Below are 107,485 nucleotides of genomic sequence, written 5' to 3' on the forward strand. Positions count from 1 at the left end.
ATATGATTCCCTCCGGAGATATTTCGACTCTTTCCATCTATAAGAACATATCAGGCTATCTATCAATCGATTTGAAAATAATATGTTCATTTCTGCCATAATAATATGCAGGCGAAGCGAACAAATTTTATTTTGGAAAAGCCAAATAGAAAGATTCGATTCTAACTTCGTAGAGTTGGTGCTGTTGTTGACTGTGCGTAGGGTCGTCACCCACTCCGGGCGCTTAGGGACTTTTGTATTTGGAACAGATGACAATATTTTGTAGATGCCTCCAATCAAGCTTTTGTTGCGACATGCTATGTTTTCTCCCCTATTGCTAGTAGGTTGCTGGGTCGCACACTAAGCACACATGTTTTGGCTTAATTTAATGGCTACTTGTAAACCTTTAACATAGTTCAATTGATTAAAATAAATATTTCAGAGATCGTGAACTTCAATTCTAACCCTACCTATTGTACTAAAAAAAATAAATGGCTACTTAAAAGTTAAATCTTTCCCACATGTTTTTTCCCCCTTATCATCTAATTTATTCCCTGGAATACGAAGTTAGATCATCTTGTGACAACAAAGTACAATAAATTCTAATGTGATCTCTACTCCTACTAGATTGGATATATATTACCCTTTATTCCATACACTATGAAGAAACGAAAACAAATTTAGCCCAAAAACCCTTGAGTCTCACAAAAGGGAAGCACAAACCACAAAACCCATTTGTGAAGCAATTCTCTAGTCTCTTTTTTGCAGTTACTGAAGGCACAATAAATCCATATATTCGCATTGAAGGCAGCCCTTTATTCCCCTCCCACCCTTTTTATACCCCAATTCTTCCATCTCCTCTCATTCTCAACTCATTACCAAAATTAATTGGCCTTCCCATTTCAGCTTATTTTACAGTCCAAATGGCCCACTCCTCCGCCAACGACGGCGAGAAGCACAGGGAATTCGACCGTGACGTTAGAGAAATGGTCTCCTCCCTCACGACTCGCCTAGGTTTGATTCGGAAAGGAGGTAAAAATGCAGCATCGTTGATACTTCGATTTTGCTGATTGTGGCTACTGGCCCCAGGTTGAGTTTAATTTGATTGATAGCAGATCTTGAAGGGACATGTTAAGGATCACACATTGAAAACATATGACTGATATGACCTCTGTTTAGATACTATATTAAATCAATATTACGCTTTTGGGTTATGGTAAATTTAATTTTTTATAGATACCATAAAGTGATACGAATTGAATCTCATAAGTTAAGTAGTATTCACAAATCATGACTATGTGTTTATAAAAATTTGAGGAGTAATAAATAATCTATTTGGATGGCTCTTATTAATTGCTTCAATTATTTTGACGCTCGGTAGCATCAGGAGGCGGTTCAGGCCACCACCATGAAGTGGTGGATGATCAAGGCTCAAGCGTCATCACACTGGCCGGAACCAACACCGGCGCCACCATGCGCGCGGAGTTGAACGGCAAGACGACCAAGCTGGAGGGGGCGGCGGGGGACGAGAACGAGGCCCTCACCTCCTACATCAACAGCAACTTTCAGGCCATAAACAACTCCATCATGTTCGGCGGCAGCTACTCCGGCAACGACCCGGGGGTTCACATGGACATCTCTGATCTCCATGAAGAAGGCCATAAGGGCGACAAAGGTGGGGCTAAGGCCAAGAAGGTGGCCAAGGAGAATGCTGATCAGCCCGGCGGCTCCTGGTTTTCAAAGGAATAATTTTTTGGCGTTGCATGCCAAGTCTTTTATCCAGTTGAATATCATATTATATACATATATATATATTTACTAAAGAAGAGATTTCCATTGTGAGTTTTTCAATTCTCAAAGCTTAATAAAACGGAGTTGAATTCCTTCTCTCATGTTTATATTCTATACAAAAGTTGAAAAAGTTTGAAGGTAGAAAAAATCTATGGTATATAAATAAAAAATAATACTTGATGGTTAAATTTATAAGTAAGAGAGATAAATGTATAAAAAATATATTTTTCTATTTCTTAAAATATTAAAAAACTGTCCAATTTTTATGGGTGGTGAACAAAAAATAGACATTTTTGGCAAGCATAACTATTGTTTACATAAACAAGACTACATCTCAATTTGCATAAGAACTTCTAAGATAGTTAAGTCACGCGAGGCTCAATAGTCTTTTGTTTAGGATACGACCATCAAACAATATCATTGACTATTTAGTTATTTAGTTTGGAATGTATGTCATACCATTATTGAAATATACATTATTGGCAGAAGATTGTGTGTGTATATTGTGTAAGGCTCTAATACAGATGAAAGGGACTTTGAATTTGAATTCTTACTGACAAGGGACTTTGAACAAGATGCACCCCATCACTCCAAATTATGCTTCCAAAAGAAAATCCATAGTCCATCTCAAGAAGGCTCCAAATGGTAACCTTGAACGACAACTTCCTGACCGTAGCGTTGAAGGCCAAAACAGGAGGCTCCACTTCTACCCTCGTTCCAATTGGAGGGTCGATCACAACTCTATAAACGGATGTCAAGTTTCCAACATTAGTGACAGTTCTTGTAACAGTGTTCCAGTTACTTAGCGCTGGAACTGTAATGGAGGGTAAGTTTAAATCCAATATAGAAATTTGGTCTTGTGTTGGGCACTCTGTTTTGTCCTGTGTTAGAACAGAGATGGCTGAGTTGTTGTAACCCATTGAGCAGAAGTAGGAGATGTAATCGGCTGTGGCCATATCGTATATCAGTCCTGGGTTTGCAGCTGCGTTTGGGTTTACTATTCCTCCTCCGTAGTCGAACGGATCCCCACGCTTCCAAGGAGATCCCTCGGTGAGAATCGGGACGCCAGACGAAGAGTGGGTGTTCCATGCTGCAGTGAGTGAGTGACATGTTTAAGTGATCAAGTGATATCACTGAATCAAAACAAAGAAGGCAAACACTTAACAGCAGCAGGGTTATAGCCTTATAGGATACCAGTTGTGACGATGGCTGATTTAATGGCAGCAGGGGACCAAGTGGGATGAAGTGATTTGAGAAGAGCCACAATGGCTGAGACATGAGGCGTTGCTATGGAAGTTCCAGTTTGTATGGTGAAACCTCTATCATTTGTTGGGTCGAGTGGAGAAGTGGCTGCTAATATTGCCACTCCAGGTGCGGCTACATCCGGCTGTTCAATAAACCACAGTCAGTTAATAATCATTGGGTTAATAGAGCCAAAACAGGAGAAAGAAAACAGCCAGGCCAAGAGAGTCGAAGTCGCAGTGCCTAGGCACTACATCAAGATGCCTAGGCGCCATCCTCAGCGTCATGGTGCAATGAACCCAAGAGAAGAGATGCAGCAAGCGAGCTACCGAGAAGGCAGCAGCTAGGCGATGTCCTGCAGTGCCACGACACTACTGACTCTGTTTCTGCCTAGAATTTCGTTTTTCGAGTCCTTTTTCGTTTAGGCTTTATATTAGGTGTAGAAGTCCCTATAACTAGGTGTTTTGAGCATTGTATTCGTTGGTATAGAATTTACTTGAGTGGTCATGAACAGTGTTTGAAAAAGAGTTTTAGTGGGTTTAGCGAGGATGTCTTCAATTGTGTAATTTTAGATAGTCATTATTATGATACTAACAATTTACGGTAGATCTATTGTATTTATTTTCCATTAAAAAAATAATAATAATCCTAGAATCATCCCACTGTTGAGAGTAAGTTACCTTGAGAATGGCTGGTGCAACAGAGTTGGGACCTCTGGATGAGAAATATGCAATGTGTGCGGAAATGGGGTTGCCCGTGATGGTTCTCGAACGGCCCAATCTCACCAAAGGAGAACTACACGGTTCAAAAAACTCTCATTGCCAGGTACAAGATAAGATAGCAAGGCAAATTTGCGTTCTGGCTCTTACCTGGTGGCTCGGATGTAATAGAAAATCTTGGACCCAATCTCCAAATCGACTAGAAAACAGGGGAAATCGTCGGCACATGCGAACCAGATATCATCAGGATGCCTCGCCACGATCAGCCCCACGCCGTTTCCTGCTTTCACTGCCTCCGCCGCTCTCGATATCGCTATTGGATTCATCGCCACCGCTCTGCTGAAGCAGAGCACCACTTTTCCAGCCATCCATTTGCTGCCATTCACTAATGGCACCAATTCGCAGAGGCTGCAACGTTGGGTCATTCACAAATTCAGTCATTTTTCTATACTTATGAAAATGAAGTCATTAATTTAACTAACCCTGCAACTTCTTGCCGCAACCCCGATCCTGGGTATACCAAGCCACTGTATCCAATCTCCTCCCCGGAGAACAGAGTCTGCCCCTGCAACAAGTAAGGCCATATTAATCCTGAATTCACTTCATAAATTTGATCAAACTTATAAATTCATCAAAATTTTCAACCTACGAGAAAAGTGTTGTTATTTCCCAGAACAATGGTTGCCAGAAAAGTTCTGTCCATGGAGCTGGCTGCAACATTCAAGATCCATGGCGAAGTGTTCAGCACCGTCTCCGAAGATGGCCCGTCATTTCCGGCGGAACAGACCACCGGAATGTTCCTCGATATGGCATGAAAGGACCCAATTGCGACCACGTTCTCTTCATCCACTTCCGGAAACAGAGGAACGCTTTTCCCCAGCGACAGAGACAGAACGTCCACTCTGTCCTGAACGGCGTCGTCCAGCGCCTTCAGGACGTCCGCCGCCGCGCACTGGCCGCCGCCGCTGGGCAGACTCCAACAGGCTTTGTACATGGCCAACCGCGCCCGCGGTGCGCCGCCCCTCAGAGTCCCGCCGGCCAGGCCTCTGTAGCTAACGTTGCTCACGAAAGAGCCGGCGGCGGTGCTCGCCGTCTGAGTTCCGTGTCCGTTTGAATCTCTTGGGGAAATAAATTCTGTGGCTGAGGATCTGTTGAATTCGCCGAATTCTGCTTTGAACCCATCCACGTACCAACGGGCTCCTATGATTTTTCTATTGCAGTTTCTTGAGGCATTGAATTTCTCTCCAGATTTACAGGTGCCTCTCCACCGCCGTGGCACCGGCCCCAATCCGTCGTCATTGAAAGCCTCCGATTCCGGCCAAATCCCTGAAAAGTTAACCCGATTACAGACCTCTGTTATTTTTTCTCCTTTGTTAAATTACTATTCAACTCAAAAGCAGCTTAAATTGACCTGAATCGATGATTCCGATGATTATGCCATCACCCAAATTACTGCTGTGCAGAAGATTCGGGGAATATGGAGAAGGGGAAACTCCGAGGAAATCCCAACTTCTGGTAGTATGGAGATCATAGAGAACATTTGGAAGAACTCGAAGCACCCCAGGAATCTCTACAGTTCAGTGATTAAGAGCAGCATTCCAACTTTTCATCAACAAAAACCAAAACCCACATAAAAAAAAAAAATCAGTGAGAAACAAATTTATAGTACATATACCAGCGAGCTGATGAGCCTGAGACTTGGTGAGCTTGGCCGCGAACCCAGAAAACGCATGTTTATAACTGTACACTGTCGCTTTCGAGGCCTTTTTCTTGCTTCAGTCAATAAGATAAATAGTTTATTTGAATCAGATTTTGAGCCTTATGGATTAGAATATTTAGAAAATTAGGAATTTGCAATTACCTTCCCAATATAGTAGCGAGAAGATCATGATGTTGCTTCTTCTCTCCGAGGTACACGATGTGAAGAAGCTGATCAAATTCAGAAATATAATTGTAAGCTGCTTCTAAAAAAGGGAACTTTAACTATTTCGATGTTGGGTTTCTTTCTGAATCTCTAATACGAACCTCGCCACTTGCCTCTGGTTTTGCAGTCGGTTTCTGGAAGACGAAGACTGATGCGTATAAAATCAGTACAAGGAACCATCCCCTGTTTCTCATCTTGTCTTGTCAGTGTCACTATAAAGTTAAGAGATCACAGTAATGGGTTTGGACTGAAGTTCTTCATCAGATTATTCCAACACAAAACTAATAGAAACCAAGAAAAGCTTTTGTTTTTTTACCTGTTATGGCGATGAACTAGATTGAAATATGTGCAAATCTAAGAAAGTTTCGGTGCGGTGCTTTGGTAGGAAACTTCAGGTCTGCGGAAATTGTGGCTCCAGAAAAGTCTTGTTTGAATGAAAATTAATTTAGGATAAAGAACCATCTTGTTTATTTGTGAAATCAAAAGCCCCCTCGAATTGGAATCAAAATTTCCCTTCCATTGATGATATTTACCCAATGAAACCAATGATTTGAGTGAAATGAACGGCAGGATTTACATCAAACTTTCTATTCACTTAAAAAAGGAAATAATTATTTTTGACCTGGAATGCCCTATTTTGATCTCTTCCTCTCCCATCGAGGCTTGCAACATGTGGGGAGGGGTTCGAACTCATCACTGACCTTAAAAAAAATAATTTAATTTCTCTACAACCCATCAATTTCATTCTCATTTTGTGTGTCTTATAATTTTTACATTTTCTCTCGTCTAAAACCCATTACTTAGTTGAGTAAACAATATCAAAAGATTTTTTATTCTAATTCTAAAAATTTTGGTAAACAACATTAAAATAATAACATTTCGATTGATTTTTATGTCATTTTTTTTTCATTTTGATTGCAGATAAATAAATGAGACATAAATTATAGGTAAATTTAGTAAAGAAAAATCAAATAAATACCAAAAAAAAAATATATGGAAGCCCTCTCTTGGATGTCATGCTGGATCAAAGGAATTTCAGACCTCGGCTCACGAGCGAGGGAGACCCAGCCCATTTTGCACTAGAAAAAATGAAGCCCATATATGGTACCCACGAATTCATATTGAAAATGAAGCCCAGCCCATGTTGGAATATTTGGCCGCCACCTTCTAAGCAATTTTTTTTTTTTTTTTAGTACCACTTTCTAAGCAAATAAAGAAAGAATTGATCATAAAACAAATCAAAGCATACAGTGGATCAGGTGTGAAGATTCAGCCAAAAATATCTTGGGAATCGACAATAGCTAAGTGTCGTGGATATCACTGTTCAAACTATGCATAGTTGGCATTCTACCAAGCTCATTACTAGTTAGATTTGTCAACATTTCTATATTTCAATCCAACAAAACAAATTTTTATTTTGTAACAAATAATTTTATTTGTTGTGGTTGTCCCCATCTTAACCTGCGATGTGTGTGGTGGAACTATAATTTAATTTTCTTTTGCTCCCGTATCCAGTTGCATGTACTAGCTTCCATGAATACTTTCTCAAATTTATGGGGCATCTGCAAATGTATTTAAAAGGTGAATTTAGAAACAAATAAATCTAAATCAAAAGTAAAGATTAAAAAAATACAACCACACATTTATTTAGATCACGCATGGTAACTTCTAACTATCCTTACAAATCAACATAAGTATTTTCAACATGTTTATCTTCTCTCGCATGTTTTCTAAGAAAATTTTCTTAAGACAGTAACCTAACATAAGATTGGTCCCCATAAAATTCATAAATCTACGGCATTCAAGGCCACTAAAAAGACAAGATAATACAAGCATATATTCCTTAACCACCTCTTTAATTTTTCCTTCAACGAAATCCAACCGCAATACACTTTAGTGAGTACGCTTTTATGGCACATTTGGTGGGAGCACAACAACTAGATCAGTTCATCTATTTATGCTTCTTTAGAAGCGTATCCAACGTCACTATAGAAATTATTGGGTATAAGGCAAAATGGAATTATGAGGAAACCATCATAAACTCAGGGGGAAAAAAAGAAGAAAAATAAAAATAGAGATGAGAGATTAGAAGATTAAAGGGTGGCTGGTGCAATATCATATGATATATATATAAATATGTGTGTATGTGCATCTGCCCCCATAAACAAACATAAAAGAATTATATGAAGTATATGATGAGATGAATAGAGGGGTTGAACATGGGACTGTGTGAATGGATCAGTGAATAGAATAGAATAGAATAGGGGGGAAGAGACAAAAGAGCCGCCAACTGGAAGTAGTAGAGTGCGCGCGCGGCGTGGTCCAAACGCCAATGCCAATGCCATGTGCATCTGCGTGGGCGCGCGAGAGGGCGGGGCGGGGCGTGGCGTGGCGGGGGAGTGGCGGGGCGGGGCGGGGCTCTGGCCTTTGCCTTACCTTCGTGGTCCTCACCCTACGCCTCCCACGTACCTCCTATATGCTACCATCCAACCAAACACATGCATTCAAATTTCTCTCTTCCAAATTAAAAAAGGCAGCCAAGAGTGGGAAAACTCGAAACAATTTATATGGGAATGGGAGGTCTTGTGTCTCCACTCTCACCATTGCCATTAATAACCCCACAGTGATGTGTCATACTCCATCTCCCCCTGGCCCCCCTCTCACTTTCCTCTACCCTCCTCGTCCTAGACGGATTACTAATGCTTTAACTGTATTATTTATTGGACCTGGACCATTTCGCTGCCCTTTTATCTTTTGCCTTCCACGTGCGCCCTCTTCGATCTCTTCTTCACAATCCTTTCTCCAACGCGCGCTTGCTTTCGCTTATCAATCACAATACCATATCATCTTGATATGATCTTGAACAAATTTTCCTTGTTAAGAACAATGCTTTTCATTCCCTCTAATGGACACTCATATGCAACTTTTAAATTGATGCTATTTTTCCAAGATATCTATTCTAGTCACTAGTTTTAGAAAAAGAATCGTTTTTTACTACTTGGCGTTAATTTATCGTCGATTATTCAATAAATAAATAACTTGGGTTTTTCTAGTTATGTATTAACATGTTGACGTCAGCCTGTAAAACAATTGAAATAAACAAAACCCTAAATCAGTTTTTTTTATTTTTTTATTGTGAGATTATGTGAAACCTAATTAAAAAAATTTATACAAGCAAGCTTAGGGTTATGGTATGGTATCCCCTGTTCTGTAGCTGGCTGGCAACATGGCTGGTTCCTCATTTTAATATTCGGAATATGCATAAATTTTAAGTGTCTTTGGAGGACTCATGGGCTGGTTTTATAGCCTTGATGTTAGTAGAGTATATATTATTCATAATTAATCTCTTTTTTTACTTGAAATTACAGTGAGATTGGATGTTTAATTTGTGTTCTACAAACCATAGACATGGGAATCACCTCTCTGTCTCAATTAGAATATATTTATTAAATTAATATTTGTTATGATATGGTCTGGTGACACATTAATTAGTGCAATTTTGACCAACCTAGCTAAACAGGTAGAGGCCAAATTCTTGCCTTGTTGTGACCACCACAAATCTCTCTAACACCCATTTGCATATATTAATTAAAACATTTTAATTAATTACCCATGGTTGTGAATTTGGACCATATACGATTTTAAAATTTTTATTATGGTTCTTATAGTTTGTGTTTAGAATCATATTCAGTGATTCTATTATTTTAAAATTTTATTCAAATATTAAAATTTGGTTAGACCTAACAAAACGTTTGTGTTGTTATATAGTAATGGTCACTGCTATATTGAAAATGTGATAGAATCTTTTGATCATATTTTTGGCTCAATCAGAATCTTTAGATATTATTTTTCTCAAATGTTATTTTGGCATCTTGGGTTTGGCATAGATTCAAGTATTATTTTTGCCTAGGAAATTCTTTTACCTCAAAAAATTGATGTTTTTATCGAATAATGGCTATATGATTGCAACCCAAACCAAAGCCAAATTTTAAAGTTGAATGCAATTGTAGCTACCATTTGGCATCTTTGGATCGAAAGGAATAAGGGAATTTTCATGGGTGCTGTAGCTGAAAATGCAACCCCCTTTTAGACGAAATTGTTTTATCTACCTCAACTTGGTCAAAAAGAGATCCACTTTATTTTGTAATTATAATATCTCCAATATTGACCTTAATTGATGTGCTTTTACATAAGCCTCCTTTTGATGTATGTAATGATGTATGTACCTTACATACGTGAATGAAATGGATTCTTATAATAATAATAATTAAAGAAAAAGTAACACGCTTTTTGTTTACTTGCTCGTGAGTTACATTTTATATATATATAAAGGAAATCACTTTATTGATGAGTACGTATGTGAATAACATACCAAGGAGGCTATTTTTCCGTTCAAAGATATATATAGGAGAAGTTTAATTGAATTACAACCAAAAAAGTCCTTTGAAACGAAATTGAAACTTTTTAAACTATAAAAATAAATTATGAAATTAAGTACAAACTATTAAAACTAAATTGGTAATTTAATCATAATCAAAATTGTTTCAAGCTAAATATAACATTAATTAGTTAGATATTTGTACCTCTCCATTATTATGGGCAGTACTACATTTCAATTTCCACCTCTTATTCCCCAATGCAATGGTACCATATTAAAATATATATATATATATATATATATATATATATATATATATATATCCAAATAACTTAGCTTGTTACTATCTAACAAGTTCAATCTTTCACGGTGTAATTATTGAACTAAAAAAAACAACTGTACTTTCCTTTTATAAGACAAAATAATTAATTAATTGACTATTTATCGAAAAGAAAACTTAATTAATGGACTAAAAACCCACAAGCCTAAGTGTTTTTGTGGAGCAACTAACTTAATTATATTATATACTCCAACACAAAACCAAATGGCAATTAAATTTATTTAATCCTGAAACCCTTTCCATTAATTAAACTATAATTTTCAAATTATGCATTCAGTAGCCTGAAAAGTCACCTGTCGTTTTGCTAAAACACATGTACCCTTAATTAAACACTAAACAAAGTCTGGATAAGAGATAATCCCCAACCATCAAGGGATTATAACATTAATTACAATATATTTTATTCTTAGCTTAATTAATTAATCCTGTTGATAACGTTCATGTGACAGTAGAGTATAGAGTTGCAGTCCCAAATTTTTAATAAATGTAATTCAAAAGTACATTGCCAGCATGTATATTTGATAATTTGGCTTCGAATAAAAAATAACTTTTATAATTTGAATGTCAATATAATGTGTTCGATGAGCTCAAAAAATTAGATCGATTATATTTTCCAAGTCAATGAATCTCACCTCTAATTAGGGATTTTTATTGGTTTTGTGTTCTCTTAAACATATAATATAATATAATCATATGAAATGTTTGTTTTTTTGTTTTTTGTTTTTTTAATCTTCGTGCCTGCTACAAGTTAAAAGTTGTTTGCCTTTCTTTTTTTCACGGGCGGGAGTTTAATATGGAAAAGATTTGTCACGTTGTTTCTTCAAGTTGGTTTTCTACAAACATTATCTTTAAGAAAAAATAATAATAAACGATATTATGTGGAAAGCTAATTCGCTTTTTCTTTTTTCTTTTTCTATAGTTGGAGATTCATTTCAATTTTAATATAGTCCTTATGATTTTAAAATTATGGTTTAAGTAAATTTCTTAAAATGTTTCTACTATATTATAATAAACAATTTTCTTGATATTTATTTTACCCGACTCTCAAATTTTAGTACACTCTATTTTTTTAGTAAATTATTCATTAGGTCAATTTAACTGTTGAACGCTAACTTATCACTTTTTTTCTATGATGTCTAAATATGATATCTCTCAGGTAAGAAAATTGAAAACATTGATTTTACAAAATCATAAGGACTTTAATGAAACTTTCTTTCCTTATCAGGAAAATAAACCAAAATATTATTAAATGATCCCACAATCTGAATACAAGGAATGGGACGCCTTTAATTTATTTAATTTCCTAAACAAAACAATGATAATATAATTAAAATGAAAAGTCAAAATTGAATTTTGACAATCTTTAAAAAACCGAAGAGGGGCTTCTAGTAATGGGAGTCCCTTGGTTTATATATAAAGGCCGCCCCTAAACTAAACATTTCAAAATGTCTCATAGTCAATGTTGGGGTTGTAACGTTCGGCGTGTAAGAAGTGCAAACAAACTTCCACGTTGCATAAGGAGAAGAAGATCGAGAGTATATATGTAAGGGACAACATCTCTATTAATATGAGGTTTTTTTTTACCTTTTTGTGAAGTCAAAAGTGGACAATATCATATCAATATACTTAGATACTGTGGTCCTTAACCGTAAATAAGGAGCTGTGGTTGGCTTCTAGAAGTCTACTCCCCTCTAATTCTTCCCATTTCTTTAATCAAATACTTCCACATTTTTCTCCCTTTATAATTTTTTTGTAAAGATACCGGAATCATTTCATTAGATATGTGAGAAACATACCAAATATGAGAATCTAAATGAAAGCCCTTCAATTAAGAGAGGCGGAAGGTATATCATAACTATAAAAAAAAATTGGAATTAAATGACCAAGAGGAAGCTACAACAATAATATCATATCACAGATGGCTTAACGTGTTAGAGCCATCTCCAAAGGTTCTATTGTTCTTTTCCAACCAAACCAACTGACCGTAGTATATAACCCACCGGACAAACTGATCATATATTATATTGTCATTAATCATATATTTTATCCTCTCTTCCATTCCCCTCTCTCTTTCTCTATAAATTACAAAACAATTAACAAAAAGAAGAGTTTTGTTGATCTTGTCTCATAATCTTGATCTTGATCTTACTTTGATATTGATCATCTAGAGTATATAGCAAGTAGGGGAGATCAGTAGTCAAACCCTAAGGTGTGTGGAGCTGTATATATGTGTGGCAATTGTAATAATTGAAAAGGCAAAGGAAAGAAGAAAAAAAAATGGTCCTAAAGTGGGGTTGGGTAGTTTTTCCCCAGTTGAGCAATTTTGTATTCCAATAATAACCTCATGGCCTCTAAAACAGCTGTCTTTTTTTTTTTTTTTTTTTTGAGCCCACTTCCCCTATATGCTTAATTTCCTATCATTAATTATTAATCAAAGAAGAAAAAAAAAAACTTAGTGTATATATAAACTAGGGCTACAGGGATGTTGACACAGACAGCCTCACATGAGCCCAACCAGGTCAATACATGGGGACCCTCCTCTCCCCTCATAACTCATAGCCATAACCCTTTTTTCTTCTCTCTCTCTCTCTCTCTAAGAGAAGTAATTAAAAAGCAGACATTTTTCAATAGCTCACCTCTATCCCTTTCTGGGTTTTTTTTTTCTTTTTTTTTCTTTTTTCTCTTCTTGTTCTTCTCCAAATTTCCCCTCATCCCCCATCCCCCATCTCCCAATAGCAACTCCATTATCACCCTCTTTTGGAAACGTGAAAAAGGTCCTCTTTTTCCATCTGGGTTTTGTGGGTTTTATGTTTCACAACTCCACATCATGGATTTTGGGTCGTCCACAAGATTTCCCCAAGAGATTATAGCGATGAATCAGCAGCAGCAGCAGTACGGGCAGCCTGAGGAGGAGGAGATGGAAAAATCCTCCCCTGGAGATCATCATCATCATCAATACGGCTCTTCCCTTTTTATAGAGAAGGAGCACATGTTCGATAAAGTTGTTACCCCAAGCGATGTGGGAAAATTGAACCGCTTGGTCATCCCAAAACAGCACGCCGAGAAGTACTTCCCCTTGGATTCCTCCTCCAACGAGAAGGGCCTGCTCTTGAACTTCGAGGACCGTACCGGCAAATCGTGGCGGTTCCGTTACTCCTACTGGACCAGCAGCCAGAGCTACGTGATGACCAAAGGATGGAGCCGCTTCGTCAAGGAGAAAAGACTCGACGCTGGTGATATCGTGTCCTTCCAACGCGAGGTTGGTAAAGATCGCTTTTTTATTGATTGGCGCCGCCGCCCAATTGTTGCTCACACCGCCACGCCGGACTTCCACCACCACCACCACCACCTCCACGGCGGCCCAATTCCGCAGCACCATTTTCAGGTTCACCAGTGGAGGAGTAGTAGTAGTAATAATCCTTTAGCCACACCCTTATCTTCTATTCCCAGGGACCACGTTTTCCACTTGAGTAGTAGTAGTAATCATCATAATAATAATAATAATAATGTCAGCCTATTTCATAATTATTCCACCTATAACAATAATCCCATCATCTATGGCGCTGGTTTGGGGTCTCCGGTTGTTTACCACCTCAGATCCGCCGCGGCTGGCGGTGGGGCACCGCCGCAGGAGGCCGTGTTGGAGTCGGTGCCGGTGGCGGGTCATGGAAATGGGAGGGCTGCAGCCAAGACATTGAGGCTGTTTGGGGTGAACATGGAATGCGCCGTGTCGGAGGAACACTCGGATGAATGCGACGTAACAACGTCGTCGTCCGAATTCCGTCTTTACAATGGAATGCCAATGTCGATGTCATTGCCAATGCCGACGCCGAACAACAACGACATCATCCCGACTACTGACTTTTTCGGAAAAGGGAAGTCGTCGATGTCGTCGTCCTTTGATTTTGGTACCTGACAAACTCAATCACTTCTCCAGAAACATTTGGACAACAATAGAGAGAGGATCAAAACAGTGAGCATAGCTATTCAATTTTCAGTCTTTTTTTCCTTTCTTTCTTTACCTTTCATGGTTCCTTATTCATATCAAACTAAAAAAATTAATAGGTAGAATGTTGGGATTTCCGACTACTCTACCTGGTTCTGATATGCCTTAATCGTTGAACTATCTTTATCTGCATCGTTTGTGATCAATTTTAGCTGTGGGGATAACGAATGATTATACAATATATTATGTACAAACGCCATGTTTTTGTCCTTTGTAGGGCCTTTTGGATTAGACCTCGTGGACAAGAGTTTCAGAGAGGCTTTGCTGTTAACGGAAATGTAAGTTTAAGTTAAGGGGAAGGATGCCTTTAATTTTATGCTCTGTCCATAGAGCATAGAATAAATTAATGAGAGCTTCATCAATTAACAATTAACAATTAACAATTATTCCTTTTTCTTTAAAATAGATATATAATTTGTTTCATATATTGGTATAGGTGCTGATTGCTGTCTCTACTTGGTTGGACAAAATGGCAAAGCCCATGCAGGTTTTGGCAGAGAAAAAAAAGTTGCAGAGATATATAGCTGCTCTTTTAAAAGGTTAGCTATTGATATATAAAAAATATCCATCTTCTTCATATATTATATTCATACATTTTTTTTGAACCTTGATTTTGCTCCCTTCATTTTTGTTCTCCTCTCTCACTTTCCAAACTTGGGTACTAATAATGATGATGAAAATGTATGTGTGTGCTGAATGGTAAAAATTTGTTCTTTCTTTTTCATTCTTTTTGTTCTCTTCTGATCACTAAATCCAATTATTATTTTTCTCTACGAACAAACTTTAACTACTGTAGTTTACGCAGTAAATTTTGCTGTGTGGCTTTTGTATCAAGTTTGCTAAATGTAGCAACTGTGCGATTTCACTGTTTTCATTTATGCCATTTTGTTCACTTATATTACCAATTTCTTCATATGAAGGATCGAAATTAATATTCTTTCTCCTTTATTTCTCTCTCTTACTATAAATGTATGTCATGGCTGTGTTGTATATTAGAGATAAATCAGTTTTGATCTTTCTACTCCAATTTGATGTGATTGATTGTGTTTAATTTCAATGAGCTGATCAAGTGCTGTATATTGCAATATGCGTATATCAAATTTATGGGTAAAACCTTGTGAAAGTAATCTGATCAATATTTGTGCAACAAAATTTTTAAGTGATATAGTTCTGGTAACCAATTAATGATAAATTGAAGGACGATGAAATTATGTAAAATGGACTATAATTGAGTCCAAATGACTAGGTAGTCAAGTTATTATCATCTCATACCAAAGTTCCATTTATACCCTTCAAAACACATATACCTATTCTCAATCTTCAAAAAGAACTTGATCAAAGTATTTATAAGACCATTTACACATCCTATCAAAGTTTATTTGTAATTATAATATATCTATCATTTCTCCAAATTGAATTGTTTTCTTCTGACCTCTCTCTTTCGTATGTTTCTCACAGACTCCGAATGAAAAAAGTATTTATACTCTTATAACTGATGATTTTACTCTTATGTTTATAGTACTTTTTTCCTTCAATCTGTGTAGATAATGTTAGAATTTTATGATACACTTGTTTATGAACAAACACTCATGTTTTACTAGGCTTCTTCTGATGTGTCCATAAAATTATACTACTTACTATGTTTCTTTCTTTGTCGGATATTGCTTGGTTGCATACCTTATTGAATATATTTAATTAGTAATTTAATATCCAAAATTTCATGTTTTGCCATGTGAAATCTAAGCTTTTTAGCATGGGAATTCTGATAAATGAACCGCAATCATATATACATTATATATTTATCTTGTCTTGATGTAGGTTATATATTAGAATGTTCTTAATTACACAGGATAGATTTTATATTGATAAAAGAGATTTGGGGGTTAGTTTTATTTGGAGGGAAAGAAAAAACATTTAAGAGTTAGGACACAATACAAATCTATGGAAGTGATCTTTTCATAGGGTTATGTTTATAGAAACTAGAGTGTTTTTGTAAAACAGTTGGAAAGTGGTGTGTCTAACTGAAGTAGAAATTTCAGAATATGCATTGATTAAGTGCTTTATCTAAAAGCATATAAGATCATTTTGAAAAGGGATTTGATTTTAATTACGTTAAAAATACTTCGAAACATTGAAGAACCTATAATATAACTCACCCCTACGATAGCAGGGAGAGAAAATTTAGCCAAATAGATAGTTCGATATAGTTGAAGAGTTTAATTTGAATAATTTAGCCAAATAGTCTAGCTGGAGTCCCTGATCGTATACTAGTTTAGAGGTCTCAAGTTTGAACATTCCGGTAGTTTAATACCAAAAATTTTTTATGCCTCCCAAGTCTAGACCTTGAAGCTGGCACAAGTATCTTTAGTTATAGGTACAGGAGCGCAAAGCTAAAAAAAAGGGGGGGCAAATTGGCTTATAATATGAAATTCCCTCCCAGATATATACACTTTACTTAATAAATAGGATTTGCACTAGTTTTTTTTTTTTTTTTTTTGGTATTTACACCCTTAAAGCATTTGCAATTTGAATTCTCCCACCTTCCATTTATGCCCTTACAAAAAAAATATAGTTATAATATAATTTTTATCACTTTCTCTAGATTTTAGGGTTGGTCAAAATGTTATAAATCATGGTTTGGACCAAAGAACATAGGAGTTAAACCATAAGAGACAAAATGGGAAGAGATGGTGATGTTGCCCCCAATTGAAAATAATCCTGGGATAAATGCTTTGTCTCTGACACTATTATATATTCAACTACACTGCACAAGAACAAATTTTGACATTTTAAATTCTGCATACCCTAGTCTTGTTTTGCTATATACATAGGAATTAAATCAACAACAACCTCATAGAATTAGAGAAATTAAAGCTTCTTTTCTTGTAACACACACACATTAAATACATACAATAATTAGATCATGTAATAATTAATGATATATATCTATATCTTCTCATTTTCCTTGTTATTGATTTTGTTATTGATATCTCATGAACTTGAATGTTTCTCATCTTGGTGTTGTGCAGTTTTTGGATGGATGGCAGTGGGAAGCAATAATATTGGTGTTTTTCCTGGTTTTTTTTGGTTGACTCACTCACTCACAAACTAGCTTGGTGTGTTGTTCTTATAGGTTTTTGAGATCTTTCCAAATTGTGGCTATATATATATATATATATATATATATATGAAATCTCTGTGTAAAAACTAGTACATGATTTGAAGTTTCCTCATAAACTATATTATTATATTAGTAAAATATTCAACTAAATTTTTTTTTAGGACAGCTTACACACATCTATACTAATATCAGGGAACAACTGTGACTTCTACTACATTTGGTTGTCAAAACAACTCATAGGATATTAAATAAGTAGTTGGTGGCCACCATGGTTTAGACTGTTTTTACTTAAATGTATGATACAAATCTTAATACTACTAATCTTCTTTATAGAGAGAGAAAAAAATTAAAATGGTGAATTAATATTTTTTTTCTCCATCTTTTTCTTTTCTTTATTAGGGAAACACACCATTCATTGAAAAAAAATGTGAGAAACATGTCATAGACGGGCTAAGTGAAATCACTCCAATGCAGAGGAATGATGGAAATGTCATAATTAGAAAAAATATGAGAGAAAAATTAAAGACAAGTCGTGAGTTGGATAAGCATGGAGAAATTACTTAATGTTTTTTTTGTGAGATTTAAAAAAAAAAAGTGACCACTTCATCAAAAGGTATTTGAGAACATATCAAAAAATAAAAATAAAAAGCAATAATGTAGTCCAATTTAAGATAATGATGGTAATATCATCATGCACTCCAAGTTGAGGGAGATTATGTTTTAGTTTCTTACAAGGTTTTATCTAATAATTTAATTTGTTCTTAGATAAACACAATTTGGTCTCTCCTAAGAAACTCTTGCTTTTACCTTCTCATATATTTAGTCATCACTTTTGATCCATTTGTATAATTAAATACACTCTATTGTGAATTAACAAGTTAATCATACTACTATTTTTAATTTAACAAAAATAAACTTCATCAGAAATGGATTGATAAATAAGGGTTCCTCGGCCCCTTCCTCAATGTCGAGGGTATAAAACCTCACTTCAAGAATTGAATTTTAGTTTTGACTTAGAAGACTCAACCACAGCTAAACTAACTAACAAGATATATATATTATGAACATGGAGAAAATAACATTGCAAATCTAAGTTAAATTTAAAATCTCTTACTGTGATAATAGCTTATACAGTAATTTTCCTCTTTCTTTCTTTCTCTTTTTTTTTTGGAAATCAGAACCACTTCATATAGCTTATATTATAGTTAATTAGCTAGTAAACCTAATTATCTCATTATATATTCTCAACGTCCCATCCATTTTTTTTTGTTCGTTTCGGTTGCATGCACTTTGACTAATCTCACTTTGAGGATACAATATTTTGTGCCGATAAATACATAGGAATTAATTTCTAAGATAGGTAACCAATATGGGTTTGAACTCATTTTCTCTCAATTTAACCATATCCCCTTTGAATCAATTATAAGCCATTCAAGATGGTTAATTACCTAATCTCTCTTACCACCCACCATAGATTTCTTACAAGTAATTTTTTTTTCTCTCTATATTCTTCTCTCTTATCCATCAAAAACTTAGTGGTGGACGACATATCACGGCAAAAATTTCTACGCTTACTCAGAATTATATCCATCTGATATGGAATACTTGATTGAAAGAGAAAGATCATGAGATTTGGGAAAATGAAAACTTGGAGAAATTAAATGAGGAAGATGAGGTATTAATAAGGTGCATTCAAAGTGGGATGAAATCACCAAAAGGGTCCATGGGGGAGATAGATGACATGAACTTGGGAAGTGGGTTTTGGGTTTTGGGTTTTGAGTTTAGGGGAAGGAGTTGAATTATTAAAATGGGAAGGAATTGGGAGATGTAAAAGGCATATGATGTATATGTAGATATTGTAGAGAAAAAGGAAAAGAAAAAAAAGGGCTATGTTGGTAGGGGCCCATGTTTAGGGATATATAGGTATAGCATCTAGCTATAATAGAATCTAAATATTCATTCATTTTCATTCATTCATTCATTCTCATTGATTGAGTTGAGTTGAGTGGAGGCATGCAGTAGGCAGCAGCTAAGCAAAAGAGGCCATGCAGTGAACAGTAGCAGAAGTAGGGCTACCTTTGCCATTGCCCTTTGCCCTTGTGTGTACGATTTTTCTTATGGCATTGCCCAACAGACTTTGAAACCCCTAACGAAATGGATCTTTGGCCATTTGCATTAATTGTTTTGTCTTTCAAAATAACACTGCCAACGCCCAAGCAAGCCTTTTTTCTCTCTCTCTGATTCTTCTCTTTCTCCACTGCATGCCGTCGGATATTTCCATGTCTTCTCTCCCCTTTCTTTATTTGCTTACTCCTTATGTCCACTAATCCATTGCCCTTCCTCCCTTTCTCTATACTTCTCCATTTCCATGTAACCCCATCAACTCCTCTTTAATTACCTCCCTCTCGGCTTCCATTATGGAGCAAACATACTCACCTGATCTTGCTTTTTGATATGGTCACTTACCTGGCATAGAAGTACAAGTGTGTGATGCCCCAAGTTCAGGATTTGGAATTTGAATTCGCCAACCTGGCTGCGCTTGACTTTAGTTTGTTTAGAAGTGTGAAAAGACTATATCGTCCCTGCATAGACCAACCAGGATCCTTTTAGCACGCTCTGTCGTTATATGCTTGACTTTACTTGCTTCGAATACTAAAGACTATCTCTATAGACCAACAAAGTTTCTTTCAGCATATTTCTTTTTTCCTCGTGGTCATTTACATACTTTCTAAGAAAATCTTGTCATCCAACCAAGATTACTTCAAAGCCAAGAATTGTAGCCTTCTTGTAATTGTACCACTGACTGATTAAAGGTAATTACTATCATATTCTTTTAAGCCTTCTCAAGATCTAGTGTACCCTTCCTCTATATTCGTGCGTCACAACCAACAAGATTCACATATTAGTATGATCGAGAAGCTCTCCAAGTGAAACCAGAAAACCAAAACTCTAGGAGGGGTCGGGGTAAATTGTTAGAAACATAAACACAATATATCAAATCCGTGACATACAAAACAAGGACACAAGATTTGTTTCAACACGAAAGCTTGAGTCCGAAATAGACAATATAATACACGCACCCTTGGAGATAAAAAAAAAAAAAGTCACATGCTAGTGGGTTGTCCTTCCCTAACAATAACATATATAACAAAATGCACAACTCCCAAAAGCAATTATATATAGATATGCATACTGTTGGTGGTGGGGGTGGTGTTGGTGTTATGTCACCCCCCAATGCAAACAATATTTAGAAAATTAAAGAAGGCTAAGGGCGTAGGCATTATTATAGAGATGCAGACATATATATGGGGGTTGAATTAAATAGTGTGCAGAGGTGGAGTGAGAGTGGGCAGCCGATCCCATAAAACAAACACCATAATTATTAACTACACACTACGCTGCTGAATGCTCAAAATTGTTAGGGCCGGCCGGCTGGGTCATGCCCTGCCCTGCCCCTCCTCTCCTCTCTCTGCGCTGCGCCTCACAAACATGCCCTACTCCACCTATTGCCCATAAACCCCTAACCTATTTGTACATACAAATCTCTCTCTTTCTTTTGCAACCACTAAATGCATTTGCATGTGATGAAACTAAAAAGAGAGAAAAAAAAATCTCTACTTCCATCTCCAACTTTTTTTAAGCTTTGAAAGGTTGGGTTGAGTTGTAAGTTAAATGTTCTGGGTTGAGTTGGATAATGATTTCGCTTTCGATTTTCGACTTTTAAAGATTATGTTGGTTTTCTGATCTTTATGTTTTTTCTCATTCCTTTCAAAAAGAAAGAACACGTTTGAATTTTTAACTAGATTTTCACAATTTGACCTAGATTTTATGAAAATGTTTTTTAAAAGTTGATAAATGAATAGTTAGAATGGAAGAAGTGGTTCTAACTTGGAGGTCTAATTACAAAATGATTATCAAATTGAAACAAAATAAGAACCCTTTATAAAATTAGGACTCTCGAGACTACTATGAAAGAGTACTCTTAAAATCCTTCCCTCGAGGAAGAATTTAAGATAGTTTATTACTAGGCAAAAAGGGGAATTAGTTTCACCCTCAAAATTGAAAAGCTCTACAAGTGAATTGATCTAGGACGATGGGTTTTGGAGTGATGATACAATAAGTGATTTTGAAAAAATAGATTGGTTAAGGGTGAATAAACCACCACTCAATCGAAAAATGGGTTTGGTAAATTTAATTAACAAGAGATTTTAAGTGTAATTGATTTTTCAAAAATCACTATGATACCTTAAAAATCAATTTAAAGTTAACAAATACACCTATTGGAGGTATATTCCAATTACTACTGAGCTATGCTCACTTTCACCAACATTTTATTGAATTGAATTGTTTGATACAAACTTAATAATCTATTTAATATTATAATTCTTAAACATTATAGGAATAAGAAATTCAATTCAAATAATATAATCTAAACTAAATCTAATTCAAATAATAGAGTCTACACTAAATCTCCTCCAAATAATATTTAATTCAAATACATAATGAAACATTTAATATTTTTCTTCTAAAAGTGCTCGCAAAATAAAAATTTTAAGGGACACTTTTCTTTCAAAAAAACATCTCAAACCCACTCTTCCACACTTTTTCTTTTCATAAATTGTGGCTCTGCTCTGGTTCACAATTTGTTCGAAAATATGCCTCAATCAGCTATTTTCTTGGAGAAGTAAACCTTATATATGAAAAATAAAGTCAGAGAAAGTTCTAAGAACCTAGTTATATTTAAATTGGCAAACTGTTATTTTAATTTATATAAACTTAATTTTCTCCGCAAGAATTAGTCTTTGAAATTTTATTTCATTAAAATGTAAATAAAAATTTCGATAAAATGTGGATCGAAATAAATAAATATTAAAACAAAAGTTTATAGGATGAGTAATGATACGGGTGTGGACCATAAAAGATAAAACAATGGACCGCATGAGCATTAATTGACCTCAATCCACTGCCCACGCCATCACAATCCCCTCTCATACACGACATAACATGTTTCATTTTTTTTCTTTTTCTTCTTTCATTTTTTTTAATTATTATTTTTTTGAAAAAAAATGTCTCTTTTTTTCTTTTTTCTCTTTCTTCAAAGTTGAAATGAAATTAGGAGCTAGGTGTTTATAAGCTAAGCCTGTTTAATTTTTAAGTTATTTGTAATCAAATAAGCTATCAAAAAGAAATTAAAAGTAAATCTTATTTTTTTAACTATTGTATGGTTGCATCTCAATGATCTTAATTAGGGTATCTTGTTTTTAATGTTAGGTCAATTTCTTTTTTTCTTTTTGTCCGAAATAAGTCGCATTTTCTTTTAGAACTAATTTTTTTAGTATTTGTACGTTCACTAATCTCACTTCCAAAATTTTTGTTTATTAATATCTTTTTTTCTACATTTCTCCGACGTATTTGTAAAGTACATATTAATGTTAATGAGGAATTTTTGTTTATTAATATCTTTTTTCTACATTTCTCCGACTTATTTGTAAAGTACATATTAATGTTAATTATTTAAAGAGCGCGACTAGTTGAATCAGAAGTAGTTATAAAATACTACGATTAACTGATATGATTTTAAGCATTTTTTTTCCTTAAAATATGACTTTAAAAATAAAAACGTTTTAGTATTTTATATATAACAAAGAATTCACTAGCCAGAAGCCCTTATAGCTCAGTGGTAGAGCGTCAGTCTTGTAAACTGAAGGTCCGTAGTTCGATCCTGCGTGAGGGCAGTTTTGAACTTTTGTCATCCGTTTTTTTTTTTTTTAAAGACCCTTTTTCTTTACCCTAAATTGTTATATATTAAATTTCTAAAAAACAAACTTTAGCTCTTAATTAATATATATATTTACTCAATCTTCCACTAACTTATATGACCACTTACAGATGTCACATCATAGTTTAATATACATATTTAAATATTCTTTTTTTACTCAAAAAAAGATATACATATTTAAAATTATGTTATGCATATGTTAAACGATCAAATAATGATAACTATTCTGTTTTTTTATTTCTCTTTTTAAAAATTAAGTTTATAAATAAATAAAAAATGAAGAATTGACATTTAATTCAATTATATTTATAAGAAAGATAAAAAGCATGGCAAAGAAATAAAATAAATATAAACATTTTAGGACAAAGTAACCTTTTGTTTCTTGTTTCTTGTTTCTTATTTCTTATTTCTTTTCTTTAGTAATAAAATAGTATAATTACATTTGGTACCTATTTCAAATTTTTCATTTTTTATTAAAAAAAAAAAGTAAACTTGATTTTGTTGGAGATGAAGAGAAAACAAGAGACTATAAACAAAAAATGGGAATGTTACAAACGACTCAAAATTAGATAGAAGTGTTGTGGGATTAGGCAGGACGGGGTCCCCATCCCCGTCTTGGTCACCCATTTCATGTTCCTCATTCCAGCGGGGAACTTGTAGGAATCCGGTTGTGGAATTATTTTTCATTTATTTATCTTTTATAGAAAATTTATAATCAAATGTTAATTCTTCATGTATAGGAAATCTCCATTTAAATCAACATGAAAAAAACTCTTTATGAATGGTTAAACCACACAAAAAAATCTCCATTTAGAAGAAAAAAATCTTAAATTGTTGAAGAATGTCGGCATAATTCATAAAAACAACTCATTCTAAATTATAAATTTTACAATTCAAATTATTGATAAAAAAAAAACTTGTATTTGATAATTTGAATGGTGAAATTTAAATTTCAAAATTTCATACACAACTATTTAAATTTAAGATATACATATATATATATAATTTAAAATGAACGGAGTGGGGTCCGAAAATCATCCCGATCTCTGTTTAGGTCATTGAGAAAAATTCTCACACAACTTCGAAAAGTAATACTTTAGAAAATGATGTGTGTATATATACATAAAAATAGATACATGCATAATACATATAGATCATAAAGTGTATGTGGCCAAAGTTGACAAAGTTAAAGCATACAAAACCTTATATTACAATATAAATATAAACGTGACTTGAAACCTGAGTTTTGAATGAAATAATATTTTGTTTCAAAAGAATGAAATAATATTTGTTCACAAATAGCATACAATATGACGTGTGTGTGCACGTAGACATATACATATAACAAGAGAGAAGTAATTAATTGCAGTAGGGTCAACTCTTATCTATCTATGAAGTTTACTCTCATCCACGTGGATAGAGAGAGAGAAGGTCGTTGAAAGTGGCGATTTACTGAATAAATTAAATATTAATTAGAGGAGAAGAAAAAACAAATTAAAGCCCAACAACCATGGAGAAGTCTATTAAATATCAGACAAATTCGCTCACGCTTTAGCAAGTGTTGCTGTTTGTCACGAAACCCTCAAACCAAACTTTCAAATCAAACAATTATATGTGCACACGTGCGCCAATAATAATCTTTTACACCCTATTTCTCAATTTAGTTCAACAGTTACAAATTATTAATGTTTAGAAAAAATAACATATATTTTTGAAACTACTAACCAAATTAATTTCAATCTTGTCTAGTATATAAACTACTAACCAAATTTCTATAGTGAGTTGTTGTTAACTAAACTTTGTCATCTAATTACCAATTTACGTGTGTCGTTGATGCATGTGTATAATTTGAAGTGTGAACTAAGGGCAGAAGTGAGAAATGCATAATGAAAATTGAGGATTTAAAGATAACCTTGACCTAATATTTTTGGTAGTTGGACAAACTAGAGGAGAAGAAGCAAAGTCATTGCCGTGTTAGACCTGGAAAAAAAACCTTAACCTAAAACCCATTATAAATAATTATAACTTATAATAATAATTCAGAGAAATCAAATAATTACTCTCACTCCCACTTCTTAAATAATAATTCTCACGTCATAAATCCTTTTTTTAATTTTTTTTTTATTTTTGCTTAATACAATAATCTGTTATTTCATTTTCCTTCCGCCTCCTCCGTCTTCTTCTTTATCTCTCCCTAACGAACCTTCTCTTCACTTTCTTACTGCAAATTCTTCCATTTTCCCCCAACAAAATTTCATCTCTCGTGTATGAGGAACGGCGATTTTTCTATGAAAACAATTGGCTATTCTTTCGTTTCGAACGATCACAGCGATGAGGCGACGTCCGGATGCGGATGCTGATGCCGATCTGAGCCCCGTGAATAACACCTTCCAAACCATAACGGCTGCCGCCGATGCGATCGCCACCGTCGATCATCGTTTCCCTCGGGCTACTGCCGTCCAGGTATTGTTGGAATTGGAATTTGTGATTTTAGCGCGGTTTCCTCGTGTGGATTGATACTGGTCCTGTTCTGGAAATTATGGTTCATTCTTTATTCCGCTAGGTAGTAGGATGATGCGATCATTGGTCTTAAGGCTGGAGCGTTTGTGTTTCTCTTCTTTCGTATGTCTTATGATATCGCGGAATCTGTGTTGTCCTCGATTGCAGAATTCTATATAAGGCTTCAATTTCCCCCTTTTTTTGGTCCTTCTGTTTGTTTTTGCTTAAAAACTCCCATCACATGGACACACGGAAAAAGGGAATCACGAGTTTCTTTTCTCTTTTTCTCTTTTTCTGTTTTATCGCATGATTATTAGATTTTTAAGGTTTGAAAAGTACACGATTAGTGTCTCGGGTTGGATGACCGTGTCAGGAAGGCAATGCTCTGTTCCAGCCAATGTTATTTGTCTTTTTGTAATGAACACTGCCTTTCCTTTTATAATCTGAAAGGCATCTCCCCATTCCTTTTTTTCAAAAAGAGAGAGAGAGAGGGAGAGGTTTTTTTAAAAAAAAATTAGCATTCTATATTGAGGTAGAGCAATGCTTTTTATATAAAGATTCCAACAAATGGGGCTGTCGTTTGTCCCAACTCTTTACACTGTTGTGTACTGATGTCATTATCACTTGTTCCTCTTTTTCTGTTTGTTTGATTACCCCCAGAAAAGGAGATGGGGCAGCTGCTGGAGTATTTATTGGTGCTTTGGATCTCTCAAACAGAGGAAGAGAATTGGACACGCTGTACTGGTCCCAGAACCAAGTCCTTCAACTGAACCTCCTGAAAATACATTACAATCACCAGACATTGTGCTTCCCTTTGCTGCACCTCCCTCTTCCCCTGTATCCTTCCTTCAATCAGAGCCGCCTTCTGCTACACAATCACCAACAGCCATACTCTCTTTCACTTCTCTCACTGCTAACATGTATTCCCCTGATGGGCCTTCCTCTATTTTTGCCGTTGGCCCATTTGCTCATGAAACACAGTTAGTGTCTCCACCTCTGAATTTCTCCACTGTCACTACTCAGCCATCAACTGCTCCCTTCACTCCTCCTGAGTCTATCCACTTGACTACACCTTCTTCCCCTGAAGTTCCATTTGCTCAGTATCTGCAACCTAGCCATCAGAAAGTTGAGTCTGATCACCAATATGATCAGTTTCCTAATGATGACTTTCAATCTTATCAATTCTATCCCGGAAGCCCAGTTAGTCACCTCATATCACCACGCTCGGTCATTTCCCGTTCCGGGGCATCGTCGCCTTTGCCTGATTGTGATTTTACTCCCTCTGGTTCTTCATTTTCTAACTTCCCAATAGAAGTTCCTCCTACGCTGTTGAACCTTGACCAACATTCTATTCAGGACTGGCGACTACAGCAAAGTTCTGATTCTTGCACTCAGAATTCTGTAGGGTACAAATCTAGTAACGATTTTGTTTTGAATCCTCAAACTTCAGAATCTGTGTCAGACTACCACGCGTCAAATGAATATCATAATATTCAGATCCTCACTGATGGAAGCCAAAGGGATGAAGCTGCTGCTGCTAATCATAGATTCTCATTTGAGTTGTCTGATGAAGATGCTTTATTAAAAAGCGTAGAAAATAAACCACTGGAATCAAATGAACTTGCAGTTGCATCATCTCCAATACACGAACCACTTGAAACGGCAAAAGAAACTTCTCATGTTGGCGGTCATACCTCAAATGATACAGAAGAACAGGAAAAAGCAGATGGTGAAGAAGTACATGGGCATCAAGAAGTAGAACATCATTCCGTTACTCTTGGGACTGTGAAAGAATTCAATTTTGATAATGGCAATGGATGTGATACACTTAAGCCTAATATCAACTCAGCGTGGTGGGCTAATGGGAAGGATGCAGAGACAGAAGGTACGACCACCGGGGCCTGGTCGTTCTTTCCAATTACGCAGCAGCCAAGATGACCAAACTGGTGCTTATCCTCTGGTAACTCACGACACCCATCATCTTGCTTTGCAGTTACAACTTGGTAGGTGAGACAAACTGCTAGAGAAATGGTGAGTTTTGAAGATAGAAAAGAGGTCAAATCATGAAAGAGCCACATTCAAACCATTTTCTTTTTAACAATATGACACGAAACAGAGGCAGCTATTCTTAGAAACATAAATAGAAAGTTGTAGATTGACAATAGGGCCGTGTTAATAAACAGCACTTGAATTGTAATAGATGTTAGTATTCTGATAGAAATTGAAAGTTTGTATATATGGTAATATAAAGTGTTTTTATCTTTTCAGAATATTTCTACTGTTGATCTAAAATTAGTTGTTAGAATACACAAAAAGGTGAGAATTTATTGGGTTGGAGCTACCCAACAATTGCAATTTGCAACAGTGTCTATAGTAAGACATGCTTTGATTCCCTGAAATGGATGAGCTGCAAACAGAATAAGAATCGGTGCACCATTGCAGTATACTGCTCTACTTCTGAGGGGCAACATGTCGCTGGTTTTTTTTTTTTTTTTTTTTGGTTAGATTACTTTCTCAAAACTGTCTTGCAATGCTTTACATATAAGAAAGAGCCGGCTGTGTATTATTATTCATTTTGAACACATTCTTTCACTTCAGAGCAGAAAAGAACCCCACCCCCCATTTGGAAATCTTCTCTTAGAGACCAATAGAATAGGTGTCTAGCACAGAGAAACCAATCTGAAAAACTTGAAATCTACAGTATACACACAACTGTATTTATTTCAAAACACAAGCATTACAAACTTCTACTTGTATTCTTTTCAATAGGCTAACAATAGAACCACCCTATAGGAGATCTACAATAGATTCTCCTTATATTTGTTTCAAGGCAGAGAGGGCAACTGAAACTACAAATAGTTTTTAATCTACTTCCACCATTTAACTGTCCATATATCTATAAGAAGTCATGTTAAGGATTCAGATTATTTAGGGCTGGTCAGTTCCACACTGAAATCCCACAGTTTCTTGGCCAATTCCTTATCCTTGGCGTGATTGGTTGGGTTGGATATATTACTGTCAGCAAAATACTCTCCACTTACCCCCTTGACTTGGGGATGCAACGCCACATAACACTGAGTTGCAGCTCCCTACAGTCAAATGTAAATTTATGCTCATAAAAACCCACCTGAGAGAGACTAAATATGTAGTCTTCAAGAAAATTTGATGAAATCAATGATTAACATACCTGCTGGACATTTTTAAGCACAAATTTAGCGACTGAACCGGCAACAGCTGTAATAAAAGCGATAAGTCATACACACAGAACAGTAGATGACAGACAACTTATGGTAAAGAAACATTATATAAGCCTACACTAATTCAAAAATAGGAAGTTCTCCATCTGTGATTCATGAGTACCTAAAACGGTCAATTTGATTGAAACACCAAATCTTCTGAATTGATTGAAAAAGATGCCTTTATAAAAATACTTGGAGAATTATAAATCACGTGAGCCTTTGAATCTTTTTCACCTTTTTTTCGGAAAAGATATCGAGGAGATCCTTGACCTCGGCGGGAGGCTAGCACCCTTTTTGGAATAGATAAAAATTAAGACGCGTATATTCTACTAACGAAACAAGCATCTGAGACATGCAGTTTAGCATCTACAAAAGTACATTCGCCTTATATTTGCAAAGGGCCGAGTAAGTTACCATTAATTAAACCATGGAAGCGTAGTAAGTTGGTAATAATTGCTCCAGGATGAAGGGAGTTGGCTGTTATTTCTACCCCTTCTTCCTGTCAAAAAACATAAAAATGATAGTCGTAAATTAAATTTGACTTGATAAGATAACTGGGGAAATCACAATAAGGCAAGCTCCATCACACACTATATCAAAGATATAAATTTGTTTAAAGAACTGTAGAACAAATCATCTCCAATGATTATGCCGCCTGTTATTTAATAGTTTACTGGAGTCATTGGATAATATATTATTCAGAAAAGGCTGTTACATGATCAAGGAATAATGTCATGATGATCAAATATATGTATATTGAACATATATTTAGATAAATTCGTGTGAATGATATGGGAATTCCACCTAGTTCACTTCAGAGAGTGACCGGTTGAACATTTATACAGTTGAAGACAAAGTTTTAGATTCTAAAAGCAATAAAGATGACTGATTTTGAAAGGATAGAAATTTCAAGTCACTTATCCTACACCGAAAATTTCTGCCTAGTTTAAGATACAAGTTTTAAAGCTCTGGTTATAAATCTGATGAATAAACCAATAAGCACCTTTAACCGCCTGGCGAGCTCTTTGGCATGCAATATGTTGGAAAGCTTTGATTGTCCATAAGCTAGGATAGTTCTGTACCTGAAATTTCACATGACAAAAGGAATTACTATATCACATTCAAAGAAACTTTTGAGGCTTCAATCATCAAAATAAGCAACTAAGATTGTTACTCTGATTCATCATTGATTTTATCGAAACGAATTCCTTCGCCATAAGTGACTCGGTGACCCTCAGATGCCAGATTGACAATCCTTCCCTCTTTTTTGCTTTCAAGCACAGTTTTTTTCATGGTATCCAGTAGAAGATTTGTCAGAAGAAAATGTCCTACAATAGAGTAATAATCCAAAGTAACTAGTCAGAATATCTGAAAGAGAATATGTTTAAGAATAACATAGATGGATCAGATGTAGTGCAATAAATTTGTGTTTGACAACTTTTTTCTTTTAGAGTAACTTTATAATGTAATGAAGTAGATCTATAAAACCCAAGAGGTCAGTAATACAAGGATATATTATAAACAATTATTCAACCAATCAGAAAAGATGGTGTTCCATTAGATATCGATCAACAACCCTTTCTGCTTAACTAAGAAAATGCACTTCATTGACGAGGATATTTTAAAATCTAAGAAACATGAACATGAACATCGTACAAGGGCATTATACAACTCAAACACAATGACACATCACTGCCTCAAGAACGACGAGGACCCGTCAAAGACGTCTTTGTATTTATATTATATTATAATATTCTAAATATATTTGAATAGTTCATAGATTTTGATCATTTCATGTTAGAAGTTTATCATGGGAAAGCATGAAAGGATCATAAAGCTTAAAAACGACTATATTTAAGCAACAAACTTAATGAAATAATTGTACTTATGACAAAATTATTTATTTGAAACATACCTAAATGGTTCGTTGCAAACTGCAATTCTATGCCATCATGGGAAAGCATAAAAGGAGTAGCCATCACACCTGCATTGTTCCTTAAAACAAAGAAAATATATGTTAAATGATCATTCTCTATTCAGCTGAATTTGATCTAAAACTCTCTTCTTTTGGAGGCAATTGTTAACATTTCAGCCAATTTCTTAAGAAAACATGTCAAGATAAATAATGAAATATAAACAGCATAACATCCATTCTCAGAGTTGTAAAACCTGCACAAGGCATCCTATAAAATTCAACTAAAAGGAAAGCATTAATGAAATGCAGGCTTGTGGAAAGGCAGATCCCCTGGGCAAAGCAAAGAGTTTGAGTCCAGCGAATCCAAATTCAGTTCTTACATGAGAATATTCAGTGCACGGCCTGAGGAAATATAATCTGATGCGAATTTCCTTACTGATTCCATTGAACTAAGATCTAACTCCATGATATCGATTTTAGCAGACGGGAATTCCTGGCATACTGCTTCTTTTACTTTTTTCCCTGCTTCAACATTCCTTACAGCCATAATGACATAGACTCCCCGTAATGCAAGAACGCGTGTGGTCTCTTCGCCAAGACCACTTGAAGCTCCTGAAACCATGAGTAAGAAAAGAAAAAAGAACCAGATATTTCAAAAGCAGAAAAACTTCAACTATTCTTTAACCAAAATAAGATAAATGAGAAAGTTCTTCTATAGATCAAAATGATGCTAGAAACTTGAGTGAATGATCAGAGGGGAAACTAGTAAAATATATAGTAAAAGGAGAAACGTGAGAATTAGATCTAGAGATTCAATATGAGATCAGGAAAGCTGACCCTTTTTTAAGTAAAAATTATGGTCAAGGACAGAAGAAGGATCCAAAAATGTAAAACTTCCCCAGACAACATTGACCTTTGGCTAACCGACTACAGTAGCGAGAAAAAAAAAACTTGTACATTCAAGAACACAGTTTTGTCATTTACATATTATTTCTTTGGAACGATTTAAAAGATTGTTCATATATAGTAAAGAATGTTTTCTAATGTGACATGTATAGAAATTAAAAATAAATGGAAACAAATACACTATCCAGATGAATCTCTTTTCAAGCAAAAAGTAACAGAAAACAAGTTTCAAAGTCCATGTTCAGAAACAGTTTTTAGAAATCGATCCAAACCGGCTAATGTTTTGCCTGATGCTTGCACAGAGCATCAAATCTTCAGGCATTCTTGCAAAGAGCCATTCAAAGATCCTTATTCTGACTCAGTTTCTAGACTTACAAACATTCTGCTAAGTATGAACCTAACAATTAAATTTCAATCAGTACATAAATCTTCAAAAAGAAAATTGCATTACTCCATAAATCTCTACACAGTACATATAAAAGAAGATCACATTAAAAAGGATGAAGGCCACCAACACCTGATTGAGACTGAACAGTCAAGGAATAGCGACAGAACACACTCAAGAAACTTAGTATTCATATTATGGCCAAGAAAGTGTTAGAAGGTATTATGTTACGACTAAAAATGGCACGGAAATTTGCATTAGAACAAAAACAAATAGCAATCAAGTCGTGAGCCAGTGATCTAACAGCAAGTTAAACATCCACATCTAGACATCGGATTGGTGGAACGCATCAAATTTACTAAGGAGACACTGAAAGATTAAAAGAGAAATCACCATCGACTTCTGAGAGTGACCAGCAAAGAGGGGAAATAACTAATAACAAAACCCCGATCGAAGGAATGATTTGAATAGAGGGGAACAAACAGGAAAAGGGAAAAGATGAAACAAAACCTGTAACAATAGCAGTGAGGCCATTCCCATCAATCCCTTCTGTGACTTCTTCCGCTGTAGAACGGGCTGAGAACCCAGATGGTCCTTTCCATCCAAAAATCCACATATTTGAGAATTCTACAAATGGGTGAATCAGACAACACAACCTATATAAATTTACTGGTTTGTCTCAAAATGGAAGAAACGATGAGCAAACGAAGTCCTCGCTTTTATGTTGCTTCTGGGTTTGGGGGAGGTTTTAGATCATTTCGGATTGGTTGATTCAAAAAAGGAAAAGAAAAGAACAGTAAGAACTTTTTTTATTTAAAAAACTCGATCGTCTTTTTTTAAAAAAAGATACTTCCTTTTTTTTTCAAACGAATATTACTTCAATACAATCATCATTTTTTATAATTAGAGATTATGGATAATTAATAACTTGAGGCAAGTCGCAACATAACACTTTTTTACGATTTCTGAATTGACGTATTTTACTATTAAGCGTAAAGAATTAGTTCGATAATTTCACCATTCCTAGTTCCTTCCTGCCTCTTTGATATTTGATTGCTGGTTTTGAATTGATGCCTTTCCCTTTCTTATTAATTGCAATTTAGACAATGATCTTTTTTTATTAATTGCAACTTGCAACGTAGACAGCGTTGCTCACGTTATTGCTAAACACGTCTTGATTTGATTTAGGACATTAATTAATCAAGTCAATTGAAAGGACAGTATTTAAGGACATTTATTGTTCTTCAGTCCCTCCCTTTCTTTTTTATTTGAAATTTATTTTGAAACATGAATCTCACGTGGTTGGAAGAGATGAATGAATATTTTAAAACTATTTATGCTTGCTTTTGAAAAAATTGAATCCTCAAGTTTTGGTGCTTATAGAAAATAGTGTTGCCTCTGCCTGCCTAAATTGTAAATCACAAATAATTTACTCTCTCTTTTTTTTTTCTCTTTTTTTTTTTTGGTATTTTGACAAAAGAAGGACTTGCCTAAACAGTTGACTTTTAATTGGATGGAGCTATACCCATCAAGCTATTTTTCGTTGCAAATTATTAACTTAATCTCCATTAAGAGGGCAACCCTAAACCTTCTTGAAGAAAAGTGACATTAATTATTGAGAACACAGTTACACTATTCAACGATAAAGAAGATTTATTCACCCCTATAACTAGCTAAATACATCAAAGAGCTCAACATGTAATGTGAAGGAAACTACGGAGTGAACTGCATTCTCACAATCTAATGAAACAATAATTCTTGACCTTGAAACATCAACAACCACCGTGCCGAGCTCATGGAAAATCAAGGAGCTTGTTCACGGCCGAGTCTAGAGCGTCGACGTTCTTCCTCAGAACTTTGCTAAGCAAGAATTAAGGAACTGGGTAATGCAGATAAACAGAAGAAATTATGAAATAGAAATATGGTGGGGAAAAGACACGAAAGGAAAGGATACAGCTGAGCAGCTAGATTGTCAATGCCTTTCATTTCCTGATTCAATCTGCAAGGCAGAGAAAATACAGTCCAGAGTTAAAGCAATGGCCATCAATGCAAGGTTTTCAAGACACGTACAATTCAATAACTCAGAATCAACATCAAGTAACACTAAAAAGTTTAGATAGAATGCTAGAAAATAGTGGCAAGGATATATGAACCAAGGAAATGAAGATGTAAAGCAGTTAAAATTAACAATATTACATTAGATTTCGGACCCTGCTTACTTTCTTGCTCTTCCTTGTTCAAGCATTTATATGGCAGAATCCACCGTCTTCCATAAGGTATTTCAAAGTTTGTCTGGGTGTGGAAGATACCTAAAAATGTTAGATTCTTCTTTTGGGACATTTTCGAAACATGAGATCAATACTATGGATAGAATAGAATAGAATAGAAGAATCCTAAATTTGCTTTCTTTTCTCCCCCACTTGGTGTATTCTTTGCCAAAAGGGTGAGGGAACATATGATCATCTTTTTTCCTCATGTTCTTTTGCTTCTACTTCAAGATCCATGTGCTTTCAAGCGGTTCAAACGTCTCCCAAGGTCCTCCTATGTAGTTGAAACATTTTTTTTCAGTACAAGTAAGGGTGGGGGAATTCGAACTCATGACCTCTTTGTCAGATAGAGGTGCCAATCACCCCTGAACTAAGCTCGTGTTGGTGTGTAGCAGAAGACTTTAACAATCAGTTTTCTCGACAATGCAATTTTTAACTCTTTGGGCCAGTGGGGAGGTTTTTCCTTCCTTCAAATTTGGGTCTCACCTTAAGGCCTTAAAAGACTTCTAGAACACTGGTAACTTAAAGAGTTGACTTTGCAACACGGTGCATTATAGTCATAATCGATACAAACAAAAGGACAAAAAGACACATTTACGTATAATGGACTAGTCTCAGATTAATCTCAGGCTACACCTTTGCAGAATTGTAGCCTGAGACTGTCATCCAGCATCTACTGAAGTAACCACAAAACTTCTCCAAACTCAAAAAAATATGAACACAATTCAACTGACAGAGGACTCAACCAATGAATTACTCCTCAAATAGCAAAGAGACATGTACCAAATAGTTTCTTGAAGTGTCTAAACTGCAATTTCGATTATTACATCAATAAATATTTCTCAAAAGTTAGAATCTCTCTGCCTATGTCACTCTTCCATTTCTTTATAATACTATCGGAATAAAGACCTCAAATTATATAACTATCAAGTAAGAGTTATTGAGTCCATAATTGCTTAGCTTGTTAGAGGAACATCTCTGTTAAAATTGGTGTAAAATAGAAAAATTGCATTAATGGTTATCATCAAAAGAGATGTCAATGAGCATTGAAGCATACCTCAATGAAGAATTAATGTACCGATTACCCTTTGTTGCCGCATCAAGCACTACACGGTAGAGAGAATCAAAAGAACTCATGTCAAAGACCATCAATTCAACAAATATGTTTGTTAATATTCTAGGAGCAACCTTAGACAATATTCGATATGACAAACGAGGCATCTAGAATGACCTTTTTAATTGTGGAACATACATAAAGGACACACGATGACTAGAGTTATGCAATGCTAAAAGTTTGTGCACCTTGCAAATAAGTTTTAGATTAAAGTCGTTCTGTATTTTCATGAGTCTGATGGCAACCAATCTCTCTCCAAATTTAATAAAAAAATCTGGCACAAATGCCAATTACGTAACAACCAATCTCAAGGCAGTCACTTCTTAAGTTCAACTATCACATCTTAACCAGAATAATGAACATAATGATGTACAGATCAAATTTTAAGTAATACAGGAAGAAATACCCAGATGACCAATCAACTTATAGTAGACAACAATGATACATCTAAACTGACATCATAATCAGCCATTCTTTTCAACCAAAATCATCCATTTTTTCACTTACCAGATTCTTGAAGGCAGCCTGCAGCGTCACTGAAGCAATGCATATGATCAATAGAGTTGCCGGAGGCCTACAAGATTATTCTATTTTCACTCAGATAAACTGCTTGACCAGAGGAAACCCAGAATCATTTCTCCAGCAATTCATGCTAGAGTAGTAAATTTTCAGTCATTGAAGGAGATAATTAGGCTTAGCATTTTTTTATCCCATCTTCAGCATATCAAAGCGACACAAATAGGTGGCATGAATCAAAAATTAAGGTGGGGAATATCATAATAATATGACAAATTTTCTCAAGAATCTGAAGTTCAATATTCGATAAAACGCCAATGCAGTACGTATTGCAAGACAAAGAGATAGAAATGAAATAAAGAATGTTACAGATTAAAGCTTTGATTAAGTTCGTTTTCCTGGAAATCAAACAGGAAGATAGTATATTCCAGTTCAAAAAAACTCAGCTCTAAGTCGAACGATCATTCTAACCGACCCCACTTAATGAAAATGCTGCAAAAAGAAATAGGATGCCAAAACTATGTGACCTCGGAGAGAGCCGAACGGAGGGAAGCAAAGAGAGAGGTGAAGCTCTCAGCTATGGCGAGAGAGTCTTTCTCGACGACTTCAATGGCTTTGAAAATCTCGGTCTGTCTCAACGGAGGTTTCGATTTGGTGGAATCTTCAAGAACGGAACAAGTGGGCATCTCGGAAACAGTTGAATTTGGGGATGTCCCCGGAATCTGACTGTCTATCTTTGTGGAAAAATCCGCCCGAGCTTGGTCCATTTCCCGATGTTTTGAACCTAGTGTAACACTGATTGTTTTCGAATTCTCTGCAGCTCGAAATCTGGGTTTCGATTCCCCATCAGGCCATTGAAATGGAGCACACCCACGAAAGCCCACTTTCGCGAATTCTTAGAAGTGGGTGATGGAGGGGCTCTAGATTCCTGGACGAGCGACAAGCAAGTCTCCCCAAGACCACAACACGAGAAAAAGACGAGTTTTTTACTTTGGAAAAATGCCTTCACCAGCGAATGGTGGTGTTTCATTTCTCAATTACTCCTTTCTTTTTCTCTTAGCCCCAATATTCGAAGTGAAAATTCAACTCACAAGCTTTAGCCCCATTTACGAATTAAGTTTGCTGATACTTTAATGGTAGAACTTCCAATCCAAATTATTTGTTTCAATAGATTGAATTGCACTCAGTTTAGCAAGATTGGTACATTTTCAAATTAGAAAACCTTTTAACCATTCTAAACATTTCGTAGCATACTCAGTGTCTTCAATTGTAGTATCATTTTTGTATGGTTTCCATTGTCCTTTCTAACAAAAAAAATTAACCAAACATTATTGAGTTCTTAGAAAAATCTAATTTGAAGATCAAGACTCTCAATGAGTCTGCAATGACAAATTCAAATCACCCCATTTGAAGACCACAGACAGATGATGAAACACAAGGTATAAAATAAAATTAATTCGTCAATTTACAGTTTTGATTCAATAATAAGCTGAGACAAACAATTTGTGTACTTGGCCTTTAGAAAGTGCCTTGTAAGGAAAATGGAATTGGAAAATCAGTCACGTTCTGTTTACCACTCTGTTCATTTGTCTGGGCGATTTCCTTCAAACTTGTCCATGATTTTCTTTTCCGCTTTCTTTTGGATGTGCCTTCAGTTTTATCTCCTTCTGCTGTTGGAGCACAGCTACTTTCAGGTTCAGTTTGATTCTTAGATGACGGTTTCTTCCTTTTCCTCTTCTTTGATTCCAGCAGAGTCATTCCGATCATGGCTGGAGGAGTTGCGGGAGCATCAACAGTAGGAATGTCCCCAGTTTTCTTCTCCGAGTCAGTTGGAGCACAGCTATTTTCGGGTCCAGTTTGATTCTTAGCTGCTAATTTCCTCTTTTTCCTCTTCTGCGATTTTGACAGAGTCGTTCCGCTCACAGTGGGAGGAGTTGCAGGAGCATTGATGATAAGAATGTCCTCCATTCTAGGAGGCAGAATTGCAGAAGCACCAACGACAAGAGTATCCCCAGTTGTAGGAGGAGCTATGGGAGCATCAATAGTACCAATCTCTCTAGTTGTTGGAGAAGGAATCATAGGAGCATCAATAGTAAGGATCTCTGTTGTCATCTGCACTGCAGTTGCCTCACATTCTTTACCACGCCTGACATTCAAAACTTTCACCTTGCTTTTAGATTCTATAGGCTCTGATTCTTCAACTGCTTTGGATTTTTGTGCATAACGCACTTTCATATGGCCTTTGGGAGTCCCTCTCTTTATGTTCCTACATGAGCAGTAGTGGCAATAATACACCAAATTGTTCTGTGTCAAGTTACTGCATTTGTTGTGCTTCCGACGTCTCTTTGCTTTATTCTTTTCAATTCGTATGGAGCAGTTAGAGCCAGGTTGGAGAATTGTTTCACACCTGAAACCAATATGATGGCAAGTAAGCAGCTAGTTTTGAAGCCAATGAAGATCCAAGCAAGATGCCAATATAAAATTTAAACAGGATATGATAGAAGTCCTCAAAACAGGCATCTAAACTAATGTCATTTTCATTATCACATAAGGCATGTACAAATTTTGAGATTTTTTTCGAAGAAAGGTGGGAAGAAAAAAATCAAAGCAGGCAAACGCAAAGTCTGATGACCTGAGCAATACTTAACATGAAAAGGCATTTTACAAGGGGAATATAGTTGTTAGTTAGACCCACTTCAATCCAGTATTTTGCCTTGCCCTTGCCGTTAAGCACTTGATTGTCTCTTCCCAACCACAAGCTCCAAAGAACAGATTTCATTGCATTGACCATAGTTTCCTAGTTTTACCTTTGTCCTTAAGAGAGTAACCACATAGTAGAAGGAATATGTCGACCTTCAAAGATCAATGAAAAGCCCAAAAGTCACCGAAATTTTGTAGTAATGAGTTCCAACTTCCATCATCTCTTGCCAAAAGAGGAATGGAAGAAAAGGTGGTCGATTCCTTCATACTCTTCCAAGGAAAACAAGCACCAATTCAAGACCATCGTAGGCGATTTTCGTCGTAACCTCTCTACTGTGTTGAGTCGACTAAGGCAGGCTATTCACTCAAACGTTTTGATCTTTTTGACACACATTCTTTTCCACACCATGGTTGGAAGCTCTCTTTCTACAGCTCTCCCAAAATCAATCAGGCTAAAAAACCAAAGATTTGAGTCATTTGACTGAGATCGCCAGAGCTACACAAATTCCAGCTTCTTTCATCCACTCCTGCACCCACTTGTCTGTTTTCTAGCAGCCTCAAAAATAGCATTGAACTTGAACTCTCCAAATTCTTCATCCGACAAATTCCTCCTCGCATTATATTCCAACTCTTTTATTGCTCATCCAAAGTTTATTGATTGTTCAAAACTCGGATTCCACCATTGCATTAAATTAGGAAAAATGAAAATTCATACTTAAGGATTGATTATCCACCCACACATCCTCCCAAAATTTAGTCTTCTTTCCATCTCCAACTTTGACCGGAAAGTGAGAATCAATACCCTTCAACTTAGTAATGTTCCACCGAGGACTTCTACCGTGCCTCCACTCCTTTTCCTCCTTTGCATCTCTCTCCTTTTACTCATAGATACCATGCACTATTTTTTTTAAAAAATTACCATACCATGCACCAAACCGACTTTCCTTCTAAAGAAACGCCCAACCAACTTTGCCATTTGGGCTTTATTCCTTTGCCTCAAGTTCCCAATTCCAACCCTCCATTTTCCAAGGGCAAGGATACCCCCTTCCAATGAACTAGATGGCTAAGCTACGCTTTCCCTCTAAAGAACCTTACCAAAGAAAGTTCCTCATTTTCCTCTCCATTAAAGCTACAATTTTCCTCAGCATAAAAAAGATGCACATAAAGTAGGAAGGTAATTTTACTAGGACTGCGTCTCACAAAGTCAATCTTCCACTGTTGGATAAGTTCCTCCATTTATCAAGCTTTGTAAGACTTTTCCCTTCACAGGTTTCCAGAACTTTAGCCTCTTTGGTTATCTGATTATCTCCCAAGGGCATGCCCAAATAAGACAAGGACAACACACAAGCTTACACCCCAACCCTGCTACAAAATACAGGAAAAAAATTATGAAAATCTAAAACCTAATACTCTCTCAAGTAGAGAAAATATATGGTGTTCCACGCCCTCGCATGATTTTTTTTCTGTCAAATGAATGCTAGATGGTATCTCCTGCATACTAATTCTACACTTAAGCTCTCGCCGGTAGCACAGAAAGACTTAACACTTGCATAAACTCTAGCAGATAGAATTTTCCAAGTACATTACCTTATCCCTTCATTCTCATTATTTTGCATCAAAACATCATAATGCCCAATAAGAAGCGCCCATTATTCATATTTAAATGTTTCTAACATCAGATTAATGTCACTTAGCACTAATCAGAAAAGCTAAATACGAACTTCTACCCTCAAATACAATCAACCATCATGAACCTACCCCTCTACAAACATTAAAACTGGCAAGTGAGCTTAAACTAGAAAAACGCATTTAAAATCACAAGAATAAGTGAAGGGCAGAAGACGAACGGACCTCTGGCAAAGAAATAGAGAGGCGTCGGGAACGACACCTGAAGAATCCGCAGCAGCGGCAAAGCGCCGCCCGAAGAAAGCAGCCAATGAAGGTATAGAGGCCTGCCCACTGGCCCAAGTCGCTAGGTTTTCCAAGTGGCTCAAATAAATTTTGACATTGTTGTAGGGTTTGGGCTGGATTTTTCCAGTCTTTTCCTGTCTGAGGGTGATCGAATCTTGAGGACGACCGGGTGTGGAGTTAGATGCTCCTATTTTCTTCTTTCCCCTGTTCTTCTTCGCCATGTCGCGAATAGAAATTCAGCTAAATCTACTGAAAAGTTTGCAACATTCCTCGACAAAAATAAACAGAGAGAGAGAGAAAAAGGAGCGACCGGCGCGGGGAAGAAAAGCAGTGAGAGTCGGCGGCCGGCGTAGAGCGCGCAATGTGAAAGTCGGAAACGGCGATGACAGAGCAAAACGCACAGCTTTGCTCTGCTGGATCAAAATAAAACGTATACTAATAGTATTGAGATTTTATTCTTCATTTTCTAGTTGTTCTTTTTAGGGTTTTGTTTAAGAATCTAATCTATTTTTTATAATATTACTCAAATTTTGAAATTTAGCCCATTTAATTTCTTAATCTCATGCGCTCAACTGACATGCATCTCGAATTCAGAAGTCGTTAGTTCGATCTACCACCCCTATATGTCGTATTAAAAAAAATCTTAATCTTATTTTTTAAGTTAAGATTTCAAATGTGTTTTTTATAAATATAAAAATAAAATAAAATTTCAATATATGCCTAAATTTTATTTTACCCTAAATTTTAAATTTTGATTGATTTTTTTGTGAGGAGGGATTTCGAAGACACAACCTCTTGATTAGAGGTAGGTGTCAATTACTATTGAATTATGCTTAATTTGACATTATTTGATGATCGATTTAATTTTGAATAGAAATTGATATTCATTGAATTTAATGGATGAACATGTAAAATTAATCAAAAGTAGAGTTTTCCAAAATTTATCTAAGTCTTCCACTTTTTTATGAAATTGAAAATTTAGGTAACAAGTTATACATCTAACCAAGTTTAAGGTAAACATTGTTTTTTCCCCGAAACAAAGCAAATTGTAAATGAATAAGCTTAATTTTTAAATATTAAAATTATAAACAAAATCTTATCTGATAAGACTTTATTTTCTTTATTTTAAGTTATCAAATTGATGGAAATCGTTTGAGCTTAGTTGAAAAAAAAAATTCCGTCATTTTAAAAGTTTTAATTTAATTCCTATATTGTGGTCTAATTTTACAAATGGTCTTTTTTGTTATTATATTGAATGTGTGATATTTTTCGTACGATGAATTTAATTCGATTGCATAATTTTAAAAGTCAATTTAAGCATAATTCAATTGATCAAGTCATACATCTCCAACTAAAAAGTCATCAGTTCAATCAAATTTATACCTCGAATCTTCGAGTGAACTTAAATACCAACAATACTTTATATTTTCTATGTTCAACAACTTCAATTCCATATTATCAGGATAAAAAAAAAAGTAAAAACTATGTTACTATGTTTTGTGAAATTTAACCAAACACGTGCGTAAAACCAACTTGAACCTTGTAAAACCATTGAGGGTAAATTTGTATGTTAACTTTTTTTTCTTCCAACCTAGTCAAATTTTAATTTTTTTTTTCAAGTTTGAGCTAGGTTCAACTGGTTTGAGCATCTACCTTTAATTAAAAGGTCGTGAATTCGAATTTTGACTCCTACATGTTATTCACCAAATTATATATATATAGTTTCGTTGAAACAAATACTGAACTTAAATAGTAATATTGATCAAAACAAAGGTAGACAATACTAAAAAACATAACCAATAAAATTAATTGGGATAGTGTTTTGTTTTATCACGCCCATCTCATAATATTTTCTCCTACTTAGTCTAGTGTATTCGTCCTATCATATTAATTTGTATATAGACCCCGCGGTAGATCCAAAAATTTTGTTGGAAAACTTTATATTAATTTACGAAAGTAATTCAAAGAATTCATAAAAGTAATTTTGAAGTTAACAAGATCATTTTAATAAATATGCTCTACGAACTTATACTCGAATATTACAATTGTAACCAACAATTATAAAAATATGCCAGTCATTTTTCTAAATTTACTTATCTAAAATATCTATAAGAATTACTATTATCTTTTTACGGCCTCATCGATTTTCTTTTATAGTATCTTTCAATTTAGATAAGAGATATATGTTTTAATCACTTGAGCTATGTTCGGTTTGACATGAATCACTTCAATTGATGAACTATTCTTTGTACCAAAGAGTAAAAAACTATTGTATTCATGAAGTAGTAAACACCGTGTGCTCCTCTAATGTAAGAGAGAGTTTCGAAGTTAGTTGTGCTAATTAAATTTGGGAGATGCACTTATTTTCTAATTTATTATACAACAACGAAATAACCACACAAATACCATCCAAATAAATAACCTTTACTATGTTAACAAAATTGACTTATTTGAACTTAAATAATTTAACATTTCTAAAATTCAAGAACTAAAACAGCACAAAAACAAAATAATTGTTTGACTTAAATTATAATTTGACTTTTTTTTTTTTGCCAAATTTATATCAATGATAGGGATGTTATATAAAAAGGTTTAAACAACTATTTTAGTGTTTAATCTCTAAAAATCAAAATATCTATTGTGATTTTTGTATTTAGCTTTAGTCTATTTCTATAATTGTATTTTGAGGCATTAATTTTCATTCTAACACTTTTAAAAGATGATCATTTAGATACATTCGTTTGATTTTCTATCTCATTTTCTTCGATGAAAATTTCACACGATATCTATCACACTCAATAGGTTTCTTTAAATATAGTCATAATATTGTATTAAAAAGTTTCTAATGTGTAAAGAACTTGTACCTAACTTTTGTAAACGTCGGTTAAAAAATAGTTACTTTTTTTTTCTTTGAGTACATGTCATTTACCGTTGAATTATGCTCATGTTTGCAAAAGAAAAAAAAATCACTCTTTAAAAGTACATAAATCGAAATAGATATTTTAAAAGTACAATAACTAAAATTAATATAATTTGAAAATACAAGATGTTACAGAAACTAAAATGAACCAAAATTTGACGTATGAAGCAGGAGAATTGAATTTTAATTTGACAAAGTCCATATGTCTCATATTTGTAGAGAGAGCAGAGAGTAGGATTTTCAATTTTGTACTCGTGTTGTGATTGTAAATGTAGTGTCAAATTGTGGAGATTTTTGTGATAACGATGTTTTGTAAAATCAATCAATGACTTTGAAACTTCCACGCTACCTGTTTCTTGAGGGGTTAATACAACTTGTAATAGTGGGCCCCATGGATTACCACTTCTCTCCTATTTATTCTATTTATCTCGTGTTTTAAACTTTTAATTCAATTCTTTTTTTTTTCTTTTAACAAACTTCAAGTTAAAACACGTCAAAGTTTGTTCATTTACTTTAACTTCTAATTCATGTTTTTCAAAATATTTATTTTAGTTCGGCTATTTTTAAGTCGATGTAATTTTAGTCCATGTAATTTTAAAAGGTTCATTCTAGTTATTCCATGTTTTTAAAAGACTATTTTGATCTTTGAAGGCTCGAGCGAGGAAGGGTGGTGAAGTAAACCTATAATTATAATGTTTTTTATAAAATTTTAATATAAATTTTATATGTAATGAGAAGCTCTTGATATAATTCTATGTCTGAAAAAATGAGATAGAAATTAAAATGAAGTGACTAAAATGATGATTTTTTTAAAAGTACGTTAACCAAAATAGACGAAAAACAATAGAAAATAAAATGCTCACATCACTAAATCTCCCGTAAACCCAAGAGATTAAGTTGATGAGTTATAATAAATTTAATTCATTTATGTGTATGGAACATTCCCCCTTCACTTGTAGAGGAAACAACAACAGTGTAAAGAACAACATAGGATTGAATATATGAACTCCTAATCTGATATCATCTTAAACATGAATAAGTTACCAACAAACCTAAAATTTAAGCAGATGGGTTATGATAAATTGAATTCAATAATGTATATCTAACACCTAATTTTAAAATATAAAAAAATCAGAAAAAAAAACCTTTGAATATGGCTATGAAATGAAGGTATTAGTAAAATCTATGATGCTATAGTTTCAAGTCTTCAGCGTTTTATTTGAAGTATAATACTCTCTTCAACCTCCCTTTTATTTATTTTTATTATCTATGTGAGAAGCTTCTGCTAACAACCAAGTTGAAGATATGATATTTAAAGTGTTAAAAGGGCAACCATCCATATTTTTTATTTAAATATAGCTTTGAAGTCTTGCTTGCCTCTTTTCAGTTTTAATGACTTTTATTTTGTCCGGCTTTCTGGGACATTGCAACTTAAATTATTAAAAGATTATTTATGATTAAATTATGAATATGATTCCCATAATTGAGTTTAATTTCAACTTCATCCCAATAATTTTGAAAGTTCCAATCTAATCCTTATCTTATAATTTGCTTAAACATCACAAAATATCACAATCCTTTTTACTTTTACCTTTTCTTTTTTGCTAAACAATTACCTAATCAACTGAATATAAATCAAATATTCCTGACCATTCAACGATATGTAATGACAAACAAGTATGATTTGTGAGGTTAAATCAAATCATATGAACTAAATAAAAACGCTAGAAATCAAGAGACACGGTTGAAATAAAACTCAAATTATAAAAACTAAACTAAAACTTTTAAAATTATAAAAGAAATAAAAATTTATTGAGGGTGAGAGCCAAGCAAGCAGTATGTCAACGAGAAGGGTGATAGTTGGTTGTGGAGACCACGGTGTGCATAAGGCATAAGATTGTGGGAGGATGCGGCATAGGCATTTGCAATGTGGTAGAAGAGACAGCATGCAAGAGGGGCAGGGTGGTAGGCGATGGTACGATTACCACGCTCCAGGAATATCCCCAAACCGTCTGTCCGAATATTGTACAACGACGAGCATTGCCATGCCATGTACTGTACAAAATGAAGTCCTTCGGCCATTAGCACCTATAAAATGGAAGAACCACCACAACTATAGAGTAAGTGAAAAAAAATTTCTCCGATACAGGTTTATTTGTCTGACGACCACCCATTTCGAAGGACATATGTTCCTTTTTGAATTTCTTTTAGTATAATAATTTGAGGATATAGAAAATCGAATCTCCAAATTTGAGGGGAGAAGAACATACCAATTACAGTTGACCTGCTTGTATCGACGCCTCTCAATTTCGGCATCAACAAATGTAAAACTGAATTGATAATTTGCCGATTAATCATACTTGAGAAATACTCATTTAAACCGGAGATTTGGCGATAATAATGCGGAAATTAATCTTATCTAGAAGGCAGTGGCGGTTTGGTAATAATACGCAACATCAGGGGTAAATCCGAATTGAAAAAGCAACGATAGGAACCTAGAAAAAACGAAAGGTGACCGACACGCGGCGTTCCAGCCGGTTGCTGTGGTCGGCGTGCGCTACCAGTCTCCTCACGAAGGTGGCCACCGTGTTGTTCTCTCTTTCCTTACCCTCTATTCTGAATATAAACCACAAAATTCTTCCTTCTTCTTCCAGTAAAATCCCCTTCCGGAGAGAGATTCTTTCCCCTTTCGTGTTTCCGAATATTATCTCTCTCTCCTTATCGTCTTCCCCATCCAATCCAATTCCTGATTCAGCTTGGTAATTGCTTCTTCCCTTCCTTCTCTGTAAACTACTTCTAATCGTATTTCTCCTTCCTAACTTTTTCGTTTTTTTCCCCCTTCCAGTTGGGTTTCGTTGTTGTGATGTTCGGTTGATTTGTACCGATAAAGGGCTGCGATTTGTTTGGGATTTGCACCAACCCTTTTCGATTGTTTCGCATCCCCTGTTCATATGGCCTTTTGAAATAGTGGGTTTCGTGGATTCTGCTTTGTTTTTTCTTTTTTGGCCGTAAAGGGTAGTTTTGTGAGGAAGGATTGAATTTTGTTTCGAGAAGCTTTGTTGTTCTTTCCCCTTTCTGTCGAACAGGACACTTCGGGATCTGGGCATTTTATCTGAAAGTTGGATGATTCAATTGAAGTTGCTTCCTAGATACGTTGATTTTAACTGCCAAGAATTCAGGTGCGTAGGTTTTCTTTAGTGTAAATTTGGTCGAGTTTGGCCGTAATTTCATAGCCAGAAGCTCCAAATTGTCCAAATTGTAGTTGAGTTGAAGCTCGGTCAACTGGTAATAAAATCAAAATGGTTCAGTCGATTGCAGCAGCTTCTGTTTTTGGCCATCAGCTACTATGTGGGGGAACTTTGGTTAAGGACGTGTCCTACAAGAGGAAGAACAGCTGGTTTCCGACATCAAAATTTGTCGGGAAGAAGCTGATTTCGTCTCCCACGGGTTCTAGTATGAAAGTGGACCGATTAGCACTTTTGTCAATTAAGGCCTTATCATTGGAGGTGACAAAAGAGGCATATTCATTCAGAGAGGACAGAATACCAAAGGATTGGAATTATGATATTGATGCTGGTTATGATCGAAAGCCGGGTCTATGGCCTCCAGAAAACAAAGCAGACAATCCTTCATTACAGAATCCATTGCTTCGACAAGAAAGAATGGGCTGTGGGTGGTTGGGCGCCATATTTGAATGGGAGGGTGTGCTGATTGAGGACAATCCTGAAATTGAGAAGCAGGCCTGGCTAGCTCTTTCTCAGGAAGAAGGAAAATCCCCTCCCCCAGCCTTTATCCTCAGAAGAATAGAGGGGATGAAGAATGAACAGGCCATTTCTGAGGTCCTCTGCTGGTCGAGAGATCCTGCTCAGTTGAGAAGAATGGCTGCTAGAAAGGAAGAAATCTATCAGGCATTACAAGGGGGAGTTTACAGACTAAGAGCAGGGTCCAAAGAGTTTGTGAACGTCTTGATGCATTACAAAATTCCCATGGCTCTGGTTTCAACGCGGCCTAGAAAGACTCTGGAGTCAGCCATGGGAACGATCGGCATTGATGGCGATTTCAACGTGATTATAGCTGCAGAGGATGTTCATAGGGGGAAGCCTGATCCAGAAATGTTCATTTATGCAGCACAGCTCTTGAACTTCATTCCTGAGAGGTGCATTGTGTTTGGAAATTCAAACCAGACTGTTGAGGCTGCCCATGATGCTCGGATGAAGTGTGTGGCAGTTGCAAGCAAGCATCCTGTTTACGAACTTGGGGCTGCAGACTTGGTCGTGAGACACCTCGACGAGCTAACGGTTGTCGATTTGAAGAATCTTGCTGCTATCGAGTCCTCTGAATTTGGCTCTGAGCCAGAGTTGGAGATGGAGTTAGAGGAAGATGACGAACCGTCTGCATCAACCATGACAGCAGTTGATGATATTTTCTGGTGACCATGGTTAAATGTACATAATTTATTGTTATGATTCTTAACGTTAAATAGTTAGTCATCTGTGTATAAAAAGGGTGGGAAATATTTACAACAAAAAAGGAAAAAAAAACAGAAGTGGTCTGCATTGGACCAACTTAATGATATATCAATATGTACGTATTTTTCTACATCTGTCTGTCTGTAAGCCAATGTTTCCTCTTCTGCCTCTTTAACATGATTTCCTTTCAGAACCTCCAAATATTTGAATGGTTAAAAATCATATTAAGATGAGTTCTGAAACATGATGTCGGTTTTTCTGAGAGACAACATGAAGAAGGAAGGCCATTAAACATGATATGGATTTATGATATTATTCTACATTCTTCAGTTTGTTATCCTACTCTCCCCATTCTTCACTACAATCTCCAAGTTACCAAAAAGTTTTAACAGGATTAATTTGAATATAAACGATAGTCTAAAGAGAGTTGAATATTGAACAAATAGTGTTGACTGTTGACAAAAGAAAGATATTTGCCCATTCATCAGAAAATCAAACAAACATAATAGCCTAACACAGAAATATGACACAGCTTTGCCTACATAAGCTAACAGTACTGTACAGAAATTACAAGCATACTTCCATCCTCCCCTCCCTATAAATTTAACAGTTGAGACTCCTTTACAGAATCAAATTAATCTCAAAGCCCCCAAGTTTCTTTTGCCATGTATCAGATATCTGAATAGACCACGAGCCAGTCGGTTTCTGCCACGACTGAAGGATCAGTTTGATCAACTTTAGGCATGCCTGTTTCTGCAGTTAAAGCTTAACTTCTGCAATATTAATTAACTAGACATATAAATAGGTCATCATTTACTTATTTGGCAGTTGTTTTATCTTTGGTTTCAAGCACAGACCCCTCTCTAAGTGCTGCTTGTGCCTCATTGTCGCTACCAAGTGCAACAAATGCAGCAGCTTGCAGATAAGATGCAATATGCCAGATAGGTGATATTACTTGAGCTTGAACAGCATCATTTAGGGCTTCTTGCGGCATCTCACATGCAAGATATGACAAACTACGACGTGCAAAAATTGTCGGGGAAAGCACGGCTCCAGCAGCGATGAACTGCAAGTGAACAAACAGAGGTTATCTGGATGTGCCAAGACTTCCAAAATGAGAACATTCATTCCCACATTGACAATCTTCTCACACTTTTTTTAGTCTGAAGTGAACAAAGATATGGACAATAGGCAAGAAGATGTTCCCAAAAGTTTCTACTCTTCCTGATTTGTATGACACATAATCATTAGCAATTGCTTATGAAAATATAAATACCATCAAAATTTTCCCTCCAATATGAGGATAATTACAAATTAAACCATGTGTTTTCAAAATGGTTTCAAAGACTCCAATGGTTTGCAAAGGACTAGAATCAATCTTTTGTTAAATTCTACCTTTTTTTCTCTGCTGAATTGGTACATGTAACATATTCTACGTGTATCATGCATATTAGTTCATCAAAACTAGTGGGTAAAAGGGGTATAACTTACATGTTTCGAAAATTACAAGGGTGTTAGAAACCATTTCTAAAACACAGGGGGTGTGTACTTTACAAAATAGGCAAACCCAAAGGTGTAATTTGCAAACTGGGAATTATAACTTTAAACTTAACTCAGGATTTTCCTTCAGTTGCTTAGTTGATTTGGGCACTTTGTGGCCTCTATGGATAACAATCAGCTGTTTGAACCAGTTCTAGTATTTCATTTGCCCATAGAACACTAATTTCTACCCCCCTTCTATCTCCTTGTTATCCTATATTCTCCTTTTTTACAGCACTTCTACCAAACTGAAGCCCCTTTTTTGAAAGTCTTAAAACCATAGGAATGAATTTCCAGCTACATGTATGGTAAACAAAAAATTCCAAGCAGAAATAAAACATTTCAGACCTGCGTATAGCAATCGATTGCCGCTCTGAAGTCCTTATGCCGAAAAGCAAGATCTCCATTTTTCTTTGAACTCAATGTTTCCTGCATCTGATTGGTCCACATCTGGAAAGATAGCTGCGTCCAAGCCACAATCAAAATTAGCCGCAGGAACCTAAGACTCAGGGAAATGGTACCTCTAATTTCCATAATTAAAGATACAGTACAGTAATTAAAGTTTATAGCTTTATCGTATGAGAGACTATTTTATGTATGCAGTCAAACGTGGGAAGTTCATTACAAAACTCCAAATGAAGTGGACTTCAAAGTTGTCCGAGAAGACCTCATATGTCATAGATTTCACAATGAGAAGTTCAATTATGTGATTACAAGAACAACAAGCAAATATCATTTGAGTGATTGTGAATAAATGTCCCACGGATATGATATGTACAGAACCGACCTCAGTTGCTGAACCCTCATCATCTTTGTAGTTAAGCTTCTCCAAAATCTCGTGAATGACAGTCAAATCCATTCTTAAGCAAGCTTCACCAAGTGGTGTAAGAGGTAAATCTGAAGCACTATGTGCTACGCCCAATAATTCATGAGAGGGAACCTGCAGAACAAATAAAGATAAGAAACCAGTATTGGAGGATGTCTCTTCTCTAGCAAGCTATGAATTGAATAATATAAAAGACGTTGCTACTGCACCGGAGCATAAAAAACTATAAATCTTCACTACTGAAATGGCAAGAAAAATAAAAATATACCTCAGCTTCCGTCTGAAGAGGAGTTAAAGAAGAAACTAATGATTTTGGATTAGGACGCTCTCGAGGCTCATACTGCAAACAACGAGAAGCTAATCGCACTAATTCAGTCCCCTCATCATTTGAAAATTGTCCTTCCAAACAAGAATCTGTCAGCATTTGAAGATTTCTGTCCCTTATTAGGTCAAGAGCCTAAAAGTTATAGAACAGAACATTAGCAGAGAAATTTTTTGGTACAGTACCTGATTCAATAGTGCAGCTTATTATTCGATTTCTCTAATATGCACCTTTTATTCTATATACAAATATAATGGATGAATGCACGTACGTGTCTTTGAGTTTCTTTGATATATTTAAAGAGTTGCTACTAGTATTGCAAAAGAGAGAGGGAAGGAATCAATGAACAGACTTCAATAATTTCATAGCATGATTAAAGAGTTTGATAAGAAATAAGACTTACGTGACTCGGTGGAATATGTTTTCCACTGAGGAGGTCAAGCAATAGAGTGCCAAAGCTGTACATAACACTTTCTGGAGTAACTCTTCCTACGATAAAATGAGATGATGATTTTCAATCTATCACACTATGCATAGGAGTAACTATGGAAACCAAGAGTAGAGAGTTGAGACAAATTTTCTTGCATAGATGTTGAAATTGGAATAAAATGAAACAGGACTTCAAAATCAGAGGGCTGATATACCTTTTCATAAAAGACCAAGCATACACGAGAGGTATCTTTAATAAAATATGATTTCACTGAAGAAAAAAGTTCCATGCTGACAGAACTACATACGCTTAACTACCATGCCCATGTTCAAAGTGACAACATAAACATACCTCCATTGGCATCTTTACAGAGTATAGGTAATTTAGAGGTATGGGCACCCATCTTATTTATCACACATGAATGCTTCAGATCAGTTGAGCAATAATAATCTGGCCTAATGAATAGTGTTTAATGGGTGCACCTGTTTTGAGATACTCAGGAGGACAAAATGCCAAATTTGTACTGTAGCTTTTACCATCTCTGCTGTTTTTCATCATACCAAAGCATGAAAGTCTAGGGTTTCCATCCTGAGAGAAGATGTGAACATTTTACACAAAACCACCAGGTACGTCACCTCAGAAAAATAAGGGGAAGACAAAAGTTTGTACAACTTAAAGATGCTCACATCATCAAAAACAACTCTATAGGCATTGAGATCATGATATAGGGCACGCCCTTTACTTGTACAATACTCCAAAGCTTGTGCAATATATAAGGCCACTCTTAACCGCATGCTCCACTTCAGAGGTTGAGAATCCCCTGAGTAAGTACCCTATTAAACTTCACTATAAAATAGTGACCTGCTATATGATAATACAACAGGAGAGGAAGGAGATATATGGAAAGCAAATAAGAAATAAAGCCATGTCTTTTGACATTATCAGATGTTAAGTCTTTCAGCACTTTAGGGTGTAGAAATTCTGTGAGAATGTCACAACCTTACTTCTAAGTTCTACCAAGAATGGTTATAAAGCAGCAGCACTCCATTTTGGGGATTGGCCCAAAGACCAACAAAGAATACTAAAAACAAAATAATAGGAATGAAGGATGACAGAGGAAAAGGCAAAAATGAATTCGTTCGCATTCACAACCTTTAACCATGGGAATTTACAACTTGTGTTAATTAACATGCAACCCAGTTCCATGCTGGAAAAGCAAATAAATGCAGAGTATCATAGAAAGGAAAAGCAACTCAAAGAGACCAGAGTATAAGTGATTCTACTAAACTTACAATGAAACAAGTGTTTTGCCAATGTCTCATTTGGCATATATTCTGCAATTAGTAACCTCTTGTCACCTTCACAGCAACAACCTAGCAAATTTGCCAATCTAAGATTTCGGAGCTGACCTACATTCTTAGCTTCTTCCTGAAATCGAAGGAAGTAACATTTGAAAGAGTATAAAAGAGTTACCATTAGAGAAAATAAAAGGCTAAATACATGGGTCTCAAAATACGAAATAAAAATTCCTTATTTAGTAAGCATCTATCTAAATCAGGTTATCCAATATTATTATAACTCAAGAACACAGATGTTATACAACCAGATCCAGTATCCTTCAGATCTGTCAAATCATAGGATGAAATGTATAGAACATCCTTAATAGATTAAATTATTTACACACTTCTAACACATTGTTATAAAACTTAATCTTGCATTCTCATTTTAACTCTTAGTATTGAATTAATCTAGCATTTATTTGTGCCATTTACAATTTACAGAAAACCTAATCAAGACTATAGCATGTTTTTGCATGTAATCAGAATGAAAGATATAACAGTTTGCCATGCTGGTACTAATATTCCTAAATATAAGTTTACCAGAAATTGCCTAGCATCTGGCCAAGCTGATCTGTTGAACCGTTTGACAGCAATCCGTTTTTGATTCTCAAGCTTCCCCTTATAAACAACATTTGGAGCCTTTTCCCCATGTTCTGAAACTATGTTCTCAACAGCAAATCCAGATGTAGCTATCCTTAGTTGGTCAATGGTGAATTCGCGAAATGCAGGTATGTCAAGATCACTATTCCATTCATTTTCTGCAACAGCAAAAGTTCTAATATAGAAATTGCTTTCTGAAATGTGGTCGCACATACACATCCAACCAGAGCAGCAAATTTCACTTACCAACATCCTGGATATCAGGAACAGGTTTGTTATGATCTAAAGTCCAACAGCACCCAGAGAATTTTGAACACCCACAACCCATCCTGCTCGAACACACCAAAATTCTCTAATCAACAGAATCGAGCACAGTTGGAAACCTCCATCCAGCTTCCCATTCCAATCCAAATTCGTCCTTCCACCAAAGGATAACTATCACACATAATATACAAAGAATTATTTATTTTAAGGTAACAATTAAGATATCCATGACAAAGCTCAAATCAGCTCGAACATAGTAATAGGTATGTTGAAAACTTAACCAGAAGGCTAATTGAGGTCCTATAAAGTATAAACTGTAAATATGCCAGAATGATATATGAAATATTGGTAAGAAAGACGGATGCAATTAATGAATCCCAGAGATAGATAGAGACTGTCACAGTAAGACAATTTAAACCTTTGCTGAGAAACAAGATTCTCATACCAACAATATACTGGAGTAATAGAATGATCAAAAAGTGGATCGGGATAAGCTGTATTCGACACATTCCAGCATTTGAACCCAAAAAAAGCAAAGATGAGCAAAAATTCTCATCTGGGTTAACTTGACAACAACCCCAAAAAAAGCACTTTCCCTTTTTATCTCATTTTTGCATCAAAATGAAGTTGAGACTACTGGATGATATAGCATGAGGAGAAGCAAGAGTACGTGCGTGCTTTAGCCTACCCAATAAGCCACTTGAACAAATCAAAGTTCACAAAAAAGTAAAAGAACTTGACGCGAAAACTAAGCAGCCCCAAAAAGAAAGACAACGCTATAAAAAAAAAGTGCCCAGTCAAAAGAGAATCAAGCTAAACAATTCCTCACCCTTGAATCATTCGAAAAATAGAGAGATGAAAGTCAGAAGACTTGCAAGTCTCCCCTCTCAAGCTTACTTTGTATGCAAAGACTGAGAATTCGAACTAAAGGAAGGGTCGCCCGAGATCTTAACGTGCATCTACAGCTCCCCCCCTCTCTCTCTCTCTCTCAATCAAGGGGAAATTTGACAGCTTTGAGATTCGGATTAGAGGGATAAAATAAAAATAGAAAATGTAAAAATTAAATAATTTATAGATATTCTTTCCCGAATCTTTTTCGACAATCGCTTTCTTCATTGCTCGCTGTAAGCCTGTAACCCTGTGTGGGTTTGGTCCACCATCCTCCCTTTAACCCACCGACATGACCACCCCCGAATTTGGCATTTTTATTCGAAACAAATTCGAGTGTTCTAATTCTACAACCATTTCAGCAGAAAGTGATTAGATGTAAATCACTCCTTTTTTTGGTTCTATCATTTTGGGAATGTTTTGTCTACCAAGAAGTGATTACTCAACGATTAATATTTACTTAATGCGTTGTGCAGTTGCAGTGTAGGTAAAAATGGGAGCAGTTACTTGGAAAATTTGGAACTGGAACCTTCATTCAGCCAAGCATGGTTGAGAGCGATACCTCTAGGGCCGTGAACTCTCCAATTCGGACCATCCTGATGCCATCTCTCACCTTGGTCCAACTCCAAACTTGTTCCATTTTCCCCATAATCAACTTTTCCAGACACATTTGAAATGTGGGTCGCATCCCAAATCTACAAATTTTAAGCTTAGGTTTGTGTGTAGAAGGTTCAGAAAACTGTGCTGTTTATGGTCAGAATTAGACAGCTTGAATATAAAAACCTATGTGAAACCAGGATGATCCAGCTTCTCCTCGTCAAAGACTACGTCTCGTTACAATTCAGCTAGTTAATTTGAATATAACTTAAATCGTTAAGATATATATACGATTAAAAGAAAAAATATTGATCCATCTCCACAGTTAGTAAATCTTGGAATCCAATTAATAAGGTTTGTCTATCCATTATTATGATCTTCGAGCTTCTAACATTGCGCAACTCTATTCAATCTTGGTCTAGATTATCTAAGGAGTGTCAAATATTAACAAAAGGTATACACGCGTGTGTACTCTTGATTTGACTTTTCTAAATCTTTTATGCTTTGGTCTCTACTTTAGACCCTAACTTGATTTGAATTTTGTTCACTGACGTCCTTCTTACTTTTGAGTCTTATCGTTCTCCATAGAGTTAATGAGAATCAATGTAAGTTCAATAAAAACACGTATACAAATACAATAGTTATTAGAAAGTATATTATGTGAGAGATTAAGTATAAAGTGTTTAGCTAATCGAGTATGGTTTAGAGGATAAACTTAAAAAATTTCGACTTCTTTAAAAAAAATCATATGCTTCAATTCTCACCCTATGCAACAAAAGTGAATTTCGTAAGCTTAAATTCATGTGATCGATAAGATGTGTTAACTTTTTTTAGTATAGTGAAAATTCGAACTTACAATATTTTGACTGGAGATATATGATTTTTGAGATATGTTTCAGTTAAATTTGTAAACTTATAATTTTAAATAAACATCTTACATACTAAATATAAGCTTCATTTCTTAATTATGGGTTACAAAAATCTAATTTGTGGGTTAAGATGCCTCCACGTGTTGTCGTAAATCTATATATATCTTTTCATAGTTTCAATTCAAAAATTATATGGTGATTTTTAAAAAAGTTAGAGTTGACTTCTCCATGTTTATTCATAAATAATTTTTATTTTCAAAACACATTGTTTATTGATTAATTCATATATTATGTTAGTAATTGACTTTGTAGAGTAATTGAATAAAGTCAAGTTGTAATATCTTTTAGTAGGCACGAAGTTCCATCCATGATCATAAAATAATTTTAACTTATGGAAGAGATAATGTATTAAAAGAATCCAAAGTAAAATTATAAGTAAGTTACGTTTAATCTAATTTTTCTAAATTTTGTTTAATATAATTTGTAAAAAATATAGTAAACAATACATTTATATATAGTTTAAACTAAATTAATATTATATTTTGGCCAATAAACTTTTAAGTTTATTCTATGGGTTTTTTTTACAAATAAATATATTTTATGTTAGTTTTTTATCCTTTCAAAATTATATTGTTTATCATAAATTCTTTAAGGAGATATAACAAGTTAACCTTTGACTGTTTGAGCAAGGCTCGAACTTTAAAAAGAAAAAAAAATTAATCCCTTATATTTTAACAATTTTAAATTTAGTAATTCATTATTGGTAAATATTAAAATTGACCGATCTATATAACATAATACTTAATGAATTGGTCAAAATTTTAAAGAAAGAAAAGTGTCATATAATAGAGAAAACTTTATAATTCACCCACCAAGTTTCTGAAAAATCAATAGAAATTTTGAGTTTTCTTTCAGGAGCACTTGCAAATATGGCAAAAAATTTTAGTAAAATAAGCAAAATAGCAACTACATTTAGTTTTTTCAAAAATAACATTTTTTTCCAAGAAAACGGAGGTTTAATTGTAAAATTACAAATTCACCCTTTAATATATCTTATATATATCTGTAATATATCTGACCACTGATATATATCTCTGATATACCACTGATATAATAATGATATACAATTGATTTACTTCTGATATAACTATGATATCTACTGATTTTCAAAAAATAAAAAACTATAATATCTAATGAACTTCTAACATGTCTTACCATTGATGTACGTATAATAATCATTGATTTACCACGCTGATACAATACATATATATGTTATATATATTTGATATGTCTCTAATATACCACTGATATAACTATGGTATCTACGTATATAACTTCTTATATGATTATATGGTTTACCACTAATACAACATTGATATATACTTAATATGCTTCTAATTTACCACTTATATACCTCTGATATAACCATTATATCTACTAATATAACTATGATATGTGTGTTGATATCATACTATTACATCCAATATTTTTTTCAGATGAAAACAATGATGCAATATCTTTTATTTTTTACTTTTTATTTTTGAAATATAAAGTTATTATATAAAAGGTCGATGCACGTCCAAAAAGGCAAGTTAAATTTTTGATATACTTTATAAATTTAAACAGTTGATATCCCTTATATTTAGTATCTAATTAATATTAATATTGAATAAATAGTAGTGATATAATAATCAACATTATTGATATATTAGTATATTAGTCAACAAATTGAAATAATAAACTAGAATTTAAACAGCTGATATACCACTAAAAATTAAACATTTGATATACCTTATATTTAGTATATCAGTTGCAAATATATTTAGTATATCATAAATTAGAAGTACATCAAATATATATATATTATATGTATAATACGTACATTTGATGTATATCAGTGATATATCTGATAATGTATATCATGATACATCTTATACGAATGTATATCGGAAGTATATCAGAGTTACATTGGATGTACATTAAATATAGATTTGATGTATATCATATATAAATTTGATGTATATTATATATAAATATATATGGGATGTATATCAGATATAGATATACATCAGATATATATCAGATATCATAAGGGTAAAATTGAAATAATAAAAATTCCGAAAATAAAAATTCAAATATTTTGCTATATTTGAAATTTTGAAAAGTTGTTAACATTTTTTGAAATACATAGAATATTTTTGCTACCTATTACAATTATCCTTTCTTTTATTGATGGTGTTTTTTCTCATCTAAAATTGTTCTAATTCACTAAATATTATGACATATATATTTATCTTTAACTAATATTAACATTTATCATTGGTAAATGATTAAATTGGAAATTATTTTGATTAAACTTCCAAACATTAGCGACTAACGTAAGTCTAAACAAAAATATTAGAAAGTTTTAAGGATCAGCATGAAACGAATTTATAAACATTTTAAAACAATTAAGGACGAAAATAAAATAATGGGTCACATATCGATAAATTAAAAAAAAAAAATTGGGGCATAAATTGGAATCGGACCAAACTCTATCCACTTCTGAGCCCAACTTGTAACCGAAACACCGCTGAGAAAGTCCATCATCGTCGTCTCGATCCAATCCAATTGGGAAGCGCGCCCGCGCCCCGAAAGTCTTAATCACAATCGTATGATCATCCACATTCCTGCACTTTTAAACTCCGACGAACAGATAAGCCGGCCACACAGCGCGCGCGCTTGCGAGAGGAATCGAAAATGGCGCTTAAAGTGTATGCAGATCGAATGTCACAGCCATCTCGCGCCGTGCTGATCTTCTGCAAGTAAATCTCTTGCCTCTGCCTTGAATTTTGCTTGCCCTCTTAATCTTTTTACCTTTTATGAATTGCGACTACTTCATCCGCTTCTGGGATGTTTGAAACTTCTGTTCGTTCAATGGCGTTTAGGGTTAATGGGATTGATTTTGAGGAGGTGCTGGTTGCCTTAGCCAAACGCCAACAATTTACTCCCGAATTCAAAGGTGGGTCAACGGAGACGGTTGGGCGGACACACCCATATGAGTATATACGGATGTAATTGATTTTAGCGTCGTTGTGGATTCGAATACACAGAACAGTCAAGTCTGTGGATGTAATACTTGTAGAGTGACGATTAAGCGTTGCTGATTGGTTGAAGAACGGAAGCATAATTTTCCATGAATTACTTCTTCTATTTTTCCTCTGTTGAACTACGTCTTCAATCTCTAATGGACTTTCGGATTTTTGCTTGTAGAGGTCAACCCAATGGCTAAGGTTCCCGTCATTGTCGATGGAAGATTTAAGCTGTTCGAGAGGTAACGAAGATTTATCTTGAATATTTTGCTAGATATTGTGATCACACAAGAGCCAGGAGAATTTTCTCCTGTTTGCAACTTTATTCCTTCTTTTTAAGGGAAGCGCGGGAAATGATAGACTGAACCAAAAACTTGTTATCTTTTGAACTTGCAGAATTTAAGTAAAATTTGCGTTCAACTCGTCCATCTTACTCGTTTACCTAAATTATTTTCAAGATTTATGCTTGCACTTGTGGATCCTTTGTTTTTAAAATCTACGTTGACATTCATCTCTTCAAGTTGCAATTTTTTGAAAATTTGCAATGAAATTTGAATTAATAAAGCATATATTAATTTCTTTTAAGATGTCTTTTCCCTATCATTTCACTATAGTTTGGTATGACAGTAGTTAGAGAGATCTCTGCAATTATGGCAGCCGTATATTTTATTTTCTGTAATTTTTTCCCTTCTCAAACTTGCTTTGCTATCAAAGACTGTGCTTTTAGTTCCTACTCATTTATTTATTTTTGAAAAGTAGTTCCTCTTCATTTGTGAACCAATTTAGTTTTTCATTGTCTTTATTGACACATACAATTATATCTAGATTATCACAGCATTTATTGCAACTTTCCTATTGTAAGCCACAGGCACGCTTCCCAAATTTTGATATAATTATTTTGTTATTTTTAATATGTGCACGGTTTCATTTTCTTTTGGCAGCCATGCTATTCTTATCTATCTTTCTTGTGCGTTTCCTGGTGTGGCAGATCATTGGTAAGCGGTTGCTCATTTCTCGCTATTGTTTTGCAGCTCTGTCTATTAATACAGGTTCCTTCAGAATTTGTCAGAGACTTACTTTGCTATAGCATGCAAAATTTTAGTGGATGTTCTTTTCGTACGTTTTTATTTTCCTACTCTAGTGACCAGCAAAAGGAAGGACTGATAGATCTGATTTTTGTTATTATTTGGTTCCATGGCTCTTTTCTTGCTTTGAGTTTGGATCTTATGCTTAGAAGAACCCGGATTGAGTTTAGTACTTAGTTGGACCTAACAACTTAGTTCTCTACAGCACTGCCGAGTTATTGCCGATTGCAGTAAATTGAAACAAATATAATCTTCTTTGAATGGTTATCTGTGGGTTATAACTATAAATTCATTGCACTGTCTATGTATATATCTTTATCACCCATGATTGTAACTTGTAAGCTTAAGCAATTTTATTTTTTGATAGGTTCAGGTCTTATAACAGAATTTCTGTTCATGTTGCTAGGTATCCAGCTGATCTTTTCAGGAGGGCTAAAATTAACTCAGTACTGGATTGGCATCATTCTAACTTACGTTCTGGTGCAGGTATTTTACTCTCTAAAGACGTTCCTTCTTTCTGGTAATTCTAAATGCATTCCAACTCATAGTACTTGTTTCATATTTACATAGATAAGAGAGAAATCTGGCACTGGTTTCATCTTTTCAGACGAGCAATGACTTCTTCTACCCTTGTTCTTGATCTTTTTCAGCTCCTTTTGTATTGCATACTGTTCTAGCACCTTTGGTTGGCCGTACTCTGGATCCTCAAGCAGCTGCTGAAGCGGAGGTGATTTTATCCAAATCACTTTCGAAAATAGAGTCGTTTTGGCTGAAGGGGAATGGGAAGTTCTTGCTGGGTGGCTTAAGACCATCCATAGCTGATCTTAGCCTGGTTTGTGAAATTATGCAACTCGAGGTACACACTGCACAAATGCTTCTTATTGCTTTTTGAGATCACTTGAATACACACAAGAATAACCAATTACATTTGGTCTTCACATCATCATTGTTTTCTGGAGAGATTATTAAACAAACCAGAGGGATGCACTTGCATTAGACAGCTGAGCCAGCGCTCTAGTTCTTTTCCTTCCTTTTTCATCAAGTAGATCAAAAAGAAGTTGATTCAAAACTTTGGTATATCTTTTAAAGTGCTTATAGAGGACTAAGAGCGTTCTTTTAAAATTCGGTAGTATTCAGTTAAAATTTTAAAGAGTGCTTTTAATCAATTAAAAGTACTTTTAAAATTTTCAATAATCAAAATTTTAAAAAATTCAAATCAGATAAAAAGTAGTTAAAATGCTTCACGAAAATGCTTATGTTTCACTTAAAAATAGGCATCCCAAACTCACCTTATCATGTTTCACTTAAAATGCTTCTCCATAGTTTTTGTTTTTGAGTGGTTCCAACTAAAGGGCATGTTGAATGATACAGGTCTTGGATGAGAAGGATCATAACCGTATTCTGGGTCCGCACCAGAAAGTGCGGGAGTGGATCGAGAATACCAAAAATGCTACAAACCCACATTTCGACGAGGTTCATAAGGTTCTTTACAAACTCAAGGCAACCATTCAAAAGCAGCGCTCAGAGAAACTGACTTCAAAGATGTGAAGTTTTTGCTGCTATCAGCTTTTTGCAATTGAATAAATGTCATGTAGAAAAGCTGTGAAGATAAGCTTCACTGTAAGTATTCTGTGTTACTTTTGATAAATAGTTAAGAACTCGCTGTGGTTCTTGTAACATCCCTCAGTTTCAATAATAGACTCATTTATACATCATAAACTATTCCCGTTTCTTTTTTCTTGGACATTATGGATCAAGAACTCTTAATTTCATATATGAAGGTCAAATCCTTCCCATTATTGTCCGACTGTCGAGAGATGAAAATTTTAGAAAGGTTGTGGAGATGAAAATTAGAGAAAGCAATCAGAGAGACATGTTAGGAAAATTTTAGACAGGAAAGTTAGAGAGGAACAGTAGAGTGAAAAAGAGGAAAAGAGGAAAAGAGAAGTTAGAGAGAGTGAAAAGAAAAGTAGGAGAGAGAAGGGAGAGTTAGAGAGAATATGTTAAAGAGAGAATCATAGAGAATGTGAGAGCTTTGAATGAATTATCAAACATGCATAGTTATTAAAACATAGTTAAAGTGTATAAAAAGAAAGTATTCTTAAGCAGAAGATGAACGCATTCATTTGTATTAATTACGATAAAGCACAATGTGAGGAGACCTCCTTAATGCTTTAATTTAAACATTTTACGATTAGGGGCTTCCTTCCTGTATCATTTGATGCATTTATGCACGAATTTCATCTGCTCTGGCGCTCAAAGCATTTACAAGAACACAGAAAGAAACTCAAATTAAGAAAAGAAAAACTATTACATTTGTGTATATGTATATATATATATCTGATCATCTGTGTTAGCTCGAACATCATCTATGAAGAAAGTGCAAGTTCAGCCCAAGCAAGAGAAGACGCCTTCAACTCAACTGAGACCGAGGTGTCGATTCTGGTCTCTAACATGTTGCATAAGTCCTGCATACAAACCAGCTTCGCGGGTTGTGGATGAATGCAAAGATTTACCACCTCGCATATCGCCATCAAATCTTCATGTGCAAAATGCTTCACTTCTGGGTCTACCAAGCAAGACATCACATCCGGTGATTCGAGGTATTCCTTAGCCTGATGTAAAAATACAGGTTGTTAGTTTTTCTCCCCTGTAGAATCAGTGGTTCAGCGTTATTGCAACAATAAAGTTCCATAAAAAAAAGCTCAAAGGTGTGTGAGTTTCTCACCCAGTCTACCAAGCATTCTTTGTCCTTACAGTATGGAGGTCTCCCACTGACTACTTCCAGTAAAAGGATACCAAATGAATAGATGTTACCTTCGATGTCGAGATGGCGCGCTTCAAGAGAATTTGGAAGAATACATTGGGTGCCTTGGCTTCCAATGGATCCTGAGTTCTTTTCTGACCTTGAAAGAATGGTCTTCCAACTTTCAAAGTCAACTAGCTGCAGTTGAAGCCAAGAAACTTCTTATTAAGAGATCATTTGTACGATTGGACTAAAAAAGAAACATTTACAGCAGCTGTACTCTGGCAGAACCTTGGGTGAGAAATCATCGGTAAGATATACAGCACCAGAATTCAACTCTGATATAGTAAACGGTGGTTGAAGTTCACTATGAAGGTACTTAAGTCCGCGGGCAATGCCTAAAATTATATTCATTCTTCGTGTCCAAGACAAACAACCTTCTCCATCTGCAGGCACCAAAATAATCAAATTATCTTGAAGAAGTAACGAATCGGATAATGGAGTTCGAAAAAGGAACGCTACTTACAATGAAGGTGCTCGTACAATGTTCCATTTGATGCATATTCAAAAACCAACATCCTTGTAAATGGACTGCTTTCTTTACAATAGCCTAGCAACTTTCCTATATTCTCATGATTTAGTCTTGCTAAATCTGCCACCTGAAGGGAAATTGAACAAAAAGAAGCACTTAATTATTCAGTTTATGGTTCAAACTTCTTCCAAAATGATTACTTCCAGGGGAATTTGGAACTTCGTTTGTTGAAAAGATCATACCTCTCGCTGAAAATAGAGTTCAAGATAGTCTGTCCAGTTCTCTTCTTTAATGCATATTGAGATAACAGCAATCTCGGGCCCACCTTTCATGGTGCCCTTGTACACCAGACTGTCTGATGAGGAGCCAATAATGTTACTGAAATCTTCACAAGCTACTTCAAGCTCTTGTCTGCTGATGCTTGGTACATCTTTGAGCATCTCAGTGTCTGTCAATGAATCACAGAAGCTTAAGCAAACATCATATATGGCGAGTAAAGAGCTAATTACATCGTCACAACGAAATTAAAGGTTATGAGCAAGCCGAACCGATGTAAAGGGTAACATGGTCCTTCCCACTTGAGGATTTCTTCCACGGAATGATGATCGAGGATTTTCCATTGCATCTTCGAAGAGAAGTGATCACAGCAATTAGGAATAGAGAACCCGTGGTTATTCCGGTGATGACTTCGAGAGTTAAGAGCCATGCAGGTTTAGAAGTTTTTTGGTGTATGGAAGCATGCTGAACAGGTATGTGCTTTGGGCTGCCTCCTGGATGCAATTCAGCAGGTGGAGCACCAGCACCTACAACAGGAATTGTCGTCACAACTTAGAATCAACAGGATCTGAAGCCTGAAATAGTTGCATAGCTTCTTGGTGCTCAAAATATTGGGTCTACAAAATTCAGTTAACGCACACTTAAGGAAACAACTAGAAACCTACAATTTGTCTATCTATACAGACTTGTATGCATAAATATAGCTAGGATTAACTTTTAATGGATGTCAGATTTCTTAGCCTACAAATTGCCAATCTCCACCTCTCTCAACGAATGTCCAAACTAGCTTATGACTGATCTCTCAGGACAGCTACCTGACCGGCGGCATAGTATTATTGGGACATTTCTTATCTTCTCCACTCACTCTTCTAATGGGTTGGTTGTCATAATTCAATTCAATGTTTCCAATATACGAAAGAATAAGAAAGAAGATATATTTTTTTAAAGAAAAAACACAATAAGAAACAAGGTCAATCTTACCACATTGAGCTGCAGTTCGCTGTTTAGGATCATTGTATTGAAGGCAGTTCCCTCGAAAACTTGACCTGTAATGAATATAATCAGAAAAAAGTAAAGGAATGAATAGAGTCCATGATCAAAGAAAACCTTGAAAGGTTACCTAGGAAGATAGTCCAAGCACTTGGGTATTTTCCCAACAAAGAAGTTGTATGAAAAATCTGCAAACTTGAGCTCAGTTGAGTGACAGAAGTCAGTTGCACTTGGAGCATACCTGAAACATGAAAAGAGATGAGGGACAGACAAAACGAAAATAGATTATCAAGAGAAGGTAACTAAAAACTTGAATCTATCATTTAAGAAGCCTCACAAACTTTGAAGGGGAAACAAATGTTTAAGGATGGACAGAGAATCTTCACAACATCATCATTCATGATCACAACATTGTGAACAAAAGAAAATTATGTTGGAGACATAACAGATTTTTCGTGGTAATCTCAACCGTGGACATTGAGCTAGAGTTACCTGTATATTTATAACTCCACTCATGTTCATAAGCCAAATGGGGAGAATTCATATAGGCACTCACTAAGCCGTATAAGTCATTGATATCCAGCAATATTTTCGTTTGTGCCCATTGATCGTGAACTTATGGTGCAGAATCCTAGCCCTTCCTAACTTACAGCAGTGTGCTAGGGAGAATATTAAAGAGTTTGTCAGATGCTCATTGGACATGATTCTTATAAGTGAAACTACGATTATCTAACCTCTAGAGTCTAGATGGTGTTCCCTTCACAAAAAGTTCTACAGTTATTCTTCACTTTTCATTCGTTTCAACTGGAAAGTTTTTCTTTTCTAATCTCCATTTTGGTTGGCTTTAAATGAAAGGATTTCTTCTCCCTATACTTTGTCTCTCCCTTTTGGTGAAATTTCTCGGTACAATTCAAAGTACATATTATCTCAATGATCCTCATTAGAAGTATTTACTTACATTCTATGCATATTGGATGTATAATCTGAACTGTCACCATCCGGAATGGGTCCATGAAGTTTATTCCTATCCAACCTAAGTTCTCTGAGGTATCTCAAATTTCCCAGCTCAGGGGGTAGCCTCCCAGTCAATCCGTTCGATCCGAAGTTGCTGCATCAATAAAGAGGAAACTAAGAGCAGTGAGAAAAAGTTCAGGGAGAAGCAAATTCAAAGCTTGGTCAAAAGAAAAGTGAAGTCATTTGCTTTTCACATTTTCAGAACATCTGTTAAACTCCCTATCTCTGGAGGGATCGGGCCTGAGAGTCGATTTATCCCCAAATCAAGGATCTTGAGTTTCTTTAGTAACCCCAGTTCCTTGGGTATTGTTCCAATCAGATTGTTGCCATGAAGATACAGTTCTTGCAGGAAGCTGAGTTGACCCAAGCTTGGTGCTAGAAATCCTTTCAGCAATGCCCCGGAAACGTTACTGCAACATCGAACCCAACCCGGTGTTTTATATTTAAGCTATAATAGTTGAACAGTAGGCCAAAATGAAACAAAAAAGGCCACAAAGCTCAAGAAACATACAGCTTTATGACATGGCCTCCATCTGGAGAACAGGCAATACCAGACCAGTTACAAGGATTTTCAACTTGTAAATTCCAACTTGAAAAAGCTCGTTTTGGGTCTTCATATATTTGTTCTTTGAAGGTTTTAAGAGCCGACACTGCAGGAAAGTAGAAAACCAAGTACATCCCAGTCACGGGCTATTCATAATTATATTAACTAAGTGTAAGTCTAAAGAATTTTTTATTCGGCTAAGCATATTGATATAACTTGAACCAGATATAGAAACACAGACTAAGCAAGTAGACGAAACTTTGATCTAAGAGCAGAAACTAGACGCATGATTTGGTAAAGATCGGGATCCCAGTACTCGAGTAACACACTAGAACTCTGCATTACCATTTCTTGAATTTGACATAATAAAAAAATCGCAAACTAAACGGAGGTTCTGTTACAAAATATGCCCAAAAAAGATCAAGATCTAGCAGAAAAGATAAAATCTACCTTCATTTGATGCAAAGGAATCAGCGGTCACAACCAGAATGGCAGAGATCAGGCAGAAAATCTGGACGGAAGCAACAAGTCCCATTCTATCTCAATTTTCCCAAAGAAGAACAAAACCCAGATAGCTCAGCGAACCAGCATTGCCCAGAAGAACAAAAGAACCCCCAAAAAAGATGTAGAAGAAGGCGGAAACAGCCGAAGAAAATCAAGCAAGTAGGAGATGTTCTTATCAGGAGAATAGCTCTGCATTCTCCTTCCACTCCCCCAGATCCTACTAATACTGGAATCTCTACTATTGCGAGAGGAGGGCTCAACACTCCCACTTAATCAGTACATTAGAATTAAATGAGATGAAATTCCAAAACAGTGAGTCATTACCCAACCCACAAGCTAAAGCACAGAGAAGAGAGGGAAGCTTGGAATTGGAAGGACCCTTAAGCCAAATCCGGATGTGGGTGAAGTGAAACTTGGATTTCAAGAGAGGTTTTGGCGAATGGTGGAAGAAGGAGAAGGTTTGGTTGAGTAAAACGAAATGGGTTGCCAAATTGGAAGAAAATGAAAGCGATGGAGAGGGAGTGAGAATGTTTCCTTCTACTTTTCGGTGCCAAATCTGGAGCTTTTCTGCAGCTCGACTCCTCCAATTACTTGATTGGGCTGTTCATTCTCTTCAAAATTAGATAAAATTAAAGCATAGTTCTTCGGTCACAGTGGTTGGTTGGGTTCGGATGGCGTACAGAAACATCATCTTCTTAACTATTCTGCTAATGATTGCATTAGAAGTGAGATTTCTTTAATTTTTCTCGCCTTAATTAACTCTTATCAAAGTTAGTTTTTTTCTTTCTTTTTTTCCCCCTCCTTCTTGTTTTTTATTTTTTCAAAATTGTTTTATTTTTTCTTTGTTTGTCATTGGGCTGGGCGCATGTTTTACATTTACGAATTTTGATTTCAATTGTTTAATTTTTAAAAGGAAAGTGATCTTATTTTTAGTGAAAAATTCAATTTTGTGTCATATTATAAATTTTTAACGACTCTTTGTTTCCCGTCAAAGAAATTAAAGAAATCATTTTAAATTACATGATTTGAAATCCAAAAGATGATTTTAAATTTTTTTATATTGTTTTATTTGAAATTAATTAAACTAAAATCTACTTGTTTCAATGTTCGGTGAAATGAAAATAAAATAAAATAAAATTTTTACTGATTTGAATTTTTAATTTGAATTTATTAATTACAAATAATATGACAAGGTTAAATAGGTCATTTATTTTGAAATTCTATGAAATCCTAAAAAATCCGATCATTTTGATCTGAATATTTTTAAATGTAAAAACATGATTTAAAATTCGAAATCATTCAAAATCATGTGGTGTTCATTTGAAATCCGTTATGATTTAGAGACGGAAATATATGCCACTCTATTTGGCACGTAAAACTCAACATTTTCACAAGAAAAATCTAACTTTAACTATCCACCAAATCTATCTTTCTTTCTTTTTTTAAAATTTTTTTGAGTGGCATGATAACTTGTCTAAAAGAAATTTTAATAATAAAAATACAAATTAACCTTAATTGCATACATCAATGCAGAAGCTTAGATGCATACAATTATTTGAATTTAATCTTGACCAAAATAAAAAATTTACAAATTGGTTGATGGAAAAATAATATATATTTTTGGTTGTGATGGAGGAGAAGGCCATAAAAAAAAAATAAAGGACGCATCCTATAAAGCATGAAGTACTATATATATTTAAATTTATGGTTGTTGTTGATGCAATTTACAATAATTAATAACTTAGCATATGATATGACCCACTCATAAACATCTTCAACGGTTTGGTCCTCCTTTGCCTAAGCCAAACACCCCCTTATACATAAATGAGAGAGAGAGGAAATAATTAAAAAAAATTTAATTGAAGGTGAATAATGGATATTTCATGTATTATTGATTAATAAAGTGAAGTATGTTAAATTATACGTATCTATTTGAATCTAGCTTATCTAGTTAAGACGCATCTTTGACCAAAAGATGACAAGTGTTAAGGATCCCGTATCAAAAATACGAGGAACCTAACAAAAGTTTAGCATTCGATCTAAAAATAAGATTTGACCAAAATCGATGAGTCAAAAGAGTCACGATCTTGAGGGGCATGTTAATGATCTCACATTGGAAAGTTAAGAGCCTTAACATATGGACCCCATAAAAAATGATAGTGAGATCGAATCATAACGGAACTTTATCTATAGCTGATATGTAGTATCATATAACGGAACTTTCTAACATGGTTTTGATCTTTTTTAACCCATCGAAAGATTATGATAAAATTGAAACTTTTAAAACGTCCTGATAAAAAAAAAAATTTTTGAAACCAATTTAAGTAGTAAAAAAGCTATATTATTTGATTACAAAATTTGAAGGAAGGCAGAAGACAGAGTGATTGGTTGCCCAAGCAAGAAGCAATCTTGTCAATGATGATGCTTCAAAGCAACACAGTCTAAAAGGCAACCACCATTTATTAAAACCTCACCCTGCCCTGCCTCTGCCTCTGCCTCTGCCTCTGCCTCCCTTTGCTTTCTCCCATTTTTCTATTACTAAAGTTAATTACATTATTATTTTTGATAGATTTTTAATTAGATGTGAGAGATCAAAATCATCCTAAATTAAATCATATAGAAATTTTTAAATGTTGAAAGTTGAAACAGTAGAGAATTGAGTATGGTTGTGAACAGTACAAAGTAGAGGGAATGTGTACATTATTCAACTAGTGAATAGTTTGATTTATGGTTTTTTAATGTCTATTTGGGCCACAGGAAGAAAAGTCAAGGGAATTAATTTATTATTATTATTTTTTGGGGGAATAAATTGGAAGATATATATTGGTAGGCCATTTGTATTTAAAAAAAAGGCAGCACCAAGCCATGTTCATTGTCTTGCCTTTGTTTGTTTGTTTGTTTTTTTGGTTTAATTTTATAATTGTTTTGTTTGTAACACATCCTTTATTTTCCTTCTAGATTAAGGAGATGACACCCTTTTGTTCTTTAATGTGTACTTTTGGTGAATTATTGACTAATAAGTTCAAATTTCATCGTTGATTAATTTAGTTTTGTTATTTTGCTTTTAATTATTTATAGTATATCAAGTGAAAGAATGATAAGAAAATTTTGTTTTTTTTCCCCCTAAAGTTGGGGAAGTAAAAGAAACATTAAAATTCAAGAATTGGAATATACCTCTTAAAATTTGAGGGTACAAAATAGAATGGATCTACAAATTTAAGGAGTAAAATGAATTTAAAACCTAGTATTTCATATAATTTTCTCAATAGGAAAAATATTTCCTAAATTGCATGTTTTTTTTTTTAAATATTTTGTCAATTAACAATTTTGAAAAAGGAAAACAAAAGAATCACATCACAGGCATGGGGGTAGTACTAGTACTTTATTGATAATTTCAACTTTTGGGTTGTGATCTTGTGGGTGGTTTTTAAGGTAAGCTGTCTTCTTCACCATCAATTCATCAAAGTAGATTCAAAAGTAAGCAATTTTCAAATGTTTGGTGAATTCATTACAAATACCTGAGATTTACAAACATATTTACATTTAAAAAAAGATTCATTAATATGAATTTCTCATTTCAGTATGTGTTCAAATATATTTCTGTATAGACCCTAGATTAAAAGGTTAGATTTCAAATGTTTCCATAATGTAATTAAGCTCCATTATTTTTCTTTTTCTTTTTCTTTTTTTTTTTTTGAAAAAAAAATAATCGAGAACATAGGAATAACTAGAATACATTAGAAAAAATCCAAAAACTTGATATGGGTAAATTTACTCACTTTTACTTATACTTCTTGATACGCAAGTTTTGACATGTCTTGAAAAGATGGGAACAGTAACGAAAGGAGAACAATTGTCGAAAAGTTCAGTTGTTCGATCTAAAAGACCTGAAGTAAGAAGTTCAATAGAAGAATCAAAGACTAACTATAACTCTATAATTATTTTTTATGATATTTTATCTTTTTGAAGATATTACATACCATTTTTTTTTGGAGAAAGTAAAAGATGCTTTCACTATGCAACTATGCTTTAGTTGGTAATAATTTTCTATAATCATAATTTTATAAACTGTATTAGAGGGATTGTGGGTATACAAACAAATCTATGCAAGGCCACGTTAATTTGGAGATATAGCCCAATGTTCAAATATATAGATACAGCCCAATGGGTTATGATGATGTTGAAGAAAAAGGACCAAACTACAAAATTGTAAAGCCATAGAAAAAGGACCTAAGCTTAAGTCACTAAAGTGAAGCTCATGTGACTATGTGAGTCTAGTACAAGACTAGGAAGCTATCAAACTTAGACAAGTCTAGGACTTGGTAGCTCAATCATAGTGAGAAAAGAAAACATGTATCCTATGTATCGAACAAGTCCAATAGTCGAGACACAATGATATCACATCATATGTCATTCAACAATTTTGTAGTAGTTACTCTAATCTTTCATATAGGGTTCTAGATGAGGTGATACGTTGATTTCTAACCTACCGAACTGAGTACTTAAACACAGAATGCTGCTTCGATGTTGTGCTCAACCACATACAATTTGAAACTTAAGTAAGAACTTAATCCAAGCTGGTGTTGGACCGAACTTGGTTAGGTTGTGTAAAAATTGTGTACTTTTGAGAAGGAGGAACTTTGCCTTTTCATATGGGAGTTTTTAGAAGTGTGTCTCTGCCACCTTCTTCAAGTCGATGTCAAGTCGAGCTTCCACCGAAATATATCAAAACTATACTAACGTCAAAGTCTAGCCTAGAGATATCTTTTTAATAGATCAAAACTTGATTAAACTCAAAATTAGAATGGACTTGAGCATTGAAACGACTTAGTCACAGTTATTACCATAAAAGGTCGAGTCTTTTTGTAAGTACAACATGAGGATGATGTTCGAACTCAAGTCTTCTTAATTGGAGATAAGTTTTTTTAATAATATTATGAACATTACCAACGAAACAGACTCCATAGACACCATGTACGCATTGCTGCCGAATGAAAATTCATTACTAGAAATCGAATTACAAGTTTCAGAATCATACTTTACATATTCCGTCACAGAGACGAATTGAACTGCAATGGCTACGGAGGAAGACAGAGATCAGAGATATCGAGTTTGCAATTTCTAAGCACTCAAATCTCTGAAACTCATCTCCATTGGCATGGATACAGTTGTTTCATCGGCAATCTCGCCGGCGGATTCGTGGAAAATCAAACCGATCAGAAAATCGAAAAGATCGGTGGCCAAGATCGCGGAGGCGACGTCCTCTTTGTGGAGCATCCTCTTCTTGCTCTGCATCGCGACCATCCACGATCTCCTCGTCAATTCTTCGATGAACAGCTCGCACGCCTTGGAGAACACGATCGGAGCCTCGCCGGAAATCATCTTCACGTCCTCGCCGGACTTCTTCATGATCTTCTTGATTCTCGCCAGCGGCAGCGAGTGCGGCCCTGTTTTCCAGTACAACACGCCGGAATACGCTCCCGCTTGCCTCATCGGAACAATTCTCTGCCTCTGATTTTGATCGGAACACAGAGATTTTCAATTCGACTGAACTGAGAAAATCTTGGAGAAGCTGTGGATTTATAGGCGTTGTGGAATGGTACCGCAGCCGGCCAGCCTGCTCCGATTAAGGTGGCTCAGTCCAATTAATACATTTTTTTATACAAATTTTTTTAGCTTCCTGAATGGTTGATCATGATTAGAGGAGATTTAAGTTAATTAATTGTAGCAGACATATAATTTTGAAGTCTAAACACAAATTAGATGTCGTAGTCGTTGTTTATTTGAATATAAATATTTTCTGTTGTTGCTTAAGGGACAAAATATACCTTTTGGCTGATGTCATTCAGTTTAGATTAATTTTGTCAAAGTCTATGTATCATATAATTTGGTTTGGGTCCCTAACAACATAAATAATTTTATAGGCGCTTCGTTTGAAATAAGTTCGAGGATGTGGGTTGAGCCGTTCAGACCGGTCCACGTAAACTAACTCGAAAAGACTCCCTCGTAATATCCCAAGCATGAGGTACGTTACATAACCTTCTTTTTTGCTAGCCTCAACTTCCTTGTCTTGGACGATTTATTGCGTGTGCAAGTATTCGATTGTTCTGTCGGAGCATTCAGAGCTTGGATCCAAATTCTGCATCAATCTGAATTTACAGACTTTTTCCATCACATAAAATGGTATATCTACCTTTCTCATGATGTCATGGTACCTTCACCAAATCGAACAGTTTGATCAAGTTTCAACTTGACTTTGGACCAAGCCGATAAGATGGCTAGGTTCTACAATCTTATGCATCAACTATATTAATTTATTAACGTGACAGTTGATAATTTTAAACACATTTATATGTCATGTGTATATGTCATTGTTGATTTGAACACATATATATGTTATAAAATACAACTTTTAGGATTTGGCATATAAATTCATTTAATAAGCTTGCTTTTGAAGTCTCATAACTTGATGATTTCAATAGTGGAAGTTTCTTATTCATTGAAAGCAATCATTTCATAGGACAATTAGCAATATGTGATATTAAAAAATAGAAGTTTTTTTTTTAATTTTTTTTCTGAGTTTTCATTAAATGGTGTTTTCCTCTCAAGGAGATGCTTATGGCATATGCCAAAATCCCTAATGCTAATGCAAATTGGTAGGCAGCCAATTTAGACTTTGGATCTAATTTTTTCCTCTGCTTCCCTCTCCAAGCTGTGATGTCATGAAATATTTAAATATGAAAGCAGCTTAAGTCATCAAAAAGTATATACTTGTCCCTTTGTGTATTTCTTTGTTTGGGTTAACACACAAATAAATGGGTTTTAACTTAAATGCATGTAGCTTTATTAGCAAACTCAACCTCTTCCAATATTTTTAAACAAATTGAAAAAAAAATTTAAGATGAAATTGACATCTTATAAAATTTGATTTAAAAAGAAACTGTTGAATATAGTTATCAAAATTCCAAACTTTAAAATGATCATCGGATTTCTTTCGATAGGGTCACCGCCAAGCAGGCTCCAACCGGCCAACCTGCTTGGCAAAGATGACAAAATATAACTTTTAAGGAGGCTAGAATAATGTAGCTGATTAAATGTGCATAAATATTGAACAATGGGATTTTTACATCTCATTTGCCTCCATATGTTATATTAAACTTTGGTCAAACCTTCTGAATGGGAATATTAATCATTATCATATGGTATGAGCAAGTTAACAGAACTTGTTGATTGAACAAACATGCAGATCTGTTCTACTGTTTTGATCGGTCTATAGGAAACAGTTTCAAGAAATTTTAAATTCATCCATATGAAGAAATTTGTGTAAGTTTTTTCTTTTCCAACCAGGAAAGAACAAGTTTACAGGATTCTGTAACCCAACAAGGCAGGGGTAAATTTTAGGGTAAAAGAATAAAAATAAAAATATACAATTAATTTATTCACTTTGGTAAAAGAAGCTCCTCAACTATACATTATATGTAGGAATTCTGTATTGAAATACAAGTGTGTTAGAGAAGAGTTAATTCCTCTTTGCATTTTTGAGGTTGCGCACTGTCATTACGAGCTGCTGTCTTTCACCTTCTACCTCTGCAAACTTGAGACTTATCTCTGAATATCTGTCTTGCATATCCTTCAGTTCACTTTCCATTGATTTGTTCTTCTCTTTAAATGTGGACAACTCCGTCAACAGTTTATCAAGGTTGCCATCTCCATTGCAAACCGTAGAGAGTTTCGGTGCTGTTTCAAATGAGCTCTCGTTGCTGCAGCGAAGTGAAAACAAAGAAAATTGTACAGAGATATTTTCATATGATTTATGAGAGAGAACGTTTGATTGTAACTAGTAGAATGAACTGAGCTTTGGTTGTTTCAACTTATTACCTATTGATTGATAATTCCTTGCTATTTCCTTCGGCTAAGTTGTCAGCTCTTGTTCTTGTTTCCTCGAATGTTCCACCACGTGAAGCAGCATCGTTTCTACTGTCGTTCACCTTTAAATGAGATGGAAATTGTATTAGTAGTGCTTGTTTTATCTAATGCACCATACTCTGAAATGCATTTACATATCTTGTGATATCTGAAACGTTTCCTAACCTTTTGACATGTTTCCAAATGATTCAGTTCTTCCAGTCTGTTCTCCAACTCTAGAATTCTGTTGCAGAAGTCCTGTTCTTTTTGGAGGAATGAATTCTCTGATGTTTCTAAGGCGTTTTCGTTTAACTTAATCTGTCTCTGCAGGACAAAAATTATCTATTAGACAAGTAACATCATCATAATGCCATGAAAAAGTCAGCCAACATATTCTATGCAGTCATATAAATGAATTCCCATGAACTTCTGTTCTGCTTGGAAGATCACGTTACCTCGAGCAGTTTGATTTTCTCCTTCAGATTTGCAACTTCGGCAGAGTCATGAGGAACTGAATTTAATTTTGTTTTTGAAGCAATTTTGTTTCCACCAACAGTCGCCATACGTCCGTTGTTATGCTTGAGCTTTTTCTCGGAGTTGTTACAGGCCTCCTCCTTCTTCAGCTCACCTTTCAGTTGCAATACCTGCTTTCTAAGTTTCTCTTTCTCTAGCTCACCCTCAGCTAAAGAATGTTTTAAGTCATTGCAAGAATGTTCCAAGTCATTGCACTCAACTTTGAGCTTCTGCAACTCTGACTGTAGAAGTCCCAACAAAGTCTCCTTTTCCTCTTTCGCATTCCTCATTTTCTCCAACTCGTCGACTAACTTGTCAGATTCTTTCTTTGCCAATACAACTGTACTCTCCAGCTCATTTCTCTCTGTATTTCTTGTTTGGATTAGCATCTCAGTTTCTCGAACTAATGTCTTCATTTGATCTAGTTCTACCCTCATGGTCTCTACCTGGCCAGCTTGTCCTTTAAGATTATTATTCTCTTCTTTGAGTCGATCAATTTCGGACTTGAGCATTTCGATCTCCTGCGAGAAAGATTCGAACTTCGTGTCCTCGTTCTTCTTCTGACGTTCGAGTTGTTTGGACTTAGTCTCAAGTTCTGATATCATCTGTTCAATCTGACTTGAGTTGCTCTTGATTTGGTGAGAAAGCTCCCGCAGTTTCTCCTCATAATTTTCTCTCACAGACCGTAGCTCTTCATTTGCTTTCTGGAGAGCTTCTTCTAAGTGACTTCCCTGTGAGCGAAGTTCACTAGCTTCTGCTAGTGCATTCATGGCCACTTTCTCATTTGCCTCAAATGTAGATGCCATTTGCTTAGACAGCCTCCCAAATTCCTCCTGAAGCTTTTCCGCAGTATTAGCATTTCTCAACCTCATTTTTCTCAAAGCTTCCTCCGCTCGGATAGCCCTTTGCTCTTGCTCAACCTTGGAAAGCATCATTGCCTCCAAGTCGGCTTCGAAATCTTGCCCCTGCTTCTCAAGTTCTTCCTCCAAACTTCTGACATGGGATTCGAGTTCCCCAATTGCCACCAAAGTATTAGAATGTTCAACCGACTGCTGTTTTAGTTCGTTTCCGAGACTCTCAATCTTCTTTTCCAGATCATTTATGGTGGCAGCCGAAGAGGAGCACTTGTGCTGTATCCTCAATTGCTCTTGAAGTTGACTTTGCTCCAGTTTATGGGAAAGATCATGGTTTTCCTGTTTCAATATTTCATAATCAAGTGCAAGCTGCTCCATTTGCATCCCCAGCTCATCCTTATCTCTCAAATGAAATTCTATTTCATTGTAGAGTTCCATCACCTTTTGCTCCAGCATATACGCTCTTCTGTCATTATTTTGATCCCTCACAAGATCTTCAAGTGCCTTTAGCTCTTCATCCTCTTCTACTCGACATTTTGAACAAGTAGTTTTCATCTCTTCAGCCTTCTTGGACTCTGACTCAGTATAAATATCTGATACTTCACAGTTCTTCTGGTCCAGCATCTCCTCAAGATCTTGTACTGCTAAAATTAGCTCGGTATTCGATTCCTGTGTCTTCTGTAGCTGTAACCGGAGATTGGCATTCAAGTCTTTCTCATAATTCAGTTCTTGTCTCATTTCTTCTAAAAGAGACCGCAGACCCCCACCTTCGAACTGCAACTTGTTTTTAACTTTTCCATCATCCATGTGCTTCTGAAAGCCCTTCAACTTCTCACACTCTACTTTCCATTCATCTCTCTCTTCTTTCAAGCTAGAAATCTCACCCATAAGATCATGACTCCTCTTATTTTCTTTTGCAATCTGTCTCCGAAGTGTCTGCAATTCCATATCTGACATGTCCGCTCGTCTTGCCAAACCAGAAAGCTCAGTCTTAAGCTCATCAATCTCAGCATCAGCTTCCTTTTTGGACCTTCCCAACAAAAGGCCACCAGCTCTAGAATCATCCGTTGTTAATACATTATCAGATTGAAGCGACCACTTCCACGGCGATGTCTGATTCCCTTCATGAGTAGGTGATTTGCAAGAAATTGGAGCGTGGCTTAACGGCGAGAGAAAGCCATTAGGTTGGTGATCGATGTTATTCCTAATTCCATTCTCGATCGGACTGTCAAGTCCAGAGCTGCTCTCAGAACTTGATAAAGTAATGTCAGATCCACTTGATGCTCTATGATCACCATTTGCTTCACCATTTTTCTCAGCTTCATGACTTAACCCATCCTGCAAAATAAAGAGAGGAGATTTGACTCAACACTATACATAACAAATCCAATCATCACACTAGAGTTTCCTTCCAAAATTAGTGACATAACTGATCAAAACTGAACAAAATGAATTCATGGCCTACTGGGGCAAGAAATCTTACTTCAGTGTGACTGTTTTTGTTTATATCCTCATTGTTCAAGTAGCTGTTTAAGCTCCCGTCTTGAGATCTAGTTTTTAAACCCTCATATTCTTCCACATCTCTGAAAAGAGCTCCCAAAACAGAGCAGGTCAATCCCCATACCCCATGTTCCTAAAATAAACAGTAAAAGGAGAAAAACTTATAGACTGTAATTCACTCTCGCATACCTTTGATCACCATCTTCCTGAATCCTCTGTATCCAAATCTGTACAACAGAAGAAACTTGAACTCTTACAGCTTCCAACACATGAGAACAGAGAGAGAGAAAGAGGAAGAAAGAGAGAGACTAACATGCAAAACTGCAGAGTTTAAATTCTGGAGGGGAAGAGAAGCAGAGAAGGGTTTGGTGGCCTCAGCATATTTAGCAAAATCAATAGAAGCTTCATCAAGAAAACCAGCTTTGGCCGATCCCTACACAAAACCCATGAATTAAATCTCTCCCACAACCTCACATTTCACCAAACACATTGAAAGCATAAAGAATTTGACCAAGTTTCCATACCGTAGAGACTCGAAAATGGTAGATTTTCTCCGCAAGCTTTCCAGTTCTCTGGTCTACATCAAATTTCACTGTTACATAAGCAGGATTCTCCCACCGACATTTTCCCCCTCGCACTGTGGCCTTCTCAAGCCTCACCGTCGGCTTTCCCACATCGCCAGGAACCACAGAAACCGTCAATGCATCCCCACCAAATTCCGAAATCTGAAATCACAAACTGTTAATACGCAGTTTCTTTTTCTTATTCTCACGTTCCAAAACAGTGAAGTAAACACCATTCCATTTTCCCATTCGCTACATTGTACAGAAATCCCAAATTGAACTCGATCAATCAAATCAGAAACCAAAACATTAAACAACCTGTGTTGCACAGAATTGCAACTTGAACTCTGCCTTGATCTTGTTCTTCTCACTCCTCCACCTCGCCGACTTAAACATCTTCACCAGTCCTCAAATTCACCGGAAAAATTCACCATAAACGCCGAGAGCTCCAGCCATTCGTCGGAAACTCCAACATTGGAGTCACCTCACCCCCAGATGTGATCAGTAGAATGAGCAGGAATTTGGGTGGTGGGTCATTGCCAAAACAAGAGGAGACAATGAAAAGGCAACTGAAGAACTAACAGAAGCTCGTCAGAGGAGAAAGAAGACACAATTTGACGTGGGAGACGTAGTAATTGTGCAGAGGAAAGAATTGCAGAGGACATACAGAACAGAAATGGAAGCGTGGGAAAGAAACAGAGGAGCAGATCTAAAGGACTTTATTATCGGTGTGCTTTTGAAAAGAGTGGTGAGTGACACATGGAAAAAGGAAAAATAAAGAAAAGGAATTCAATTAATTTGAGATTATTAATTTAATTTCCTTTTAAATATTAATTAGGTGAATTCTTATTTCTTATGTATGATTAAATTATTGGGGGTAGTTTGCCTTAGGTAGAGGGAACAGTAAAAGTGTCAGTTTAATTTGCATTTATGCCCCTCTTCTTTTGTTATTTCCATTTTGGTGCCTTCTCAGCTTTTAGTTTATTAATATAGGATTCTAAACTATTGAAATTAAATGGTAATGCAGTTGTTTTTTTTTTGTTTTTAGTAGGTATTTAAACTCAGAGGCAGATATCAACTACTCATTACTACTGAGTTAAGCTCATATTAGTAATTGTTTTTTTACTATTAGCTTGAGTTTGAAATGTATATAGATATATCTATTAAACTAATTATATAATATAGAATCGTGGAGTTGATTTATAGATTTATGATCGGTAAAAATTTAATTTATAATATAAACACAGTAATATTGAGTTTTATATAAGGAAAGTTTAAGTTTAACTCAATTCTTTTACCTCAAATTACACCAATTTAGGGTTTTTTTTTTTTTTTTTGATTATGCATTCAAGCCCAAAGCACTTTACAAGTATTTTTACATAAAGCACTTTAAGGTGTTTTTAATTATTTTTATTTTATATTACTTCTAAAAATGATTCTTTTGAGTGGAAAATATTTTTGACCGTGGTAAAAATACTTCTAGTCACCTCCAAATGAGTACTCTTAAGTCATGAACGAAATTTTTTTATAAGCGATATGACGAAAACAACACTTCACAATGTCAATTAAAGTGAAGTAGTAGTAAATTAAAGGAGAAACGAATAATGTTTGGTACGAGATAAATTAAATGCCTAATAAAAGCCCATCAACCTTGGAAGCACATTAATGTAGATTGGTGATTTGAAAATGAAGTTAAAAGAAGAAGAAAAGTGTTGCAATATGGTACTTGGTAGCTTGCAATTGCATTGAAATGTACCATAAATATACCATACAATTAATAGTGCCAAAGAGAAAAAGAGGTTGCTTTCGAGAACAAGAAGGGACTAGGATAATTGATAATGGAGAGTTTTTGCTTGGCTTTAAAGCCTTTTTTTAGTTGAGTTGAGGTTGAGGAGTCAAGTGAGCTTAACCACAACCATCTTATTATTTGCCCTTCGATCAAGTCACAAGTTTATTCTGAACTTTCAAAATTGTGTCTATTAAATTCTAGTACGTGTTGGTCCTAAAACTTTTAAAGTTAGGTAAATCTTGTCCCTATTTTAAAGATTTTGTAATAGATTCATGAACACTTAATTATATAGGTTTAACGTTTAAGTGTACAGTTAAGTAAACGTTAGACTAACAAAGTTACTGTAGGAATCTATTATATATAAAATTGAAAGTTTATAAACTTATATGAAGCTTTTAAGTAGTTTTAAAGTTGAAGAACCTATTAAAAACTTTTAAGAGTATAGATCAAATTTAATAAACACAGTACTAAAAGTTGAGAGACGAAACATATAATTTAAACTTCAATTTTCGTTACTCTCATCCCTCTTGATATTTGATAGACACACAATGCTAAATTTCAGATCCAATTGATATGTGTATTATAGATAGGATCATAGGAATCAAATTATGAACATAATTTGAAAATTCTTGTTGGGGATTTGGTAGCAGAAAGATATGATGCATTAATGAATGAGCTTCAAATGCAATAATAATATTAAAGTTGAATGAACTTAGTCACTGGCCCTCCCTCACTCATTACTTTATGCAAAGTGCCCCCACACCACAACCTATGAAACTTTGGGTCTAAACTTTTTTTTTAGAAAAGAAAAAGGGCATATTATTGAAGTTTCTCACACTTTCAATTAATTACTTTTATTACATTCAAATTTCATAAATTAATGTGTGTGTTCTGCTATAATTGTGTGGTATAGACACTAGAAAATTAAAAGGAATCCAATCCAGTATTGATTAAATTGAAATAAATGAATGAATAAATAAATTGGTGAAATGAAGGAATCCATACATTAATGGTGTAAATAGTTGGAGGAAACATTGAGAATAATAAATTAAGATGGATGAGAATGAAAGATGGACAGTTTCATGCAGCTGGTGGGATGATGGGCATTGTCACTTACTAGATGGTCCCCTTCAACAACTTACCCAAACCCTACACCTTATATTCATTATTTCAATTTTCACTTTAATCAAACTTCCCCTCAGAATTTGTCATTAATTTTTCCATATATGACCCCTTTGCAATTGGGTCACAATATTAGTTTAGGGCTAAATTACAAAAATTACTTATCAATTTCGCCTTTCTATCTTTTCAGCCTTTCAACGCTACTTTTCACATTTTATAAACATTTTAAAAAGATCCTTTGAGCAGACGGTCAAAAACATTTTGAACGAAAAGTCGACGACAGATTTAGAATGACGTGACAATTAATGTAGAAACTTGCCTTGATTAAGTCTGAAAAGAGAGAAAATGTAGAAAATATTATTGTCTTTGAAAGGGGGCAGATAATGACAAAACTGGATAGACAACAGAGAAACACGTTCTCTTGACAATGGAGGAAGAAGAGTTTTCGGGCAAATTTGGGACGTTAATTGTCACATCGTCGTTCCAGACACATTTAAGAAAGATTAAGGATAATATTGAAATGATAGAGACATTTTTGAAACAAACGGGAAAGTTCAAGAGTATTTTTGTAATTTAGCCTGAGTTCAATTATATCAAATGCAAAGTTTAAAAGAGGGCAAAAGGCTTTGCCTCTCTTTCTATGCTTATCATGAAGCTAATATATCAAACTCAAGGATGATGCTGATCTCTTTATCTGAAAGATGAACCCTTTTTTGGTTACACCAAAACCCATTGAAATAATAACCTAAAATTGACACAAAATAGATAGGATACACCACCAAATAATAGTCTTTTTTTTTTTTTTTTGGTAGATCAAACATCTATTATCACTGGGGAGCTCCATTTGTCAAAATTAGGGGTGAGATTCAAACTTTAAAATTAAGCTGAAACTTTTATCGGTAGCTTGAGACTGTTTTTCAACTTCATCTGTCCCCTTCAGGCCGTTACCTATGGAGTTTTCTTTACATTTTTTCTTCTCAATCTCTTTCTCTCTCTTTCCTTTTTGTGGTCTTCTTGACGTCAAAGGTTGGATTCCAGGAGCAGATCTTATTAATGCAGACAGCTCAACCCAATGTTGTTACCTCTTTGACCAAATGAGAAAACTCCATTTCTTAATCACAAAGAGTAAGAAGATATTTCGTAAATTAAATTATTTATCAAGAAACTTTAATGTTAAAGGTGTGATAAAAGTCCCCGTTGAGTATTAGAGGTGAGAAAGATAATAAGTTTATTAGAACGACAACATTCCTATTGAGTCTGAGGTCTTTTTAGTCAAATTTTTAAAGTGAATTACAAGAAGCGAACATCCATAAATGAAAGGGTTGTTATCTTAACCATTCGTATCAAAGTCGTGATATTTCTACTTCATTAGGAGGATAGAATCCTTGAAACCGGCATGAAAATGGGAAGCCTTAAAGATTTCATTAGTCATCCCACAATGTGATACTCTAGGGAAGAAAAATTGAGCTAAATAAGAATCAGCTCTCAATATGATAGATAGTACACCAATCAAATTTCTAGGAACTTTCCACATTTATTTGGACACTTGGCGACTCCAAACTTGACAAGTTCTAAGCAATTAATGTGCAAATTATGGCTATAATTAAAGTCTCGTGAAGATGGTCACTTTAGACTTTTTTCTCTTTTCTTCCCTTTATCGTGACCATAATAACTCAAAAGAAAAAAAGTAACATACATAATCTGTCTCATTAGTTAGCTTGTGAATCTAAAAAGTTGATAAAGACAACATATCTTTCTTTTTCATAGATTTTTTCTTTGTTTACTGTTTTATCTCTGTTATCATTTGCCATTTCTTTTAAATCCTTAAACCTATTTGAGGGCTGAGTGGTAGCTGGAAAATGGGCCAACAGAAGATGATGAAGGGAAGGGACAGTGGGAGGTGGGCAATGTGTGTGGAGATGGTCGGCCCCCATCTTATATAAGTTTGTAAGGAAAAAAGTGAGAGATCAGAGAAGGGGGTCCCAAGGAAACTTACTTGTGACTAGCTTGTGAGCTTCCCTCAGACACTCCCATCTGGATTTGTTTCTGGCCCTTTTTGCTTCCATCCAAAGAGAGAAAAATGTTGAGAGAGATTTATCCTAAATGCCAGCCAGAAAAATAACAACACCATCAATCTGACAAAACAGAAATCAAGAGAGAAAAAGAGAGAAGATATAATATCTAATGAAAACAACAGCAAGGAAATAAAGAATTCATGTGCTTTGACAGCCAGAAAGTGTACATCTCTCTCACGTGGAAATCAATGAAAGCTTCAACTTCACCCCTTGATACTTTTTCACTTGTTCTAGGATGTAAAGGAAAAAGGGGTTTCTGGGTAACTCAGAACTCATTAAACTTCACAACCCATCTTCTGAAACATATGGGTATTGGATTTGTTTTGGGGAATCGTATATAAAGAAACATGTGAATTTAGTGTAGCAGAAACTTTTTCGGCGTGCTCCATGTGTAAGAAGAATAATCAATGAGGATATGGTAGTCGTCGGCAGATTTTTAAATGAACCACCGAGAAGAACCATTTCATCCAGAGCTTTAAGAAATGTGAAGATTTAGGACGAAGATGCCTTGTTCGTTTTATGCATTATTTGATCCCCACATTAATCCTAAATATTGTCTTCCAAATAGATGATGCAGCTAACAAGGTACAGTTTGATATTTAAGAATTTTCTCTACCTTACGGTAAAGGAGAAAATTTCAAGACAAATACTACAAGACGAATAAATTTTGAGAAATTTTTGGGTACAACATCGACCAACTATGTGGTTTCCAATTCTATGAAATCATGCCTCGAGAATTCAGGGAATTTTAACAAATGTCAAATGAAATGTTATTGATGACCGATACTGCACTTATTTAAAATTTTAAATCCAAAAAGCATGTCATTTCCTTTCCTGTATATAAAATATACATCACATATTCATGTAAATTACTAGAAAGAGCGGCATTTTATATCAAGAGAACTTACAGAACCCAAGCAAGATTTAGCAGCAGCCTCCAAATAGTGAAGAAGACCGCCTGTTTCGGCTACGTTGGTCATTTAATTAATCCAAACAATAACTCAGACTTGGAGCATATATTTCCCGGGTGACTATTTCGTTTTTGCACAAAAATTCAAGTAGAAAGCTTCAGCTTTCACTCTGGGGGGAAAATGTGTGCTAATTAAGGTTGAGAAAACAGTAATCTCAGATGCAAACATCAAATTCCACAAGTTTTGGTCATGAAGCTTGATACAGATTTTTCTCATCGTGGATCAAATAATTCACGTGACTATCTTATGAGTTGTTACAGAATAGAAAAATAGCATTCCGAACATGTATCAAAGGGCCTCACCATCCAAGTGACTGGATGTAGTAGAGAACGGTACAAGCTAGAAATCAAATGCAAGAATCTGTACCTCCTGATTCTAACTTCATGTCAAATTAATGGTAGCCACCCTGAAGAATGAGACGGAATTCAAGTGATTAAAATGTTGATTTTGGAAGAGTGAACAAGATGATAAGTAGTTACTTAAGTTGTCAACATGTTATGACAGAAGTTAACTCATCTCAGCATATTGATCTGTACTATGGTTTTTTCTCTTTTACAAGGTAAAACAATACATGAAAGAGTCCAAGAGGAAAATCCCCATGATTTTCAAACAAACAGAAGTAAAAGTTCTTATATATATCGTATCAGCAGCCACGGGAGTCATAGTTCATGATATATCATTGGCAAGCATTCAACATTAAAAATTCCTCTTATAATTTGATTGTCTGTATGCAAAGTGCTTAAAAGGATTTTACGTTTGTTATTTTCACCTCAGTCATCATATTGGTTAGTAATAAGTCTGAGACTCAGAACCTATTACAGGTTTCCACAACCAAAGAACGATTTCAGAATATCCTAAAAGTCAACCTACTTTCCAGATCTAACACGAATAATCAGAAAATCTTAATCCCTTTTACAGGTTTTCACAAACCAACGAACAATCTTAGAACACATTCAATGGGAAGAAGTAGAATTGCATAACCATTCAAGTAGAAAGATAGTTCAGAAATCCACACACCTCAATCAATTGATATGCATTCAAATTGAGATGAAGAAAGATGAATAGACTGGAATACTGGAATAGGAATTTGTATCTCAAAAACACAAGACAAGATACTCACCCATATCATTTTTATATAAGACAACCAAATCTGTTATCAAAACCTGCAACAAAGAATTCACTCAAATCATATTAAGCCTACCATCTTCTACATACCACTTGGGATGGAAGATGTATGGGAAACAAACCAAGAACTCTCCTTGCTACATGATCTCAGTCCCTACTGGGTCAACAGAAAAGTGAAGAGAAACTGTTTTCTGGATGATTGGTTGGAACTTAGACCTCCACATCTACTTTCCAAATGAAAATTGATTAGGCATCACTATATTAGACAAAAGTCAAGTCATATTCAACAAAATTCTCAGATGATTCAGAGAAAAACTTGGCAATTACGCATTCATAATTTGAGGTAAAAAAATTTCCAAATTTCAGGGTTTTTAGGTAATTCTCATTTCTAACTTGAAAAAGAAATGGTAGTATGCAGAATATGGAGCAGACATGAAACGTACGGAATTTTTTGCCCCGATTGTAGTTAGAAGTCAACAATGAAGGAAGATATTTTAAAATCACAAACAGATGGTGGTGGTTCAAACTAAAAATTGGGGTAAAAAAAAGAAAATAATAACTGCAAATATGATGACTTGATCAACAGGGTATCTTACTTCTTTGTAATCTGAGCAGCCTGTAAATATCTCGAAGGCATTAACTGCAAAACAAGTTATATTGAGGCCGCCATTGAAGGTCCCATTATTGGATATAAATTAATAGAAAGACATAAAAGTGCTTACTTGACCGAAATCGTATAACAATTCCATGTGTAAACTCCTTACAACTGGGATTAAAATTGAAACCTGATATGAATTCAAAACATAAAAATCCCACTACTTGATATCTGAAAAGAATAACTTACAAGTACTGGTTAGCTAAAGATAATCTCATCACATATTTAGGGATGCATGTCACTAGTAATTCACATCAAATTCAAACTCAATAGCTATATATAATGTATGTTGATGTTTCTCTCCAAGTTTTAGAATAAATAATTCAATATAAAAATATACCTTGCGTAAACTGGACAATTAAGGAAGGATTTGCTATCGTCAGTCTCTCAAGAGAATTTAATGCATCTTCTAAAGGTTCGCCAAATGAATCTTGAAGAAATTTAATGAGAAGCACAAACTCCACGCCATAATTGAATTCCTGACATCAAAGCTCTTTGTGACTACTAAATATTTTAAAGGTATTGTCAAGCCCATATTACCAGAGATCATTGTAAGACATAAAACAAAGTGGAACAAATTCTACTTTTCAATACTAATAGTCCTGTTGCCAAGCAAGGGGAAATCCCACTAAGCTCGACGTAGTCAACATCTCAAAACAAAAACACTACAAGACCTTAAATCGACAGAAAACATAAGAAATCAGGTTTCTTATGAAACAAATAATGATTTTGATGAAGCTCATATGATTTCAATTTAGAGGATTTATCATTCCAAAAACTCAGTAGACCAGATTCCTCGCATTTCAGATTTCTCGAATTTCAAACATCTGTCCTTAGTCCCACTATTGTCGTACTAACTTCCTCGCATTTCAGATTTGGCATGTGATATATGAGAAATAACATAATAAGAAGAAGGGGGAAAAAAATCAGTAGACCAGATTCGGTATCCTTTTCCTGAAAGAAGTCCAGCAACCCACTTCCACTCAGTATTTCAAGTTCATGGCTCTCCCCACTCCAAAGATTCTGATACTTCCCTTTCACAAATCTAAAAGAAATTCACACTAATAGATGTGATTTCAAGTCCCCAGAAAATCCATTATATCACACAAGCAATGTTCTTCAAAAAAACTAAATAATGATATACATTATAGTGGCACCTAGAGATTGCATTTTTGTCCAAAAAGCTAGCAAGAAATTTAGTTTTGGTTCAAACCTCTCCCTTTCGGAATATGGGAAGCATATCATCTTCCACCTCCGACTCATAATCTACATGAATCAGTCCCTGGTATAGACGGTAAACCCATTCATAAGTTGAACAGATACTGAGAAAAAGATGGAGGGAACAGGGAAGAATAAAAAAAAAGGAAGGAAGTTAGATGAAGAGAGTATTTGTATTACATGTTGAGGCATACATGGCAATAAGGCATCACATGCTCCTTTAGTACTCGTGAATAGAAAGGGTTCACATAGAATTTCTCCAAGTCTTCCTTTCTTTGGAAACGCATATATACACAGTGGGTATACCTTTCATTGTTTTGATCACATGCACGTCCTTCAGAAGTAAAAGGAAAATAAACTTTACAATGAAATAATACAAAGGGAGGATCGTCCTGAGTTGGAAGAACTTTACTAAAAACATAAATAAATAATTTGAACATTCCATGATTTTAGATATCAGAATGCCGGAAACTCACCCAATGATACGGCAACAATGCCCCCCATTTGATATTGCGTGGTATATAGATAATCCAGCATATCATTCTCTTCTTTTTCAGAAATATTTTCCTTCGCTTTGAGCAGAGATATGTGTTCGAAAACCTTTCTACGTAAAATTGGGAAAAGAAATGTACATTACAACTCTTGGGCAGGGCAGTGCATCATATAGAATAGATTGCGGAAAATTTTGAAATTGCAATTTGAGAGGCTTGTACCTTTTCTTCCCCAAATTGTTGGTTGGGCTGTGCTCCCCGGAGGCAGAAATTTTAGACGTTCGTGCACTTCGTCGACCTATCGGTGCTTTGAGTCCACATAAATGAGAAACTGTACGAGCGTGCAGAAAATTCAATACAAAACAATTAATTTTCACAACAACAAAAAATCGCAATTCTCTGATGGCAGAACTCGATAAACATTCAAATTCTACATATAAAAGAAAAGAAAAGGCAAAACAAAATCAAGACGTCTCACCATGGAGCGAGAAGTGGCGGGAAACTGAAGGGTTTGGGGCAAGAAAGAAGAAGTGTGGATTTGGGGAGTGAGCTTGAATCAGCATTGCGAAGGTTCTCACGGTCTCTGTATCACAAATTTCTTGGGTTAGTCGGAGCTTGAGCCTCAGATTCCGCCATGCACATTGATGAGAACTGAGAATTTTATGGAGCACAAAAATAAAAAATAAAACAAAATAAATAAAAAAATGGGTGGACTAGGAAACCCGATCATCAACTGAATAAATCGGCGCCTTAAGTTCTTGACAATTCTCTTACTGCCAAGAAATTCGCCTGCTTCACTCAACGAATCAGGACCGCTTGATTTTCTTCGGAGAACATTCAGCCATTTTCCTTTTACATTGAAGGAGGAGGAGATGACCTCATAAATACAGTCCATAAATAATATTAAATTAATATATCCATCTAGATAACAAAATACAATCCCCCTATTTAGAACCATTTTCCAAACCTTTCTAGGTTATTTGAAATATCTCACTGGGATAAAACCGACTTATTGAAAAAAAATAAGGAAAATTAATTTGATCTCTTGTTTCAAAGAAATATATTCTTTTAACCATATTCTATACCACCAATGAAACATCTTTTTTTTAATCTTATTATGATGTGATCATTTAGAAGAGATTCTATTTCGATCAAAATAGTAGAAAGCATTTTTAAAGATTTATAACCTCCTTTCAAATACATTCAAAAAGATTATCGAAAGAATAAATCACTATTAAAAGTACATATTTTGAAACTTTAGAAACTGAGTTTAAACCTATGAACCAAAATTATATTTTACACTTTTGAAACATTTGCATGCATATAAAACATTTGTTAAATAGGCTAAATTTTTAAGTACAAAATACATTTATGTCGCATCATACATATAAAAACTATAAAAACTAGAACAAAATTAAACATCGAACATTAGCAATAATCAATCCGAACGATAACGTTGAACACTAAAAATAAATAAAAAAAATCAACCATGCAACCTCCTCCAACTTCAAGCAAGCAAAAGCCAAAGTAAGGGAATAGTTATAACTTACAATACACATGAATTCTTCTAACACCAAATGAACTTGAAATAATAAAATTTAAAAGTTTACATATATGATAAATTTCTCATGTCATATATCATATCTAGATTGAGCTTATCTCTTATATTTCAATTGTTCAATTAATTGAAGTAAAAGCATACACAAAAGTTACCATAGGAGCATTTAATTCTCTGATGATCTCAAGAAAACAGAAAAGGACAATACATCAAACAGAAGGGATGGAGAATGCTATCTACAGAGTCCATCAACTATGCATAAGTATATTGTTGTATCACACCCTACAGATAACCGTATAAACGTACGGTAATGGTTGTCTAATTTTTGAAGAGCTCGGGAAGATGTGCATTGGTGAGCTTAGTCCTCTTGCTGATCTCTTGCTTCTTTTTCTTGGGCTTCGGCTTTGAGGATGCCACATGTTGTGCGTTGGCTCGCCTCTTGGCCGTGTTGGTTGCAGGCTTCATCCCATTCTTTTGAAGATCCTTCTCAACATCGAGCATGTCACGAGGTAACTCAATCTCCCGAAAAAGTATCTTCAGATCGTCATCTACCTTGATTTGAATTCTAGGATCGTTTGGGTATGCAATATCTTCTTGTGAATCAAAGTTTGAGAGAAGCCAAACCTGGCCTGAGGCTTTTAGGGCCTAAACAAGAGGGCAAAAGATTCTGTAAGCTCAAAATTAAATCTCATGGACTGTCACTAACACCTCATATATCATCTGGAAGAAAACAAGCTCGTAATTGGTTTCATACAGTGCTTTCCATTCATGTATCGAAGAAGTTGTACTGATATAATGCCAGGTTACGTCTAAACAAAACTTCATATGGGTTAGGAGGCAAAAAAAAATATATATATATATGATCAACAAGCATGGAAACAAATAAACATAACTTCAGAAGAAAACAACCTCCAAGCCATTCCTCCTACTCGGCTGAGTATTATAACTACTATAAAATCCTAATTGTAAACTTTCACGAGGCACTCCTCATAACCTAAATTAGATTCGTAACCTGAAAACAATAGTTATAAGCAAAACTCCTAACCTATAAAATTCTAAATTTCAACATATTAATATGACCCGACGTTATTATAAAAAGAACTATAAAGCTCCCATAGTAAACTCATCATGGATGGTTCATTGGTCCAAAGGGGTTAGGGTTAATTGAGAGGGAATGGGTTCAAACCCATGATAGCCATCTATCTTAGGAATTAATAATTCTTATGTGTTTTCCGACACCTAATGTAGTAGGACCAGACGATTGTCCCATGAGATTAGAAGGTGAAAAAGCTCCCATAGTAATTTGCTAATCAGATAGACTATCTATGACTCTTAATATTTAAAATAAAAGTCAAAGGACCAAAAAAAAAAAACCTTATGTAAAACTGTAATTTCCAACATTACCCTGGTACTGTTCTTCCCTGGTTGAATAAAACTCATCCTCAAGCTTCAAAGCACTCAAGAACAAGTAGTTTCGGAACCTGAGGTTGTTGTGTTTGACTTTCAATTTATAAAGAAAGTTCTTTTCTTTTCCTTTACATCAGGAAGAATGCTAGTACTGTTGATTTCCAAAACCTTTTTTCAGATGACAAATTGAATAATTCATGGACCTGAAGACTCCTGTGATCTAATGATGCTCGGCCGGGAGTCATTATGAATCTCTTAATTCCCATCTAAGTCTTTGTGCTAAATAACATGTTATCTTCAAGTCCTTCATCTTCTATTGGCCTCAATAGTCTAATCATGGTTTCCAAGATCATGCGATGGAGGAGCTGAACTTGTAGATAACATGGATGTATGGACCCTACACTTCTTTTTTCAAGCTTTCACTATATAGGTTTATACCACAATCAAACTAATCTTTGTAGGTTTTTGCTAATTCTCGACTAAAATGTAGAAGCTACAATCTGGACAAAGATTATAAATCATGGGGCAGGCTAAATCCTTCAATTTAAAATTCAACTGCCATAGAAAACACTATTCTTTATGACTTTGGCATAGGAATTGTTATTTGTAGGGTGAATAAAACATTATGAATGTACAAGGGAACGCCACTCTAACCTGAAGGAAAACTAAACAAACTAACTTATCAGTTATGACATGATCATCAACATAAATAGTGAGTGAGCGTGAGACATATAAGCATCCATCAGATTCTGCAGGAAGGAACAAACTTGCTTGATTTTTTTCTTTTCCTTTTTATATATAAGCTCATTGAGGGAAAATGAAAGAGAACAAAAACAAGCAAAAGGGCCTAAAATTTGATCTAAAATCCATCCATCTGGTACTGACACCATAGGGTGTGGAATGGAGAGAAGAGAAGAGAAGAAACCAAGCTGAAGAGGTGGAGGGAAGGAAAAACAAGGGCATAGTAGCCCAAAGGAATTTAGGGACCTTTTGAGACATTTTGGAATACAACTCTTGGCTGTTATTTTCAAATTTGTTTCTAAGAACAACTTTTAGTTGATTATTTAAAGCTAATGTGCACTTGAAATCACTACTCACAAGCTAAAAAACATAGAGTTTTATTTCACAACACTCTCAAACAACGCCTTAATTAGTCAAATCAAAACGTAACAAACTGACTGAATTAAATCTACATTTCAAAGAGTCCTAATCTAATTAAATTCTAATAGGACCCAAACCAGATTCCAACAGATTCTTGTACCAATCTCCAGAGTAGTTAGAATTATAAATTAGCTATAATTCATATATTCCTAAAAATTACATAAGATGCTTAATGTCCACAATTTCCCCAATACTAAACTCTACGGAAGTTTTTGCTGATGCAGTTCAATAAGGATAGCATCATCCAAGGTTTATTTAGTATATTGCACTTTTTCCCATTCAAAACGCACATAAAAAATTTCTCAAATATACGTACTTGCAAGTCTTCCATAACGGTTGGATAAGAATCCTTGAGATCAATGACAGCAATGCCTTCTGGAAATTTCCGTATCAAGTACAGAAGTTGACTCTTATCCTTTAAATCATGCTTGGACTGAATACATGAAAAACAGAAAAAAGAAAAGCAAAAAAAAGTTATCCTCCATTGAAGGTTTAAACATCTAGACCAATTAAGTACAAGAACGTGCAAATTTATACCAGTATTTGAGAATATAAATTACCTTGTATGCGAAACGCCTCCCATCATAGTGCACCTTTGGGTTATTCCGCAGACTATCAAAAACAGCTTTGTTGGAATTTATATCAACATAACACGCTTCATTGATTTGCTCTGGTGTATGGGCTAGCCTTGTCTGTTAACATGTAGAACAAGCAAGCTGTGAGATTGTAACATACCCCCTCCCCCCAAGGTTCCAATTCAATAACAATAGAAGAGAAAATGCATTTCAGAAAGACTTTTTAAGCTTTTTCACAGTCAATTCAAAACTCAGAGAGAGAGGGGTGAGGGAATTAAGAAATGTAATTTGCAAGTAGAGACAAATTTCTTCACATTGAGGAAAAACGATTGAGCAAAAACAGTGAAGAGAATCTAATCTACTCTTTCCATCAAATGATCACAAGTCGCAAGTCCTGAAGAAGTCCTCTTTTTCTCTCAAGCCAACCAAATCCCCAGTGAAAATTTTATCCATTTAGAAGAAAAAGAAAACATATTGACATTGTTAGAACTTGGACTGCTTAAGAACAAGAAATATGTGAAATGTTAGCATAAGCTCAGCATATTTCGAATCAAATCGTGGTCCATTACATCCTATCCTGCAATAGCCTTCCATTGAAGAATTCGTTCAAACACAAGAAACCAGGAAAACAACTAAAGTTGAAGAAGGGGGAAAAAACATAGCTTGTGAAAAGGGGAAACAAGATGGGTGAGGGTTGTGTACCTCCAGCAGCAGGTCAATAACCCGCTTGATCTGAGCCCCAACAGGAGATTTCCTAATGCTGTTAATATGTTGAAGTCTCTCGGTATCATTGGAGAACTTTACAGCAGGAGCCGGAGGTCTTCCATTGGGAGCAGCTGGTGCAGGCGTAAACTTGGGTGTGGAGGAAGACTTGGATGCAGCAATGCCAGTCAAGGTAGTCTGACACCGTTCTTGCTGTTTCTTGAACCTGTCTAGCTTATCTTGCAACGCCATCTAATCCCCCAGAGTTTCAAATTCTCAACCTTTCCAAAATTCAACCCTAACAATCAAAATAACAACTGATACAGATCAAAATAGATTCACCCAAGAAAATAAATTTGAAGGGCATCTCATCCATGCCACAATCGAAGGTACCCAGAAAAGAAAAAAAAAAAAAAGGGGTAGCAACTAGAATACCTCAAAATTGCATCGGTTAAACAAAATCGACCGCCGTGGATAAGACGACGGAGTAAATGTTCAATAATCCGATCGTTGTATCGGGTTCAGTTTGTGCAGCTATGGGGTTGAAGAAGAAGGCTGGAATTGGGAACGAGAGAGCGAGAGACAGGAGATGATGGGAGCTGTGATGAAGATTAAAATGGGATGCGGCGACGGCCCATACACTGTATTAGCGGATTCAATGCAGGAGATAGAACGAGAATGGACCAATTTTCGGCCCGGAGGATTCGACATTGGAGAACCGAATCAATTTTCATTATTGAGCAAAACTCATTTTCATTCTGGTTCAGGTATGGTATGGTTCGGTTTTCTATTTTTTTAATTGAACTATATTAAAAAGATTCCATTTTTTCTTTTATTTAGTTCAACCTATGAGGCGAAATTTTCAACCTCCAACATTTTGTGAAGGATACATGTAATAAAAGCTCTTCTTGGGTTGGCTGATTTTTTAAAAACAAAAATAATTCAATTGTTTTAAATAATTAACCTAAACTAGTTAATTTGATGCCTCAAAAAATAAGAAAAGAAAAACTAGTTAATTTGAACCAATTTGATTTCATTCCTCAATTTTTTTAACACCATTTTTATATTGATCACCAACAAAAATATTTCTTCTTTATTGGTTAGAAATTTAATAACGGCAAAAGATCCGTGCTAAGTGAGCACATATCGTTTGCTAACTAATATTGATAATTGTAAAACTATTTCCATAAATATCATATTTATGCTAATAATTTTAGCATTTAAATGTAGAATAAATTTGCAGGTGAGGTCATGGATTTTTTATTGTAATTTTAGCATTTTAGCATTTTATTGTAATTTTTTTTACCAACTTTGACTTGACAATTTAACATATTTTTCATTCTTTAAAAGTCGAAAATTCAATCTCCTATAATTCCTTAAAATTAAGTTAAAAAAAGTTATAAATTACTCTAATCCACCTTTCTTTTTTTCAAGGTTAGAAATTTCTAAAGAAGTATAATAAGTGTCATATTATAAGCTCCAACGTGACTCACAATTTAAACATATTACATTAACTAAGATCCATCATTCTATAACATTAAGCATTACAAAATTAATGGCATAAATAACAAAGTAATTGCTTAAAAGTTGTCTCGTTAATTTCAACAGATCTAAATTTACTGAAATCGTAATCAATAAAGAAAATAAATCTAGCTCAAGAATCAGCTTGAGACCATTTTTTCTCATTCCTAAGACAATAAAATTTCATTCTTGCTCACCGGGAATAAATAAGAATTGGGCGTTCATAGAGAAGAACAAAACTTATACTCCAAGTAGTTCCAGTAAACTTCAATTTTCACAATGAAAATTTAAATATATAAGATTCCCATAAGCTAAATGAAGGAAGAATAAAAAAGGCTAACAAACTCTTCAATCAAGCTGCTAACTCTTTCCACAGAAAATTCATCAAACTGCTCGTACAACCATACTTTTCAAGGAAGGTTTGGGCTTGCAGCTCCTCCACCATAGCTACCAGCCCCACGGCCAAAGCCCGGCCTTCCACCAGGACCCTGAGAAGTTTTTTTGGTATGAGACAACAATCTACAAAAGCGTCGAACTACCAAACAGATATCATAAAGTCCAAATTCATTCAGGCATCGATCTTATAATGGCATACAAGGATCAACAAATTCAATTCTAAGGACATTTTTATCATTTCAGTTTCATAAAGTCCAAATTCATTCAGGCATCGATCTTATAATGGCATACAAGGACCAACAAATTCAATTCTAAGAACATTTTTATCATTTCAGTTTCACCCTGTTCTCTATTGTTAAAGATCATTAAAACCAACTTAGCTAATGTCAACCACCAGTAATCCTCAGTTTCACTTGATCCCAAGAAAATCAACTTATTTCAAGTTACCAGAAACCATGACATGCAAATTCCACAAGAAAATAAAATACTACTTGACATTATAATCTGAGTGATTAACAGAGAATACAAATTGATTGAGGGGCACTTTTAATGAAAGCATGACATGAACAGATAAAGAGGCTAAGTTATAACTATAAGATGCCATTCAATCAACTCATAAACGAATTACTTAAGAATGACAAAACCATTTTACCATCTCATGGTGCAACGGCTTTAGATTAATAAAAAATTCTAACTAGATACATGAACTATTGATTGTTATTTGCTTTTAAGAACTTTCTCCAATAACCATCCCAAGGTTGGTAAAACAAAAGCAGGAAAAAGCAGCATTATAAAATGTCGAGAGAATCAACCATGTGGATGTGCTATGATGATATAAAATGGTTTGTTTGGTCTAAAGATTACCCCAAAAGAAGGCCTGTAGTCTGCAGGTGCTCCACCCTTGTCACCACCAAAATCACCACCAGGTCCACGAGGACCTCCACGGTAGCCATCCCGGTCACCAAACCTCCGCTCGCCCTCAAAACGTGGTGGACCCCTAATTCATAAGAATCACAACAACTCAATCATGATACTAATAAGAATAAATATAACCTACTAAATAAAAAAGCAGATGTAGAGTACACAAACAGCTACTCAAATAAGCCATTTGTATTACACTATCACATTACAAATAACACATCCAATTATAATACTAAGACTGTAACGACAAAATCCATAACCACCATTCCAAAAGCACAGATGAATCCACAAAGAACCATGACGAATAGGTAATTTACCGTGGGCGATCGCCAGGTGGTCCGCCAAAGGGCCTACCAGCTGGCTTGGCTTGTTTTTTCAAGGTTGCAGGGACAATTTCAGAAGGAAGATTGAGGTAAGTCCGGAGGAACTCAATGCCATCATTGGTGAGGTACCAGTAGTAATGCATCCAAGCAAATGTCTCGCGAACATATTCCTTGGACTTGAAGCTCTGCATCAACTTTATAACCTGCAAATTAGGCACATCGATTTCTGGGTGCTTGGCCAAATTGTAGTCCTTCTTGGCATAACAGACTCCCTCTGAAATGGTAACAACAATAAACAAATAAACTTTCAAAATTATCCTTGAATCAGGAAAAATCCAATTTAAGAGTAACTGAGTTCGGCTATACCTTGAAAGAGATACTTGGAGATCTCCCTACGGTTCTTCTCTGAAATAATCTGAATGATAAAAGTTAAATAAATTATAAGAGACCGAAAACCACACCAAACCAACGGCAAAACGAGAAAAATTACATTACAAGGAAAAGAAAATGTCGTGGCCAAAATTTTCGACTACTCGCTACAACAATTCAAAATACACGAAAGGGTTCCAAATCCCACTCTCGGATCGAAACCAATTCGTTTTGTGAACACCCCCCACGATTCTTGGAACCAGAAAACAGAAACAAATATAAATTAGACGCTTTGAAAGAGAAGAGAGGGATGAACAAGCGAGAGTGTACCATGGTTGAAGTTCACAAAGAACGGAACACAGCAGCAGTAGAGGCGAGAGGGGAGAGGCGCGCAGCAAGAATGGGAGAAGGAGGAGCGGGCGTAGAAAGGGAAGAAGAGGAAGCAGCCGTGAAAAGAGAAGAAGGGGAGCTAGCGGCTAGGGTTTGTGAGCGTTGGATGGGCCGTGGGCTGTGTAGATGATAGATGGGCCGCTGGGCTGCGTAGAATGGGCTGCTGGACGGATAACTAGGAGATGGGCTCTAAGGTATGGGTTAAATTACGGATTTGTACTTCTGATTTCTTTTTTTTCTTTTTTTTTTCTGAATAAGATTTGTACTTGTGAATTGAACATAATTTTGATGACCCCATGGTTTCAAAAGTTTTGCGTGGAGCTAAAAATTTTTTCATATTTCAAATATAGCAATAGCTCTCGTGTTTTTACGAATATGGTAAAATATTTGAAATCATTTTTTTTTTATTTTTCGTATTTCAATTTTACCCTTCCAAATTTATTTTCAAATATCAACGGTGTATCAAATGAGTGATATAGTAAAGTATATTTTCGTTTGTGCTCCATGTTCATGAAGGGTATATTAAACTTTTGTTTCTTTTGCGTTGATTAGACATCTACGTATATAGATATATATTTTTTGAATATGTATATAGATATATATTTTTTTTTTCAAAATTTAAGAGTGATTACTATTTTGTAAATTCCTATTATTTTTTTATATATTTTTGCAACTGCTCCAAGTTTTAATTTGATTTTTACTTTATGGTTTGGACTAAGTTTCAATTCGATCTATTTATAAAAAAGTAATTTGATCTATATTATTTAATATTTAGCCAAATATCATAAATTATCCTTATTAATGTCAAAATTACTAAAAAAAAATGTTCAACATGATAAATTTTTTATTTATATAGCAATGAGTTATGTTCCCTGCTTAACTAAATGTATTAGTTGAATATATTAAGATATATGACTGAGTTGAAAATAGAAGAAATTGAGGACTGAATCAAAGAGGTGTAAGAATAATTTGTGAAATTTCAGTAATTATATAAACTAAAATGGAACCAAACTAAAATTTTATGCCTGGAAGCTAAACTGTAATTATAATAATTAAAATGAAAATTTTAACTTTTAAGATTATATTGATCAAATTTAAATTAAATCAAAATCGCCTTGTTTGTTTTTGTGTATATATAGTAGTTTGATTTTGTTTTCTCATTAAATTATTTTGGAGAACCAAACCGAATTGATGAGTTTGGAACACCCCAGCAACTACACAACATTAGAAAAGAAAAGACAAAAATCGAATCCATAGCATCACTGTACAAGCATCAAGCAAACTTCTTAAACTAATTGTAATCTACAAAAAAAAAAAATAATAATAATAATAATAAAAAAAAATCGAAGAGACTCATTTGCGAAACATATTACTGTCTTATTTCTTGAAAGTAAAGGGTAAGAAAGAAAAAACAGTTACTAAACGTAGTTCATTCACTTGTCAAAAAAGAATAAACAATAAATAATTATGTCGTATCTCAAATCCAACCTCACTTAGACTCCAATCATAATAAAGGTCAAGTCAAGGTATCAAATAAAATCTCTCTCAAATACTCACCCACTACTGTAGATCTTACCCTTGAAACCTCAAGTCGTGACCGTTGAGTGGATCCCTACTCGTCAATGTCTAAAAATACAAAAACAGACTTCAAGTGGTACGTGAATCTAATTCCGCGTATTAAGATCATATCTCGAATTCTACATACTAGAGCATTAGGCTCTTTTATTTCTCTAGGCAGGTTCTTTCCCACTTCTTGAATCTAACCCCTCCAATTCTTGCACCAATCATAATTCACCATAAATAGATGATTGTTTATCAGACAGAGCTACTAAAAATAAAATATAAAATAATATAATATATTTAGGCCCCAGCCCAGCCCATTCTACTACTACAATGAATGAATGGAAAAGGTTGCGAGAGGGAGGCCAACCCAACAGTCCATATGGTAATGCCAATAGTGCCAAGTACTAACGCGCCTCTACTGTCGGCTTCTCTTTCATTTCTATTCTATTATTGCTTTTTCTTTTTAAATTCTAAATTCTAACTCACTCCCTAATATTAACACAAAATTCCCCACCATTTTCTTCCAACTTTTCTACACAAATTCTTTTCTCTACCTTTTACTTATCAATGTATTATCAAACTATAATTATTTCAACCATCAATTATTGCTTTTTCTTTCTCATGCCAACACTCAAATACCTTTCTTTCAAACCTTCGTTTTAGTCTCTCTAGTTTTGAAGATAATTTTAGTCATTGTTCAAACAAAATTTAACTCAAATTCATATACAATGAGACCTTTTAATACTAACGCTCTAACTATATTATAAAAAATTTATTGATCGTAGTGTTTTGTTGAAATTGTGATCCAAAAAGTAGACGGCCAAAATGAAAAACATTTATCTATATGTCACTGGACCACACAGGTATTCAGGAGGAGGAGCTTGCTCAATCTTCAGGAACCAAGTTTTCTCCTTTTAAAAGGTGACACTTTTAAATCCAACTATGCTTAACAAAACTTCTAATGATCTTCGTACCCCTCCCCAAATATTATTAAATCAAAATTACATATCGAAAAAATTACTTTGTGATATATACTAACTATTATGTTGATGTTTGTGGGTCAAGGTCAGCCATATAATATACTAAAAACGTAAGGATAAAACAATTTATTTTTTTATTTTGGCAAAATGCATTATGATATTTTATTTGGCATTATCCCCTACGCGTTTGCTGATGAAGGATATGTGATGTATGTTAACAAAAATCGGCCCTCTTGGACTAAACCAATTTTTTTTTTGTTTTGTTAATAATATTTTTGGCTAAAATGAGGTTAGTTTTAAAAATATTGTTTCAAGTTCCTTAAAAATATATATATATTGTTTCAAAAGTTTGAGTTGTACCCTCCACGATCAGGTACGATGATTTCTGACCTCGAACTAAACTAGGAATCTGACCTATACTAACTTGATCGTCGGAGTGCTCACCTTTTTGTGCAGGTTCGCCCAAGTATTCAGATCGGTCCGGAGGCCGAGTTCGAGCTGCAATCTGAAATACACTGTTGTGCATATCCTTGCATAAACATTTGACGCCGTCTGTGGGGACGACAATCTAAGTCATCCCAATTCTTTTAAACCAACACACGAGCGAAAATGGTTCAACCAGCAAACTCGACCAATACGGCAGATCGAAGGACTCTAGCTGCCAGCGATGCCCACCAGAGGGAGGTCGGAGCAACAGTGGTAGAGGAGCAAGGTCACGACGGCCTAGCAACAGAACCCCTCCGCAGGTCGGCACGAATCACCGTGCCTGTCCTACCACCTGCGCACCCAAGGACATCCAAGGCCACCCGTGGCCGAGGTGGGACCTCTAAGAAGGGCGTCCGGGGTCCAGCCCCGACTCCACCAAGTGAGAACTTTGACGCACTCCAGAGAGAAATGGAGGCAATGCGCACACAAATGCGATCCATGGAGGAAATGTATAACGAGATGATACTAGCTGCAGGCGCAGGGTCCCGATCTGAAAATCGAATGACGCGCATTGACATACGCGAGCAAAGGGGTTCCCACCTCGGCCCAGTCGAGGAGGAACATCCCGAAGACAACGAGAGCGAGGGACACACTCGCCGGAGGGGAGACCTCCGTGAGCATCTCAAGAGAAAGAGAGGCTCATCTCTCTGAAAAGGACAGTCACCATCCCGCTCGCACCAGAGCTCCAACCAGCAGGCTGAATCCTCTCACAACCCAGCAACTCCCGCAAGGGTGATCACAAGGGCGGAGTTCGACCAGCTGAGGGGCAAGCTCGACGCTCAGGTGGAGGCCTTAAAGGCCAAATGTGAGCAGAAAGAAGGTTCACTGAACGATGGCGACTTGGGAGAATCGCCCTTCACCTCGGACGTTTTGGAAGCACCAATCCCTCCGAAGTTCAAAGCTCCTACCGTGAAGCCTTATGATGGGTCGAAGGACCCCAAGGATTATGTTGAGGTCTTTGAAGGCCTCATGGATTTCCAAGCGGCATAAGACGCAATCAAATGCCGCGCCTTTCAGATCGCACTTACTGGCAGCGCGCGATTGTGGTATCGGAGACTGCCAGCCAGGTCGATCTCGACCTACTCTCAACTGAGAAGGGAGTTCCTCGCCCAGTTCTCTTCTTGGCATTATGACAAAAAGACAGTGACCCATCTCGCCGCCATCAGACAGAAGAAGGGTGAGACGCTGCGAGAATATGTCACCAGATTCCAGGAGGAGCAATTGAAGGTCGCACACTGCTCCGATGACTCGGCCATGTGCTATTTTCTCACCGGTCTAGCCGACGAAGCTCTCACGGTGAAACTTGGAGAGGAGGCCCCGGCCACCTTCGTCGAGGTGCTTCAGAAGGCGAAGAAAGTCATCGATGGACAGAAGCTCCTCCGAACCAAAACCGGCCGACCAGAACGAAAGATCGGCGGGGCAGAAGTGGAAAAGATATAGGAAAGGCAGATCCCAAGTCCAAGGACAAGGGATCCTTTTCCAGCGGCCGAGCTGAGTATTGAAGGGCGGAGAACGGACCTACCAGGAGCCGACCTTACGAACGCTTCACCCCGACTACGATTCCAATTTCCGAGATCCTAACGAACATCGAGGAGTCTGGAATGGAAAAACTACTCAAGCGTCCTGAGAAGCTTCGGGGAGCCCCGAAGAGGCGCAGCAAAGACAAGTATTGCCGCTTCCATCGGGAGCACGGCCATAACACGTCGGACTGCTGGGAGTTGAAGCGCCAAATTGAGGATCTAATTCAAGATGGCCACTTCAAGAAATTTGTGGGAAAGCCCAGGACCAGCTCGGCAGAGAAAAAGGAAGAGCGGAAGCGTTCGAGGACGCCGCCCCGGCGCACTGACCGACCTGCAGTCATCAATACCATTTTCGGAGGGCCAAGCGGGGGCCAGTCCGGACATAAAAGAAAGGAGTTAGCTCGTGCAGCCAGGCGCGAGGTGTGCATCATCAGGGAGCAGAGGCCAACCTGCCCAATCACCTTCGACAGTACAGACTTATAGGAGGTCCACCTGCCCCACAATGATGCACTTGTGATCGCTCCCTTGATTGATCATGTGGTGGTCAGGAGGGTGCTGGTAGACGGAGGCGCATCTGCTAACATCCTGTCCTTACCGACCTACCTCGCCCTAGGATGGACGAGGTCGCAATTGACGAAAAGCCCGACACCGCTGGTTGGGTTCTCTGGAGAATCGGTCATCCCAGAGGGTTGCATCGACTTGCCGGTCACACTTGGCAGGACCAAACTCAGGTCACCCAAATGGCCGAGTTCGTGGTAATTGACGGTAGATCGGCCTATAACGCCATCTTTGGGAGACCCATCATCCACTCATTTCGGGTCATTCCCTCGACACTTCATCAAGTTTTGAAGTATTCCACCCCCAATGGCGTGGGCACGGTCCGAGGAGAACAGACCGCTTCGAGGGAGTGTTATGCCTCCGCACTCAAAGGCTCATCGGTCTGCACCCTCGAAACTCTCGCCGGTAGGGATGGGACGCTCGAGTTCGAGGCCGACCCACTGAGGAGCTCGAGCTTGTTCCTCTGCTTAGTCCCGAGAAGCAAGTAAGCATAGGAACCAAGCTGGGGGCCACCGATAGAGAGGAGCTAATCCACTTCCTCAGATCTAGCTCGGATGTTTTTGCGTGGTCCCATGAGGACATGCCTGACATTGACCCAAAAATTATGACGCATCGCCTCAGCATAGATCCGTCATTCCGACCTGTAAAGCAAAAAAGAAGATCTATAAACAAGGAGCGGAGTGATGTAATTGTTGAGGAAGTTAGCAAACTTTTGAAAGCTGAATACATAAGAGAAATTTTGTATCCCGAGTGGCTCTCCAATGTTGTATTAGTTAAAAATCTAACGGAAAGTGGAGAATGTGCGTAGATTTTACGAACTTAAATAAGGCATGCTCGAAAGATTGCTTCCCACTGCCGATGATTGATCAACTCGTGGACGCCACAGCCGGGCACGAACTGCTCACCTTCATGGACGCCTACTCTGGGTACAACCAAATCAAGATGCATGTCCCAGATCAAGATCATACCGCATTCATAACAGACCAAGGTCTGTACTGTTACAAGGTCATGCCCTTCGGTTTAAAGAACGCAAGAGCGACCTACCAGAGAATGGTGAACAAAATATTCGCCAAGCAGATCGGTCGGAATATGGAAGTGTATGTGGACGACATGCTTGTCAAGAGCAAGCAGTCTAAGTCGCATCTCTCCAATCTGACCGAAGCCTTCGAGGTTTTGAGGACATATCAAATGAAGCTCAACCCAGCTAAATGTGCCTTTGGAGTCTCTTCGGGAAAATTCCTTGGCTTCATGGTGAACAACCGGGGAATCGAGGCCAACCCCGAAAAGATTAAAGCCGTGCTCGAGATGGAGGCACCCAAAACGCTGAAACAGCTTCAGTGCCTTAATGGCAGGATTGCAGCCCTGAACCGGTTTGTTTCAAGATCAACAGATAAATGCCTCTCTTTCTTCAAAGTCCTACGAAAGAAAGGGTCGTTTGAATGGACAGAAGAGTGCGAACAAGCATTTCAGCAATTGAAGGGCTACCTCTGTTCGGCACCTTTGCTTGCCAAGCACCTGCCAGGGGACAAGCTCCAATTGTACTTAGCAATGTCTGACAGTGCCGTCAGCTCGGCCTTAATCAGGCAAGAGGAAGCGCGGCAAAACCCGGTCTACTACACAAGCAAGGCTATGACCGAAGTCGAGACTAGATACCCTCAGTTGGAAAAGTTGGCTCTCGCTTTAGTCACCTCGGCCCGACGGCTTAGACCATACTTCCAAGCCCATACTGTGGTGGTGCTCACTAACTTGCCCCTAAAAAACATCTTCTATAAGCCAGAAGCTTCTGGACGCCTGATGAAGTGAGCAATGGAGCTAAGTGAATACGACATCCAGTTCGAACCTAGAGCTGCGTTGAAAGGGCAAGCAGTGGCAGACTTCATAGCCGAGCTCACACCACCTTCCAAGCCTGGCGAGTCCGACCTACCGTGGACAATCTATGTCGACGGATCCTCCAATGAGAAGGGGTGCGGGGCCGGGGTCCTCTTGCTCGGACCAGGAGGCGAGCGATTTGAGTATGCCTTGAGGTTCGGCTTCCGGTCTTCCAATAACGAGGTTGAGTATGAAGCATTTATTGCCGGTCTACGAATCACCAGAGCATTGGGGGCCTCTTGTGTTAAGATCTTCAGCGACTCCCAGCTGGTTGTGAGTCAGATCAAGGAAGAGTACCAAACCAAAGACTTCCGAATGGAGAAGTATTTGGGCAAGGTCAGATCGTACCTCGCCCAGTTTCGAACTTACGAAGTAAGCCGGGTTCCCCGAGCAGAAAATTCTAATGCTGACGCCTTGGCCAAATTAGCATCGGCGTATGAGACCGACCTAGCCGGGTCGGTTCCCGTGGAGATCTTAGATAATCCCTCGATCTTAGAAAGTTGGCAAGGCGAGCAGCTCGGTTCGTGGTCTGAGGTGGAGCATTGTACCGACGCGGCTTTTCCCTACCTCTATTGAGATGCCTAACCCCTGAAGAGGGTCTGTACGTCCTCAGAGAAATCCACGAAGGAGTGTGCGGCAATCACTCAGGCGCCCGGTCGCTGTCAGCCAAAGTGATCCGACAAGGATACTATTGGCCGACCCTCAGCCAGGACGCCAAGAAGTTCGTTAGAACTTGCGACAATTGCCAACGCTACGGAACCATAATCCACCAACCTCCCGAGCTGCTCACCCACATCTCGACCCCGTGGCCATTCGCGCAGTGGGGGGTAGATATCATTGGTCTTTTCCCTTTGGGCAAGGGCCAGACCAAGTTCGCTGTGGTTGCTGTGGATTACTTCACAAAGTGGGCCGAGGCCGAGGCGCTCTCTCACATAACGGAATCCAGAGTCATGTCCTTCGTATGGACAAATATCATATGTCGCTTTGGTATACCGCAGGCCATTGTAACAGACAATGAGAAGCAGTTCGACAACGCCAAGTTCAAAGACTTTTGTAGCAAGCTTGGCATAAGTCACCTTAGCTCGTCCCCCGCACATCCGCAAGCAAATGGACAGGTGGAGGCAGTGAACAAGATCATCAAGCGAGGCATCAAACTTAGACTAGACTCCAAGAAAGGCAGGTGGGCCGAGGAGCTACCAGAGGTTCTATGGTCGTACTGGACCACCCAAAGAGAATCGACGGGTGAGACCCCGTTCTCCCTGGCCTTCGGCTCCGAAGTTGTAGTCCCGGTTGAGATCGGCATGCCATCTGACAGAGTAGAGCATTACGAGCCTACAGCAAATGAGGAGGAGCTGCTCCTCAACCTCGACTTGTTGGAAGAAAGAAGAGCAATGGCCCAGCTACGCCTGGCGGAATATCAGGGCAGAATGGCCCGACATTACAACGCCCGCGTTCGACCTCGGACCTTCCAGGTCGGACATCTGGTCTTAAGGAGGGTCCAAACCCATGTGGGTGCCCTTGCCCCGACCTGGGAGGGGCCGTTTGAGGTCAAGGGCATAGTCCGACCTGGGACGTACATATTGGCCGATCTGAAAGGAGACGTCCTCGCACACCCTTGGAACGCGGAGCACCTGAAGCGTTATTATCCTTGAAATGCCGAAATGGTTTTCAATGGATCTGTAAAAACTGTTTCAATCAGAAATGTGATGATTTAATTTCATGATTCCGAGTTCGACCAGAAATTAAATGGGGGCCACGGACTCCCACACGATCACATTCCAGCAGTCGGTTAAAATTCAAACCTTCAAGGTAAAGGGACGATGTGAAAAGTTCAAAATGATCAAGCCTCTGAACCTGAGGGTACGATGTACGATATGAAGAACAGCTACGGACTTAAGATTTTAGCCTTTTAACGTTTTTAAGTTAAGGGTGCGATGTGTTGAATACTAGACAGAGATTCAAATTCGAACTTTCAATTATTTTAATTGAAGGCGCGACCTCAAAAGTAAGAGGTACGAGGTGACATTGGCTGCAGTTCAAAGAAAAAGCAAAGAAAGAAAAGATGTTGCCAACACCAAAGTAAAAACGAACAAAGCTTCTTCATTAAATGGAGAGCAGAGCCAAAGCTTATAGACCTTGCAGCTCTGTCCTGACACTTACAAACAAAAAAAAAGAGGAGAAGAGAAGAAAGATAGAGAAAGGCTTCATGAAAGATGATCGCCTAAGAGCCTGCCTGAGGAGCGCCCTCTTGAGTGGTGCCGACCTGGTCCTCTTCGAGATCGGAGTAGTCAGAGTCCAGATCTCTGGCATACTTATCCACCAACACTTGGGGGCCAGGGGTGCCGCCAGGCCCAGACGCCCACTGCTCGGCATACCTCTTTTTCAGACCACTGAGATCGATCTGAAGGTCAGGCATGTCGGAAGCAATGCCCTTCATGAGGAACTTGAAGCCCACGTCAGAGAAGTCTTTGGCAAATCCATCGAAGTCAGGATGTTGCCTAAACGATTCCTCCAATAGGACTTCATTGCTGAGACGCTCCTTCGCCGTCTCCAGCTCGGCAGTCGCATGCTTCAGCTCCTTATCCTTCGCTTCAAGCGCCTGGAGCATGTCGTCCTTCTCCTTCAAGAGTTGGAACTTCTCCTTCTCCAAGCCCCTGGTGATAGCATGGGCAGCTTGGAGCTGGGCCTTGCGTCTGTCATCTTCCTTCTTCAGCAGCTCGGCCTTGGTCTCCACCTCGGCCTTCAAAATTTCCACCTCAGAGTGAGCCTTCAGCAGCTCATCGTTCATGGTGGAGGAAGCAGCCTCCAAGGCAGCAGAGAACTCCTCTTTCTCTCTCGCTGCCAGAACTTCCCTCCCATCTAGCTCGGCCTTTACAGCCAGAGCCGATTGAATGGAAGCAACAAACGCCTAAGGAAAAACACCAAGAAGAAAATTAGATCGAGCTACCTGTTAGGTAAATTGAGCAAAAATGGAGACACCAGTCTTACATCAGCGGCGTAGTCGATGGTCCTCTACAGAACGGACCCTGGGTCACTTACAAATTTGGACGCCCTCCTTAGGCAGCGGTCCAAACTTGCAGTCGAGATGCGGGACACCTGGTTCCTCACCCCAGAACTTGACGGCTCAACTCTGAACCGTGCCGTCACATCGGACGTCCCGCCCAACCTGGCCTCAGGATCGTCCACCCGATCTGCGAAGCTCGCAGGCAAGACCCCACGAGCTCCGATCTCGAAGGGGGTGGTGGTCTTCTTCTTCCTCCTTCGCTTCAGAGGGACTTCCTCCCTCACCTCCTCGCCCAAAGGCAAGACGTCCACCGCCTCGGTCTGATCCCTGGGGCGCTTCTCCCTCGAAGGACCCCCAGAAGACTCCAGCTCGATCACTGGGGCTGGATCTTCCGAGGCTGGTCCTACCACAGCAAGAGTGGCAGGTTTCGAACTCTGGGCGGCCTCAAGAGCATGGGCTCGGCCCTTGGACTTGCGTTTCACGTTACTCGCGAACCCGCAAACCATGGCTGCAAAACAAAGAAAAAAATCAGCACAAAGTTAGAGGAAAGGGAGGGGGCAGCAAGCTCGGCATACCTAATTCGGAGTTCGGCCTTAAGGATTCAACAGGACGAATTGCAGGGTTGTAATCTAGCAGCCCGGACTCAAGCAACAGCTTGTCGGTCACCAAGGTTCCGACCTTCCTACCCCTCGGAAAATGCTCCTTGTAATATTTCAACGTGTCGACGGAGGCTTGCGTAAGCTCGGGGACTGGTCGGATTGAAACTGCGAAGACAAAATCTGAGTTAGACCTGAATGACAGGAAAGAAGATCACAAAAAGTAAGAACTACTCCGTACCTAGGTT

At 36.2% G+C, this 107,485-nt stretch overlaps 16 protein-coding genes, 2 long non-coding RNA genes and 1 other non-coding gene across 80 annotated transcripts; 7 read left to right on the forward strand and 12 right to left on the reverse strand.

Annotated features, from left to right (window-relative positions):
- Positions 1 to 834: 834 nt before the first annotated feature.
- Positions 835 to 1,871, forward strand: LOC111008382 (uncharacterized). Of its 2 annotated transcripts, none has more exons than XM_022281065.2 (2): positions 835 to 1,011; positions 1,367 to 1,871. In XM_022281065.2, the coding sequence occupies exons 1-2, from the start codon at positions 903 to 905 to the stop codon at positions 1,726 to 1,728; spliced, it is 471 nt and encodes a 156-aa protein (XP_022136757.1). In that variant the 5' UTR covers positions 835 to 902; the 3' UTR covers positions 1,729 to 1,871. The 2 variants fall into 2 exon arrangements, with proteins under 2 accessions (XP_022136757.1, XP_022136756.1); XM_022281064.2 differs by having other exon boundaries at positions 836 to 1,011; positions 1,361 to 1,871.
- Positions 1,872 to 2,145: 274 nt separating this feature from the next.
- On the reverse strand, positions 2,146 to 6,129 carry LOC111008525 (subtilisin-like protease SBT3.5). The gene is made up of 11 exons (XM_022281268.2): positions 5,972 to 6,129; positions 5,757 to 5,867; positions 5,593 to 5,660; positions 5,407 to 5,504; positions 5,143 to 5,301; positions 4,381 to 5,057; positions 4,214 to 4,296; positions 3,882 to 4,139; positions 3,693 to 3,807; positions 2,965 to 3,157; positions 2,146 to 2,860 (listed from the first exon to the last, which is right to left on the reverse strand). The coding sequence occupies exons 2-11, from the start codon at positions 5,847 to 5,849 to the stop codon at positions 2,286 to 2,288; spliced, it is 2,319 nt and encodes a 772-aa protein (XP_022136960.1). The 5' UTR covers positions 5,850 to 5,867; positions 5,972 to 6,129; the 3' UTR covers positions 2,146 to 2,285.
- Positions 6,130 to 12,864: 6,735 nt separating this feature from the next.
- On the forward strand, positions 12,865 to 17,660 carry LOC111008161 (B3 domain-containing protein Os03g0120900). Its single transcript, XM_022280761.2, has 4 exons — positions 12,865 to 14,346; positions 14,597 to 14,657; positions 14,816 to 14,918; positions 17,409 to 17,660. Exon 1 carries the CDS (start codon positions 13,201 to 13,203, stop codon positions 14,287 to 14,289), a length of 1,089 nt encoding a protein of 362 aa, XP_022136453.2. The 5' UTR covers positions 12,865 to 13,200; the 3' UTR covers positions 14,290 to 14,346; positions 14,597 to 14,657; positions 14,816 to 14,918; positions 17,409 to 17,660.
- A 5,503-nt stretch (positions 17,661 to 23,163) lies between these two features.
- On the forward strand, positions 23,164 to 23,235 carry TRNAT-UGU (transfer RNA threonine (anticodon UGU)). Its single transcript has one exon. It is a non-coding gene; the product is annotated as a tRNA-Thr (tRNA).
- A 2,212-nt stretch (positions 23,236 to 25,447) lies between these two features.
- On the forward strand, positions 25,448 to 28,048 carry LOC111008285 (uncharacterized). The gene is made up of 2 exons (XM_022280931.2): positions 25,448 to 25,742; positions 26,439 to 28,048. Exons 1-2 carry the CDS (start codon positions 25,611 to 25,613, stop codon positions 27,714 to 27,716), a joined length of 1,410 nt encoding a protein of 469 aa, XP_022136623.1. The 5' UTR covers positions 25,448 to 25,610; the 3' UTR covers positions 27,717 to 28,048.
- A 410-nt stretch (positions 28,049 to 28,458) lies between these two features.
- LOC111008286 (short-chain dehydrogenase TIC 32, chloroplastic) lies at positions 28,459 to 33,009 on the reverse strand. The gene is made up of 8 exons (XM_022280932.2): positions 32,734 to 33,009; positions 31,313 to 31,544; positions 30,933 to 31,012; positions 30,192 to 30,345; positions 30,021 to 30,099; positions 29,432 to 29,516; positions 28,966 to 29,012; positions 28,459 to 28,867 (listed from the first exon to the last, which is right to left on the reverse strand). The coding sequence occupies exons 1-8, from the start codon at positions 32,837 to 32,839 to the stop codon at positions 28,703 to 28,705; spliced, it is 948 nt and encodes a 315-aa protein (XP_022136624.1). The 5' UTR covers positions 32,840 to 33,009; the 3' UTR covers positions 28,459 to 28,702.
- An 803-nt stretch (positions 33,010 to 33,812) lies between these two features.
- On the reverse strand, positions 33,813 to 37,284 carry LOC111008257 (uncharacterized). Of its 6 annotated transcripts, none has more exons than XR_002601084.2 (6): positions 36,648 to 37,279; positions 36,112 to 36,178; positions 35,548 to 35,596; positions 34,443 to 34,515; positions 34,178 to 34,222; positions 33,813 to 34,083 (listed from the first exon to the last, which is right to left on the reverse strand). XR_002601084.2 is itself a non-coding variant. In XM_022280897.2 (5 exons), exons 1-4 carry the CDS (start codon positions 36,885 to 36,887, stop codon positions 34,461 to 34,463), a joined length of 411 nt encoding a protein of 136 aa, XP_022136589.1. In that variant the 5' UTR covers positions 36,888 to 37,279; the 3' UTR covers positions 33,813 to 34,222; positions 34,443 to 34,460. The 6 variants fall into 6 exon arrangements, 3 of the variants coding, with proteins under 3 accessions (XP_022136589.1, XP_022136588.1, XP_022136587.1); XR_015788566.1 differs by having other exon boundaries at positions 34,443 to 34,764; positions 36,648 to 37,273; XR_015788565.1 differs by having other exon boundaries at positions 33,813 to 34,222; positions 34,443 to 34,764; positions 36,648 to 37,273.
- A 261-nt stretch (positions 37,285 to 37,545) lies between these two features.
- Positions 37,546 to 41,165, reverse strand: LOC111008256 (RNase P Rpr2/Rpp21 subunit domain protein). 2 transcript variants are annotated; one of them, XM_022280893.2, is made up of 2 exons: positions 40,672 to 41,165; positions 37,546 to 38,527 (listed from the first exon to the last, which is right to left on the reverse strand). In XM_022280893.2, the coding sequence occupies exons 1-2, from the start codon at positions 40,950 to 40,952 to the stop codon at positions 37,639 to 37,641; spliced, it is 1,170 nt and encodes a 389-aa protein (XP_022136585.1). In that variant the 5' UTR covers positions 40,953 to 41,165; the 3' UTR covers positions 37,546 to 37,638. The 2 variants fall into 2 exon arrangements, with proteins under 2 accessions (XP_022136585.1, XP_087975404.1); XM_088119278.1 differs by lacking the exon at positions 40,672 to 41,165 and adding an exon at positions 40,021 to 40,626.
- Positions 41,166 to 45,395: 4,230 nt separating this feature from the next.
- LOC148208445 (uncharacterized) lies at positions 45,396 to 46,122 on the reverse strand. The gene is made up of 2 exons (XR_015787793.1): positions 45,922 to 46,122; positions 45,396 to 45,739 (listed from the first exon to the last, which is right to left on the reverse strand). It is a non-coding gene; the product is annotated as an uncharacterized LOC148208445 (long non-coding RNA).
- Positions 46,123 to 46,269: 147 nt separating this feature from the next.
- On the forward strand, positions 46,270 to 48,250 carry LOC111008094 (Haloacid dehalogenase-like hydrolase (HAD) superfamily protein). Of its 2 annotated transcripts, none has more exons than XM_022280676.2 (2): positions 46,270 to 46,410; positions 46,497 to 48,250. In XM_022280676.2, exon 2 carries the CDS (start codon positions 46,951 to 46,953, stop codon positions 48,082 to 48,084), a length of 1,134 nt encoding a protein of 377 aa, XP_022136368.1. In that variant the 5' UTR covers positions 46,270 to 46,410; positions 46,497 to 46,950; the 3' UTR covers positions 48,085 to 48,250. The 2 variants fall into 2 exon arrangements, with proteins under 2 accessions (XP_022136368.1, XP_087974532.1); XM_088118406.1 differs by having other exon boundaries at positions 46,331 to 46,830; positions 46,960 to 48,250.
- Positions 48,251 to 48,568: 318 nt separating this feature from the next.
- Positions 48,569 to 54,467, reverse strand: LOC111008093 (serine/threonine-protein kinase BSK7). 4 transcript variants are annotated; one of them, XM_022280674.2, is made up of 11 exons: positions 54,339 to 54,467; positions 53,424 to 53,612; positions 53,118 to 53,335; positions 52,530 to 52,665; positions 51,924 to 52,057; positions 51,720 to 51,825; positions 51,211 to 51,296; positions 50,754 to 50,942; positions 50,447 to 50,599; positions 50,008 to 50,121; positions 48,569 to 49,186 (listed from the first exon to the last, which is right to left on the reverse strand). In XM_022280674.2, the coding sequence occupies exons 2-11, from the start codon at positions 53,503 to 53,505 to the stop codon at positions 48,938 to 48,940; spliced, it is 1,467 nt and encodes a 488-aa protein (XP_022136366.2). In that variant the 5' UTR covers positions 53,506 to 53,612; positions 54,339 to 54,467; the 3' UTR covers positions 48,569 to 48,937. The 4 variants fall into 4 exon arrangements, with proteins under 4 accessions (XP_022136366.2, XP_087974524.1, XP_022136364.2 ...); XM_088118398.1 differs by having other exon boundaries at positions 50,008 to 50,109; positions 54,271 to 54,462; XM_022280672.2 differs by having other exon boundaries at positions 54,271 to 54,460.
- A 3,882-nt stretch (positions 54,468 to 58,349) lies between these two features.
- Positions 58,350 to 61,673, forward strand: GSTT1 (glutathione S-transferase THETA 1). Of its 2 annotated transcripts, none has more exons than XM_022280855.2 (7): positions 58,350 to 58,599; positions 58,723 to 58,796; positions 59,048 to 59,108; positions 59,808 to 59,861; positions 60,358 to 60,437; positions 60,602 to 60,807; positions 61,323 to 61,673. In XM_022280855.2, exons 1-7 carry the CDS (start codon positions 58,535 to 58,537, stop codon positions 61,497 to 61,499), a joined length of 717 nt encoding a protein of 238 aa, XP_022136547.1. In that variant the 5' UTR covers positions 58,350 to 58,534; the 3' UTR covers positions 61,500 to 61,673. The 2 variants fall into 2 exon arrangements, with proteins under 2 accessions (XP_022136547.1, XP_087974915.1); XM_088118789.1 differs by having other exon boundaries at positions 58,530 to 58,599; positions 60,358 to 60,471.
- Positions 61,674 to 62,059: 386 nt separating this feature from the next.
- Positions 62,060 to 67,202, reverse strand: LOC111008220 (putative LRR receptor-like serine/threonine-protein kinase At1g63430). The gene is made up of 12 exons (XM_022280854.2): positions 66,504 to 67,202; positions 66,021 to 66,159; positions 65,704 to 65,919; positions 65,454 to 65,603; positions 64,626 to 64,736; positions 64,487 to 64,551; positions 63,778 to 64,032; positions 63,472 to 63,677; positions 63,224 to 63,356; positions 62,989 to 63,143; positions 62,680 to 62,895; positions 62,060 to 62,566 (listed from the first exon to the last, which is right to left on the reverse strand). The coding sequence occupies exons 1-12, from the start codon at positions 66,586 to 66,588 to the stop codon at positions 62,321 to 62,323; spliced, it is 1,977 nt and encodes a 658-aa protein (XP_022136546.1). The 5' UTR covers positions 66,589 to 67,202; the 3' UTR covers positions 62,060 to 62,320.
- A 4,330-nt stretch (positions 67,203 to 71,532) lies between these two features.
- Positions 71,533 to 72,188, reverse strand: LOC111008442 (nuclear transcription factor Y subunit C-1). The gene has a single exon (XM_022281155.2). It carries the CDS (start codon positions 72,048 to 72,050, stop codon positions 71,679 to 71,681), a length of 372 nt encoding a protein of 123 aa, XP_022136847.1. The 5' UTR covers positions 72,051 to 72,188; the 3' UTR covers positions 71,533 to 71,678.
- A 17-nt stretch (positions 72,189 to 72,205) lies between these two features.
- LOC148208446 (uncharacterized) lies at positions 72,206 to 74,496 on the forward strand. The gene is made up of 2 exons (XR_015788494.1): positions 72,206 to 72,582; positions 74,248 to 74,496. It is a non-coding gene; the product is annotated as an uncharacterized LOC148208446 (long non-coding RNA).
- LOC111008356 (uncharacterized) lies at positions 73,868 to 78,647 on the reverse strand. The gene is made up of 9 exons (XM_022281019.2): positions 78,211 to 78,647; positions 77,854 to 78,054; positions 77,643 to 77,762; positions 77,519 to 77,556; positions 77,313 to 77,412; positions 74,918 to 77,167; positions 74,649 to 74,786; positions 74,436 to 74,545; positions 73,868 to 74,317 (listed from the first exon to the last, which is right to left on the reverse strand). Exons 1-9 carry the CDS (start codon positions 78,286 to 78,288, stop codon positions 74,077 to 74,079), a joined length of 3,276 nt encoding a protein of 1,091 aa, XP_022136711.1. The 5' UTR covers positions 78,289 to 78,647; the 3' UTR covers positions 73,868 to 74,076.
- A 2,817-nt stretch (positions 78,648 to 81,464) lies between these two features.
- On the reverse strand, positions 81,465 to 88,239 carry LOC111008201 (Stress responsive alpha-beta barrel domain protein). 50 transcript variants are annotated; one of them, XR_015788255.1, is made up of 14 exons: positions 88,113 to 88,239; positions 87,817 to 87,921; positions 87,561 to 87,669; positions 87,324 to 87,451; positions 87,042 to 87,181; positions 86,843 to 86,911; positions 85,970 to 86,108; positions 85,697 to 85,759; positions 85,571 to 85,614; positions 85,097 to 85,198; positions 84,970 to 85,012; positions 84,216 to 84,255; positions 82,800 to 82,902; positions 81,465 to 81,914 (listed from the first exon to the last, which is right to left on the reverse strand). XR_015788255.1 is itself a non-coding variant. In XM_088118642.1 (11 exons), the coding sequence occupies exons 1-10, from the start codon at positions 88,231 to 88,233 to the stop codon at positions 85,112 to 85,114; spliced, it is 1,005 nt and encodes a 334-aa protein (XP_087974768.1). In that variant the 5' UTR covers positions 88,234 to 88,239; the 3' UTR covers positions 83,987 to 85,012; positions 85,097 to 85,111. The 50 variants fall into 50 exon arrangements, 5 of the variants coding, with proteins under 5 accessions (XP_087974768.1, XP_087974769.1, XP_087974767.1 ...); XR_015788254.1 differs by having other exon boundaries at positions 82,800 to 82,938; XR_015788247.1 differs by having other exon boundaries at positions 82,800 to 83,836.
- Positions 88,240 to 88,900: 661 nt separating this feature from the next.
- On the reverse strand, positions 88,901 to 93,385 carry LOC111008395 (uncharacterized). The gene is made up of 5 exons (XM_022281079.2): positions 93,177 to 93,385; positions 92,742 to 93,039; positions 92,025 to 92,156; positions 91,781 to 91,897; positions 88,901 to 89,541 (listed from the first exon to the last, which is right to left on the reverse strand). The coding sequence occupies exons 2-5, from the start codon at positions 92,991 to 92,993 to the stop codon at positions 89,215 to 89,217; spliced, it is 828 nt and encodes a 275-aa protein (XP_022136771.1). The 5' UTR covers positions 92,994 to 93,039; positions 93,177 to 93,385; the 3' UTR covers positions 88,901 to 89,214.
- Positions 93,386 to 94,465: 1,080 nt separating this feature from the next.
- Positions 94,466 to 96,759, reverse strand: LOC111008485 (small ribosomal subunit protein eS10z). Its single transcript, XM_022281217.2, has 5 exons — positions 96,602 to 96,759; positions 96,269 to 96,317; positions 95,897 to 96,176; positions 95,523 to 95,655; positions 94,466 to 94,750 (listed from the first exon to the last, which is right to left on the reverse strand). The coding sequence occupies exons 1-5, from the start codon at positions 96,602 to 96,604 to the stop codon at positions 94,673 to 94,675; spliced, it is 543 nt and encodes a 180-aa protein (XP_022136909.1). The 5' UTR covers positions 96,605 to 96,759; the 3' UTR covers positions 94,466 to 94,672.
- Positions 96,760 to 107,485: the final 10,726 nt, after the last annotated feature.

This window comes from Momordica charantia (assembly GCF_013281855.1).
Source record: "Momordica charantia cultivar OHB3-1 chromosome 10 unlocalized genomic scaffold, Mcharantia_2.0 BLBB01000010.1, whole genome shotgun sequence".
In the NCBI taxonomy this organism is placed as follows: domain Eukaryota; kingdom Viridiplantae; phylum Streptophyta; class Magnoliopsida; order Cucurbitales; family Cucurbitaceae; genus Momordica; species Momordica charantia.

What these genes read in the sequence shown, in the direction of transcription:
- LOC111008442 (XM_022281155.2), bottom strand. Translation starts at nt 72,050, where the DNA reads ATGAGGCAAGCGGGAGCGTATTCCGGCGTGTTGTACTGGAAAACAGGG.
- LOC111008525 (XM_022281268.2), bottom strand. Translation starts at nt 5,849, where the DNA reads ATGAGAAACAGGGGATGGTTCCTTGTACTGATTTTATACGCATCAGTC. An exon ending in CTCGCTACTATATTGGGAAG is followed by an intron (nt 5,505 to 5,592) that starts GTAATTGCAAAT and finishes TATTGACTGAAG; the next exon opens with CAAGAAAAAGGCCTCGAAAG. An exon ending in ATCAGCCATCGTCACAACTG is followed by an intron (nt 2,861 to 2,964) that starts GTATCCTATAAG and finishes CACTCACTGCAG; the next exon opens with CATGGAACACCCACTCTTCG.
- LOC111008382 (XM_022281064.2), top strand. Translation starts at nt 903, where the DNA reads ATGGCCCACTCCTCCGCCAACGACGGCGAGAAGCACAGGGAATTCGAC. An exon ending in AGGTTTGATTCGGAAAGGAG is followed by an intron (nt 1,012 to 1,360) that starts GTAAAAATGCAG and finishes GACGCTCGGTAG; the next exon opens with CATCAGGAGGCGGTTCAGGC.
- LOC111008485 (XM_022281217.2), bottom strand. An exon ending in CTCCAAGTATCTCTTTCAAG is followed by an intron (nt 96,177 to 96,268) that starts GTATAGCCGAAC and finishes TTACCATTTCAG; the next exon opens with AGGGAGTCTGTTATGCCAAG. An exon ending in CCACCTGGCGATCGCCCACG is followed by an intron (nt 95,656 to 95,896) that starts GTAAATTACCTA and finishes CTTATGAATTAG; the next exon opens with GGGTCCACCACGTTTTGAGG.
- LOC111008093 (XM_022280674.2), bottom strand. Translation starts at nt 53,505, where the DNA reads ATGGGTTGTGGGTGTTCAAAATTCTCTGGGTGCTGTTGGACTTTAGAT. An exon ending in TCCTGATATCCAGGATGTTG is followed by an intron (nt 53,336 to 53,423) that starts GTAAGTGAAATT and finishes TTGCTGTTGCAG; the next exon opens with AAAATGAATGGAATAGTGAT. An exon ending in CTCTTCAGACGGAAGCTGAG is followed by an intron (nt 50,600 to 50,753) that starts GTATATTTTTAT and finishes TTTGTTCTGCAG; the next exon opens with GTTCCCTCTCATGAATTATT.
- LOC111008395 (XM_022281079.2), bottom strand. Translation starts at nt 92,993, where the DNA reads ATGGCGTTGCAAGATAAGCTAGACAGGTTCAAGAAACAGCAAGAACGG. An exon ending in GGAGGCGTTTCGCATACAAG is followed by an intron (nt 91,898 to 92,024) that starts GTAATTTATATT and finishes TCATGTATTCAG; the next exon opens with TCCAAGCATGATTTAAAGGA. An exon ending in CCGTTATGGAAGACTTGCAA is followed by an intron (nt 89,542 to 91,780) that starts GTACGTATATTT and finishes CCTCTTGTTTAG; the next exon opens with GCCCTAAAAGCCTCAGGCCA.
- LOC111008286 (XM_022280932.2), bottom strand. Translation starts at nt 32,839, where the DNA reads ATGTGGATTTTTGGATGGAAAGGACCATCTGGGTTCTCAGCCCGTTCT. An exon ending in AAAATCAATGATGAATCAGA is followed by an intron (nt 30,100 to 30,191) that starts GTAACAATCTTA and finishes GTGAAATTTCAG; the next exon opens with GTACAGAACTATCCTAGCTT. An exon ending in TGCTTAAAAATGTCCAGCAG is followed by an intron (nt 28,868 to 28,965) that starts GTATGTTAATCA and finishes ATTTGACTGTAG; the next exon opens with GGAGCTGCAACTCAGTGTTA.
- LOC111008356 (XM_022281019.2), bottom strand. Translation starts at nt 78,288, where the DNA reads ATGTTTAAGTCGGCGAGGTGGAGGAGTGAGAAGAACAAGATCAAGGCA. An exon ending in TAAACTCTGCAGTTTTGCAT is followed by an intron (nt 77,557 to 77,642) that starts GTTAGTCTCTCT and finishes TCTGTTGTACAG; the next exon opens with ATTTGGATACAGAGGATTCA. An exon ending in ACAAAAACAGTCACACTGAA is followed by an intron (nt 77,168 to 77,312) that starts GTAAGATTTCTT and finishes TTTATTTTGCAG; the next exon opens with GATGGGTTAAGTCATGAAGC.
- LOC111008201 (XM_088118642.1), bottom strand. Translation starts at nt 88,233, where the DNA reads ATGGACTGTATTTATGAGGTCATCTCCTCCTCCTTCAATGTAAAAGGA. An exon ending in CATTGTTGCCGTATCATTGG is followed by an intron (nt 87,182 to 87,323) that starts GTGAGTTTCCGG and finishes TTACTTCTGAAG; the next exon opens with GACGTGCATGTGATCAAAAC. An exon ending in ATGTGATGCCTTATTGCCAT is followed by an intron (nt 86,912 to 87,041) that starts GTATGCCTCAAC and finishes CGTCTATACCAG; the next exon opens with GGACTGATTCATGTAGATTA.
- LOC111008256 (XM_022280893.2), bottom strand. Translation starts at nt 40,952, where the DNA reads ATGGCGAAGAAGAACAGGGGAAAGAAGAAAATAGGAGCATCTAACTCC. An exon ending in TCTCTATTTCTTTGCCAGAG is followed by an intron (nt 38,528 to 40,671) that starts GTCCGTTCGTCT and finishes TATTGGTTTCAG; the next exon opens with GTGTGAAACAATTCTCCAAC.
- LOC111008161 (XM_022280761.2), top strand. Translation starts at nt 13,201, where the DNA reads ATGGATTTTGGGTCGTCCACAAGATTTCCCCAAGAGATTATAGCGATG.
- LOC111008094 (XM_022280676.2), top strand. Translation starts at nt 46,951, where the DNA reads ATGGTTCAGTCGATTGCAGCAGCTTCTGTTTTTGGCCATCAGCTACTA.
- GSTT1 (XM_022280855.2), top strand. Translation starts at nt 58,535, where the DNA reads ATGGCGCTTAAAGTGTATGCAGATCGAATGTCACAGCCATCTCGCGCC. An exon ending in GCCGTGCTGATCTTCTGCAA is followed by an intron (nt 58,600 to 58,722) that starts GTAAATCTCTTG and finishes AATGGCGTTTAG; the next exon opens with GGTTAATGGGATTGATTTTG. An exon ending in TAACTTACGTTCTGGTGCAG is followed by an intron (nt 60,438 to 60,601) that starts GTATTTTACTCT and finishes GATCTTTTTCAG; the next exon opens with CTCCTTTTGTATTGCATACT.
- LOC111008220 (XM_022280854.2), bottom strand. Translation starts at nt 66,588, where the DNA reads ATGGGACTTGTTGCTTCCGTCCAGATTTTCTGCCTGATCTCTGCCATT. An exon ending in TTCCTTTGCATCAAATGAAG is followed by an intron (nt 66,160 to 66,503) that starts GTAGATTTTATC and finishes ACTTTCCTGCAG; the next exon opens with TGTCGGCTCTTAAAACCTTC. An exon ending in TTAACAGATGTTCTGAAAAT is followed by an intron (nt 65,604 to 65,703) that starts GTGAAAAGCAAA and finishes TTATTGATGCAG; the next exon opens with CAACTTCGGATCGAACGGAT.
- LOC111008285 (XM_022280931.2), top strand. Translation starts at nt 25,611, where the DNA reads ATGAGGCGACGTCCGGATGCGGATGCTGATGCCGATCTGAGCCCCGTG. An exon ending in CTCGGGCTACTGCCGTCCAG is followed by an intron (nt 25,743 to 26,438) that starts GTATTGTTGGAA and finishes GATTACCCCCAG; the next exon opens with AAAAGGAGATGGGGCAGCTG.
- LOC111008257 (XM_022280895.2), bottom strand. Translation starts at nt 36,887, where the DNA reads ATGGACCAAGCTCGGGCGGATTTTTCCACAAAGATAGACAGTCAGATT. An exon ending in TCCGTTCGGCTCTCTCCGAG is followed by an intron (nt 36,179 to 36,647) that starts GTCACATAGTTT and finishes ATAATCTTGTAG; the next exon opens with GCCTCCGGCAACTCTATTGA. An exon ending in AGGCTGCCTTCAAGAATCTG is followed by an intron (nt 35,597 to 36,111) that starts GTAAGTGAAAAA and finishes TCTACCGTGTAG; the next exon opens with TGCTTGATGCGGCAACAAAG.